Source organism: Rutidosis leptorrhynchoides, chromosome 5 (genome assembly GCF_046630445.1).
Source record: "Rutidosis leptorrhynchoides isolate AG116_Rl617_1_P2 chromosome 5, CSIRO_AGI_Rlap_v1, whole genome shotgun sequence".
Classification (NCBI taxonomy): domain Eukaryota; kingdom Viridiplantae; phylum Streptophyta; class Magnoliopsida; order Asterales; family Asteraceae; genus Rutidosis; species Rutidosis leptorrhynchoides.
In genome coordinates, this window is record NC_092337.1 from 414,945,314 (window position 1) to 415,089,492 (window position 144,179).

The 144,179-nt window shown below is 34.0% G+C and overlaps 6 protein-coding genes and 1 pseudogene across 10 annotated transcripts; 3 read left to right on the top strand and 4 right to left on the bottom strand.

The window, feature by feature from the left end:
- Positions 1-3,225: 3,225 nt before the first annotated feature.
- LOC139846909 (phytosulfokine receptor 1-like) lies at positions 3,226-5,537 on the top strand. The gene is made up of 2 exons (XM_071836484.1): positions 3,226-4,066; positions 4,211-5,537. The coding sequence occupies exons 1-2, from the start codon at positions 3,226-3,228 to the stop codon at positions 5,284-5,286; spliced, it is 1,917 nt and encodes a 638-aa protein (XP_071692585.1). The 3' UTR covers positions 5,287-5,537.
- On the bottom strand, positions 5,442-8,951 carry LOC139846910 (aldo-keto reductase family 4 member C10-like). The gene is made up of 3 exons (XM_071836485.1): positions 8,181-8,951; positions 6,038-6,286; positions 5,442-5,941 (listed from the first exon to the last, which is right to left on the bottom strand). The coding sequence occupies exons 1-3, from the start codon at positions 8,748-8,750 to the stop codon at positions 5,687-5,689; spliced, it is 1,074 nt and encodes a 357-aa protein (XP_071692586.1). The 5' UTR covers positions 8,751-8,951; the 3' UTR covers positions 5,442-5,686.
- Positions 8,952-10,665: 1,714 nt separating this feature from the next.
- On the bottom strand, positions 10,666-14,967 carry LOC139847247 (uncharacterized protein At2g02148-like). 5 transcript variants are annotated; one of them, XM_071836904.1, is made up of 10 exons: positions 14,902-14,967; positions 14,120-14,668; positions 13,846-13,969; positions 13,401-13,742; positions 13,162-13,324; positions 12,954-13,077; positions 12,534-12,599; positions 12,174-12,425; positions 11,872-12,008; positions 10,666-11,146 (listed from the first exon to the last, which is right to left on the bottom strand). In XM_071836904.1, the coding sequence occupies exons 2-9, from the start codon at positions 14,300-14,302 to the stop codon at positions 11,907-11,909; spliced, it is 1,356 nt and encodes a 451-aa protein (XP_071693005.1). In that variant the 5' UTR covers positions 14,303-14,668; positions 14,902-14,967; the 3' UTR covers positions 10,666-11,146; positions 11,872-11,906. The 5 variants fall into 5 exon arrangements, with proteins under 5 accessions (XP_071693005.1, XP_071693008.1, XP_071693007.1 ...); XM_071836907.1 differs by lacking the exon at positions 14,902-14,967 and having other exon boundaries at positions 12,174-12,407; positions 14,120-14,818; XM_071836906.1 differs by lacking the exon at positions 14,902-14,967 and having other exon boundaries at positions 12,174-12,410; positions 14,120-14,818.
- A 684-nt stretch (positions 14,968-15,651) lies between these two features.
- Positions 15,652-86,223, bottom strand: LOC139849956 (uncharacterized; annotated as a pseudogene).
- Positions 86,224-88,492: 2,269 nt separating this feature from the next.
- LOC139848214 (protein SLOW GREEN 1, chloroplastic-like) lies at positions 88,493-89,725 on the top strand. The gene has a single exon (XM_071837944.1). The coding sequence runs from the start codon at positions 88,557-88,559 to the stop codon at positions 89,580-89,582; it is 1,026 nt and encodes a 341-aa protein (XP_071694045.1). The 5' UTR covers positions 88,493-88,556; the 3' UTR covers positions 89,583-89,725.
- Positions 89,726-97,813: 8,088 nt separating this feature from the next.
- On the top strand, positions 97,814-102,029 carry LOC139849957 (uncharacterized). Its single transcript, XM_071839564.1, has 7 exons — positions 97,814-97,976; positions 99,286-99,495; positions 99,585-100,154; positions 100,239-100,488; positions 100,648-100,785; positions 100,894-101,148; positions 101,222-102,029. The coding sequence occupies exons 1-7, from the start codon at positions 97,814-97,816 to the stop codon at positions 102,027-102,029; spliced, it is 2,394 nt and encodes a 797-aa protein (XP_071695665.1).
- A 2,431-nt stretch (positions 102,030-104,460) lies between these two features.
- On the bottom strand, positions 104,461-105,501 carry LOC139849958 (uncharacterized). The gene has a single exon (XM_071839565.1). The coding sequence runs from the start codon at positions 105,499-105,501 to the stop codon at positions 104,461-104,463; it is 1,041 nt and encodes a 346-aa protein (XP_071695666.1).
- Between the last annotated feature and the right edge of the window lie 38,678 nt (positions 105,502-144,179).

The window sequence follows — 144,179 nt, forward strand, 5'->3', positions numbered from 1 at the left end:
CTCGAAATAAGATTGTTATAGTTATAGAAATTGAATCAAAGTTTGAATATGAGTATTACCTTGTATTAGAAAGATATATTACTGTAAATAAGAAAGATTTCTTGAAGTTGGATGATCACTTTACAAGATTGGAAGTAAGCTAGCAAACTTGGAAGTATTCTTGATTTTATGAAACTAGAACTTATAGAATTTATGAAGAACACTTAGAACTTGAAGATAGAACTTGAGAGAGATCACTTAGATGAATAAAATTGAAGAATGAAAGTGTTTGTAGGTGTTTTTGGTCGTTGGTATATGGATTAGATATAAAGGATGTGTAATTTTGTTTTCATGTAAATAAGTCATGAATGATTACTCATATTTTTGTAATTTTATGAGATATTTCATGCTAGTTGCCAAATGATGGTTCCCACATGTTTTAGGTGACTCACATGGGCTGCTAAGAGCTGATCATTGAAGTGTATATACTAATAGTACATACATCTAAAATTTGTGTATTGTACGAGTACGAATACGGGTGCATACGAGTAGAATTGTTGATGAAACTGAACGAGGATGTAATTGTAAGCATTTTTGTTAAGTAGAAGTATTTTGATAAGTGTCTTGAAGTCTTTCAAAAGTGTATGAATACATATTAAAACACTACATGTATATACATTTTAACTGAGTCGTTAAGTCATCGTTAGTTGTTACATGTAAATGTTGATTTGAAACCTTTAAGTTAACGATCTTGTTAAATGTTGTTAACCCAATGTTTATTATATCTAATGAGATGTTAAATTATTATATTATCATGATATTATGATATAATAATATATCTTAATATGATATATATACATTTAAATGTCGTTACAACGATAATCGTTACATATATGTCTCGTTTCGAAATCCTTAAGTTAGTAGTCTTGTTTTTACATATGTAGTTCATTGTTAATATACATAATGACATGTTTACTTATCATTTATCATGATTAAACATAGTGTAAAAATATCTTAATATGATTCATATGTAATTAGTAAGACGTTGTTATAACGATAATCGTTTTATATATCGTTTCGAGTTTCTTAATTCAATAAACACAATTTTATGTATATAACTCATTGTTAAAATACCTAATGAGATACTTACTTATCATAATATCATGTTAACTATATATATAATCATATATATGTCATCATATAGTTTTTACAAGTTTTAACGTTCGTGAATCACCGATCAACTTGGGTGGTCAATTGTCTATATGAAACCTATTTTAATTAATCAAGTCTTAACAAGTTTGATTAATTAACATGTTGGAAACACTTAATTATGTAAATATCAATTTCATTTAATATATATAAACATGGAAAAGTTCGGGTCACTACAAGAAGAAATTTATATGCTTCAACCAGAAGGTTTTGAACTACAAGGAAAAAAGAACTTGGTTTGCAGGTTAAAGAAATCTCTGTATGGTCTCAAACAGGCGCCGAGATGTTGGTACAAGAGATTTGATTCTTTCATAATGAGCCTTGAATATAACAGACTTTATGCAGACCCTTGTGCATATTTCAAGAGGTTTGGGGACAATGATTTTGTCATTTTGCTGTTATATGTAGACGACATGTTGGTTGCAGGCCCTAACAAAGATCGTATTAATAAGCTGAAGGCTCAATTGGCTAGGGAGTTTGAAATGAAAGACTTGGGTGCCGTAAACAAGATTCTAGGGATGCAAATTCACCGAGACAGAGATAATAGGAAGATTTGGCTTTCTCAAAAGAATTATTTGAAGAAAGTCTTGCAGCGTTTCAATATGCAAGATAGTAAGCCAATCTCAACCCCACTTCCTACTAATCTCAAGTTATCCTCCGTTATGTGTCCTAGCAGTGAATACGAGAGGAAGGAGATGTCTCGCGTACCGTATGCATCAGCAGTGGGAAGTTTAATGTTCGCAATGATATGTACAAGACCATACATTGCACATGCAGTGGGAGTAGTTAGTCGGTACATGGCGAATCCTGGTAAAGAGCATTGGAATGCGGTAAAGAGGATCCTTAAATACATCAAGGGAACCTTAGATGTTGCATTATGTTATGGGGAACCGAAATTTATAGTCAAAGGGTATGTTGATTCAGATTATGCAGGTGATATCGATAAAAGTAAATCTACCACTGTATATGTTTTCACACTTTGTGGTGGAATAGTAAGCTGGGTTTCAAAACTGCAGTCAGTTGTGGCGACTTCAACAACAGAGGCAGAATATGTAGCAGCTACTCAAGCTACTAAAGAGGCAGTATGGTTGAAGATGTTGTTGGAGGAACTCGGACACAAACAAAAGAATATCACTCTATTTTGTGACAACCAGAGTGCCTTGCATCTTGCAAGGAATCCAGCATTTCATTCAAAGACAAAGCATATACGAGTTCAGTATCACTTCGTTCGCGAGAAAGTGGAAGAAGGAACCGTGGATATGCAGAAAATTCATACTGACGGCAATGTGGCTGATTTTCTAACAAAGTCAATCAACCGTGACAAGTTTATTTGGTGCCGTTCCTCATGCGGCCTAGCAGAGACGTAAGCAACATCATTGGCAAGGAAGGATTATCGTGTGAAGATTTATTGTGTTTCAATCAAATCTTCAAGTGGGAGATTGTTAAAATATTAAGATGGTTGGTGGAAGTTGAATGGAATTGGTCAACTAGCACATGTTTTTGATGCTTAACTATTAGGATGGATGCTTCAATGTTGTGTGCTACATCTTTACACATTTACCTACCACAATATTTACTAGTATAAATACCATCATAAGCAAGCTCATTCATCATCCCAAAAACACATTCTCCATTGTATATTAAAAGAGTTAAATAGAGAGTTAGTGAGTATTAATCTCCTAATTACAAGAGATATAAAGATTGGTGCTTATCCTTGTAATTAGAGAGAAGTGTAATTCCTATTATTCTTATTAGTGAAACGTTTCTTTCCTTGCCCGTGGTTTTTACCCTATTGGGGTTTTCCACGTTAAATCTCGGTGTCTCTTTATTGTCGCTATTTCAATTATTACTAGCGGTTTGTTATAATTCGGTGTCGCTTTTCTCAACATATATATATATATATGATACAGTACAACTTTAAAACTCATATCAACAACTCTCAATTTCTAAATTGGGTTTTAAACTTCACACCTTTTATACCTATTATTAAACCTTTTATTACTGATGTATTTCAATAGATATATAATATATACTGAGATGGTTGCTTTATTAAAAATATGGGTGCTTGTGAGTATTCTTCTATTATCTTTACACAGTCAGATTCTTGTAATTTCACAAAATGTCACATGCAATTCCAATGATCTAAAAGGATTAAAAGGTTTCATGGATAAATTGCAGTCACCAATTGGTGGGTGGTGGCCCACAAATTCATCATCTTTTAATTGCTGCAATTGGGTAGGAATTACTTGTGATTCATCTTCTGGTAGGATTGTTAGCTTAAAACTCCCAAATCAAAGATTAACAGGTCATTTTGCTGATTTAATATCCAGTTTAGTTCAGCTTAAAACTCTTAATCTTTCACACAATTTCTTGAAAGGCCCTATTCCAACATCCTTTTTTCATCTTGCCAATTTGGAAATAGTTGATTTAAGTGGTAATGAATTTGATGACGTCCTACCGGTTACCATAAATCTGCCTGCGCTTCAAGTATTAGACCTCTCTGATAATAACTTAAGGGGTCCACTCCCGGTTGATTTATGCACGAAAACAAACAGATTACGCGTAGTCAGTTTCGCTGTGAATTACTTCACTGGAATCATACCTGTTAATTTTGGAAACTGCAGCTTTCTTGAACGTCTGTCGTCAGCCGGAAATTATCACTCGGGTGTGATTCCGGACTTTTTGCTCAGGTTACCTCGATTGCGGGAACTGGAACTACAAGACAATGAGTTCACCGCCATAACCGGAATCAGTGATTTCTTCAGTCAACTAGTCCACTTGGATCTATCAATCAACTTGATCTCAGGAGATATACCTGATTTCTTCAATAACTTCCCAAATTTAACTTATTTCTTGGCTCATTCAAATAATCTGTCAGGTGGGTTACCTCCGTCTTTGTCGAATTCACAAAGCATACATTCTCTTAATCTGAGAAACAACTCTTTGGACGGTTCAATCAATTAAAATTGTTCGATGATGCGTAATCTTATGTGTCTTCATCTAAGCAGTAATAAATTTTCAGGTACGATACCTGCTAATCTTGCATCTTGTAACAAGTTAAAAGCGTTGAATCTTGCAAAAAATAATCTCAACGGACAAGTCCCAGAAAGTTTCAAGAATCTCGAGTCACTTTCTTACCTTTTGCTTTCCAATTGCGGTGTTACTAACCTCTCAGCAGCTCTTACGATCCTGCAACACTGCCGCAATCTAACTATTCTTGTTCTTAGCAGGAACTTCTACAATGAACAGTTGCCATCTAATGTTCATCTACAGTTCAAATCGCTGAAAGCTTTAATGATTGCCAATTGCAGCCTCACGGGCAGCATTCCATTATGGATAAGCGGTTCGACTCAGTTGCAGTTATTGGAGTTATCTGACAACCGATTGACAGGATCAATTCCAACTTATATGGAGGATTTTAAGTCTCTTTTTTACTTGGATTTATCAAACAATTCATTGTCAGGAAAGATACCGAAGAATCTGACACAGTTGCGAAGCCTAATTTGGAGAAATGTCTCGATGGAAGAACCATCCCCAGATTTCCCGTTTTTCAAGCATATAAACACGCGCACCTTGCAGTACAACCAGATCATAAAGTTTCCACCTAAACTGGACCTCAGTAGTAACCTCCTCACAGGCCCAATCTGGCCCGAATTTGGAAACTTGATGAAACTACACGTATTGAATCTACAACACAATAACTTATCAGGTACGATTCCGAGTTCTTTATCAGGCTTGATAAGCATAGAGACGTTGGACTTTTCGTATAACCGCTTAACAGGGACAATTCCTCCATCATTGGCAAAACTAAGTTTTTTGTCCACGTTTAGTGTCGCGCACAATAATCTAACAGGTATTATTCCTTCTGGAGGACAATTTTCGACGTTTCTCAACACTAGCTTTGAGGGGAACCCCGGTTTATGTGGTAACTTATTCTTGAGCTGTCAGAACAGTCGAGACTTGTTGCGGCCTCACGCACATGAGGAAGACGAATACACGATCCTTCATATACTTGTAATCACTGGTTTTGGAACTGGTTTCCTTGGTACAGTCATCTCATTGCTTGTTGTTCCAAGATTTATGAAGTCACATATATAAGATATACACTGTTAGCATAGATAAATACATATCTACTGATCACTGCAGTTATTGTGTTTAGCAACATTCACATGTGTCAAGAGTTTGTGCATATGTTACATATATATAGCAGTTTGTAATAAGTTAGAAGTCCTTTTTCTGCATAGAAGTCCTTACACTTTTTATTATGTATGTTGTGGAATATGTATTAAAAATAAAGATAAACAAAAAATATGTATCCCGTTGCTTTAACAGATTTGTACGGATATAAAACACCCCGTTAAGATCGTTCAAGTACTTTTTATACATAAACAAAATTCTGGAGACAAAAGAATACACAAATTCAGATATTGCATAAAAGTTGAGAAAAAACTGCAATGTAATTAACACCGTGTTTGTAGTGAATCAAACCTACATATTTTTACTCAGCATCGTCCTCCATTTCATGAACGGCTTGAAGTGGGCCACTTGCGAGAACAGACCCTTCATTCTCAATAACACCATCTAAAGGACCATTTCCAAATAAACATATTTGTGGCTCTAACTGATTTAACCGCTTGTATTCATTATCTGATAAACTCCAGCTGAATATATCAATGTTCTGCGTTATCCTCTCAGGATTCACACTACATGGCAGCACACTCGTCCCTCGTTGTAAACCCCACCTCAAAATAACCTAAAACACACCATTTCAGTTCAGACACTTATATCAGTTTACAAACTTCTGCATTCAAACTTCAGTAACAACTTGGTACAAGTAATGAAAATGTACCTGTTCAGGAGTCTTTTTATGTCTGTCTGCGATATCTGCAACTACAGACAACTTTAGCATAGGTGCATGTACTGATCTTGACCTTTTAAAAGACATATGAGGAGTTCCGAGTTCAGGGTCACTTGATCCATTTTCGGGTGTAGGATTGCAAGTTGGTACTCCTAAGGGTGTGTGAGCAGATACATGGATGGATTTCGATTGACAAAACTTCACAAGCTCGTCTTGCCTCCAAAAAGGATGCAACTCCACCTACATAATCTCACATTCGGTTACTTCATGTTACAACAATTTTATGACAAGGTGTACTTGATATACCTAATGGATCTAGGTATGTATACATACACACAAAAAATCGAAGCATATTAAGGTGTTGTTTGTTTTTTAAGATGTTTTTGTCTAAAGATCTGAGGATCATGTCTGCAGAGAAGATGTGGCCTAATGGTTTGTATGTTGAATAGTGAAAACTGTTTGTTTTTATGTCTACAAAATAACTTAGTCATGTCTGCATCACTAAGAAGCATATTTCTGAGTCCGAGAGTTTGCCGACAGAATACGGCATTATTTTATCTTATATTTTTAGAGAAACAGATAGTCTCAAGCAGTGGCGGATCTTGGACAAGTTTTATAGGGGGGCCAAAAATATTCAAAACGTAAAAATTAGTCTCACAAAAATTGTTCGATAAATGTCAAGGATTTTATGCTTAAAAAACTGTAGCCATTAAACATAATATTAGTACATATATTTTTAACATTAGTCTCATTATTAAATCGTTTAATAACTTTTCTAACAAAATAATAGGTTAAAAATTATTTTGTCAAAAATTGTTTGTAATGTTGAATTGTTATCCTTTATTACTGTATATGCTATATTCACATTCACATTCACATTTCAGACTAGAATGGATATCAAATATCAATAGTTTAAATTTATAGGGTTAAAAGTGTATTTCTTCAAAAAGTTAAGGAGGTTATGTTAAAAGAAACAAGAAGTACATCTGCTATTTTATCTTCTGCAATTCACCCTTCACCCAAACTCCATTAAAATAAAACTGAGAGCTTCATTTTTTCCCTCGAGAACATATGAAAAATTGACACTACTTGTTCAAAATCTTGGAAGGGCCAAGGCCCCTACATACCCACCCAAAGATCCGCCCCTGGTCTCAAGACTGAAAAATGAACACCACCTTAGGCGGAAATAACCTAGTATAATAAAAGTTGAAGCATGTCATTAATGTTATCGTTGTAGATTCGAAATTCTCTTTTAAGTGTGATACATTTTAAGTGTGATACAAGCCTATCCCACACTAGGCATGCATCAACCTTACAAGAGGAAGTGTAGAACTCACTCTCAAAAGCTAACTTGAAGGAGGAGGGAACAACCACCCTTATAAGGCACCAACTAGTTTGTTCTCTAGTCAATGTGGGATTATATCAAAGTGCTTCTCGTGTTTCTTATTTGACATAATGCAATCTTTACAAGAAATTTTTTAATACTTGTCAAATATCTAAGTTGTCGTTCAAGACCCAAATCATTACACGCGAACAATCAACTTATCACGATAAGCGGAAAATAGTTAATGTTAAGTAGAAATCGTCACAAAACCAATCTTCATTGGACTTACCAAAAGAAAATGAGTCACATTTTCATGACGAAAAGGAATTACAGTTTACATTTGCAATAATATCGTCATCGTATTTTGCCTATTTTCCAACACATTTCGTGTTAGTTTGAAGTAAAGAAGGTGAGCTATTTACTAAAGGGTCAAAAATTGGACACTAATTTTGGTATCAATGAAATACTCTATCACTAGAATAACAGTTACATGTATACTGAATCAAACATATTAGAATGAAACTCAATATACTTAATCATGATTACTTTTTTATTAACAAGTATTTGTTTTTAGTTTGCATCATCCATTTCTTGTTAACCTGCAAGAAACAGACTGAATCTCTTATTTATAAACACTTTAGATTGTTTCAAAATTTTAAATGGCCTATTTAGTATGTACACTTAATTAAGTAGATAAACTCATATACAGATTTATGAAATGTCCTAATTTAATTATGGTCAAAAAAGAATATGTAATGGTCAAACATGATATATGTAACGTAGCAAACAAGAAATTAACAAAGTTCAAACCTGATTAACAGCGGGTACAATTTTAGCAAATTTAAGCAACTCATTGATCTGTTGCACATCAAAATTACTCAATCCAATCGCACGAACAAGCCCTAATTCAACCAAATGTTCCATCGATTTCCACGTTGTTTTCAACTTACTCCAAAACTGTCTATATTCACTACCCGAATTCGCAGGTGGATCAGTTGCATCACCAAACGCTGAACTCTCAGGCCAATGCATTAAATAAAGATCCAAATATGAAACCCCGAGGTTCTTCAACGAAACCCTAACTGAATTCTCAATCTTGTTAATTGAATTCATTGTACAGTAAAGCTTCGATGTTAGAAATATGTCTTCTCGTTTTAATGAACCGCCGTTGAATACTTGTGATAATGCTTCACCAACTTCAGCTTCGTTTCCGTACAGATGTGCGCAATCTATTTGACGGTATCCGACTGATATTGCGGTTTTAACGGCGTCAACGCAAAATCCGCCGCCGCTTTGCCATGTTCCGAGCCCGATGGCCGGAATGTTGGCGCCGGTGTTTAACGAGAAGTAAGTTCCCGCTGCCACGTGTTTCCCTTTCATGAATAAGAAGTGAAGTGATTTGAGTTGATGAAATAAGAGATGTGTAGAGAAGGTGTTTGATGAAATGCTTAGCTGAAAGATGGAATATTTTTGGTAATGTTGGATTGGGATCTTATGTATAAAGAAACTGAAATATAACTGGAGAAAATGAAATTTAGGATGGTACCAAAAACAAGAATAAACAAAGTGTTTGAATGGTCAACTAAATGCACCTACAGGCTACAAATGGTGATGTACTTTTATCTAACTTATTGTATGTATTATCGTTGTATAAACTTGCAGGCTACAAAACTTAGGTGTTGTTTGTTTTCATGTGTGCAGACTTTATTATGTCTCATGTCTGCGCGCTGCAGACGTTTTTACTGCAGACAGTTTGTTTTTCTGAAGACATAAGATAAAATAATGTCTTATTATGTCTGCAGCCTCGCAGACTTAGAAATGTGCTTCTAAGTGCTGCAGACAGAATTAAGTTATGTTGCAGACATAAAAACAAACAGTCTTCATTATTCAGCATACAGACCTTCAGATCACATCTTCTTAACAGACATGGTCCGCAGATCTTCAGACAAAAACATCTTAAAAAACAAACAGCACTTTACTTACATATGTACTTAGCTTGTGATGTTAATAGATATTTTGTGATCTTGGGCTATTGTGTTTTGTTAGGTTAGTTTGTGTTTTGTAATTTTCGACATAATTGCACTCGTCTTAAGTTAGCGTTTAGTTAGGTTCGCGTAGTTTGGTTTACTTTTGTCGAGCCTTTTCGTCGTGGTTTGTTTCTTTGTCCTATATCGATTTAGGATTCTTTCATCTTTTGATGAAGTTTCCTTTTATTTTAATAGTTTTCGTTTTTTAGCCAAAAAAAAAAAAAAAAAAAAAAAAAAAAAATATTAGATAATAAGATTTTTAAGACCACTAATATCCCTCCGTTATCACACTTCCTCTGAAAATATCAATATTAGCAACCATGTCCTCACGAGTTCTCATAACTTCGCTGTGGCTTTCACTTGCAGAACGAGCAGAAAGAAACTGAGAACGAATGTTTTCATTCCATGCAAATGTTGGTTTATACATTTCTCAGTAATACTTGTATTCTAATTCAATAAACGATGGGTCCAAGTTATTTTTAAGAATGGTGTTATGATATCAACGTTTAGTTTTAATTAGTTCCGTGAGAAGTGTTGATATTACAGTCAGTTGTAAAATTAAATTGCATGTTAGTATCGCACTGTTGTTATCGATGTCATCTTATCGGCTTATGTTTATATAAAAAGTATGTTTAGCATAATGTATGCAGAGTAATATAATACTCCGTATTATCCACAAAGTGACAAAGCTGAAAAATTAAACCGTTTGTGGCCATGCAAGTTCATTAGCGATAATCCGGGATACCCGCAAAGCGAGTTGTCACTTTGAGATTAGTCGGCTCGCAACGCGAGCCGTATACTCATGTTTACCAAAAATATATACTATATTATGTAATTATGTACATAAATATAAATCTGACTTCCCATTTTATTATATTAGCATAACGAAGTGGAATATATGGGTCAACAAATATGGGCGACGAAATTGCAAGAAAACGTCGTGATGCAAAACAAAAGAGTTGGTTTGATTAATACTAATATTAATCTCCCTCATGAGAATGCAAGGACAAAATTTGACGTGTACAGCAACTCTTTTGATGGGCAACACTATGTAATCCAAACTTTTTGCAATTAAAAAAGACTAAAGATTATTCCTTTGGATTATTATTGTTAGTTAAAAATTCAGAATAATTAGAGCTTATATTTTGGATAAGGTAATTGAATTTTCATTACTTGGTTTTTGGATTATCTTTTAGCTTAATGATATCACAAACATCATGTGTCATTCAGACGGCACAAACAAGCCCGCTGATGAAACTTGAGTGATTTTTTCCTTTGGGCGAAAAAAATGAACATTCCAATTGTATAAATTTTAAACTTATAAATATTCAACTAACAACTCAAATGTTTGAAGGGTCACAGCCCCTTTGGTTTACACATTTTCACAGATTACAGCAAATGCTTAAGCCACCATACCTTGGGAGAGATATAGTAACACATAAAATGACAAAATAAAAAACTGGAGTGCAGATCAGTTGAGAGTTTTTACTACATATTCCCTGCGCTGCATAACACACAAGAATGATTAAAAAAAATAAATTAATAGCGCCAAGCAAAGAATATGAAAGCAATCGTATGGACATAGATGTCAACTGAAAAATAATGCTACTAACAGATATGACTTCTTATGCCTTTTTTGCGCCGGTGGTCTCTCATTTATACATCATTTTGCATGCCGCGTCCTTGTCTTTGTTTTCTGGCTCTGGTAATCCCTTGATTTTACAAATGTTGCCTTGGTGGTCCCTCCATCTATACATCATTTCGCATGCCATGTCCCTGTCTTTCATAACCGGGTTAAAGCTACTAATAGGTCATATACTTTCAGTTTTGTTCCAATGGATGGGCTATACACCCCAAAAATACAATTGTAGGCTATGAACATATATAAAGTTTTAACCTAATAAATAAGGTATTTATTAAAAGAAAAAATTACGCGCTTGGTCCCTAACGTTTGTCCCATAGTTCACATTTACCACATGTTTTTTCCGACTCGGTTGGTCAATCAAGTATCATAAATTACGCGGTTGGTCTCTCACCGTAACAGCCCGTTAGGAAAATCCCGTCAAGTGTTAAAGGACATTTTAACGTCCGTTAGCCTTAGGACAGCACACGCAAAAAACGAGCAAACTACATGGACTGTTTGCATAACTTTTTCAGTTCAAAAAATGACACATAGTTAGTTTTACCGGTTTAGCAGGTCGTCACATTTTGTTTATATTAACACACATTCTTAAAGTTTGTGACGTACAATGGTATCTTTTGGGGTATATAGCCTACATTGAAACAAAATTGAAAGTATACGACCTATTGGTAGCTTTAACCCTTCATAACCTATGGAATCACCAAGACAACTTTTGTAAAATCAAGGGATCACCGAAGCTAAAAAACAAAAACATGGACGCGGCAAGCGAAATGTTGTATAAATGAGAGACCACCGGCCCAAAAAATCTATTTATAGAAATGTAGTCACGTACCAAATACTGAAGAGGCAAACGAGAAAAGAAAACCATCAGGTACCCAGCCTTTTTACACCACATTCGGAGCAGAACTTGGAAGTCTCGCGCAAAAACGGGGCGCCACATTCATCACAGAACTTCGCAGGGCTCGTTGGCTGTTACACAATCAATTAAAGAGCTACAATGAGTGAATGATATTTATATTATTGGTAGAGTAAAAATGTTAATGTTTTAGAATTAGAACTTGATATTCGATTTACATGTATATTCAAAAGCATATATCAAAACCTATCATAGCATTGAATAAAGTCAAACATCACCAGTACATGCAATCGTCCTCCAAGGTGACTGAGTGGCTGTAAACACACCATCTGTGGAGACAATGTAGACGCACCATGTGTATGCCCAATTTCAGGAACGTGTGACGAAGAGCCACATTGATTGTGTTGAGAATATTGAACGTGTTGACCATGACTTATTGATTGGTGGTTCTGGTTCACAATATGAAATTGACCATGGTGCGCAAGACTTTGCATGTGCTGTTTTGATGGGGTCTGCTGCAGAGTTTGTGGCTAATTAATATTTTACACTAAAAGTTAAGAATCTGTATCATTTGTTGGTCAAAACTCGTCAAGATTTGTAAGTACAAACTGATATATGATCTAAGAAAAGGGTCTTACTTCACTAATAGATCGATAGCCTTGAGTGGCAGACATTGGAGAAGAATTTTCAGCATCGGGATAAGTCTAAACAACATATGCCGAGAAGATAATAAGCATTAACTTCAATTACTAGTATAGAAAAAATGCATGTTTTCAAATCAGTATGTGTTATGAATGGGTAGATTAAGATTGTGTTTTATCTCTAGCGGGTCAAATGAAATATAGCTTAAAAACGGGTCAAATCGGTTGAATGTGTCCCAAAGTGTATATTTAAAGCATTATATCTCCTGGATCATTACTGTACCGAAGTAAAACAAAAAATGTATTCATATATCACACTGTTTTGGGTCAACCCAAACCATACAAAAATGACCCATCAACTGACCCCATCAACTGACCCATCCATTTTCCCACCTCTATAATCAGCATTTAACTTACACTAAAACCAGGAACACTTGAAACAGAGTTAGATCCAGAACGCCTATACTTGTGCCTTGGAGCATAAAACTTGTAGTCACGAGGGGAGACAGCTACCTCACTTCGACCGGTCAACCGCTTAAACCTATTTCAAAGCATAATTAACATAATCATCATTCATCAACCACTAATCACAATTAACATAATGAATAAACTTGTTCAAACTTACCACTCTGCATTATCTATATGTGAAATGTCTGGCTTTTCGATAATATTCAAACCATTGACTACAACAAAACGAACGCGCTTCTCCTCTTGTATCACTAGTTCAGGAAATCTCGACCTTGTCTCCAAAGACGTTGCTAATTCTCGTCTTCTAAATGTGTAAGTTCCTGCTCGCCATATATATTTCTTCCATCAAATATTTGCAATTTACCGAAAACCAAATTCCAAAGACGAAATGAATACCTTTTCTAGGAAATTTGCTTGCAAGCTTCCTATACAAACCACCAGCAGCTTCAAGCGCCACTCCAATCGTCTTCTCACGCAAACCATCCAACGATGAAAATCTCATGTTTACTTCATTAACCAACGTTTCATACATATTTGCAACGTACATTAACGGCAGTACAAAACGTGAATCACCTTCATAATGAAGATCTGTAGGCTTTCTTTTACTCAGTTTTTCATCCAACGAATGAGAGATAGAATCGGCTTCCGAATTGGTTACTTCAACTACATGTGAACTAATGAAAGTATCCACAATGAAATCCAAAAATCTCGCTCTTGCTGTTTCTATTGGTGTAACATCTATAGAATAATGCAGTCAAATTATCACTATAAGGCACTCTTAAATAAAGTTATTTAATCAAGATTCTAAAAACCATACTGGTTATAAACTTTTTATTTATACCGTTCACTGATAACATATTATATACATCCCTTGAAGACTCGCTAGTATCAAGGCTCGAATGACCTCCTTCCACTCGTACATTATGAAGAGATAAAGAATCTTGGTAGCTTTCATGCATGCACTCCTGCAATATAAATATAAACAAAACAATTATTTATTTTCAACACCTCAAAATGATGCTTCGAAGTTTTAAATATCAAAACTAGTACTACATTACATGCATTAACAACATCATTATCAAAAAGCCAATAGAATAAGACTATTTGAAACTCACAACAGCACCGGAGTTATCTTCATTGTCTAAGCTTTCATCTGTAACAGCATCATGATCAACCAACGGTTCAATAATCTCACCCGCATGCCCATCCACAGTATTAAGATCATGTAAAGAAGTCTCATCAATATACGAATCAGCAGATCTCAAACTATACTGTTGAACCGGTACTCGAGTTCCCATCTATCAATATTCATACACAATTTCACTACCAAAAACCCTAAAAATCAAAATCCCTCAAAATATATTACACATATCCACCTTCAATTTTACATCAGTTGACCTAAAACCATACTTCACAATCAAAACCCTAATTTCATCAATCAGGAACCCTAGACTCGCAAAAATAAATTAAAGACGTATAAACGTCATCCAAATCTAATCCGTCTTCAAATTGGCATCAACCGACCTCAAATTGTACTGTAAAATCGAAAATTAGGAATCAACAACCTTGAACTCGCATAATTAAACACATATTAGTATTATCTAATACTTTTCCGTCTTCAATTTGCTTCAGCTGATCAGAAATTTTACTGGAGAATCCAAACCCTAATTTCACCGAAAATCAAAAATATTAATTCAACCATGTGAATTATACAAAAGTCTGAAGAAAATTAAAATGGATTAGTAAAGTTATAAGCTTTCGATATAATTAAGGGGAAATAGGAAAGTTATGGACAGTTGAATTTAAAAGAGATTTGTGTTTGTATTAACGGCTATATATACGTATCGAAATTGAAACTGAAAATGAAATTCAGATTCAGAAAGAGCAAATTCCAAACCTGATTTGGGGATATTCCGAGCCTGTGACTGATGTCCGTACCGATTCCCAAACCAGTAACTTAGGGGGGTTTTGTAGCCTGTAGTGCTAGTTACTAGTATTAGATTTTACATATTTACCCATGTGATTTTTTTATTTAATTTTTTTTTTTTATAAAATAACAATTACAGTACTATAAAACAAAATAAAAAACCATTTTAAGTACATATATAAGTACAATATATGTGAGAGCTGGAATGGAAAGATGGGCAGTCACATCAAAGATGAGTTGTTTAGTCCAAACCTGACGTGCTGTGAAAGATGAAGTAGCATTGTTTTTGATTTTGGTGTTTTGATGTTTTAGTTGTTTTTTGGTGTTGTATTCTTGGTTGTTTTTGAGTTGGTGTATGCACCGCTCTTTGTATGGTTAATGGTTTTAATAAAATATTTTCTTTCATTGCCAAAAAAAAATAATACTAATAACTAATAAGTACAATGTACAATCGGAATCGAAATTAATTTATCAATGTAAACAAGTACGTAGTGTTTCAGGTTGATTCAAACTACAAGCAACTTTTGAAAATTAGAATCAAATCAATATTACCGATTCATATTCATAGTAGTAATTATAACAAGATATATAGGTTATCGTAGGTGGAAAAGTCAACCTGTAACATGATGAGCCCATGAAATTCATGGTTTTCAAAGTTTTGGTTGTAACGGGCAGCCCAACGATGCTAAATAGGTTTATAGTAAAGTCAAGGCCGTCCTTTCAACTTTGGGCCGTCTCTTCAATTTTGTCGCCCTGTTCAATAAATAAAAGTATGTCTTTTATACACGAAAGTTTTTCATATATAAAAAGGTTTTTCAGTCATTAGCTATATTAAGTATTTTATTTATAAATTTTCAAATCACTAATAAATAAACGGACTTAGATATGTAATGTTGGACTATATTTTTTGAGCTCTTTTGAATGTTGGCCCATGTGCGGTTGTACACCTTGCACATACCAATATTCGGCCCTCAGTAAAGTGTTACAGTCAAAAGGGACAACGCATCCTGAACCTAGTGACCAAATTCCATATATGAGCGTCCATTCTTAAATTACCCATCTCAACTCGGAGAGCAATTCAATACACTTTGTCCATTTGCATATTCCACTTAAAGTTAGAAAGGTAAATTTGGCAACAAATAGGTGACCTAAACATATAAGATGTTGCACTGTCTCATAAAACTAAGTATATAGTGTCAGTGCAGCAGTATACTTGGCGCATGTGTACTGAACAGAAAATATAAAAAAGTATACCTTAGTTGAGGGCCAGAAAAGGATTGATCTGAATTTACATGACTCGTATCTGCTAAAACTAGTAAGTTTGACTTACTACCATAGTCGAAGTCAATAGCAGGTCTCCGATAAGCCCATGGCCCACACATGATTTTGAATCCAAATATCACATTACCCATGTGAATCAAGTTGTAGACAATAAGAAATTTCCAAACTTTTTCTATCACGGTGATCATCCTACTCTAAAACATGTCTCATAAGTGCCTTCCAACCATCTTGTTTTCAGTGGCGGAACTTGAACTCAATGACAGACGGGGCGGATGCAAAAATTTAATAAATTTTTCATTTTCGGCGGGTAAACACTAATAAAACCTTATTTTTTAATAATTTTTTTTTTTAGTGTAAACTTTTTTTATCCGTTAAATCCAGGTGGAGCGAATATCCCCTTTGGGTTACTCTAAGCTCCGCCCATGCTTGTTTCATAATTCTTCGACTTCACTTGAAATGTCCCGTTCATATTGATTATAAACGTTCCATATTAATTGATTTCGTTGCGAGGTTTTGACCTCTATATGAGACGTTTTTCAAAGACTGCATTCATTTTTAAAACAACCATAACCTTTATTTTATCAATAAAGGTTTTAAAAATATTACGTAGATTATCAAATAATGATAATCTAAAATATACTGTTTACACACGACCATTACATAATGGTTTACAATAGAAATATATTACATCGACATATGTTTCTTGAATGCAGTTTTTACACAATATCATACAAACATGGACTCCAAATTTTGTCCTTATTATAGTATGCAACAGCGGAAGCTGTAACGACCCTGGTTTTTCCTACGTTATTTATTAATAATTATTATTATTAATACGCTTGATTAAACGAATGTATGTTATTACATTTACATGTTGCTTTAATTGCCCGTACTTGAACTTTAAATGCCCGAAACGTCTTTGTGACACCCGGAACTTGCACGAATAATATTTTAAGATATTATTTACATTCATGATTAATTTTATTAATCATTTTAATTAACTAAGGCCTTTAGTTAGTTACTTGGGCTTAAGATGGACTTTTATTGGATTACTTGCTAACTACTTGCAACTTGGGCCTTTTAAGAGTTAATGGACTAGTGTAAGCCCACCCTACTTATATTTTGGATTAATTAGCCCAACTCTTGCAAGTGTAAGTATCATTTAGGACATGGAACTAGTTAGTTGCTTAGAAATGGAATCTAGTTGCCATAATCCCCATGTAACCCCACTCTTTAACCAACTTTTAAACTCTTTACATGCTAGTGACCATCAAATACTTCCATCCCCTCCCCATATGCAGCTGGCCGAAAATTTGAGGCCTTTAGAGAGGTCTTTTGCTTTCATTTTTTTCATTACACTCATCCTTGTTTCATTCTCTCAAAACACACACAATTTCCTCTCAAGTTTCTCTCCTTTTTCTCTCTAATTTGTAAGCAACTTGAAGAGTTTTTCTCTCTTTTTTTCTCTTGCAAACCGTGGCCATGAGACCCATAATCATCATCAATCTTGGTTGTTATTACTTGTTCTTGTTAAAGATTATTTACTTGTCTTGATTACTTGTTATTATTACTTAATTACATGTCTTTCTTTACTAAGTTACAAGAACAAACTTTTTAGTTTGATTCTCCATTTATATCTTGTATTTTACAAGAACATCAAGAACATAAGCTATCTAGTTATGTTCTACATATTTTGTTTCAAAAGATTAAAGTTCATAGTTGTATAAACTCATTACTTGTAGTTCTTGAAGTAACTTTAAAGTTACTTCACTTAAAGATCAACTTGGGTTGAATCTTTAAAAGTATGAACAACTATGAACCACTTTCTTATTTAGTTAGTTTTCTACTTTATTTTGTTTCAAAAGATTTAAAGTTTATAATCTTTATAATTGTTACTTGTGTTCTTGTTTGTTGTATGTTACTAGAATACCACCTTCATGGTTGGTTTAGGCTTATCTTTCATTTTCTTTATTTCTTATTGTTAAGTTGCTTACTAAACATTTGAACAAGGACATGAAACCAACAAGAGCTTACACTTTGGTGCAAGTATCATGGATCCAACACTTGGTTGTGATCTTTCTTAGTGTTCATGAACTTGTTCATAAACTTACATGTAATCTTGGTTCATCAAACACTTACAACACTTGCACTTGAGTTATGATGGACAAACCTTGGTCAAAATGATGTTAACACATCAACGAGTTGTACACTTGAAGCTATACGCATCAAGGATGAGAACCGTGATGAACATCAAGCACCGAGACAACCGGAACTCTCCAAAACCCACTGCATTCTGTCCAAAAGTTTCTGACCTACTGCTTCTGGAACAGACCAGCAGACCTGGGCTGTTCTAACCTTGATTTTTAGATAGAACTTTTCGAGTAGATAACTTTTCATATAGGACTCGTCTTAATCCGAGTTACGGTTTAGGATTTATGGCCCTCCGATCGTTACCATGTCCTTTAACGTTGTGCAGAAATTTCTGACCTACTCGCACTTAGACCGTCGCCACGGTCAAACCAAGACGAGTTTGCTTCTGTAAATTTTACCACACTTAAGGGACTCATAGACGGAGCCATGACCACTGGTCTCACCTTAATTCAGTAAGGGTAGAGGCCGTGGTGACTGACCGAAGTCAGCCTTTGTTTTAAACGACTTTCATAAACGAGTCTTACTTGTTACCTTTTGTTTAATGATGATTGATGATGACCCTTATGACCTTAATTACGTACTTGTAAACCTTTTGAGACGACTTATTGACTTAGTGCTATTTGACTTAGGTTGAGGACGTTTGGACCGTTACTTGCACACCACTTTCCGACTACTACCTTACCATTACTACTAATCATTGTGAGTTATAGCATTCCCTTTTTACTTTAACTTATTTTGGGAACTGAGAATACATGCGGATTTTATGTTTTACATACTAGGCACGAGTACTTAAACTTTATATATGTGTGGGTTATATAACGGCAGAAACATTCCCTTTAGCTCGGTAACGTTTAATCATTGGTTTTTGAACCGTGAACGCGAATCTTAGATATGGATCCATAGGGTTTGACATCCCCACTCGGGCTAGTAGCGCTAGCATTTAACGAGTGTTTAATACTTCGAGGTTATACGCACTTTCCAAGTGCACTTTAAGGGGGTACATTAAACGTTAAGTTAGTTACCGGGTGCCCACGGTTAAGCATATACTTTTACATACTTTTGAAACGCTCGTTGTAGCACTGAAATCTTGTGGCCTACTTACGTTACTGTTATACTTAAACTATAGCTCACCAACCTTTGTGTTGACCTTTTTAAGCATGTATTTTCTCAGGTGTTTGAAGTCGCTTCCGCTATCTTACTAGTCGTGCTGTAGAACCCGCTGCCTAGAGTTGTAACGCATGACTACTTATGTTGCATTCAAACTTTTTACTTATGAACTTATGTTATGTAACGACCATTATGGTCACGTACACTTATTTAATGCTTCTACTTAGTGAAGCATACTTTGATCTGTAAAACAATTGACGTATGTTATGACGTCACTTTTAATAATGAATGCAAACTCTGTTTTGAAAACGCATATAGTACTTAACCTTGTAATGATCCTGTTGTTGATGGTCCGTACATGATGATTTAGTACGGGGCGTCACATTTGGTATCAGAGCATTGGTTGTAGGGAATTAGGATGCATTAGTGAGTCTAAGACCGACCCGAGTAGGATTCACTAATAGGGCTAATCTACAACTTGTTAGTTTACTTGTTTCCGCTGAACTTACTGCATGCTGCTGCTTACTGTTACTGCTATATGCCGTATGCTACTACGTGATTTCACTACTGCATGCTATTACTTGCCTTCGATTGCATGCTAGTTTCATACGATTACTGATATTGCCATGCTACTTATTGTTATACATGATATAAATTGTTGGCCTATTATTTGCTTGCTTTATGACATACTGACATGGAAAATTTATTTTTCCTTGTTCAGATGTCGGACGTTCCACCTACTGACATCCCGAGCGGCTCAGGCCCCGTTGTTCCTCCCACTGCTGCACCTGTTGCTGCTGCTGCTGCTGCTGACATTCCGGCCCCGACACCCACTGGCGACCCCGGCGCCTCTAGTTCTGGAGCTAGCTCTAGTGTGCCTATCCCGGCGTCTTCTTCCAGACCCCTGAGGCAACTGGCTCGCATTGGTGGCATAGATATCCCCGCGGAGTTTGGGGAGGGTCCTTTCCGTAACCACTGGCGCACACCTTGCCGACGCACTGCCGACGGCTGCTTAGCCGTGATTACGCCAGGCCGACACCGACAGATGTTGGCCGCTTTCGGATATGTTGAGCCACCCGCGCCACCACCACATGATTCAGACGACGGTTCTTCCACCGATGCTTCTTCAGACGACACCTCATCTGACGACTCCAGTGATGAGGAGGATCCCGCTGACCGACCGATTCAGGCACCTTCTACCCCGCCGAAGAAGCGGTATCGCTTCGCTGGCATAATTCCTGGCCGTACTGTCACTGACGCTTATGGTCGGCGTCGTAGGATCACTGCACGTAAACGGCTGGTGCCGTACCCCGCCGATCCACTGATATTACCGTCTCCACCCAGAGCCGGACCATCCACTTCGGCACCACCGGCTCCACCTGCACCGCCAGCACCACCTGCCCCATCACCTTCCTCTAATGAGGAAATGAGGCGGGAGATTGAGATTCTCCAGACTCGAGTTACTGAGCTCGAGGAGCAGTTGGCTCATGTTTTGGACATCTTGTACCCACCGTCGCCGTAGGACTTAGTACTAGATTCTGTATTGTAATTTCTTTTGTAATTTCATATTTCACTTATGTAATGTACGAACTTATTGTAATGTATGAACCTATTATCATTAATGAATGGAATTTGTGTTGCTTACTTTTTGCGCAAGTGTTCTATTTACGTTATCATCTCATGGTTTTGTGATACTTATATCTGCTTGCGTTATTTAATCAACATGTGTTGTGCTGTTTTCATGTTGGTTGTTATATAATGTACTATTATTATTTGCATAATGGATTTTGACTTGAGTCAAAATGTTTGTATAGAACATCATGGCCAATGGGAGATCTATCCCTACCGCGGCACAAATTGAGGAAATGATTAACGAGCGAGTCGCTGCTGCACTAGCTGAAAGACAACCCCAAGTTCCACCACCACCGCCTATCAATCCACCTGTCGTTCGAGATGGGTGTACTTACAAGGAATTCCAAAACTGCAAGCCACACTACTTCAGTGGCACTGAGGGACCCGTCGGTCTCTCCAGATGGTTCGAAAAGTTGGAATCGGTATTCAGGGTTAGCAATTGTTCTGAGGCTAACAAAACGAAATTTGCATCTTGCACACTTTCTGATGGCGCGCTCACATGGTGGAATACCATGGCCCAAGCGAAAGGAATTGATGAGGCGTATGCTACGCCTTGGGAAGAATTTAAATGTGCTATGATCGAGGAATACTGTCCGAGAACCGAGATTCAAAAGATGGAAATCGAATTTATGCAATTAAAAACCGTAGGGAACGACCTTAACAGCTACAACCGTAGGTTTTTGGAATTGGCTCTTATGTGTCCAACCATGGTCACCCCCGAATTTAAGCGTTTGGAGAAATACTTCTCGGGACTTCCTAAGTCCATCAAGGGTAATGTTACCTCATCCAAGCCACCAAGTGTTCCCGAAGCAATGCGCATGGCGCATACTCTCTTGAATCAAATCATCCTTGACGAGCCGGAGAAGGCTAAGTTTGAAACTGTTAGCGGTGAAAAGAGGAAATGGGACAACAACCACAACAACAACAGGGGTAGGAACTATGACCAAAACCCGGCAAAGCGACATGAAGGGTTTAGGCAAAACAACAACATGCACAACAACAACACCAACCCCAACAACAACAACCGCACCAATCCGAACTACAAAGGAACCTTACCACAATGCAATAGGTGCTACAAGCACCACACTGGGTATTGCAATGTTGTCTGTGAGAAGTGCCAACGATCTGGACATGTTGGCAAGGATTGCAAGGTTACCACTTTGAATGTGAAGCCAAACCACAACAACAATGGGCCTAAGAAGTGTTATGAATGTGGAAAGACGGGCCATTTCAGAAACGAGTGTCCTAACAAGCGTAAGGATGGCGGACCACCACGTGCTAGAGCCTTCAACGTTAATGCAAGGGACGCTCGCGACAACCCCGACTTGGTGACAGGTATATTCAAGATCAACAATCTTTTAGCTTCTGTCCTATTTGATACTGGTGCCGATAGAAGCTATGTGTGTAGACATTTTTGTGATAAGTTAGATTGGTCGTTAGTTCCTTTGAAGGAAAGTATGCTTGTCGAGGTCGCCAATGGAAAACTTGAAAAGGTCGACCATATTAGTCGTGGAGCTATTATCAACATAGCTGGTGCAGATTTCGAAATTGATTTGATACCTATCAAACTGGGAAGCTTTGACGTGATCGTTGGTATGGATTGGTTGAGCAAGATAAAGGCCGATATTATCTGTGGAGATAAAGCACTTCGCATACCACAAGGAGATGGCGAACCACTGGTTATCTATGGAGAGAGATGTACCTCGAAGTTGAACCTCATTAGTTGCGTGAAAGCGCAAAAGATTATGAAGAAGGGACGCTTTGCTGTCCTAGCACATGTGAAAGCGGTAGAAACTGAGATGAAGAACGTGAATGACGTTCGAATTGTGAACGAATTTTCTGATGTCTTCCCAGAGGAATTGCCTGGATTACCGCCGCAGAGAGCAGTAGAGTTTCAGATTGACTTAGTGCCAGGAGCTGCACCTGTAGCTCGCGCACCTTATAGACTCGCACCTTCCGAGATGCAAGAATTACAGAGTCAACTACAAGAGCTATTAGATCGAGGGTTTATCCAACCAAGCTTCTCGCCTTGGGGCGCACCTGTGTTGTTTGTAAAGAAGAAGGATGGATCCTTCCGTATGTGTATCGACTACCGTGAACTCAACAAATTGACTATCAAGAATCGATATCCTCTTCCACGAATTGATGATCTTTTTGATCAACTACAAGGATCGAGCGTTTATTCAAAGATCGATTTGCGATCCGGATATCACCAGCTGAGGGTGAAGGAAAGTGACGTGATGAAAACTGCATTCAGGACCCGTTATGGTCATTATGAGTTCCTCGTGATGCCATTCGGTTTGACAAATGCACCTGCCGTGTTCATGGATCTCATGAATCGTGTCTGCAAGCCTTACTTGGATAAGTTTGTTATCGTCTTCATAGATGATATCCTCATCTACTCTAAGAGCGAAGAAGAACATGAGCAACACCTTCGGCTAGTGCTTGAACTCTTAAGACAAGAGCAACTTTACGCCAAATTCTCCAAGTGCGAATTTTGGTTGAAGGAAGTACAGTTTTTGGGTCATGTTGTGAGCGACCAGGGTATCAAAGTTGATCCCGCCAAGATTGAAGCCATCAGCAAGTGGGAGACCCCCACTACTCCAACGCATATTCGCCAATTTCTAGGTCTCGCCGATTATTATCGAAGGTTTATCGAAGGATTTTCTCTGATTGCGCGTCCTTTGACCGCACTGACTCACAAGGGCAAGAAGTTCATTTGGGAACCCACACACGAATCAGCATTCCAAACTTTGAAGAAGAAGTTAACCTCCGCACCTATCCTATCACTTCCTGAAGGCAGTGACGACTTTGTTGTTTATTGCGATGCATCGAAGAGTGGTTTTGGTTGTGTATTGATGCAACGATCAAAGGTTATTGCCTATGCCTCCCGCCAATTGAAGATTCACGAGCGGAACTACACTACACATGATCTTGAACTTGGAGCCGTTGTCTTTGCACTCAAATTGTGGAGACATTATTTGTATGGAACTAAGAGCACTATCTTCACCGATCACAAGAGTCTCCAGCACATCTTCGATCAGAAGCAATTGAATATGAGACAGCGTCGATGGATCGAGACGCTCAACGACTACGATTGTGAACTCCGTTATCACCCTGGCAAGGCCAATGTTGTAGCTGACGCTTTAAGCCGAAAGGAGAGGACGGCACCTCTCCGTGTTAGGGCTCTGAACATCACCATCCATTCGAACCTCAACAACCAGATCAGAGTAGCCCAAGTTGAGGCTCTCAAGGAGGAGAACATATCTCACGAGCATTTGAACATACTTGTCTCTCGATTCGAGGTTAGAGAGTCTGGACTCCGATGTTATGCCGGAAGAATTTGGGTACCTTACTATGGAGATCTACGAAGCCTGATACTTGATGAAGCACACAAATCAAGATATTCGATTCACCCCGGTGCAGGTAAGATGTACCACGACCTTAAAGAACAGTATTGGTGGCCGAATCTTAAGAAGGACGTTGCGACTTATGTTGGTAAGTGTTTGACTTGCTCGAAGGTTAAAGCAGAACATCAGAGACCTTCTGGGTTACTTCAACAGCCGGAAATCCCACAATGGAAATGGGAAAGGATCACAATGGATTTCATTACTAAGCTGCCGAAGACGGTGGGCGGATGCGATACTATTTGGGTTATTGTTGACCGCCTCACCAAATCTGCACACTTCCTAGCGATGAAGGAAACTGATACAATGGAAAGACTTGCTCAGCTGTACATCAAAGAGGTTGTATCTCGTCATGGTGTACCTTTATCAATCATCTCCGATCGCGATCCCCGTTTTGCTTCCAGATTTTGGCGTTCTTTGCAAGAAGCCATGGGAACTCGTCTTGACATGAGTACTGCTTATCATCCTCAGACTGACGGACAAAGTGAACGAACGATTCAGACCTTGGAGGACATGCTGCGTGCATGTGTCATTGATTTTGGAAAGGCCTGGGAAAGGCATTTGCCACTCGCCGAATTCTCGTACAATAACAGTTATCACTCAAGCATTAATGCTGCACCTTTTGAAGCATTGTATGGTCGTAAGTGCCGATCTCCTATTTGTTGGGCCGAAGTAGGCGAAAAGCAAATCACCGGACCCGAGGTAGTTCACGAAACCACGGAGAAGATCGCTCAGATCCAAGCTAGACTTAAGACTGCCCGTGATCGCCAAAAGAGCTATGCCGATCTTAAACGGAAAGACTTTGAATTTAATGTTGGTGATCGTGTAATGTTGAAGGTTGCACCTTGGAAAGGTGTGATCCGTTTTGGAAAACGTGGAAAGTTGAACCCACGATACATTGGTCCTTTCGAGATCTTGGAACGTGTTGGACCAGTTGCATACCGTTTGGATCTACCAGCACAATTGAGCTCAGTTCATCCTACCTTCCATGTGTCAAACTTGAAGAAGTGTCTTGCTGCACCCGAACTCATCATACCATTGGAAGAACTTACTATCGATGACAAACTCCACTTTGTGGAGGAACCTGTTGAGATTATGGATCGTGAGATCAAAACTTTGAAACGCAACAAGATTCCGATCGTTCGAGTACGATGGAATGCCAAACGAGGACCTGAGTTTACTTGGGAGCGAGAGGATCAAATGATGCGAAAGTATCGTCACCTTTTCCCGACTCCTCCATCTACTTCAGCTTAAATTTCGGGACGAAATTTTCTTTAACAGGTGGGTAATGTAACGACCCTGGTTTTTCCTACGTTATTTATTAATAATTATTATTATTAATACGCTTGATTAAACGAATGTATGTTATTACATTTACATGTTGCTTTAATTGCCCGTACTTGAACTTTAAATGCCCGAAACGTCTTTGTGACACCCGGAACTTGCACGAATAATATTTTAAGATATTATTTACATTCATGATTAATTTTATTAATCATTTTAATTAACTAAGGCCTTTAGTTAGTTACTTGGGCTTAAGATGGACTTTTATTGGATTACTTGCTAACTACTTGCAACTTGGGCCTTTTAAGAGTTAATGGACTAGTGTAAGCCCACCCTACTTATATTTTGGATTAATTAGCCCAACTCTTGCAAGTGTAAGTATCATTTAGGACATGGAACTAGTTAGTTGCTTAGAAATGGAATCTAGTTGCCATAATCCCCATGTAACCCCACTCTTTAACCAACTTTTAAACTCTTTACATGCTAGTGACCATCAAATACTTCCATCCCCTCCCCATATGCAGCTGGCCGAAAATTTGAGGCCTTTAGAGAGGTCTTTTGCTTTCATTTTTTTCATTACACTCATCCTTGTTTCATTCTCTCAAAACACACACAATTTCCTCTCAAGTTTCTCTCCTTTTTCTCTCTAATTTGTAAGCAACTTGAAGAGTTTTTCTCTCTTTTTTTCTCTTGCAAACCGTGGCCATGAGACCCATAATCATCATCAATCTTGGTTGTTATTACTTGTTCTTGTTAAAGATTATTTACTTGTCTTGATTACTTGTTATTATTACTTAATTACATGTCTTTCTTTACTAAGTTACAAGAACAAACTTTTTAGTTTGATTCTCCATTTATATCTTGTATTTTACAAGAACATCAAGAACATAAGCTATCTAGTTATGTTCTACATATTTTGTTTCAAAAGATTAAAGTTCATAGTTGTATAAACTCATTACTTGTAGTTCTTGAAGTAACTTTAAAGTTACTTCACTTAAAGATCAACTTGGGTTGAATCTTTAAAAGTATGAACAACTATGAACCACTTTCTTATTTAGTTAGTTTTCTACTTTATTTTGTTTCAAAAGATTTAAAGTTTATAATCTTTATAATTGTTACTTGTGTTCTTGTTTGTTGTATGTTACTAGAATACCACCTTCATGGTTGGTTTAGGCTTATCTTTCATTTTCTTTATTTCTTATTGTTAAGTTGCTTACTAAACATTTGAACAAGGACATGAAACCAACAAGAGCTTACACTTTGGTGCAAGTATCATGGATCCAACACTTGGTTGTGATCTTTCTTAGTGTTCATGAACTTGTTCATAAACTTACATGTAATCTTGGTTCATCAAACACTTACAACACTTGCACTTGAGTTATGATGGACAAACCTTGGTCAAAATGATGTTAACACATCAACGAGTTGTACACTTGAAGCTATACGCATCAAGGATGAGAACCGTGATGAACATCAAGCACCGAGACAACCGGAACTCTCCAAAACCCACTGCATTCTGTCTAAAAGTTTCTGACCTACTGCTTCTGGAACAGACCAGCAGACCTGGGCTGTTCTAACCTTGATTTTTAGATAGAACTTTTCGAGTAGATAACTTTTCATATAGGACTCGTCTTAATCCGAGTTACGGTTTAGGATTTATGGCCCTCCGATCGTTACCATGTCCTTTAACGTTGTGCAGAAATTTCTGACCTACTCGCACTTAGACCGTCGCCACGGTCAAACCAAGACGAGTTTGCTTCTGTAAATTTTACCACACTTAAGGGACTCATAGACAGAGCCATGACCACTGGTCTCACCTTAATTCAGTAAGGGTAGAGGCCGTGGTGACTGACCGAAGTCAGCCTTTGTTTTAAACGACTTTCATAAACGAGTCTTACTTGTTACCTTTTGTTTAATGATGATTGATGATGACCCTTATGACCTTAATTACGTACTTGTAAACCTTTTGAGACGACTTATTGACTTAGTGCTATTTGACTTAGGTTGAGGACGTTTGGACCGTTACTTGCACACCACTTTCCGACTACTACCTTACCATTACTACTAATCATTGTGAGTTATAGCATTCCCTTTTTACTTTAACTTATTTTGGGAACTGAGAATACATGCGGATTTTATGTTTTAAATACTAGGCACGAGTACTTAAACTTTATATATGTGTGGGTTATATAACGGCAGAAACATTCCCTTTAGCTCGGTAACGTTTAATCATTGGTTTTTGAACCGTGAACGCGAATCTTAGATATGGATCCATAGGGTTTGACATCCCCACTCGGGCTAGTAGCGCTAGCATTTAACGAGTGTTTAATACTTCGAGGTTATACGCACTTGCCAAGTGCACTTTAAGGGGGTACATTAAACGTTAAGTTAGTTACCGGGTGCCCACGGTTAAGCATATACTTTTACATACTTTTGAAACGCTCGTTGTAGCACTGAAATCTTGTGGCCTACTTACGTTACTGTTATACTTAAACTATAGCTCACCAACCTTTGTGTTGACCTTTTTAAGCATGTATTTTCTCAGGTGTTTGAAGTCGCTTCCGCTATCTTACTAGTCGTGCTGTAGAACCCGCTGCCTAGAGTTGTAACGCATGACTACTTATGTTGCATTCAAACTTTTTACTTATGAACTTATGTTATGTAACGACCATTATGGTCACGTACACTTATTTAATGCTTCTACTTAGTGAAGCATACTTTGATCTGTAAAACAATTGACGTATGTTATGACGTCACTTTTAATAATGAATGCAAACTCTGTTTTGAAAACGCATATAGTACTTAACCTTGTAATGATCCTGTTGTTGATGGTCCGTACATGATGATTTAGTACGGGGCGTCACAGAAGCTCTTAGTATTCACCTGAGAATAAACATGCTTTAAACGTCAACAAAAATGTTGGTGAGTTATAGGTTTAGCCTATATATATCAAATCGTAACAATAGACCACAAGATTTCATATTTCAATACACATCCCATACATAGAGATAAAAATCATTCATATGGTGAACACCTGGTAACCGACATTAACAAGATGCATATATAAGAATATCCCCATCATTCCGGGACACCCTTCGGATATGATATAAATTTCGAAGTACTAAAGCATCTGGTACTTTGGATGGGGTTTGTTAGTCCCAATAGATGTATCTTTAGGATTCGCGTCAATTAGGGTGTCTGTTCCCTAATTCTTAGATTACCAGACTTAATAAAAAGGGGCATATTCGATTTCGATAATTCAACCATAGAATGTAGTTTCACGTACTTGTGTCTATTTTATAAATCATTTATAAAACCTGCATGTATTCTCATCCCAAAAATATTAGATTTTAAAAGTGGGACTATAACTCACTTTCACAGATATTTCCTTCCTCGGAAATAAGACTTGGCCACGGATCGATTCACGAACCTATACAAATATGTACATATATATCAAAGTATGATCAAAATATAATTACAACCATTTTTATTTTGTTTTAAAGATTTGAGTGTATTAAGTCAGCTGTCCTCGTTAGTAACCTACAACTAGTTGTCCACAGTTAGATGTACAGAAATAAATCGATATATATTATCTTGAATCAATCCACGACCCAGTGTATACACGTCTCAGGCTAAATCAAAACTCAAAGTATATATATTTTTGGAATCAACCTCAACCCTGTATAGCTAACTCCAACATTACTGCATATAGAGTGTCTATGGTTGTTCCAAATCATATATATACATGGGTCGATATGATATGTCAAAACATTTGCATACGTGTCTATGGTATCTCAAGATTACATAATATATTAGAATACATATATAATACAATATAATTTAGCTAGGATATGATTTGTATAGATTTGTTAATCATTTCCCGTAGCTAAAAAGATCAAAAATATCCAATCTTGTTTTACCCATAACTTCTTCATTTTAAATCCGTTTTGAGTGAATCAAATTGTTATGGTTTCATATTGAACTCTAATTTAAGAATCCAAACAGGAAAAGTATAGGTTTAGAGTAGAAAATTTAAGTTACATGTCAATTACTAAAGAGGTAGTCATTTTCGTCGAAAGAACGACATCTTGATGACCATTTTGAAAAACATACTTTCACTTTGAGTTTAACCAAGATTTTTGAATATAGTTTCATGTTCATATGAAAAATCATTTTCCCAGAAGAACAACTTTTAAATCAAAGTTTATCATAGTTTTTAATTATCCAAACCAAAACAGCCCCCGGTTTCACTACGACGGCGTATATCCGATTTTATGGTGTTCATCGTGTTTCCAGGTTTTAAATTATTAAGTTAGAAAATCATATAGATATAGAACATGTGTTTAGTTGATTTTAAAATTCAAGTTAGAAGGATTATGTGACGATCGCTCCAAATCCATATGGACGAACACGTCATTCATCGATTTCATTGCAAGATATTTGACCTCTATATGATACGTTTTGTAAACATTGCATTCTTTTGAAAAGGCACACCATAAATGAATATTTAAATCAAAGGTTTTCTACATCTGATGATTTCTACATATAGACAATCACCGTAAATAATAGCTTGTATAACATATAAGCAATCAGCGGAAGACTTCTAGGGAACCTGAGAATAAACATGCTAACAAGTGTCAACACAAATGTGACGACCCGGAAATTTCTGACCAAATTTAAACTTTAATCTTTATATTATTCCGACACGATAATCAAAGTTTGTTAAGTTAAATCTCAAGAATTTCAAACTGTGTTCATACATTCATTATAACCTCGACCAAATTCCGACGATTCACGAACTGTTATATATAAATAGATATGTATATGTATATATATATATATATTATAACTTGAGAATATTAATAAAGTATTAAACGTATACTACTTTACACGAACGTATTTGTTTCAATATGATTTTCGACGAAATAAAAAAAATATATTAAATGATTGAATTATCAGAAATATTGAATTATGATTACAAGTCTCTGTTGAGAGGTCCACTATGATTTGAGAAAATCTATTCCTCTTAACGATATTCAGAATAATTTTTAAAGCTATTTATAAATAAAAATAAAAAGTGTCATTTACGAAAGTTAGACAAAAGTTAGTGGAGAATTGGTTTCCATAATATTCTATTAATCTATTTTTAAACGTACAAAGACGTTTTCAGTTTAAAAAGAACTTTATTATTAAAACGTATATAACTTTTATAAATATCTAGAATCACTTTTGACAACTCATTACTTAACCAGTATAATAAATATAACGATATTTATATTTTATTTCATTAAATATATATAACGATTTAAATTAATATTATGTATATTTATACGCGTATTATACATACATAGTTTTTATACTTTTACTATACTTTAACTTTACCTTTACTTTACTTTTACTTTACTTTAACTTTAATAATTCACTTTAATAATTCATACTTTAATAATTCACTTTAATAATTCATACTTTAATAATTCACTTTAATAATTCATACTTTAATAATTCACTTTAATAATTCATACTTTAATAATTCACTTTAATAATTCATACTTTAATAATTCACTTTAATAATTCAAAAATCTATTATAAATAGAATTCAATAGGTTTCATTATTTCATAGAAACTTGAAAATATATTTCTCTAAACTTTCTCAATCGATTTATATATATATATATATATATATATATATATATATATATATATATATATTTGCTCTGTATTATTTTAAGATATTATTAGTATACATAAAATATTACGACGGAGTGCTGTCCGAGTGATTTCAAAATAGTTTTTTTTAAATGATTCGAAGCTAAGGAAATTATGGGTTATAGCTATGGAGGTGATGGGTATGGTTCATGGGTATGCTCGTGAGGTCAATCTAGTGTTTATCATCTCCGTTGCGTCTACGTACTTTCCTGCAATATTGAATCTCAATATTGATACGTTCGTGAATTCGAGGCTAACCTTGCACTTGTTAAATGACGTTATATGCATTTTTACTACGAAATACAGTATTGTGAGTTTCATTTGCTCCCTTTTATATATATTTTTGGGACTTAGAATACATGCGCTGTTTTTATAAATGTTTTACGAAATAGGCACAAGTACTAAAACTAATTCTACGTGGGTTTAAACCAGAAATATACTCTTAGCTTGGTAACATTAAACTACTTGTCTATGTACGGTAGGCGCGAATCCTAAAGATAGATCTATTGGGCCTGACAAACCCCATCCTGACTATGGGATGCTTTACTACTTCGAGGTTATTTTAAACACACCTGATCTGGTGTACTTCAGAGGGTAAAACATGAACGTTAAGGCTTGTTACCGGGTGCCTACAACTTATAGAATACTTTTATACACTTGCGAGTGTACATATATTTATAAACGGAAATCTTGTGGTCTATTAATATATTGAAATGATTGTTATGATAAACCTATGAACTCACCAACCTTTTGGTTGACACTTTAAAGCATGTTTATTCTCAGGTATTAAAGAAATCTTCCGCTGTGCATTAGCTCATTTTAAGGATATTACTTGGAGTCATTCATGGCATATTTTGAAAGACGTTGCATTCGAGTCATTGAGTTCATCAAGATTATTATTATGTCAATTATAGTTGGATGTATTATGAAATGGTGTGCATGTCATCAACTTTCATTGTAAAGAAAGTTTGTATTTTAAAAACGAATGCAATGTTTGTAAAATGTATCATATAGAGGTCAAATTCCTCGCGATGTAATCAACTATTGTGAATCGTTTATAATGTATATGAACGGGTCCTTTCGGTTGGTATCAGAGCGGTGGTCTTAGCGAACCAGGTCTGCATTAGTGTGTCTAACTGATAGTCGTTAGGATGCATTAGTGAGTCTGGACTTCGACCGTGTCTGCATGTCAAAAGTTTTGCTCATCATTTTTGTCAGAAATTACCTGCTTATCATTCTTAGTCTAGACACATCTTATTGCATTGATTGCATGAATAGTGTATAGACAAAATTCATATCTTAGCGTATCTGCTAATTCATATCTTAGCGTATCTGTTACTGTACACTTTGCCTGACATATTCCGTAAATTCCTCCGTAATCTACGAAACCTTTTGCTCTATATAATTAGAATACCACCCGATAGCCAGAAAATCATTTCATATCGAAAAATTCGTTATTCAATCGTACGAAATGGAATCCCACTCAAGTTCCGAAAGCAGTGTGACCGGAATGGATCAACCAATTAGTCATCATCTATTCTGGATGAATTGGGGATAGGTTCGTAGCCTCCTTAATCATTGGAGATAAGAAGAAGGTGATCCCTTCCATCCACCACATTGCCCTCTTGGCGAAGAACCTGAAGCACTTACCGACGAACCTATCCGAAACACCATTTTCTCTCTTATTTCTAGAGTATCTCGTCACGATTACATACTACACCAAATTCTAGATTTTATTTATCCGCTCGTCCGAACCAACAATCACCTCGGTGTAATAGAAGAAGTCAACGAGCTTCGTGCTCGGGTAGTGGCTTTGGAGAATATGGTGCAAAGGTTACAAACACCAGCAGCAGCACCAGCAGCATAAACAGTACCACCATCAGCAACACCAACAGTACCATCACCACCACCAACAACAACATCCACATCCCACACCACAACATCACAATCTGTATCTCAAACATCAACGTCATACGCCCTGTAAATATCCAGAAATATCAACAACAACAAACGATGAAGTATTAATTCATAAACTTCATTGAAGAGATATCTCTGCGGCAGTTATGTAATCTCCAAAATCTTAGAGATTATTTAATTCTGACCGTAAATCGGATGAGTGAACGGAGATGGTAGAGTAGAAACTTTGATCAAAAATGGTGTACGATTTACATGCTAGAATTGTTTTACCAACAGCATCAACAGGACCGTAGCATCATCAACACAGTCAGTGCTGTCAGTATCGTCAGAATCAACAGCACCTGTAACATCACAAACTCTGTCAGTTCAAGAATCATTGTGGACATCATTACGAATCAATAACAAATATATTGTATCAACGAGTTATGAAGTATTAACTCATTTCCAATCGAAAGATTTATATGTATATTTTATATGTATAAATTTTTAAACCATAATAAATCTTCCCGTACTAAGCTATTATGTGTGAATCTTAACTACTCAGTTAATTCATATTACAAATATGCAATGATGTACGTCCTTCGTCTGCAACTTAACCATCGTTAATTACAATCTCTATCTCAATTCAATAAAAATCCAATTCATAATAAATCAAGTGTATTATTCGAATATATGTTTGATTTTACACTTTCATCATCGATGTACTCGAAACTTTTCAAATAACATCATTCGTACCTTGCGAAGTTCACAAGAATTTCACGAAAACCAACAAATAACAAAGTAATGATTCATAATTTCAATATTATTGAAGAAATACTTATGCAATTTATAAAGTTTTAGGGATTACTCAATTCTAGTTCCAACCATAAAACAAATGAGTTTAATTTAATATTAACTCATTAAATCTATATTACATCTAAAGAAAATATACACATATATTTTCATAAAGACTGTAATAAACTTCTTTTGTACAAAATATTAATTGTGAAATTTTTTTTAACGGGTAGGTAATACCCGAGAGATATATAAATTCACAATTAATATATTACATTTTTCGTAACTGATTCAGCAATCATCAACTATACTCCCTACTTTCACAACAATATCCATTCTTTCATATAAAATAAAACAATCATACTCATTCAAATTCAATTACATATTCTGATTTTGAAATCGCATAATTCAATTCGAAATATAACCAGTATCATCACTCTTAGATTCTTATATCTTTCAAAGCTATACTTTGACTTCAAAACTGTGTTAGAACATCATATGTATTAACGATTACAATATGTGCTCAAACCCTTCGAAATTCCTGAAGACACTTCAACTAAGGAACAATCGAGATGATGATCCAACCACATGTTACCCACAGTTATACACCTGAAAAACTCTCAAACCCCAAGTCATAGTTCGACACGTATCCGTGTTAGACCCTTTGGCATTTACTAGCTAAAATAACTTTTCAATTCCGTTTCAAATTAGACAGTTTTGTCACAGCTCCAGCAAGTCAACTTCGACTTCTCAATCAAAACAGTCTTATTATAACCTCGATAGATACGTTGCCCTTTCACCAACGTTACCGGGGAATCGTTTATATTCACCACATTAGCAATAAACTTACCAACAACTTCACTGATCTTTGACTTTCCAAAAAAAAAATCATTATAATTATCGAAACCCTATCATATACTCATTTGTAACTTATAACAAGAATTGTCATACCAATTATTGAGAATCAGCAATCAGTATTTTGAAACCTCGCAGCATGTCTACATCAACAATTACATATACACACAACGTCTACCTCCAAGACTTACATTCTTTGAATGAGAAATTTCTGAAAAACACCCTAAACTGCGAACCAGTTCTCGAAATTTTGAAAAATGCTGATGAAGCAGCAAAAACTGTAAACGACCTTAACAGTAAAAAGTTGGATGATAAAGGATAGTATATTGACAAAGCTCAGTAAAAGAGAAGCTTTGGAACTGGAAAACGGATTGAGCAAAGTATGAAGAAGGCTGTGGACAAATCACAAAGGCTGAACCTGCCTTCAAAGAATCCAAATGATTCAGTACTTGCTGAAGTCATTAACGAATACCTTGCTCCTGACTCTAAACCCCTTTGGACAATATCCTTCATCATCCTCTGATATTAGACATTCTAAGATATCATCGTATCTTTCATTATAAATATCATCCATACTTCTGAAGATATTTTTATAATTATTCTTATCTGAAATCATTTACCTCTTCACGCTATCTGTATTATATCATAAAAGAAACTATTTTAGTGTCTAAATTCTGAAACATTCGAGTTTAAAATAGGAATATTCTTGAAGAAATGTTGGGAGCTGAAGCATGAGTTAGTATAATATAATGACACTTGATCAACGTGATTATATTACAGTAAATTATGCTGAGTTTCTAAATGGAACATGATGATTCACAGATCATAACGTCATCATGTGCTATGTTACACGACTCTTGTATTCTCTTTGATCTTTAAATATCAAGAAAATATTTCTCGATGATTCGGCTTTTTCTGAGGTATTATGGTAATTTGACAAGTCAAGATCGTGCCATTACAATTTCCTTCCTAGAACATTAACAATGTTCATTTCGAAATTTATATCTGCGAATTCTGGACCATTACAAGCGGTGCTTAATCGCAAGAAGAAGAAACGAAAGGACAAAGCTCCGAACTAGAAATTGGAGTAAAAATCATAGCAAATAGAAGAGAGCATTAACTGTGGATGACAATGATTATAGAAGAAGCAAGGACTTTGAAATATAAGGGATGATATAAAACCCAACAACAACCCAGAAATCACAAACTGTATATATCAATGCATATAGCAATATAAAGACACGGGAGAACTAAAAATACTATAAAACCAAGAGTATAGTAGAAGTAAATAGATTCTTCTAGAGGCAGATGAAAAAGAAGAGCGACAGATATGAAAGTGAGGAGTATATCAAGAATCAGCACTGGATGAAGCATATTGACAAATACTTTAAAATATGAGTTGAGAAGGTGTGAGTTATAAGAAAACAAATGAGGTGGATTTATAGTGAAATATCCGACAGAGAAATCAAAATGGATTATCGCATTAATTCGAAGAGGATCATAATTTCCTTAATCGCCGAATAATCAAATCCAATATAGATTACAAAGATTTTCTTTTCGGAGATCAATCGTGATGACGTCAAAAGATACGACGAATCACTATTATCTTATTTCATTCATTTACGATAACTTCACTCACACGCTTCGAGTAATCGAATTATTTTATCCATTCTTCTTGAACATGATAAAACTCTATAATCGTTATAATAACATTCTCATTGTTAGTCATGACGACCTCTATCAAATTTCGGGGACGAAATTTCTTTAACGGGTAGGTACTGTGACGACCCGGAAATTTCCGACCAAATTTAAACTTTAATCTTTATATTATTCTGACACGATAAGCAAAGTTTGTTAAGTTAAATCTCAAGAATTTAAAACTGTGTTCATACATTCATTATAACCTCGACCAAATTCCGACGATTCACGAACCGTTATATATAAATAGATATGTATATGTATATATATATATATATATATATATTATAACTTGAGAATATTAATAAAGTATTAAACGTATAATACTTTACACGAACGTATTTGTTTCAATATGATTTTCGACGAAATAAAAAAATATATTAAATGATTGAATTATCAGAAACATTGAATTATGATTACAAGTCTCTGTTGAGAGGTCCACTATGATTTGAGAAAATCTATTCCTCTTAACGATATTCAGAATAATTTGTAAAGCTATTTATAAATAAAAACAAAAAGTGTCATTTACGAAAGTTAGACAAAAGTTAGTGGAGAATTGGTTTCCATAATATTCTATTAATCTATTTTCAAACGTACAAAGACGTTTTCAGTTAAAAAAAAACTTTATTATTAAAACGTATATAACTTTTATAAATATCTAGAATCACTTTTGATAACTCATTACTTAACCAGTATAATAAATATAACGATATTTATATTTTATTTCATTAAATATATATAACGATTTAAATTAATATTATGTATATTTATACGCGTATTATACATACATAGTTTTTATACTTTTACTATACTTTAACTTTACCTTTACTTTACTTTTACTTTACTTTGACTTTAATAATTCACTTTAATAATTCATACTTTAATAATTCACTTTAATAATTCATACTTTAATAATTCACTTTAATAATTCATACTTTAATAATTCACTTTAATAATTCATACTTTAATAATTCACTTTAATAATTCATACTTTAATAATTCACTTTAATAATTCATACTTTAATAATTCACTTTAATAATTCAAAAATCTATTATAAATAGAATTCAATAGGTTTTATTATTTTATAGAAACTTGAAAATATATTTCTCTAAACTCTCTCAATAGATTATATATATATATATATATATATATATATATATATATATATATATATATATATATATATATATATATATATATATATATATATATATATTTGCTCTGTATTATTTCAAGATATTATTAGTATACATAAAATATTACGACAGAGTGCTGTCCGAGTGATTTCAAAATAGTTTTTTTAAATGATTCGAAGCTAAGGAAATTATGGGTTATAGCTATGGAGGTGATGGGTATGGTTCATGGGTATGCTCGTGAGGTCAATCTAGTGTTTATCATCTCCGTTGCGTCTACGTACTTTCCTGCAATATTGAATCTCAATATTGATACGTTCGTGAATCCGAGGCCAACCTTGCACTTGTTAAATGACGTTATATGCATTTTTACTATGAAATGCAGTATTGTGAGTTTCATTTGCTCCCTTTTATATATATTTTTGGGACTTAGAATACATGCGCAATTTTTATAAATGTTTTACGAAATAGGCACAAGTACTAAAACTAATTCTACGTGGGTTTAAACCAGAAATATACCCTTAGCTTGGTAACATTAAACTACTTGTCTATGTACGGTAGGCGCGAATCCTAAAGATAGATCTATTGGGCCTGACAAACCCCATCCTGACTATGGGATGCTTTACTACTTCGAGGTTATTTTAAACACACCTGATCTGGTGTACTTCAGAGGGTAAAACATGAACGTTAAGGCTTGTTACCGGGTGCCTACTTATAGAATACTTTTATACACTTGCGAGTGTACCTATATTTATAAACGGAAATCTTGTGGTCTATTAATATATTGAAATGATTGTTATGATAAACCTATGAACTCACCAACCTTTTGGTTGACACTTTAAAGCATGTTTATTCTCAGGTATTAAAGAAATCTTCCGCTGTGCATTAGCTCATTTTAAGGATATTACTTGGAGTCATTCATGGCATATTTTGAAAGACGTTGCATTCGAGTCATTGAGTTCATCAAGATTATTATTATGTCAATTATAGTTGGATGTATTATGAAATGGTGTGCATGCCGTCAACTTTCGTTGTAAAGAAAGTTTGTCTTTTAAAAACGAATGCAATGTTTGTAAAATGTATCATATAGAGGTCAAATACCTCGCGATGTAATCAACTATTGTGAATCGTTTATAATGTATATGAACGGGTCCTTTCAGTTGGTATCAGAGCGGTGGTCTTAGCGAACCAGGTCTGCATTAGTGTGTCTAACTGATAGTCGTTAGGATGCATTAGTGAGTCTGGACTTCGACCGTGTCTGCATGTCAAAAGTTTTGCTCATCATTTTTATCGGAAATTACCTGCTTATCATTCTTAGTCTAGACACATCTTATTGCATTGATTGCATGAATAGTGTATAGACAAAATTCATATCTTAGCGTATCTGCTAATTCATATCTTAGCGTATCTGTTACTGTACACTTTGCCTGACATATTCCGTAAATTCCTCCGTAATCTACGAAACCTTTTGCTCTATATAATTAGAATACCACCCGATAGCCGGAAAATCATTTCATATCGAAAAATTCTTTATTCAATTGTACGAAATGGAATCCCACTCAAGTTCCGAAAGTAGTGTGACCGGAATGGATCAACCAATTAGTCATCATCTATTCTGGATGAATTGGGGATAGGTTCGTAGCCTCCTTAATCATTGGAGACAAGAAGAAGGTGATCCCTTCCATCCACCACATTGCCCTCTTGGCGAAGAACCTGAAGCACTTACCGACGAACCTATCCGAAACACCATTTTCTCTCTTATTTCTAGAGTATCTCGTCACGATTACATACTACACCAAATTCTAGATTTTATTTATCCGCTCGTCCGAACCAACAATCACCCCGGTGTAATAGAAGAAGTCAACGAGCTTCGCGCTCGGGTAGTGGCTTTGGAGAATATGGTGCAAAGGTTACAAACACCAGCAGCAGCACCAGCAGCATAAACAGTACCACCATCAGTAACACCAACAGTACCATCACCACCACCAACAACAACATCCACATCCCACACCACAACATCACAATATGTATCTCAAACATCAACGTCATACGCCCTGTAAATATCCAGAAATATCGACAACAACAAACGATGAAGTATTAATTCATAAACTTCATTGAAGAGATATCTCGGCGGCAGTTATGTAATCTCCAAAATCTTAGAGATTATTTAATTCTGACCGTAAATCGGATGAGTGAACGGAGATGGTAGAGTAGAAACTTTGATCAAAAATGGTGTACGATTTACATGCTAGAATTGTTTTACCAACAGCATCAATAGGACCGTAGCATCATCAACACAGTCAGTGCCGTCAGTATCGTCAGAATCAACAGCACCTGTAACATCACAAACTCTGTCAGTTCAAGAATTATTGTGGACATCATTACGAATCAACAACAAATATATTGTATCAACGAGTTATGAAGTATTAACTCATTTCCAATCAAAAGAGTTATATGTATATTTTATATGTATAAATTTTTAAACCATAATAAATCTTCCCGTACTAAGCTATTATGTGTGAATCTTAACTACTCAGTTAATTCATATTACAAATATGCAATGATGTACGTCCTTCGTCCGCAACTTAACCATCGTTAATTACAATCTCTGTCTCACTTCAATAAAAATCCAATTCATAATAAATCAAGTGTATTATTCGAATATATGTTTGATTTTACACTTTTATCATCGATGTACTCGAAACTTTTCAAATAACATCATTCGTACCTTGCGAAGTTCACAACAATTTCACGAAAACCAACAAATAACAAAGTAATGATTCATAATTTCAATATTATTGAAGAAATACTTATGCAATTTATAAAGTTTTAGGGATTACTCAATTCTAGTTCCAACCATAAAACAAATGAGTTTAATTTAATATTAACTCATTAAATCTATATTACATCTAAAGAAAATATACACATATATTTTCATAAAGACTGTAATAAACTTTTTTTGTACAAAATATTAATTGTGAAATTTTTTTTAACGGGTAGGTAATACCGGAGAGATATATAAATTCACAATTAATATATTACATTTTTCGTAACTGATTCAGCAATCATCAACTATACTCCCTACTTTCACAACAATATCCATTCTTTCATATAAATTAAAACAATCATACTCATTCAAATTCAATTACATATTCTGATTTTGAAATCGCATAATTCAATTCGAAATATAACCAGTATCATCACTCTTAGATTCTTATATCTTTCAAAGCTATACTTTGACTTCAAAACTGTGTTAGAACATCATATGTATTAACGATTACAATATGTGCTCAAACCCTTCGAAATTCCTGAAGACACTTCAACTAAGGAACAATCGAGATGATGATCCAACCACATGTTACCCACAGTTATACACCTGAAAAACTCTCAAAACCCAAGTCATAGTTCGACACGTATCCGTGTTAGACCCTTTGGCATTTAGTAGCTAAAATAACTTTTCAATTCCGTTTCAAATTAGACAGTTTTGTCACAGCTCCAGCAAGTCAACTTCGACTTCTCAATCAAAACAGTCTTATTATAACCTCGATAGATACGTTGCCCTTTCGCCAACGTTACCGGGGAATCGTTTATATTCACCACATTAGCAATAAACTTACCAACAACTTCACTGATCTTTGACTTTCCAAAAAAAAAATCATTATAATTATCGAAACCCTATCATATACTCATTCGTAACTTATAACAAGAATTGTCATACCAATTATTGAGAATCAGCAATCAGTATTTTGAAACCTCGCAGCATGTCTACATCAACAATTACATATACACACAACATCTACCTCCAAGACTTACATTCTTTGAATGAGAAATTTCTGAAAAACACCCTAAACTGCGAACCAGTTCTCGAAATTTTGAAAAATGCTGATGAAGCAGCAAAAACTGTAAACAACCTTAACAGTAAAAAGTTGGATGATAAAGGATAGTATATTGGCAAAGCTCAGTAAAAGAGAAGCTTTGGAACTGGAAAACGGATTGAGCAAAGTATGAAGAAGGCTGTGGATAAATCACAAAGGCTGAACCTGCCTTCAAAGAATCCAAATGATTCAGTACTTGCTGAAGTCATTAACGAATACCTTGCTCCTGACTCTAAACCCCTTTGGACAATATCCTTCATCATCCTCTGATATTAGACATTCTAAGATATCATCGTATCTTTCATTATAAATATCATCCATACTTTTGAAGATATTTTTATAATTATTCTTATCTGAAATCATTTACCTCTTCGCGCTATCTGTATTATATCATAAAAGAAACTATTTTAGTTTCTAAATTCTGAAATATTCGAGTTTAAAATAGGAATATTCTTGAAGAAGTGTTGGGAGCTGAAGCATGAGTTAGTATAATATAATGACACTTGATCAACGTGATTATATTATAGTAATTCATGCTGAGTTTCTAAATGGAACATGATGATTCACAGATCATAACGTCATCATGTGCTATGTTACACGACTCTTGTATTCTCTTTGATCTCTAAATATCAAGAAAATATTTCTTGATGATTCGGCTTTTTCTGAGGTATTCTGGTAATTTGACAAGTCAAGATCGTGCCATTACAATTTCCTTCCTAGAACATTAACAATGTTCATTTCGAAATTTATATCTGCGAATTCTGGACCATTACAAGCGGTGCTTAATCGCAAGAAGAAGAAACGAAAGGACAAAGCTCCGAACTAGAAATTGGAGTATAAATCATAGCAAATAGAAGAGAGCATTAACTGTGGATGACAATGATTATAGAAGAAGCGAGGACTTTGAAATATAAGGGAAGATATAAAACCCAACAACAACCCAGAAATCACAAACTGTATATATCAATGCATATAGCAATATAAAGACACGGGAGAACTAAAAACACTATAAAACCAAGAGTATAGTAGAAGTAAATAGATTCTTCTAGAGGCAGATGAAAAAGAAGAGCGACAGATATGAAAGTGAGGAGTATATCAAGAATCAGCACTGGATGAAGCATATTGACAAATACTTTAAAATATGAGTTGAGAAGGTGTGACAAATACTTTAAAATATGAGTAGAGAAGGTGTGAGTTATAAGAAAACAAATGAGGTGGATTTATAGTGAAATATCCGACAGAGAAATCAAAATGGATTATCGCATTAATTCGAAGAGGATCATAATTTCCTTAATCGCCGAATAATCAAATCCAATATTGATTACAAAGATTTTCTTTTCGGAGATCAATCGTGATGACGTCAAAAGATACGACGAATCACTATTATCTTATTTCATTCATTTACGATAACTTCACTCACACGCTTCGAGTAATCGAATTATTTTATCCATTCTTCTTGAACATGATAAAACTCTATAATCGTTATAATAACATTCTCATTGTTAGTCATGACGACCTCTATCAAATTTCGGGGACGAAATTTCTTTAACGGGTAGGTACTGTGACGACCCGGATATTTCCGACCAAATTTAAACTTTAATCTTTATATTATTCCGACACGATAAGCAAAGTTTGTTAAGTTAAATCTCAAGAATTTAAAACTGTGTTCATACATTCATTATAACCTCGACCAAATTCCGACGATTCACGAACCGTTATATATAAATAGATATGTATATGTATATATATATATATATATATTATAACTTGAGAATATTAATAAAGTATTAAACGAATAATACTTTACACGAACGTATTTGTTTCAATATGATTTTCGACGAAATAAAAAAAATATATTAAATGATTGAATTATCAGAAACATTAAATTATGATTACAAGTCTCTGTTGAGAGGTCCACTATGATTTGAGAAAATCTATTCTTCTTAACGATATTCAGAATAATTTGTAAAGCTATTTATAAATAAAAACAAAAAGTGTCATTTATGAAAGTTAGATAAAAGTTAGTGGAGAATTGGTTTCCATAATATTCTATTAATCTATTTTCAAACGTAAAAAGACGTTTTCAGTTTAAAAAAAACTTTATTATTAAAACGTATATAACTTTTATAAATATCTAGAATCACTTTTGACAACTCATTACTTAACCAGTATAATAAATATAACGATATTTATATTTTATTTCATTAAATATATATAACGATTTAAATTAATATTATGTATATTTATACGCGTATTATACATACATAGTTTTTATACTTTTACTATACTTTAACTTTACCTTTACTTTACTTTTACTTTACTTTAACTTTAATAATTCACTTTAATAATTCATACTTTAATAATTCATACTTTAATAATTCACTTTAATAATTCATACTTTAATAATTCACTTTAATAATTTATACTTTAATAATTCACTTTAATAATTCAAAAATCTATTATAAATAGAATTCAATAGGTTTCATTATTTCATAGAAACTTGAAAATATATTTCTCTAAACTCTCTCAATCGATTTATATATATATGTATATATATATATATATATATATATATATTTGCTCTGTATTATTTCAAGATATTATTAGTATACATAAAATATTACGACGGAGTGCTGTCCGAGTGATTTCAAAATAGTTTTTTTTAAATGATTCGAAGCTAAGGAAATTATGGGTTATAGCTATGGAGGTGATGGGTATGGTTTATGGGTATGCTCGTGAGGTCAATCTAGTGTTTATCATCTCCGTTGCGTCTACGTACTTTCCTGCAATATTGAATCTCAATATTGATACGTTCGTGAATCCGAGGCCAACCTTGCACTTATTAAATGACGTTATATGCATTTTTACTATGAAATGCAGTATTGAGTTTCATTTGCTCCCTTTTATATATATTTTTGGGACTTAGAATACATGCGCTGTTTTTATAAATGTTTTACGAAATAGGCACAAGTACTAAAACTAATTCTACGTGGGTTTAAACCAGAAATATACCCTTACCTTGGTAACATTAAACTACTTGTCTATGTACGGTAGGCGCGAATCCTAAAGATAGATCTATTGGGCCTGACAAACCCCATCCTAACTATGGGATGCTTTAGTACTTCGAGGTTATTTTAAACACACCTGATCTGGTGTACTTCAGAGGGTAAAACATGAATGTTAAGACTTGTTACCGAGTGCCTACAACTTATAGAATACTTTTATACACTTACGAGTGTACATATATTTATAAACGGAAATCTTGTGGTCTATTAATATATTGAAATGATTGTTATGATAAACCTATGAACTCACCAACCTTTTGGTTGACACTTTAAAGCATGTTTATTCTCAGGTATTAAAGAAATCTTCCGCTGTGCATTAGCTCATTTTAAGGATATTACTTGGAGTCATTCATGGCATATTTTGAAAGACGTTGCATTCGAGTCATTGAGTTCATCAAGATTATTATTATGTCAATTATAGTTGGATGTATTATGAAATGGTGTGCATGCCGTCAACTTTCGTTGTAAAGAAAGTTTGTCTTTTAAAAACGAATGCAATGTTTGTAAAATGTATCATATAGAGGTCAAATACCTCGCGATGTAATCAACTATTGTGAATCGTTTATAATGTATATGAACGGGTCCTTTCAACAAAGGTTGGTGAGTTCATAGTTTTAATGTTTTGCATAATCTGTACATAAAGGTGGATCACAAGATTTCAGTTGTTTCATCCAGAAATGTTTATCAAAGTATTCTACAAGATTGAGCACCCTGGTAGCTAAACTTTAACGTTATAATAAGTACCCCTGTTTTAACATACATGCAACCAACATGTACAATACACGCAAACCAACGTGTACTAAACTCAAATAGCATACGTCTGTTTTATAGTTCAGGCTAGGGTTTCTATACCTGGAACAGACGGGGATGTCAAGCCCTATGGATCCATATATAACTACTCGCGCCCACCTGTTCTTATAACCGGCAGTTACTAGTTACCAAAGCTAAGGGATTTTTGGTTCAAACTCGGTGTAGAATTTAGTATGTACTTGTATCCATTGCGTTTAAAATAAAGTGCATGTATTCTCAGCCCAAAAATATAGATTGCAAAAGCAATTAAAAAGGGAGCATATGAAACTCACCTTATCATCATATAAAGTCGTTCACCAAAATGTGACCGAAACTCGGATTACCAAATAACCGTAGATCTCAACCTAGAGAACATATGTTGGTCAATAAATGTCTATCATGCTAGGTCAGGTCATAGTGTATCACAATCCTAATGCTCGAGATTGACATACAAAAGTTATCCAAAATTATTTCAAAAAGTCAATTATGACCATAGTTTAACAAAATGAGACGTGCCTTATATAAGGATTCATTTATTCGGTTGGTAATATTCAAAAATTCAATTTATCAATCTTACAGACAAGTTGTTTAAATATTAATTGCATATTCAAAAGCAATTCCAATTAACGTTAATTATAATTCAGTTGATCATATCTTTTTCCGTTCATCGAAACTATTCGATATCTAAATGAAAAGTTATTGATTTTTCGCCAGCTTTTCAAAAACATGTATATCATATACCTTTTACCAGTAATATATGTATTTAATTCGTGATTTATTATAAACTGTTTAACGACAAAATTTAGTATACAAGCATGTATAAATATATATACTCTAGCACTAGACATGTATACACTATTAATTTATAAAAGATAAAATATAAATGCTTACGTATCAATATTGTGATTCAATATTTCAGAAAAGTACGTAGACGTAACGGAGATGATAAACACTAGGTTAAATATACCCCCGAACATTACCCATAACCTCCTTGGCAATAACCCATAATTTCCTTAGTTCTATCCCGCTCGAAAAACCATTTTGAAAGTGATACGCTCAAGACCTCGTCGTAGTATTTTATGTATAATATTAATACTACTAATAATAATAAGATTAATAATAATATTAATCTTAATAATAATAATTATAATAATAATAATAATAATAATAATAATAATAATAATAATAATAATATAAATATAAATATAATAAATAATACGGAGGAATGATTTTAAAAGAAACTGGAAACCAGCTCGAGCTTTTATAGGATTCTGGCCTGCTACAGTACCCCATGCGATCGCATGACTTTTCAGTGTTTGCCATACGATCGCATGGCCGCCTTATCCGTTTTTGTTTGCTAGTTCGTCGACATCAAATAGTGTTTACTGTAGCAAATAGTATTTTATTGTAGTAAATAGTGTTTTACTATAGCAAATAGTGTTTTACTGTAGCAAAGTCATTTTTACTCTAGCAAATAGTGTTTTACTGTAGGAAAGTCGTTTTTACTTGTATATATATATATATATACATACGTATAATTGTTCATAAATCGTCGAGAGTAGTCAAAGGTAATTGTATATATGAAACAGTTCTAAAATTTTGAGACTCAATCTAACAGACTTTGTTTAACGTGTCAAAATAAAAAAATCGTATAGAGAATTGGTTTAAATAAGTCGAAATTTTTCGAGTCATTACAGTACCTACCCGTTAAATAAATTTCGTCCAGAAATTTGAGTGAGGTCGTCATGGCTAACAATAAAAATGTTTTCATGACGTACATGAGTTGATAAATAGAGTTTTATTACCGTTGAATAATATGGATAAAACAATCTAATTACTCGAAGCGTATGAGAGAAGTTATCGTAATAGAGTGAAATGGAGACTAGAGATTCGTCTTATCTCTTGACGTAGTAACGATTGATTTTCGGAATTTAAGGAATAGAAAATCTTCATAATTTAAATAAGATTTGATTCTTCGGAATTTAAGGAAATTAGGATTTCCTTGATTAAATGCATAATCTGCTGATAATGCTAAAAACGAACATATATTTCATAGCATTATTCCTCAAGAAAGACAAGCTTTTAGTTGCAATTGTTCTATTTACAAGTGATATTCGTTTAAATAATAAAAGGTGAAGACAAAAGACAGATTCGACAAATTGAAGACGCAAACGACCAAAAAGCTCAAAAGTACAAAATACAATCAAAGAGGTTCCAATTATTGATAAGAAACGTCTCGAAATTACAAGAGTACAAGATTCAAAACGCAAAGTACAAGATATAAAATAGTACGCAAGGACGTTCGAAAATCCGGAACCGGGACATGAGTCAACTCTCAACGCTCGACGCAACGGACTAAAAATTACAAGTCAACTATGCACATGAATATAATATAATATATAAATAATTCTTAAAAATTATATATATATTATATTAATATTTAAAATCGTCGGCAAGAAAGAAGCCAAAGCTGGTGAGCTGGAATTTCAAACTCCGCAACTCGAGGAGTTTGAAGGCAAAAAATGCCGCGAGTCGCGGAGCTTCCCTGGACTCAAATCCCTATGAAAGCAAACGAATTCTGATCATTTTTATCATCCATTAATCTATCTCTCTCTCAATATATACGTAATATAAATATTTATATTTATATTTTAATTTTAATTTTAAATCCTAATAATAAGGGTATGTTAGCGAATGTTGTAAGGGTATAAGTCGAAATTCTGTCCGTGTAATGCTACGCTATTTTTAATCATTGTAAGTTATGTTTATATTATTTTCATTAATGTCTCGTAGCTAAGTTATTATTATGCTTATTTAATACCGAAGTAATCATGATGTTGGGCTAATTACTAAAATTGGGTAATTGGGCTTTGTACCATAATTGGGGTTTGGATAAAAGAACGGCACTTGTGGAAATTAGACTATGGGCTATTAATGGGTTTTATATTAACTAAACAATACCTTGTTAATTTAATATACAAAATTATAATTCGACGTATTTATATATAACCACATACGCTTGACTGGGTACGGTGGGCGGAATATCTATAAATACCAATAATTATTCATTTTACCGGACACGGAACTGGATTAATAGTTAATAGACTTGTTGAAACAGGGGTGAATTACATTTAAGGGTAATTGGTGTAATTGTTAACAAAGTAGTAAAACCTTGGTTTACACGCAGTCGATAACCTGGTGTATTCATTAAACAAAGTATTAAAACCTTGTTACAATTTGAATCCCCAATTAGTTGGAATATTTGACTTCGGGAATAAGAATAATTTGACGAAGGCTTTCGCTCTTTATATTTATGACTGATGGACTATTATGGACAAATTCGTATGGACATATTAAATAATCCAGGACAAAGAACAATTAACCCATGGGCATAAAACTAAAATCAACACGTCAAACATCATGATTACGGAAGTTTAAATAAGCATAATTCTTTTATTTCATATTTAATTTCCTTTATTTTATATTTAATTGCACTTCTAATTATCGCACTTTTATTGTTATTGTATTTAATTGCACTTTTAATTATCGTACTTTTTAATTATCGCAAGTTTATTTTATCGCACTTTTATTTATCGCAATTTCATTATCGTTATTTACTTTACGCTTTAAATTAAGTCTTTTATTTATTTAACATTTTACATTTTGTTTTAACTACGACTAAAGTTTTAAAATCGACAAACCGGTCACTAAACGGTAAAAACCCCCTTTAAAATAATAATATTACTTATATATATTCGTATTTTTATAAATTAAACTAATATAGCGTTAAGCTTTGATTAAAAGATTTTCCCTGTGGAACGAACCGGACTTACTAAAAACTACCCTACCTTACGATTAGGTACACTGCCTATAAGTGTTGTAGCAAGGTTTAAGTATATCCATTCAATAAATAAATAAATATCTTGTGTAAAATTGTATCGTATTTAATAGTATTTCCTAGTAAAATTTAAGCTATTTTATATACAACTCGCATAACTATCAAGTATTTTTGGCGCCGCTGCCGGGGAGAATTTAATTTCTTGCTTAAACACCGGAAGCGCAACGCTATAAAAAAAAGATTTTTATTTTTAGTGTACTTTTATAAAAAAATACGCTTTTGTAAAAATACGTTTTAAATATTCAAAAATAAAAAAAATAAAAAAATAAAAATATAATAATATTTTTAAGAGTTTGTTAAATATTTAAGTTTTATAAAGTTTCTTTATTTTTATTTTATAAAAATATAAGTTTTATTTAAATATTTTGTTTAAAACATAAAATTAAAAAAGAAAATCGAAAAAAAATAATATATATATATATAAATCTATTTTTAAGATTTTTATAAAATTATAAAGTATTTCTATTTTTATAAGTTTTTATTTAGTTTTTATAAATATTTTATTTAATTATTAAAACAGAAAATATAAAAAAAAATAATAAAACAAAATATAAACCTGTCAAACGAAAGCTCATGATATGAAATTTGATACCCCGCGACTCGCGGAGTTTTTAGCCAGGTGGAACCGCGACTCGCGGAGCTACCCTGACATGAACAGGAAGCCCTAATCTCGCATTTAATACGGTGTAATTATTATTATTATTTTTTTATAACCCTAATTAGGTTGTTGTATTAATTTAATTAGTAATTAGTAATTAGTTTTTATTATTATTTTGTTTAATTAGTTTAATTAAATTATAAAATTAATAGTTTTATAAATTAAATAATATAAAAATAATATTTTTATAAAAATTGTACTTTTTACAACTTTTAGTATATTTTTATATTTTGTCCCTTTTTAATTGTTTTATTGTAATATTTGTGTTTTTCGTTCATATTTAGTTTTAAACATAGTTTTTGCCATAGTTATTTTTACTGCTAGATTTTTAGGCTTTGCCGTAAAATTCCTTAAAGTGCTTTTTCTTTAGACTAAGATTTAGGTGCTTTAGAATTTTGCGACGCCTTTTTAAGTTTTAGTACCTTTTTAAGATATTGCCATTTGGGATATAGTTTTACTTGTAAGCTTTAATATTTTTAGACGCAACTTTTAGTTTTAAATTTTTAGTTCCTTTTTAAGTTTAGACGCGCTATTTTCTTATTTCTCGACGCCTTTTACCTATGTATCAATTATCACTCCAATTAGTAATCTCAATTTGCGATTATAATTTTAAGTTAGTGATAGTAATAAGGTTGGGTTAGTCGAGTGTTTTAAAGTTTTATAGTCATTTTCTTTTTCTTTCTTATTTTTCGACGCCTTTTATTTTTCAATTCTTTTCTTTTTCGACCTTTTTTGACGCGCTCTTTTTCTTTCTTATTTCTCGCTATTCTAGTTTTTAGGACATAGATTTTTATTCTACTTCTTATCTAAATTTCTTAAAATTACGAAAATTTATTTTAAGTGGTTAAATTGATAGACATCAAAATTTTCTGGTTCGTAGTAATAGTTGGATTTGTACGTGGACCGGGTTATTGGAGCCAAACAGTCCTCAATTATATTGAGACCAAACGAATCCTGCCCCTCTGCTGCATCTTTTGGCTATTTGAAATGTGGGCAAAATCAGAAAAGTCTATTAATTGGATAACTTATATAATTTTTCTTTCTTTAAAAAAAAAAACTAATAGGATATTCAGTGAATGCACCGAGCAAGACGTTCACCACCTTTTGTACGTTCACCACCTGTAACTAGATCAAGACATCTAGCTAATATTGTCGCCGTTGATAATCCATTTTTTGAACCCGACCTCACAATTGAGAATCCAGAGAATATTCAGGGACAATTCATAGATCCTGAACCATTAAATTTTCCTCCGGAACCACCAATCATTCAAACAGATATTGTTGAGGAACGAACCATTAAATCAGAATCCTATAGTGATTCCGATTCAACAAATTCAATTATGGAGAATCTAGAACCTTTAAGTATGGAAGACCGAATGAGAGCTAAACGTAATGGCCAAGGTCACGCAATTACTCATCCAGACATTAATGCGCCAGATTATGAAATCAAAGAACAAATTCTACACATGGTGACTAATCAATGCCAATTTAGTGGTGCGCCAAAGGAAGATCCAAATGAACATCTACGTACCTTTAATAGGATATGCACTCTATTTAAAATAAGAGAAGTTGAGGATGAACAGATATATCTCATGTTATTTCCCTGGACTTTAAAGGGAGAAGCCAAATATTGGTTGGAATCGCTACCTGAAGGGGCGATTGATACATGGGACGTTTTAGTTGAAAAATTTCTTAAACAATTCTTTCCGGCATCTAAAGCCGTAAGACTTCAAGGAGAAATTGTTACGTTCACACAGAAACTAAACGAAACTCTATATGAGGCGTGGACAAGATTTGGAAAGTTATTAAGAGGATGTCCGCAACATGGTTTAGACACCTGTCAAATAGTACAAATATTCTACCAAGGATGCGACATCACTACAAGAAAAGACATCGATATAGCAGCTGGTGGTTCCATTATGAAGAAAATAGAAACTGATGCTTATAAAATTATTGATAACACTGCTTCCCACTCACATGAGTGGCACCAAGAAAAAGATATCGTTAGATCATCTAAAGCAGCTAGAGCCGATTCTAGCCATGACTTAGATTCCATTTCCGCAAAGATAGATGCTGTGGAGAGACGAATGGAAAAGATGACTAAAGATATTCACTCAATACGAATTAATTGTGAGCAGTGTGGAGGACCACATTTGACAAAAGATTGTCTCAGTATTGAACTAACAATGGAACAAAGAGAGAATGTTTCATATCTAAACCAAAGGCTTGGAAATAATTATCAGAATAATTATCAACCGCCAAGACCGATTTACAATCAAAACCAGAATTATAACCGAAATATTCCATACAACAACCAACATGGTCCTAGCAATCAACAAGTATCCAACAATACTTACAACCAACAAAGACCTAATTTTCAAAACAAACCACCACAAACCGATGATAAAAAGCCAAATTTAGAAGATATGATGACGAAGCTAGTTGAAACTCAAATGCAGTTTTTCACATCTCAGAAACAAACTAATGAACAAAATGCTCAAGCATTTAGAAATCAACAAGCTTCTATTCAAAACTTGGAACAAGAAGTAAGTAACCTAGCAAGGTTAATAGGTGAAAGAAAACCTGGAAGTTTACCTAGTGATACAAATGCTAACCCCCGGAATGAAATAGCTAAAGCTATTATCACAAGAAGTGGTACAACACTTAAACCACCTGAAATACCTGTAACTTCTGATGAAGCTATTCCTACTCCACAAGAACCACAACCTGATCAAGATAAGGAAAAAGAACCGGTAGTTGAAAAGGTTAATGAAGATAACATAGTTAAGGCTAAACCTTATGTTAAACCATACCAACCACCACTTCCTTACCCGAGTAAAATAAAGAAAGAGAAACTTGAAGCCGAGCAATCCAAATTCTTGGATATGTTTAAACAAATAAATGTCAATCTTCCTTTCATTGATGTGATTTCAGGAATGCCTAGATATGCTAAATTCTTGAAAGATCTAATCACAAATAGAAAGAAAATGAAATAACTCTCGGCCGTTACTATGAATGCTAATTGTTCAGCAGTGCTGTTGAATAAGATACCAGAAAAATTATCTGATCCAGGAAGTTTCACAATTCCATGTTTTCTGGGTAGTCTTAGTTCAATAGAAGCATTGGCAGACTTAGGTGCTAGTATAAATTTAATGCCGTTTTCACTATACACTAAACTAGACCTTGGAGAATTGAAACCAACAAGAATAAGCATACAACTAGCCGATAGATCAATAAAATATCCTAGAGGGATAATGGAGAATATGCTAGTTAAAGTTGGTACTTTAGTATTTCCAGTAGATTTTGTTGTTCTGGACATGGAAAAAGATTCTCAAGTTCCTCTCATATTAGGAAGACCATTCTTAAACACGGCTAAAGCAATGATAGACGTGTTCGGTAAGAAACTGACCCTAAGTATAGAGGACGAGAGTGTTACCTTTTCAGTTGATAGAGCAATGCAACAACCGCAATCTGCAGATGATACATGTTATTATATTCAAACTATAGATTCACATGCAGAATTGTTAGAAGAATTTCCAGAATTACAAGGAACAGGAGAATGTTCTTTAGGAGAAGGTAATGAACCAATTGATGAAGCTGAAATGTTAGCTACACTTATAGCTAATGGATATGAACCAATAACAGAAGAAATTCAAATGCTAAAAGAAGAAGACAGATATCGATATAAATCATCGATAGAAGAACCACCGACATTAGAATTAAAGCCACTTCCAAACCATTTGGAATACGCTTATTTGCATGGTGAATCTGAATTACCTGTAATAATATCGTCTTCTCTTACTGAAAATGAGAAATCACAACTCATTTCTGTGTTGAAAGCTCATAAACCAGCCATTGCATGGAAGATTCATGATATTAAAGGAATAAGTCCTTCGTATTGCACACATAAAATCCTTATAGAAGAAGGTCATAAAACGTATGTGCAACGCCAACGAAGACTAAATCCTAATATGCAAGATGTAGTTAAGAAAGAGATTATTAAACTGCTAGATGCAGGTTTAATTTATCCAATCTCTGATAGTCCATGGGTAAGCCCAGTTCAATGCGTGCCTAAGAAGGGTGGCATGACTGTCATTACAAATGAAAAAAATGAGCTTATTCCTACAAGGACTGTAATAGGATGGCGTGTATGTATTGATTATAGAAAATTAAATGACGCCACCAGAAAAGATCACTTTCCCTTACCTTTTATTGATCAAATGTTGGAAAGATTAGCCGGAAATAGTTACTATTGCTTTCTTGATGGATTTTCTGGATATTTTCAAATTCCAATAGCACCCGAAGACCAAGAGAAAACCACATTCACGTGCCCTTATGGTACTTTTGCTTACAAACGCATGCCATTTGGACTTTGCAACGCCCCTGCAACCTTTCAAAGGTGTATGATGGCGATTTTTCACGACATGATAGAAGAATGCATGGAAGTTTTCATGGATGACTTTTCAGTCTTCGGTGATACATTTGAATCATGTCTAGTTAATCTGGAACGAATGCTTATTAGATGCGAACAATCAAATCTAGTACTTAATTGGGAGAAATGCCATTTCATGGTTAAAGAAGGCATCGTTCTTGGACATAAAATTTCAAAAGAAGGAATTGAAGTGGATAGAGCTAAAGTAGATGTAATTGCTAAACTTCCACATCCCACCAATGTTAGAGGAGTTAGGAGTTTTCTAGGGCATGCCGGTTTTTACCGACGTTTCATAAAAGATTTTTCTAAAATTGCCACTCCTATGAATAAACTCCTAGAAAAAGATGCTCCATTCATCTTTTCAGATGAATGTATCAAATCTTTTAATATTCTTAAAGAGAAACTCACTAATGCGCCGATCATGATAACACCAAATTGGAATCTACCGTTTGAACTAATGTGCGATGCAAGTGATTTTGCAATGGGAGCCGTTTTAGGACAAAGGATTGAAAAACGATTGCAACCTATATATTATGCTAGTAAGACATTACAAGGAGCACAAACAAATTATACAACTACTGAAAAAGAACTCCTTGATATTGTCTTTGCTTTTGACAAATTTCGTTCATATCTCGTTCTAGCAAAAACGGTGGTCTATACCGACCATTCTGCTCTTAGATACCTATTTTTGAAACAAGATGCCAAACCAAGATTAATACGTTGGATCTTACTCTTACAAGAATTCGATATTGAAATCCGAGATAAAAGAGGAGCAGAAAATCTCGCCGCTGATCATCTTTCTCTTCTTGAAAATCCCGAATTAGAAGTTCTAAATGAATCGGCCATACAAGACAACTTTCCTGATGAATATCTATTGAAGATAGATTATAATAAAATTCCATGGTTTGCAGACTATGCAAACTATTTAGTATGTGGATTCCTTGAAAAAGGATTATCGTACCAAAAACGAAAGAAATTCTTCAGTGATATAAAACACTATTTCTGGGAAGATCCACATCTATTTAAAAGTTGTTCAGATGGAATAATACGCCGATGTGTATTCGGAGATGAAGCTAGTAAAATTTTAAACCATTGTCACACAGGACCAACAGGAGGGCATTATGGGCCTCAACTAACAGCAAGAAAAGTTTATGATGCTGGATTCTATTGGCCTACAATTTACAAAGACGCACACCTTCTTTGCAAATCCTGTGATGCTTGTCAAAGGGCCGGAAAAATAAGTCAACGTGATGAAATGCCACAAAATGTCATTCAAGTATGTGAAGTATTTGACATTTGGTGTATTGACTTTATGGGTCCATTTCCAAAATCTCATAATAATCTCTATATTCTCGTAGCCATTGATTATGTATCTAAATGGGCGGAAGCACAATCTCTCCCAACTAACGATGCACGAGTTGTAGTCAACTTTTTAAAACGTCTTTTTGCAAGGTTTGGAACACCGAAAGCTTTAATAAGTGATCGGGGTACTCATTTCTGTAATAATCAACTTTAGAAAGTTCTCAAAAGATATGGAGTAACTCATAAAATCTCCACCGCATATCATCCACAAACAAGTGGACAAGTTGAAAATACCAACCGAGCTTTAAAACGTATTCTAGAGAAAACCGTAGGATCAAATCCGAAGGAATGGTCCATAAAATTGGAGGATGCACTCTGGGCTTTTAGAACAGCCTACAAAATTCCAATTGGAACCACACCTTTTAGACTTGTCTACGGAAAAGCATGTCATCTTCCAGTAGAAATTGAACACAAAGCATTTTGGACTTTGAAAACATGTAATCTTGATTTACATGAAGCTGGACGTCTACGATTAAGTCAACTACACGAATTAGAAGAATTTAGACATGAAGCATACGAAAATTCGTTAATCTATAAAGAAAGAACGAAGAAATGGCATGATAAAAGAATCAGAAGTTCAAAAGAATTTAAAGAAGGAGACAGAGTTCTTCTTTTCAATTCACGATTCAAGCTATTTCCTGGAAAATTGAAATCAAGATGGTCTGGACCATTCATAGTCAAAAGAGTTTTCCCATACGGAACAGTAGAATTAATAAATTCAAATGGAATTAAATTTAAAGTTAATGGTCACAGAGTTAAACATTACATAGATAGTCCAATGGAAATCGACAACGAAGTTAATCACAATTTCGATACCACAGCTAACTAAGTGTGGGGAGAATCAAGTCTTTAAAGGATAATATGTATTTCTGTTAGAGTTAGATTTTCTGTTTTCGTGTAGTTCTCGAAAATGGAACCCGAATGGTCTTTCCCTAGCAGACCCTAAAGAACTAGTCTTCTCCCCCCATTCTGAATTTTTATTTTTTTTTAGGTTTTTACGAAATGAAGACTTCCTGTGAACTAAACCATGGTCTAATGCTACACGCTTTGATCACTAAACGTAATAATGACACACTTCCGAGTGAAATAGTATCAGTAATCAGAGAAAGATTGGATGGAGTAAGAAAAGAATCCAGATGCGAAGATAATAAGTTACAATTTGGTAAAGGAAAATCAAAATTCGTAGCGAAAAGAAGAGCACGACACCTTGAAAGATGTCACAAATGCGGAAAATGGTCACATGGAGGTAAATGTTCAAATAATCAAACCTATTCAAATACCGAATTTGTTACTTTATGCAGAGACGGACCGTTCATATGTTTAGAAGAAAAAACACTGAATGCTCGAGGTTACGCCTATGTAGCTATGGAAAACCAATTAAACCGACTATCTTATGGATGGGATAGATCATATAACTAAGAATACTATCTCACAGGTAAGTCTGTACAGTTTTTATTTTTTTATTTTTATTTTTAACCTTTTGATAATAAACGCTAATTTGTTCGCTATAAAGTATTAAATTGGTATTGAATAAAATTAGGTTTGGCGACCGAAATTATTGATATCATTCAAAAATTTATTACATCACTGCAAAATTTAACGTTTATTCTTAAGGTATAAATATCTTTAATCAATCAACCCAAAATATTTCAAAAATTTGTCATGAGTTAAATTAGGTCATGGAACCGAAATTACTTTACCGAAAAGAGGGGCGCATATTTTTGATAATATTTGATTGATTAAAGTGGGATAAAAGACCAAAAAGATTTTTAATTTTATTTTTACCATGTTTTTAAAATTAATATATAAATCTTAAATTAATATTGTGAACTCTGTAAAATCAATATATTTAAGTTTGTCAATATTTGAAAAATTAATATTTTTAATATAAGTTTGTATGTATAAAAACAAAAATATAATATAAGTTTGGTGTGAATTTTTAATATTATGCATTTTTAATTAAGTTTGGTGTAAATTTTTAATTTTATGCATTTTTAAATTTAAGTTGTGTGAATTTAAAAACAAAAATTTACTTTATGTCGCTAAGTTAAAAATATGATTTTTAAAATTCGTCATAAGTTGAAGACTAGGTCTTTGAACCGAAATTGCTTTACCCGAGGGAGGGACGAGAACTTTTATTATCATTAATTTTAAACTTATTGAATTAAAGTATGCCAAAAACATTAAAAAAAAAAAACCCAAAAATCTAAGCTTTTAAAACAATCGCTTAAAAAAGACAAATTTTAAAATTTTGTCGAGGGACGGACTAGGACATCGATCCGAAATGACCTCGTCCTAAAACAAAGGAAAACAAAATTTTAAATTTATTTTATATTTGTTTTATAAGTTAAGGATTGTTAAAAAAAAAAAAAGGAAACCGCGAATCCCGGAGTTTGTAAGGTCCAAATACCGCGACTCGCGGAGGACTGAAATTACAGAAAAAAATAAAACGAGCTGAACTGATCAGTCCCCATCCCCACACCACAAAAACTGCGAAAAACACCCGAAAATACACACACAAACACTCCGAAATTCACAATTTTTCACCGTTTTTCATCACATTTTTAACTAAAATCATGTTAAGAAGGATGCTATCAAGGAATTACTCAAGAAAAACGGTAAATTTCTACACCTAAACACCATTTAATCCGAAAATTAGTGTTCTTGAGCAATTTTATACCCAATTCAATTTTGATGCTTTTTAATGTAATTATGCTTAAATTGTTTATGTATTATGCTTGTATAACCTAGATTGATGCTATTTAACATGATTAGAAGCCTTAAACTTCAAATTTTGAGAAATCTAGGTTTGTGTTCTTGAGCAATTTGGGGCTTTTTGATATAAACAGGTTATGGCCGATTTTTGTCATGAATTATTGCTAAATTAAGTAGTGTAACATGTTTAGGTAGTTAAATGATCCAAACTTTGAGCCTAAACATGATTTTGAGAATTAAACTGGACTTTTTCAAGTCTAAAATTCATGAACTTGATTTTTAAGAGATAATGCCATTTGAAACTTGTTTAATTGCTAGTAATGATTATTTTGACATGTTATTTGAGTTGAATGCTTATGAACTTGGCGAACATTTTCGTATATGCTTATTTGAAAAAGTGTAGATTTGATAAAAATATGAAAATGAGCATAAGTTTGATATAAATTGGACATGTCATTGTAATTATTTTGATTGATGATTTTGCTGACACTAATGCATATTTGGATGCACAAAAATTGTGTTTGATGTGTTTTGCAGACTGAAAGGGGTGAATTTTCATCCCAAGCTCGCAATGCTCCTCCTGAGAATGCGGAACAATAGGATGTTGATAGCTATTATAAACAAGATATACCTCATCCAGTCATGACATTTTCAGATATGCACTTGGAAGATTTGCACCCGAACTTGAGATTTGATAGACGTTGGATAGATTATCCAAAATACTAAAGGGGTTTGCATACTCTTCATTCTAAAGCTGTTGAAGTACCTAGGGTAATAGAATGGGCACCATTAGAAGCTGTAGAATTAGCCGGGCCAATTAGGGAATTACTTACACAGAGGTATGGTAATTCTACTTTTAACGATTGGGTACGTTTATTCAACATGCGTAGACCTGTATATAAAGTATGGTGTGAAGAATTGTTGTGTAGTATAGAAATAAATGATCGGGTAGCTAGTTTAACCGATCGATCTTTTATTAGATTTTTGTTAGGAGGTTCGATGAGCCACATGTCTTTACTAGACATGGCTCAGGCCTTACGTATATATACGCCTGAGGAGCTAGCATCTGCCGATTGTAGAGGGTTGATACTAAATGGTAGAAAGATAGACGAAAATTTTGATATGCATGGTGTATGGAGTTAAATGACTAGCCATCACCGATTCAAAGGGGGAAATTACTCTTATTTGGATATAGATAGAGCTGAATTAAGAGTAATTCATAGGTTTTTAGCTAATTCGATTACACAAAGAGGTAAGAATAAGGAAAAGGTAAATGAACAGGATTTGTTTTACCATATGTGTATTCGAGACCCACAAAGCGCTGTAAGTATACCGTATTGTGTGGGTTATTATTTATCAGCTATGGTTAGGGGGATGAGACCGCATAGCATAATAGGAGGTGGTATATTTATTACTTTGATTGCTGAATATCTCGGTGTAGATATAAGTCGGGGGGGATTATTAGTCGAAGAACCAGAACCCTGCGATACAATAGGTTTAAATGTATACCATGGTGCGAAGGTTTTGAAGAGGCGAAATAACGCCGCAGTACAATACCATGGTAGACATCCACAGGTTGAGAGAAACCAACAGCCAGGTAATGTGGGAGGAGGAAATGAAATGACAGAAATGCAAAGGTTTATAGCTTCACAAGAGTATGAAAATGCTAGACATCGAGCATTTGAAGATTGGCAAGTTCATCAAAACCAAATCATAGCTTATTGCCAACAAATAGGTAGAAACTATATTCCTACTCCATCGCCCGTATTTCCTCCCTGGTCTATAGAGATCCAACCACCGTATCCTACGTATAACCCAGCCGAAGCATTTTATAACACATATGATTATGCATGGAACCCCTACTGGTATCAGTATCATCCCTAGTCTACTTATTTTTATTTATTTTATAATTTGTAATGTTGATACATTTAATACTTATGTTGGAATTGTATTAGTTTTTATAATTTACAAATTTTTATTTTTAGATTTTAATAATGTTTGAATGTGGGGTAATATACTAAACTTCAAAAATATGTATATATGTTTGCAGTTTATCTTATGTACACAACATGATAAAACAACGCATTTTCAAAGACTGGCATTAAGTTCAGCAAAAGCAACTAATTTTGACGACAAGATGCAAAATAAATGTGATATAACAACAAGACGGAATGAACAAATAATATGCACCATTTATCATTCAGCAAACAAACGCCAATATGTTTGGAAACTTTGGTAAAATTTAATCATTTTCACACAAATCACCCTCAATAATTTAAATTGTTACTGATTTCTTACAAATGAGGGCATTGCAAGATCTTAAGTGTGGGAAGGGGTTAAATTCTTTCGGATTTTAAAATTTTTACTTTATACACTTGGTTACCATTAGAAATACTAGTAAAGTAGTAGTTTTATTAGAATCTAGTGCTCTCTGATAATAAAGAACAGCCCTAGTCTTATATACTGACTACCCAATTCTAGTAAAAATTTTCAAAATTTTCAACTAAATGAACTCAAAATCATGTTTATACATATTTATGAACGATAAAACTAGGTGTTAACACCGAAATTATTGTTACCTCGGAAAGGACATAAATTGAGAAACAAACCAAAATGTTAAAATTCATTTAAAATGGAATAGAGGACAATAAAAAGGAAAATAAAAGTCAAGTGTGGGAAAATTTACCAAGATATTTTAAACATATGTCACATATTTCTGTAACAAATAACTGAAAATACTTTTGCTTTGGACTAAACTAAACTATTTTACCCGGTGAAAGAAAAGAAGAAATGGATCTACACGATGAATCAATTCCATCATTAAAAGGAAGTAAAGTCTTCCGAAAAAGAAACGCGCTTCTTGATTTAGGTCAGGAAGTTGTCGTCCAGACCAGCTGTAGGTTGACGAAAAATCTAGAAAAGTCATCACTAAAATCAGCAGGAAATCCACGGACCTCAGCATAAAAACAGGGTAGCCAATTGGTCAGATTTATCCTAACCATGAGAAGGATTTATCTCGTAAAATGGGGGGACACCGTGCAAATTAGCTGGATAAGACTAATGAATCAGATCCCCAGAAAGGATAATCTCCTTAAAGATTAAAAATCAGCTTTTAAGACTGATATTACTCAATCCTAGAGATTGACCTTAAAGATTGAGAATTACAAACTCATGGAATTCAATGATATCTAAACTCGAGCTTGAACGAGAAAATATTTTGATCAAAATTACAAACCGATTTGTTTTCCGAAAACCCATTTTCAATGCGTTCATTACCATTGAACGTAAAATCCTAGGAATTCACCTGGAATTCATTAGGTCACCTAAACCAAATCGGGTGTCAACCGTAAGAACGGTGATTGCATAGCATGGTCGAAGACAGGACCTTGTGCCAGACCGAAAAATCATAAGGGTGAGCTTTACTATTGCTCCTACCAAGGATAGTAATTGCGTCCGACATGTTATAGACCATAATTAAAAGCATGTCAGGGGACATTGCCTTAACAGTTGCTTGTTCAATGCTTTCCTTTACAACCGGACGGTAGTTTACCGAAAGGTAATATACGGAGCAAGTATACTGGACGTGTTGCTTTTCTAATACAAGGTTAGCAAGTGGGTGACACAAAACCGCAAGTTTTGAGCTAAAATTTTCAAATCTGAAACCCACCAAACCCACAAAAAGAATTTGCAAACACCGGTGAAGGGTTATTCCGGAAAACTTATCTAGGGTAAAAGCTAGATTAAAATTTTCAAAAGATCAAATGTTTTCATAAAGATCCAATTTCCTTAATGGATCTAAATTTTATAGTCATGTGGGACTGTAAACCATATCGTTACTACCATTGTTTATACCGCCGTATAGAAATCACTGATGTACAAAGTGTGAAGAATAAAGAAGTGATTCTAGTATATCAAGACTATATTACTTGAGGACAAGCAACGCTCAAGTGTGGGAATATTTGATAATGCTAAAAATGAACATATATTTCATAGCATTATTCCTCAAGAAAGACAAGCTTTTAGTTGCAATTGTTCTATTTACAAGTGATATTCGTTTAAATAATAAAAGGTGAAGACAAAAGACAGATTTGACGAATTGAAGACGCAAACGACCAAAAAGCTCAAAAGTACAAAATACAATCAAAGAGGTTCCAATTATTGATAAGAAACGTCTCGAAATTACAAGAGTACAAGATTCAAAACGCAAAGTACAAGATATAAAATAGTACGCAAGGACGTTCGAAAATCCGGAACCGGGACATGAGTCAACTCTCAACGCTCGACGCAACGGACTAAAAATTACAAGTCAACTATGCACATGAATATAATATAATATATAAATAATTCTTAAAAATTATATATATATTATATTAATATTTAAAATCGTCGGCAAGAAAGAAGCCAAAGCTGGTGAGCTGGAATTTCAAACTCCGCGACTCGCGGAGTTTGAAGGCAAAAAATGCCGCGAGTCGCGGAGCTTCCCTGGACTCAAATCCCTATAAAAGCAAATGAATTCTGATCATTTTTATCATCCATTAATCTATCTCTCTCTCAATATATACGTAATATAAATATTTATATTTATATTTAATTTTAATTTTAATTTTAAATCCTAATAATAAGGGTATGTTAGCGAATATTGTAAGGGTATAAGTCGAAATTCTGTCCGTGTAACGCTACGCTATTTTTAATCATTGTAAGTTATGTTTATATTATTTTCATTAATGTCTCGTAGCTAAGTTATTATTATGCTTATTTAATACCGAAGTAATCATGATGTTGGGCTAATTACTAAAATTGGGTAATTGGGCTTTGTACCATAATTGGGGTTTGGATAAAAGAACGACACTTGTGAAAATTAGACTATGGGCTATTAATGGGTTTTATATTAACTAAACAATACCTTGTTAATTTAATATACAAACTTATAATTCGATGTATTTATATATAACCACATACGCTTGACTGGGTACGGTGGGCGGGATATCTATAAATACCAATAATTATTCATTTTACCAGACACGGAACTGGATTAATAGTTAATAGACTTGTTGAAACAGGGGTGAATTACATTCAAGGGTAATTGGTGTAATTGTTAACAAAGTAGTAAAACCTTGGTTTACACGCAGTCGATAACCTGGTGTATTCATTAAACAAAGTATTAAAACCTTGTTACAATTTGAATCCCCAATTAGTTGGAATATTTGACTTCGGGAATAAGAATAATTTGACGAAGGCTTTCGCTCTTTATATTTATGACTGATGGACTATTATGGACAAATCCGTATGGACATATTAAATAATCCAGGACAAAGAACAATTAACCCATGGGCATAAAACTAAAATCAACACGTCAAACATTATGATTACGGAAGTTTAAATAAACATAATTCTTTTATTTCATATTTAATTTCCTTTATTTTATATTTAATTGCACTTCTAATTATCGCACTTTTATTGTTATTGTATTTAATTGCACTTTTAATTATCGTACTTTTTAATTATCGCAAGTTTATTTTATCGCACTTTTATTTATCGCAATTTCATTATCGTTATTTACTTTACGCTTTAAATTAAGTCTTTTATTTATTTAATATTTTACATTTTGTTTTAACTGCGACTAAAGTTTTAAAATCGACAAACCGGTTATTAAACGGTAAAAACTCCCCTTTAAAATAATAATATTACTTATATATATATATTCGTATTTTTATAAATTAAACTAATATAGCGTTAAGCTTTGATTAAAAGATTTTCCCTGTGGAACGAACCGGACTTACTAAAAACTACACTACTGTACGATTAGGTACACTGCCTATAAGTGTTGTAGCAAGGTTTAAGTATATCCATTCAATAAATAAATAAATATCTTGTGTAAAATTGTATCGTATTTAATAGTATTTCCTAGTAAAATTTAAGCTATTTTATATACACCTCGCATAACTATCATCTGCCTCGATTGTTATGTCTGATATTTCACTATAAATTGACCTCTTCCGTTTCATTTATTTTCACTACTCCTATAATCTTCTTCCTTATTTCATATTTCCAAAAGATTGTGAAAATGCTTCATCCAGTTCTGATTATTGATATATTCCTAACTTTCATATCTGTCATTCTTCTTTTTCATCTACCACCTGAGGAAGTTATTTTCTTCTATCACTACCTTGGGGTTATAGTGTTTTTCATTCTCCCGTGTCTTTATATTGCTATACGCATTGATATACACGGTTTGTAAATTTTGGGTTTGTTATCGGGCTTATATTCTCCTTTATATTTCAGAGCTCCATGTTTTCAATTTCTCTTCCCGACTTTAAGTCAAGCAAATAATGGTCCAGAATTCGTAGGTATGGATTTTGAAATGAACATGGTTAATGTTCTAAGAAAAGAATTGTAATGACACGATCTTGATTTGTCAAATTACCAGAATATCCGGAAAAGACCGAATCATCAAGAAATATATTTTTTTGATATATTTAGAGATTATATAGAATGAAAGAGTTATGTAACATGGTTCATGATGAGGGTGAGATCTGTGAACCTTTATCACGTTCCATTAGAAACTCAGCATGACTTACTGTAATATAATCACGTTGATCAAGTGTCATTATATTATACTAGTTCATGCTTCAGTTCCCAACACTACTTCAAAACATTCATATTTTAAACTTGAAGGTTTCAGAATTTAGAAACTAAAATAGTTTCTTTTATGATGTAATATAGATAGCGCGAAGAGATGAATGATTTCAGATAAGAATGGTTATGAAGATATCTCCAGAAATATCGAGGATATTTATAATGAAAGATAAGATGATATCTTAGAATTTCTAATATCAGAGGATGATGCGAAAATATGTCTGTGAAGGTTTAGAATAAGAAGTAAGGTTCTTACTAATGGTTTCAGCAGACACTGAATCATTTGGATTCTTTGAAGGTAGATTTCGTCCTTGTGATTTGTCCACAGCCTCCTTCATAGTCTGCTCAATCCGTTTTCCAGTTCCAAACCTTCTCTTTTTCTCAGCTTTACCACCATACTATTCTTTATCATCAAACTTTTGATTGTTAAGGTCGTTTACAGTTTTTCTGCTTCATCAGCATTGTTACAATTTCAAAGAACTAGTTCATAGTTTGGGATGTTTTTCAGAAACTTCACATTCGAAGTAAGTAAGTCTAGGAGATAGACATTATATGTATATATATATATAACTGTTGGCGTAGAATTATTGCGAGATTCAAAATACTGAATGCTAATTCCCGGTAGTTGGTATGGCAATTATTGACAGAAGATGTAGACGAGTACATGATAGGGTTCTAATGAGTATAATGATTTTTCGGAAAGTCAAAGATCAGTGAAGTTGTTGGTAAGTTTATTTGTGGTGAAACATAAACGGTTCCCCTGTAATGATGGCGAAAGGGGCAACGTATATATCAAGGTTATAATAAGGCCGTTTCGACTGAAGAATCGAAATTGACTTGCTGGGGCTGTGACAAAGCTGACTACTTTGTAAAGGGATTGCAAAGTTATTTTAGCTAATAAATGCCAAAGGGTCTAACACGGATACGTGTTAAACTATGACTTTGGTTTCAAGAGTTTTTCAGGTACATAACTGTGGGTAACATGTGGTTGGATCATCATCTCGATGATTCATTATTTGAAGTGTCTTCAGGAATTTCGAAGGGTTTGAACACAGATTATAATTGTTAATATACATATAATGTTCTAGCACAGTTTTGAAGTCAAAGTATAGCTTTGAAAGATGTAGAGATCTAAGAATGATGTCACCCGTTAAATCTTGACTTGGATTATGATCCGTCAATATCAGAATATGTAATTGAATTTGTATGGAAACGATTGTATATCGCTGTGAGCATAGTTAATGATTTTTTTTGAATCAAAGTTGAAGAATGTACAATATAACATATTAATTGTGAACTTATATATTTCCCGGGAATTACCTACCCGTTAAAGATTTCACAAGTAATATTTTGTACAAAAGAATTTTCATTAGTCTTTATGAAAATATATGTATGTATATTTCTTCAGATGTAATACGGATTTAATGAGTTAATATCATATTAAGCTCATTTGATTTTCGGCTTGACTTAGAAATGATTAATCACTAAAACATTAAAGATTACATAATCTTTGCGGAGTTTTTCACTAATGAAATCAACACTTCATTATTTATTCTTATTGATATTCCTCGGTGAAGGATGTTGGTGCTCGTGGAATTTTTGTGAACCTTTCAAGGCACAGATGATGTTTTCTGGAAAGTTTCGAGTATATCGAAATTGAAAATGTAAAATCAATTATGTAATTGATTAATACACTTGGTTTATTATGAAATGGAATTCATTGGGTTGAAACAGAGATTGTAGTTAACAATGGTTAAGTTGTTAAGGAAGGATGTACATCATTGCATATTAGTAATATGAACTAACCGAGTAGTACCTACCAGTTAAGATTCATATGTAATAGCATAGTACGAAAAGATTTATTTTAATTTCAAAATTCATATATATTAAATATACATAAAATTTCTTCGGGGAAATGAGTTAATACTTCATCGGTTATTGTTGCTGGTATTTCTTGGTAACTACGGTGCGTATGACGTTGATGCTCATGGAACAGATTTTGAAGTTGAGGTTTGCAATGCGGATGTTGTTGGTGGTGGTAATGGTACTGTTGGTGTTGTTGTCGGTGGTACTGTTGATGTCGGTAATGCTGCTGGTGCTTGTAACCTTTGCACCATATTCTCCAAAGCCATTACCCGAGCGCGAAGCTCGTTCACTTCTTCTATTACACCGGGATGATTGGCAGTTCGGACGAGCGGATGAATAAGATCCAGAATTTGAGAGAGTATATGATCATGACGAGGTATTATGGAGATGAGAGAGAAAATGGTACTACGAACAGGTTCGCCGGTAAGTGCCTCAGGTTCTACGCCAAGAGGGCAATGTGGTGGATGAAAGAGATCGCCTTCTTCTTGTCTCCAATAATTAAGTAGGCTACGAACCCATCCCCAATTCATCCAGAATAGATGATGGCTAATTGGTTGATCCATTCCGATTACACTGTCTTCGGAATTCAGGTGAATATCCATATCGGAATAGCTGTCAGAGTTTAAGGAATTTGAACTAGATACGGGATCCAACTTGTATAATTAGGGAGATGATTTTTGATATGAATTAGATTATAGAATTTAGTTTGGTATTCTTCAATACATAATTTACATATGTATATATAATACCAAATTCCATAAATCACGGAGAAATTTTCGGAAGATGTCAGAAAAAGTTTACAGTAACAGATACGCTAGGATATGAATTTTGTCTATACACTATTCATGCAATCAATGCAGTAAAACGTGTCTAGACTAGGAATGATAAGCAGGTAATTTCAGACAAGAAATGATAAGCAAAACTTTTGACATGCAGACACGGTCGAAGTCTAGACTTATTAATGCATCCTAACAACTATCAGTTAGACACACTCATGCAAGACCTGGTTCGCTAGGACCAATGCTCTGATACCAACTGTGACGATCGCTCCAAATCCATATGAATGAACACGTCATTCATCGATTTCATTGCGAGGTATTTGACCTCTATATGATACGTTTTGTAAACATTGCATTCTTTTGAAAAGGCACACCATAAATGAATATTTAAATCAAAGGTTTTTGACATCTGATGATTTCTACATATAGACAATCACCGTAAATAATAGTTTACAATAGTACTTCCGTTGACAATGCAGTCAAAATAAGATACATGGTGATGATTTGGTGAATGCAACGTTTCCTTAAAAAAATATGCCATGTAAGACTCCATGCACATAGCTTGTATAACATATAAGCAATCAGCGGAAGACTTCTAGGAAACCTGAGAATAAACATGCTAACAAGTGTCAACACAAAGGTTGGTGAGTTCATAGTTTTAATGTTTTGCATAATCTGTACATAAAGGTGGATCACAAGATTTCAGTTGTTTCATCCAGAAACGTTTATCAAAATATTCTACAAGATTGAGCACCCTGGTAGCTAAACTTTAACGTTATAATAAGTACCCCTGTTTTAACATACATGCAACCAACATGTACAATACACGCAAACCAACGTGTACTAAACTCAAATAGTATACGTCTGTTTTATAGTTCAGGCTATGGTTTCTATACCTGGAACAGACGGGGATGTCAAGCCCTATGGATCCATATATAACTACTCGTGCCCACCAGTTCTTATAACCGGCAGTTACTAGTTACCAAAGCTAAGGGATTTTCGGTTCAAACTCGGTGTAGAATTTAGTATGTACTTGTATCCATTGCGTTTAAAATAAAGTGCATGTATTCTCAGCCCAAAAATATAGATTGCAAAAGCAATTAAAAAGGGAGCATATGAAACTCACCTTATCAGCATATAAAGTCGTTCACCAAAATGTGACCGAAACTCGGATTACCAAATAACCGTAGATCTCAACCTAGAGAACATATGTTGGTCAATAAATGTCTATCATGCTAGGTCAGGTCATAGTTTATCACAATCCTAATGCTCGAGATTGACATACAAAAGTTATCCAAAATTGTTTCAAAAAGTCAATTTTGACCATAGTTTAACAAAACGAGACGTGCCTTATATAAGGATTCATTTACTCGGTTGGTAATATTCAAAAATCCAATTTATCAATATTACAGACAAGTTGTTTAAATATTAATTGCATATTCAAAAGCAATTCCAATTAACGTTAATTATAATTCAGTTGATCATATCTTTTAATCCGTTCATCAAAGCTATTCGATATCTAAATGAAAAGTTATTGATTTTTCGCCAGCTTTTCAAAAACATGTATATCATATACCTTTTACCAGTAATATATGTATTTAATTCATGATCTATTATAAACTGTTTAACGACGAAATTTAGTATACAAGCATGTATAAATATATATACTTGAGCACTAGACATGTATACACTATTAATTTATAAAAGATAAAATATAAATGCTTACGTATCAATATTGTGATTCAATATTTCAGAAAAGTACGTAGACGTAACGGAGATGATAAACACTAGGTTAAATATACCCCCGAACATTACCCATAACCTCCTTGGCAATAACCCATAATTTCCTTAGTTCTATCCCGCTCGAAAAACCATTTTGAAAGTGATACGCTCAAGACCTCGTCGTAGTATTTTATGTATAATATTAATACTACTAATAATAATAAGATTAATAATAATATTAATCTTAATAATAATAATAATAACAATAATAATAATAATAATAATAATAATAATAATAATAATAATAATAATAATAATAATAATAATAATATAATAAATAATACGGAGGAATGATTTTAAAAGAAACTGGAAACCAGCTCGAGCTTTTATAGGATTCTGGCCTGCTACAGTACCCCATGCGATCGCATGAGTTTTCAGTGTTTTTGCCATGCGATCGCATGGCCGCCTTATCCATTTTTGTTTGCTAGTTCGTCGACATCAAATAGTGCTACTGTAGCAAATAGTGTTTTACTGTAGCAAATAGTGTTTTACTGTAGCAAATAGTGTTTTTCACTGTAGCACTGTATCAAAGTACGGTTTCACTGTAGCAAATAGTGTTTTACTGTAGCAAATAGTATTTTACTGTAGCAAAGTCATTTTTACTGTAGCAATAGTGTTTTACTGTAGGAAAGTCGTTTTTACTTGTACATATATATATATATATATATATATATATATATATATATATATATATATATATATATATATATATATATATATATATACATACATACATATAATTGTTCATGAATCGTCGAGAGTAGTCAAAGGTAATTGTATATATGAAACAGTTCTAAAATTTTGAGACTCAATCTAACAGACTTTGTTTAACGTGTCAAAATAAAAAAATCGTATAGAGAATTGGTTTAAATAAGTCGAAATTTTTCGGGTCATCACAAATTAACTTTTGTTTGCGAACAAGTTTAGAATTAACTAAACTATGTTCTAGTGATTACAAGTTTAAACCTTCGAATAAGATAGCTTTATATGTATGAATCGAATGATGTTATGAACATCATTACTACCTCAAGTTTTCTGGATAAAACTACTGGAAATGAGAAAAATGGATCTAGCTTCAAAGGATCCTTGGATGGCTTGAAAGTTCTTGAAGCAGAATCATGACACGAAAACAGTTCAAGTAAGATTTTCACTCGAAATAAGATTGTTATAGTTGTAGAAATTGAATCAAAGTTTGAATATGAATATCACCTTGAATTAGAAAGATAACCTATTATAAATAACAAAGGTTCCTTGATCTTAGATGATTACTTGGAATGGATTATAAATCTTGGAAGTAGACTTGCAAACTTGGAAGTATTCTTGATTTTTATGAAACTATACTTATGGAATTTATGAAAAACACTTAGAACTTGAAGATGGAACTTGAGAGAGATCAATTAGATGAAGAAAATTGAAGAATGAAAGTTTTTGTAGGTGTTTTTGGTCGTTGGTATATGGATTAGATATAAAGGATATGTAATTTTGTTTTCATGTAAATAAGTCATGAATGATTACTAATATTTTTGTAATTTTATGAGATATTTCATGCTAGTTGCCAAATGATGGTTCCCACATGTGTTAGGTGACTCACATGAGCTGCTAAGAGCTGATCATTGGAGTGTATATACCAATAGTACATACATCTAAAAGCTGTGTATTGTACGAGTACGAATACGGGTGCATACGAGTAGAATTGTTGATGAAACTGAACGAGGATGTAATTGTAAGCATTTTTGTTAAGTAGAAGTACTTTGATATGTGTCTTGAAGTCTTTCAAAAGTGTAAGAATACATATCAAAACACAACATGTATATACATTCTAATGGTGTCGTTAAGTCTTCGTTAGTCGTTACATGTAAGTGTTGTTTTGAAACCTTTAAGTTAACAATCTCAATTAATGTTGTTAACCCAATGTTTATTATATCAAATGAGATGTTAAATTATTATATTATCATGATATTATGTGTAGTGACCCGAACTTTTCCATGTTTATATATATTAATTGAGATTGATATTTACATGATTAAATGTTTCCAACATGTTAAGCAATCAAACTTGTTAAGACTTGATTAATTGAAATAGGTTTCATATAGACAATTGACCACCCAAGTTGACCGGTGATTCACGAACGTTAAAACTTGTAAAAAAACTATATGATGACATATATATGGTTATATATATAGTTAACATGATATTATGATAAATAAACATATCATTAATTATATTAACAATGAACTACATATGTAAAAACAAGACTACTAACTTAATGATTTTGAAACGAGACATATATGTAACGTTTATCGTTGTAACGACATTTAATGTATATATATCATATTAGGAGATATTCGTACATCATAATATCATGATAATATAATAATTTAAAATCTCTTTTGATATTATAAACATTGGGTTAACAACATCTAACAAGATCGTTAACCTAAAGGTTTCAAAACAACACTTACATGTAACGACTAACGATGACTTAACGACTCAGTTAAAATGTATATATATGTAGTGTTTTAATATGTATTTATACACTTTTGAAAGACTTCAATACACTTATCAAAATACTTCTACTTAACAAAAATGCTTACAATTACATCCTCGTTCAGTTTCATCAACAATTCTACTCGTATGCACCCGTATTCGTACTTGTACAATACACAGCTTTTAGATGTATGTACTATTGGTATATACACTCCAATGATCAGCTCTTAGCAGCCCATGTGAGTCACCTAACACATGTGGGAACCATCATTTGGCAACTAGCATGAAATATCTCATAAAATTACAAAAATATGAGTAATCATTCATGACTTATTTACATGAAAACAAAATTACATATCCTTTATATCTAATCCATACACCAACGACCAAAAACACCTACAAACACTTTCATTCTTCAATTTTCTTCATCTAATTGATCCCTCTCAAGTTCTATCTTCAAGTTCTAAGTGTTCTTCATAAATTCCAAAAGTTCTAGTTTCATAAAATCAAGAATACTTTCAAGTTTGCTAGCTCACTTCCAATCTTGTAAGGTGATCATCCAACCTCAAGAAATCTTTGTTTCTTACAGTAGGTTATCATTCTAATACAAGGTAATAATCATATTCAAACTTTGGTTCAATTTCTATAACTATAACAATCTTATTTCAAGTGATGATCTTACTTGAACTTGTTTTCGTGTCATGATTCTGCTTCAAGAACTTCGAGCCATCCAAGGATCCATTGAAGCTAGATCCATTTTTCTCTTTTCCAGTAGGTTTATCCAAGGAAATTAAGGTAGTAATGATGTTCATAACATCATTCGATTCATACATATAAAGCTATCTTATTCGAAGGTTTAAACTTGTAATCACTAGAACATAGTTTAGTTAATTCTAAACTTGTTCGCAAACAAAAGTTAATCCTTCTAACTTGACTTTTAAAATCAACTAAACACATGTTCTATATCTATATGATATGCTAACTTAATGATTTAAAACCTGGAAACACGAAAAACACCGTAAAACCGGATTTACGCCGTCGTAGTAACACCACGGGCTGTTTTGGGTTAGTTAATTAAAAACTATGATAAACTTTGATTTAAAAGTTGTTATTCTGAGAAAATGATTTTTATTATGAACATGAAACTATATCCAAAAATTATGGTTAAACTCAAAGTGGAAGTATGTTTTCTAAAATGGTCATCTAGACGTCGTTCTTTCGACTGAAATGACTACCTTTACAAAAACGACTTGTAACTTATTTTTCCGACTATAAACCTATACTTTTTCTGTTTAGATTCATAAAATAGAGTTCAATATGAAACCATAGCAATTTGATTCACTCAAAACGGATTTAAAATGAAGAAGTTATGGGTAAAACAAGATTGGATAATTTTTCTCATTTTAGCTACGTGAAAATTGGTAACAAATCTATTCCAACCATAACTTAATCAACTTGTATTGTATATTATGTAATCTTGAGATACCATAGACACGTATACAATGTTTCGACCTATCATGTCGACACATCTATATATATTTCGGAACAACCATAGACACTCTATATGTGAATGTTGGAGTTAGCTATACAGGGTTGAGGTTGATTCCAAAATATATATAGTTTGAGTTGTGATCAATACTGAGATACGTATACACTGGGTCGTGGATTGATTCAAGATAATATTTATCGATTTATTTCTGTACATCTAACTGTGGACAACTAGTTGTAGGTTACTAACGAGGACAGCTGACTTAATAAACTTAAAACATCAAAATATATTAAAAGTGTTGTAAATATATTTTGAACATACTTTGATATATATGTATATATTGTTATAGGTTCATGAATCAACCAGTGGCCAAGTCTTACTTCCCGACGAAGTAAAAATCTGTGAAGTGAGTTATAGTCCCACTTTTAAAATCTAATATTTTTGGGATGAGAATACATGCAGGTTTTATAAATGATTTACAAAATAGACACAAGTACGTGAAACTACATTCTATGGTTGAATTATCGAAATCGAATATGCCCCTTTTTATTAAGTCTGGTAATCTAAGAATTAGGGAACAGACACCCTAATTGACGCGAATCCTAAAGATAGATCTATTGGGCCTAACAAACCCCATCCAAAGTACCGGATGCTTTAGTACTTCGAAATTTATATCATATCCGAAGGGTGTCCCGGAATGATGGGGATATTCTTATATATGCATCTTGTTATTGTCGGTTACCAGGTGTTCACCATATGAATGATTTTTATCTCTATGTATGGGATGTGTATTGAAATATGAAATCTTGTGGTCTATTGTTACGATTTGATATATATAGGTTAAACCTATAACTCACCAACATTTTTGTTGACGTTTAAAGCATGTTTATTCTCAGGTGAATATTAAGAGCTTCCGCTGTTGCATACTAAAATAAGGACAAGATTTGGAGTCCATGTTTGTATGATATTGTGTAAAAACTGCATTCAAGAAACTGATTTCGATGTAACATATTTGTATTGTAAACCATTATGTAATGGTCGTGTGTAAACAGGATATTTTAGATTATCATTATTTGATAATCTACGTAAAGCTTTTTAAACCTTTATTTATGAAATAAAGGTTATGGTTTGTTTTAAAAAGGAATGCAGTCTTTGAAAAACGTCTCATATAGAGGTCAAAACCTCGCAACGAAATCAATTAATATGGAACGTTTTTAATCAATAAGAACGGGACATTTCAGTTGGTATCCGAGCGTTGGTCTTAGAGAACCAGAAAATTTGCATTAGTGTGTCTTATCGAGTTTTTTAGGATGCATTAGTGAGTCAGGACTTCGACCGTGTTTTCTTTAAAAATGATTGCTTAACATTTTTGTTGGAAACTATATATTTTTAACATATGAATATTATGTGATATATTAATCTCTTAACGTGTTTGATATTATGTGATAGATGTCTACCTCAAGAACAAGTCCCATTGACTCACCTAATAATAATGAAGAGTCAAATGTAAATTGGAATGATTCGTGGACTGATTCACAAGTTCCCGAAGAGGAACCGGAAGAAGAGTCGGAACCGGAAGAAGAATCGGAACCGGAAGAAGAATCGGAACCGGATGAAGAAATAGAACCGGTGGGGGAAATAATAAAACGGTTAAGTAAAAGAAAATCCTCAACCAACCGACCAAGGTTAATTATGGTCAATGGTGTTTCCGCCAAGGAAGCAAAATATTGGGAGGATTACAAATTCTCCGATGAATCGGATTCCGACGAGAATTCCGATGATGTTATAGAAATTACCCCAACTGAATTTAAAAAGGCAAAAGAAAATAATAAGGGAAAGGGCATAAAAATAGAGAAATCTAATTCCAACCCCGATGAACTTTATAGGTATCGTCAACGCCCGAAGTCCTTAAGTTGTAACAATGACCCGGGAACCTCTAAACCACCAGGTTTTTCTAAACCAATGTGGACAACGACGGCTCGTATTAGGGGAACATCATATATCCCTAGAAACTTGGCAAAACGAACCAAAACCGAAGAAGAAGAAACGAGCGAGTCGGAATAAGATAGTTGTATTCGTGTGGTGTAATATATGTAATATAGTGTTCGTATGCTTTATGATATATGTAAAAATTGCTTGTATTAATAAGTATTTTTTTTATGAATCTAACTCTTGTCTATTTTACAGTTTAAAAACACAAAATGGATAGACAACCCAATATTTTAAGAGACCTACCCGGAGACATGATTGATGAAATCTTGTCTAGAGTCGGCCAGAATTCCTCGGCACAACTATTTAAGGCGAGATCAGTTTGTAAGACATTCGAAGAACGTTCCAAGAATGTCTTGGTTTATAAGAGACTTTCGTTTGAAAGATGGGGGATATCACATTGGGAAACCCATAAGTTACGATGTGTTTACTTTGACGCATATATTGCGGGGAACCCAAATGCTATTTTACGCAACGGGTTAAGAAATTATTTTGACTCAATATATCCGAATATTGGACTTCGTGATTTAGAAAAAGCGGCTAACATGCAACATAAAGAAGCATGTTATGCTTACGGATTAGTAATGTTCGCTTCTCACCAAAGTGAGAACAAGAACATCGGGCTACAACTATTAAACAAAACGTTTCCACAAGTGACGGAGTCGGTAATTGGGGTAAGAAATGAGGTTTTTAGATTATTACGGGACTGTTGGACATTACGTAACCCTCGTCCCTTTGATGACGTTACAACACGCTGTATTATCAACGGCCATAACGGTTATGTTGCACAAGACCAAGGATGGGAAGTAGTCTTAGTAAAACCAGAATGCATGACTTGTTTCTGGACGTATGAATTACGTGTCTTTATTGCCTTTGCTGAACGACTTGTGTACTAGCTAGAATTGTCTTCACAACTATCTTGTATCAAAGTTATTGTGTGCTATATTTCATGCTTTATGTAAAATAAGCGGTATTGTAAGTTTGTAAAATATTGTATAAAAGTTTGAACGCGAAATATTATTATAATCAGTTTTTCATATAGAATTGTAGTAGTTGAATTGTATATTAGCTACTAAGTATGAACTTAACGGGTAGGTACTACCCGAATTTAAACTTATAAAACGCTAATATGAAGAAAAAGCTTTTATAAATGAGTTCATATTATGCTACGAAATACTATTAACTACTCTTAATATTCTGTATGATTAACTTGTTCCATTTAACTATTTTGAAGGAAATGGCACCGACTACTCGACACACCGTGAATATGAATGAAGAGGAATTCCGTACTTTTCTAGCTTCAAACATAGCCGCAGTACAGGCTGCGCTACATACCAATAATAACCTTGGATCTGGCAGTACAGGAAATCGTGTAGGATGCACCTACAAAGAATTCACTGCCTGCAAACCTTTGGAATTTGATGGAACCGAAGGACCGATCGGATTGAAACGGTGGACCGAGAAGGTTGAATCGGTGTTTGCCATAAGTAAGTGTACTGAAGAGGACAAAGTGAAGTACGCTACGCATACCTTCACAGGTTCTGCGTTAACATGGTGGAATACCTATCTAGAGCAAGTGGGACAAGACGATGCGTACGCACTACCGTGGTCAGCATTCAAGCACTTGATGAACGAGAAGTACCGTCCCAGAACCGAGGTCAATAAGCTCAAGACAGAACTTAGAGGGTTACGAACCCAAGGATTTGATATTACCACGTACGAAAGACGATTCACAGAATTGTGCCTATTGTGTCCGGGAGCATTCGAAGATGAGGAAGAGAAGATCGACGCGTTTGTGAAAGGATTACCGAAAAGAATCCAAGAAGATATAAGTTCACACGAGCCCGCCTCCATACAACAGGCATGTAGAATGGCTCACAAACTAGTGAACCAGATTGAAGAAAGAATTAAAGAACAGACTGCTGAAGAGGCCAATGTGAAGCAAGTCAAAAGAAAGTGGGAGGAAAACGGTGATAAGAATCACCAATACAACAACAACAGCAATTACAACAATAATCGCAACAATTATCCCAACAATCGCAACATCAATCGCAACTACAACAAACGGCCCAACAACAACAACAACAACAACAACAACAGCAACTACAACAATCATCCCAACAACAATAATAATCGCAACAACAACAACAATCAGAAGCAGCTATGCCAAAGGTGTGAAAAGAATCACTCGGGGTTCTGCACCAAATTTTGCAACAAGTGTAAAAGAAATGGTCATAGCGCGGCGAAGTGTGAGGTCTACGGACCAGGGGTTAATAGAACGAAAGGAACAAATGGTGTCGGAACGAGTAATGGCGGAGCAAGTAGTGTCGGAGCAAGTTATGCCAATGTAGTTTGTTATAAATGTGGAAAACCAGGCCACATTATTAGAAATTGCCCGAACCAGGAGAACACGAATGGACAAGGCCGTGGAAGAGTTTTCAATATTAATGCGGTAGAGGCACAGGAAGACCCGGAGCTTGTTACGGGTACGTTTCTTATTGACAATAAATCTGCTTACGTTTTATTTGATTCGGGTGCGGATAGAAGCTATATGAGTAGAGATTTTTGTGCTAAATTAAGTTGTCCATTGACGCCTTTGGATAGTAAATTTTTACTTGAATTAGCAAATTGTAAATTAATTTCAGCAGATAATATATGTCGGAATCGAGAAATTAAACTGGTTAGCGAAACATTTAAGATTGATTTGATACCAGTAGAGTTAGGGAGTTTTGATGTGATAATCGGTATGGACTGGTTGAAAGAAGTGAAAGCAGAGATTGTTTGTTACAAAAATGCAATTCGCATTATACGAGAAAAAGGAAAACCCTTAATGGTGTACGGAGAAAAGGGCAACACGAAGCTACATCTTATTAGTAATTTGAAGGCACAAAAACTAATAAGAAAAGGTTGCTATGCTGTTCTAGCACACGTCGAGAAAGTACAAACTGAAGAAAAGAGCATCAATGATGTTCCCATTGCAAAAGAATTTCCCGATGTATTTCCGAAAGAATTACCGGGATTACCCCCACATCGATCTGTTGAATTTCAAATAGATCTTGTACCAGGAGCTGCACCAATAGCTCGTGCTCCTTACAGACTCGCACCCAGCGAGATGAAAGAACTGCAAAGCCAATTACAAGAACTTTTAGAGCGTGGTTTCATTCGACCAAGCACATCACCGTGGGGAGCTCCTGTTTTGTTTGTCAAGAAGAAAGATGGTACATTCAGGTTGTGTATCGACTACCGAGAGTTGAACAAACTTACCATCAAGAACCGCTACCCACTACCGAGAATCGACGACTTATTTGATCAACTACAAGGCTCGTCTGTTTATTCAAAGATTGACTTACGTTCCGGGTATCATCAAATGCGGGTGAAAGAAGATGATATTCCAAAGACTGCTTTCAGAACACGTTACGGTCATTACGAGTTTATGGTCATGCCGTTTGGTTTAACTAATGCACCAGCTGTGTTCATGGACCTTATGAACCGAGTGTGTGGACCATACCTTGACAAGTTTGTCATTGTTTTCATTGATGACATAATTATTTACTCAAAGAATGACCAAGAACACGGTGAACATTTGAGAAAGGTGTTAGAAGTATTGAGGAAGGAAGAATTGTACGCTAAGTTTTCAAAGTGTGCATTTTGGTTGGAAGAAGTTCAATTCCTCGGTCACATAGTGAACAAAGAAGGTATTAAGGTGGATCCGGCAAAGATAGAAACTGTTGAAAAGTGGGAAACCCCGAAAACTCCGAAACACATACGCCAGTTTTTAGGACTAGCTGGTTACTACAGAAGGTTCATCCAAGACTTTTCCAGAATAGCAAAACCCTTGACTGCATTAACGCATAAAGGGAAGAAATTTGAATGGAATGATGAACAAGAGAAAGCGTTTCAGTTATTGAAGAAAAAGCTAACTACGGCACCTATATTGTCATTGCCTGAAGGGAATGATGATTTTGTGATTTATTGTGATGCATCAAAGCAAGGTCTCGGTTGTGTATTAATGCAACGAACGAAGGTGATTGCTTATGCGTCTAGACAATTGAAGATTCACGAACAAAATTATACGACGCATGATTTGGAATTAGGCGCGGTTGTTTTTGCATTAAAGACTTGGAGGCACTACTTATATGGGGTCAAAAGTATTATATATACCGACCACAAAAGTCTTCAACACATATTTAATCAGAAACAACTGAATATGAGGCAGCGTAGGTGGATTGAATTATTGAATGATTACGACTTTGAGATTCGTTACCACCCGGGGAAGGCAAATGTGGTAGCCGATGCCTTGAGCAGGAAGGACAGAGAACCCATTCGAGTAAAATCTATGAATATAATGATTCATAATAACATTACTACTCAAATAAAGGAGGCGCAACAAGGAGTTTTAAAAGAGGGAAATTTAAAGGATGAAATACCCAAAGGATCGGAGAAGCATCTTAATATTCGGGAAGACGGAACCCGGTATAGGGCTGAAAGGATTTGGGTACCAAAATTTGGAGATATGAGAGAAATGGTACTTAGAGAAGCTCATAAAACCAGATACTCAATACATCCTGGAACGGGGAAGATGTACAAGGATCTCAAGAAACATTTTTGGTGGCCGGGTATGAAAGCCGATGTTGCTAAATACGTAGGAGAATGTTTGACGTGTTCTAAGGTCAAAGCTGAGCATCAGAAACCATCAGGTCTACTTCAACAACCCGAAATCCCGGAATGGAAATGGGAAAACATTACCATGGATTTCATCACTAAATTGCCAAGGACTGCAAGTGGTTTTGATACTATTTGGGTAATAGTTGATCGTCTCACCAAATCAGCACACTTCCTACCAATAAGAGAAGATGACAAGATGGAGAAGTTAGCACGACTGTATTTGAAGGAAGTCGTCTCCAGACATGGAATACCAATCTCTATTATCTCTGATAGGGATGGCAGATTTATTTCAAGATTCTGGCAGACATTACAGCAAGCATTAGGAACTCGTCTAGACATGAGTACTGCCTATCATCCACAAACTGATGGGCAGAGCGAAAGGACGATACAAACGCTTGAAGACATGCTACGAGCATGTGTTATTGATTTCGGAAACAGTTGGGATCGACATCTACCGTTAGCAGAATTTTCCTACAACAACAGCTACCATTCAAGCATTGAGATGGCGCCGTTTGAAGCACTTTATGGTAGAAAGTGCAGGTCTCCGATTTGTTGGAGTGAAGTGGGGGATAGACAGATTACGGGTCCGGAGATTATACAAGAAACTACCGAGAAGATCATCCAAATTCAACAACGGTTGAAAACCGCCCAAAGTCGACAAAAGAGCTACGCTGACATTAAAAGAAAAGATATAGAATTTGAAATTGGAGAGATGGTCATGCTTAAAGTTGCACCTTGGAAAGGCGTTGTTCGATTTGGTAAACGAGGGAAATTAAATCCAAGGTATATTGGACCATTCAAGATTATTGATCGTGTCGGACCAGTAGCTTACCGACTAGAGTTACCTCAACAACTCGCGGCTGTACATAACACTTTCCACGTCTCGAATTTAAAGAAATGTTTTGCTAAAGAAGATCTCACTATTCCGTTAGATGAAATCCAAATCAACGAAAAACTTCAATTCATCGAAGAACCCGTCGAAATAATGGATCGTGAGGTTAAAAGACTTAAGCAAAACAAGATACCAATTGTTAAGGTTCGATGGAATGCTCGTAGAGGACCCGAGTTCACCTGGGAGCATGAAGATCAGATGAAGAAGAAATACCCACATCTATTTCCAGAAGATTCGTCAACACCTTCAACAGCTTAAAATTTCGGGACGAAATTTATTTAACGGGTAGGTACTGTAGTGACCCGAACTTTTCCATGTTTATATATATTAATTGAGATTGATATTTACATGATTAAATGTTTCCAACATGTTAAGCAATCAAACTTGTTAAGACTTGATTAATTGAAATAGGTTTCATATAGACAATTGACCACCCAAGTTGACCGGTGATTCACGAACGTTAAAACTTGTAAAAAAACTATATGATGACATATATATGGTTATATATATAGTTAACATGATATTATGATAAATAAACATATCATTAATTATATTAACAATGAACTACATATGTAAAAACAAGACTACTAACTTAATGATTTTGAAACGAGACATATATGTAACGTTTATCGTTGTAACGACATTTAATGTATATATATCATATTAGGAGATATTCGTACATCATAATATCATGATAATATAATAATTTAAAATCTCTTTTGATATTATAAACATTGGGTTAACAACATCTAACAAGATCGTTAACCTAAAGGTTTCAAAACAACACTTACATGTAACGACTAACGATGACTTAACGACTCAGTTAAAATGTATATATATGTAGTGTTTTAATATGTATTTATACACTTTTGAAAGACTTCAATACACTTATCAAAATACTTCTACTTAACAAAAATGCTTACAATTACATCCTCGTTCAGTTTCATCAACAATTCTACTCGTATGCACCCGTATTCGTACTCGTACAATACACAGCTTTTAGATGTATGTACTATTGGTATATACACTCCAATGATCAGCTCTTAGCAGCCCATGTGAGTCACCTAACACATGTGGGAACCATCATTTGGCAACTAGCATGAAATATCTCATAAAATTACAAAAATATGAGTAATCATTCATGACTTATTTACATGAAAACAAAATTACATATCCTTTATATCTAATCCATACACCAACGACCAAAAACACCTACAAACACTTTCATTCTTCAATTTTCTTCATCTAATTGATCTCTCTCAAGTTCTATCTTCAAGTTCTAAGTGTTCTTCATAAATTCCAAAAGTTCTAGTTTCATAAAATCAAGAATACTTTCAAGTTTGCTAGCTCACTTCCAATCTTGTAAGGTGATCATCCAACCTCAAGAAATCTTTGTTTCTTACAGTAGGTTATCATTCTAATACAAGGTAATAATCATATTCAAACTTTGGTTCAATTTCTATAACTATAACAATCTTATTTCAAGTGATGATCTTACTTGAACTTGTTTTCGTGTCATGATTCTGCTTCAAGAACTTCGAGCCATCCAAGGATCCATTGAAGCTAGATCCATTTTTCTCTTTTCCAGTAGGTTTATCCAAGGAAATTAAGGTAGTAATGATGTTCATAACATCATTCGATTCATACATATAAAGCTATCTTATTCGAAGGTTTAAACTTGTAATCACTAGAACATAGTTTAGTTAATTCTAAACTTGTTCGCAAACAAAAGTTAATCCTTCTAACTTGACTTTTAAAATCAACTAAACACATGTTCTATATCTATATGATATGCTAACTTAATGATTTAAAACCTGGAAACACGAAAAACACCGTAAAACCGGATTTACGCCGTCGTAGTAACACCACGGGCTGTTTTGGGTTAGTTAATTAAAAACTATGATAAACTTTGATTTAAAAGTTGTTATTCTGAGAAAATGATTTTTATTATGAACATGAAACTATATCCAAAAATTATGGTTAAACTCAAAGTGGAAGTATGTTTTCTAAAATGGTCATCTAGACGTCGTTCTTTCGACTGAAATGACTACCTTTACAAAAACGACTTGTAACTTATTTTTCCGACTATAAACCTATACTTTTTCTGTTTAGATTCATAAAATAGAGTTCAATATGAAACCATAGCAATTTGATTCACTCAAAACGGATTTAAAATGAAGAAGTTATGGGTAAAACAAGATTGGATAATTTTTCTCATTTTAGCTACGTGAAAATTGGTAACAAATCTATTCCAACCATAACTTAATCAACTTGTATTGTATATTATGTAATCTTGAGATACCATAGACACGTATATAATGTTTCGACCTATCATGTCGACACATCTATATATATTTCGGAACAACCATAGACACTCTATATGTGAATGTTGGAGTTAGCTATACAGGGTTGAGGTTGATTCCAAAATATATATAGTTTGAGTTGTGATCAATACTGAGATACATATACACTGGGTCGTGGATTGATTCAAGATAATATTTATCGATTTATTTCTGTACATCTAACTGTGGACAACTAGTTGTAGGTTACTAACGAGGACAGCTGACTTAATAAACTTAAAACATCAAAATATATTAAAAGTGTTGTAAATATATTTTGAACATACTTTGATATATATGTATATATTGTTATAGGTTCATGAATCAACCAGTGGCCAAGTCTTACTTCCCGACGAAGTAAAAATCTGTGAAGTGAGTTATAGTCCCACTTTTAAAATCTAATATTTTTGGGATGAGAATACATGCAGGTTTTATAAATGATTTACAAAATAGACACAAGTACGTGAAACTACATTCTATGGTTGAATTATCGAAATCGAATATGCCCCTTTTTATTAAGTCTGGTAATCTAAGAATTAGGGAACAGACACCCTAATTGACGCGAATCCTAAAGATAGATCTATTGGGCCTAACAAACCCCATCCAAAGTACCGGATGCTTTAGTACTTCGAAATTTATATCATATCCGAAGGGTGTCCCGGAATGATGGGGATATTCTTATATATGCATCTTGTTATTGTCGGTTACCAGGTGTTCACCATATGAATGATTTTTATCTCTATGTATGGGATGTGTATTGAAATATGAAATCTTGTGGTCTATTGTTACGATTTGATATATATAGGTTAAACCTATAACTCACCAACATTTTTGTTGACGTTTAAAGCATGTTTATTCTCAGGTGAATATTAAGAGCTTCCGCTGTTGCATACTAAAATAAGGACAAGATTTGGAGTCCATGTTTGTATGATATTGTGTAAAAACTGCATTCAAGAAACTGATTTCGATGTAACATATTTGTATTGTAAACCATTATGTAATGGTCGTGTGTAAACAGGATATTTTAGATTATCATTATTTGATAATCTACGTAAAGCTTTTTAAACCTTTATTTATGAAATAAAGGTTATGGTTTGTTTTAAAAAGGAATGCAGTCTTTGAAAAACGTCTCATATAGAGGTCAAAACCTCGCAACGAAATCAATTAATATGGAACGTTTTTAATCAATAAGAACGGGACATTTCATTATGATGTATGAATATCTCTTAATATGATATATACATTAAAATATCGTTACAACGATAATCGTTACATATAAGTCTCGTTTCGTAATTCTTGAGTTAGTAGTCTTGTTTTTACATATGTAGTTCATTGTTAACACACTTAATGATATATTTAAATATCATTTTATCATGTTAAATATAGTGTATCAATATCTTAATATGATACATATATATTTGGTAGACGTTATCATAACGATAATCGTTATATATATCATTTCGAGTTTCTTAACTTAGTAATCTCATTTCTTATGTATATCATACATTGTTAATATACTTAGTGAGATACTTACTCATCATAATCTCATGTCAACCATATATATATGTCTATATATACCACAACATGTAGTTTTTACAATTTTGTAACGTTCGTGAATCGCCGGTCAACTTGGGTGATCAATTGTCTATATGAAACTTATTTCATTTAATCAAGTCTTAACAAGTTTGATTGCTTAACACGTTGGAAATATTTAGTCATGTAAATATCAATCTCAATTAATATATATAAACATGGAAAAGTTCGGGTCACTACATCACTTGTATCACCAATCTCGTAATACTTCTTCACAAGACACTCATAGATGGTATTATCTCGACAAATGCCATTCATAACCATTCGACCACATCTACAAAGCCCGCAAATTAAACAAGTATACGCATAAAGATCAAACTTTAACCACTTTCTAACAACCTATTCCGTAAATCAAGTGCGCTTTCAACATTCCCATTTTTTAAATTACCGTCAATCAAACACGTGTACATTGTTACATCCGGTATAAAACCTTTTCCCACCATTTCATCGAAAAATTTAACAGCTAACCCTAATCTATCATTTTTACAAAGCCCGTCAATCAACGCAGTATAAACAACGATATTTGGTTCCAATCCAACTTCAACCATCTTATAAAAATGGTTTAGACGTTAGTCAACGTATCCAAGCTTGCACAGGGCATCGATTAACACACTGTATGTCACAACCGATGACATCATGCTTAGGTCATTCATCTCCTGAAGCAAATTAAGAGCTTCGGTTTTTAATCCCGATTTTAAATACGCATCCATCATCGTTGTGTATATATACTATATAACAAAATTAGCATTCGTTCCATTTTTCTTCATTTCCTTAACCAAGAGCTTAGCATCTTCAAACTTTTTTTCATTACAAAGTTTCAAGATTAGATTACCATACAACAACAAATCAGGTTTAATATTTTTTATTTCCATTAACTCCCAAAAATCCGAAGCCTTGCATAAAATTTTTGACTTTATATACCTGCCCAAATCATTTCCTTAAAAAACTTTTTCGATAAATGCCCTTTACCCGTTTTAGTCAATCTACCCAAAAGCAAATTACAAGAACGGGCTTTCGGGAGCACCTTAAACACATTTGCTTCCTCGAATCTACCTAAATCTACTAACACGTTAAACAACATGTCGAACACACCCCACCCGTAACGACAAGTATTCCTAGTTGACCACATTAAGTCAAACACATCACAACCTGGCAAAAAGATTCTCGATTTAAGCAACCATCTTAAAACGCAATAAACATCACTATAGAACCTATGTAAAAATAAAATGTGAACAAGAATACAGTATGCCTCACTAGTGTGACTAAACTCGGGTCTAGTTTCAGCCCATTTGAATAGGGATTATCACCAAAAAGTCCATTTTTTTGACATTTCTTGCGTGAGAGCCCAAAAAAAAAAAAAATGCCAATTTGCCCTCGCAAGGAGCAAGGTGCCTTGCTCCCTTGCGCCTTGCGTCCTTGCGACCTTGGTTTCACATGGGAGCAAGGCACCTTGCTCCTTGCTCCCAGGTGGAAGCAAGGACGCAAGGTGCATCTTGCTCCCTTACTTCCACCTGGGAGCAAGGACGCAAGGTGCCTCTTGCTCCCTTGCTTCCACCTGGGAGCAAGGACGCAAGGTGCCTCTTGCTCCCAGGTGAAAGCAAAGGAGCAAAATGCACCTTGCGTCCTTGCTCCCAGGTGGAAGCAAGGGAGCAAGAGGCACCTTGCGTCCTTGCTCCCAGGTGAAAGCAAGGGAGCAAGATGCACCTTGCTCTCAGGTGGAAGCAAGGGAGCAAGAGGCACCTTGCTCCTTGCTCCTTGCTCCCAGGTGGAAGCAAGGTCGCAAGGACGCAAGGCGCAAGGGAGCAAGGCACCTTGCTCCTTGCGAGGGCAAATTGACAATTTTTTAATTTTTTGGGCTCTCACGCAAGAAAGGTCGAAAAATGGGCTTTTTGGTGATAATCCCCATTTGAATATCTTTCAAAGCTAAACTAGGCTCATTCTTTAATTCTAACAATACATTAGAGGCCCAAATTAGAACTTGCGGGCATAGTCCAACGGTTCTCCCCATGTACTTTATGTCATGGGATAGGGAGAGGTCATGAGTTCGATCCTTAGGGATGACATGATTTTCTTTAAACCAATTGAACACCAATAATGGTGGTATATATTGACCCTACAGGGAGGTTTTACCGGATTCATTCACGGACCTCTACCCGGAACCACTGCCCGAATGGATGTGTTCCCGGGTACCGTCGATCGGGTTCGGGTTTCCGCCCGAACGTGTGTGTTACGTGCAAATGATGAGGGTCGTTGAAATAAATGATCTACTGATGCCAAAAAATCGCTGTTAAAAAAAAAAAAAAAAAAATTAGAGGCCAATATTGGGGTAAAAACAGAATCGAATAATTTACTAATCCTAAAATCATTGTGTCAGTTTTTTGTGTCAAATATTAGGTAGGGTGGTGTAGTAAAATCTCATTAAAAATTCGGTGGAAAAAAATAAATTAATAATAACAAATATAAATTAATTAAATCTGGAAAATCACTGATTGGGTGGAAGTACAACTGACGATTTTTGTTTTTGCGTCACAAGTTCAACTGACGCCTATGATTGACGCCCCGTGAACTTCGTTACTTTTCGTCACTTGGTGTCTAACTCATCTAACGGAGTCATCTAACGCGTTGTTAGAATCGGTCTTAGAACCAAAGAAAACTCTAGTCAAAAGATAAAAAAAAAAAAAAACTAAACACATGTATACAAAATGCAGACGAAATGAAACGTGAACAAAAGAGACAAATATAACCAAACAAAATCAAGCTAACAACCTAAAGAACAAAGAGAACAAAACCGCTATCGATACTACGACACGAAAAAGCACCCAACGTGTCGATATCCCCAAACATATTCTGAATATCTCTATAGTGACACTAACTTGTAGTTTATTGACACAAGTATTAGAGGGTTGTCATCAGCTAATTATTGAGTTCGCATGTAACAACTCATCCCACATCAGATACAAAAAAGAAATTCGAGTCTTTTATAAACTTAAAGTTATGACTAATTAATATTTTCTATTATGATTTTTAGTTGAAACATAAAGATATTCGGTTAGTTTGCTGTTTTAGCTATGATGGGACTTAGAATTAACCTTCATTTGTTATAAACTTGATTAGTTTGGCAAGTTAAACGTCGTGTTTACCATTTGAAGTGAATGACATGCTTTCTAAAAGGTAATACGGAGTAATATTTTCACTTTACTATTTAACAAATTTACTGATTTACTGATATTATGCATTCTGAAATTTAAACAAGTCAAAACAGTCAGGCAGGCCTTTATATCTTCAATTCTTCACTCAACTACCCTTTCTTGTTTCTCGTTTCACACCCAAAACCCTATCAAAACACCAAAATTCTCACACCTGCAACAATGGAATCAGCTCTCTCAATCTCATCAACACCATCATTCCATCACCAAAAAACCCCATTTCTAAATTCACAATCTTTAAACCTAATCAATTCAATTCCATCTTACCCCTTTTCAAAACCCTACAATCAACCCACCATCAAAATCATCGCCGCAACTAAACCCCAAAACAACCCCATCACCCAAACCCTAAAACACACCGCCCGGACCATCATATTCGCCGCCACAGCCGCCGCCACAGCCGCCGCCGTCTTCTCGAAATTACAAAAGTACCCCGCTATAGCTGAACCCATTGCCCAAACAGAAACCCAAACCCTTGAAGAATCCCAATTACCAAACTTTTTGCCATCAGATTCCAAACCCATTACCCAAACAGACACCCATGAAGAACCCATATTGCCAAATTTCTTAGAATCCAATCCAGAAGCAATTACTGCTATGAAAACATTACTTGAACAGAAACTAGAAGCAGGTGAAGATGAAGAAAGTTTGAAACTTTTGAAAAAACTCACATCCGCTCAGCCCGAAAACGTTGAATTTAAATTCTTAATGGCAAGATTATTAAACGAAATGGGCGAAACCGAACAGGCTCGAGTAGCATTAGAAGAAATACTCGAAAAGAACCCGCTTTCATTCGAAGCATTATTTGAAAATGCATTGTTAATGGATAGTTGTGGTGAGGGTGAATTGGTAATTAAAAGATTAGAAAAGGCTTTAGACATTGCAGTGAATGAAAATAAGGAAAAAGAAGCAAGGGATATAAAATTGATAATTGCACAAGTTCAATTTTTACAAAAGAATGTTGATGAGGCTTTAAAGAGTTATGATGAGTTACTAAGTGAAGACCCGAATGATTTTCGACCGTACTTTTGTAAAGGAATGATTTTTAGCTTGACCGATAAGAACGATGAAGCGAAAGTTCAGTTTGAAAAGTATCGTCAGCTTTCGCCAAAGAAGTTTGATGTGGAAGGGTATATTAGATCACCATTGTCAAGAATGAAGCTTTTTGGGAGTGATGAACAAAATTAAGAGTTTGAAAGATAAAAGGCGGTATGTTTCTTGTTATGATTGAGCCTTTCTTAGATATAGAGATTCAGTGAATTTGTGCTGTTTAATGCTATGATTTACTGCAGAATAAACTTATATAAATGATTTTGGGGTAACTTAATGGTGCCCTCAGTAGTATTGCTTGTAGGAGCATAATCTTGAATTATCACTTTTTGGTTCATTTTGATTGTATCAAGAACTTGTTATGAATCTAATAATGTTTAAATTGTTATAGATCCAAGAAATGAATCTTTAGTTTTGGGTCACTTGTACTCTATTGATGTTATGCTATCCAAGCAACTTATGCGATTAGAGTTTTTAGAAGTGGTAAAATGGTTGGGTCGGGTATATTTGGTGAAGTTTTTTGTCCAATTATTTTGAACTTCTGTAAAATATATTGTGTTTTGTTTTAATGTAATGAGTCTATGGTTCTAAATGTGAGATTAATCTCCTTTTTAGAAGTTGGCCGATCAATCTTGTTAAAGTCGGTCAATGTTGATGAACGAAAGTCAACACTTGTTAACGGTTAAAAGCTGGATTTAATCAGATTATTGTAGTTAAAATCATATTCAGTCGGTCAAAATTGATCAACATTCAATTATTTCGGATTTGACCGATTAATCTCTATAAAGTCCCTGCCAGTTAAATCCCGATAGCGGGTTTACAACCTTGAATGGGACTAATTTATTAGCCTGAAAGTAAAAAAATACATGTATAAAAGTAATGGGTTAGTGATAGAAAGAAAGTTTTGAGGTGGTGCTGATGTGGCAAAATGTGGTTGTTTGACGGGTGTCCATTGGATAAGAGTACTCTTAGAAGATTGTACACAGCAGAACTTTTGCTTTGGCCGATCCGTTTGACCCATTTAACATAGAAAAATATAACTTTAAAGGACAGCGTTATCGAAATTGTTAAGGGGCAACTTTTATTAATAGCGTTAGTTATATTGTTTTGTTTTTTCATTTTATCTGTTCAGTTAGCAACAGTTTTTCCTTCTTCAGACTTTCCATTAACTTCCACTAACGAAAACCACAGAAAACCAATAGGCTCAATGGTGATGGCTCGTTTAGATATGAGGTTATGCTTTATGAGATGTTGATGTGCAAATTCAGTCTAAATGTTTGGAAGAAGGCTTTGTTCCAAGTGTGAAAGTATAGAATTACAGGTTAATTAAGAAGTTCTATTATGATTATGAAGTATACAGTTCAATAGATTTAAAGGTTACTAAAGAAGTATGCTGATTGTGGGTATGATTCATGGAGGAAAAGTTTATATATCAAATAGATACAGGATGATAGCATAGTAGCATACCTTAGCTTCTTGGGTCCAATATTTACTGTACTATCTCAGCTCATAGTAACAAACGAGGGGTGGTTGGGCGTCGCTGCGCAGCAGGGGTGTGGATTAAAAAAAAAAAAAAAAAAGGTATCGTATACAAACAAAAAAACATAACAAAAGTACGAAAATGCCGCTAATGAAAACATGTTGGTTGTCTAATCCGAACCACAAAACCACCTCCAAGCCTTCCACAATTAGCATATAGTATAGTACTGTATATTGTATAATTATGGAGTAGAAAGTAGAATATATGAATTAGTCATATTGCTGGTAGTTGCATACATGATACATATGAACATATCATTTTATGTGTAATTACATTACATTTTGTATCACACTGGGTTCATGATGATATGATATCATATATGATTAAAATAATGGTCTTTGATTGTCATTATGGTTTAAAAATATCAAAATTAAATCAAATACCCGTTACACCAAAACTCAATGGATAAGTGTGTGTTAACTTCATGAAGCCAAGACATCTATCTATCTATATTTCAAATAATTTTATGCCACTATAGAAAAAGAAGTTGGTAAATAATGTTTACTACATGAAGCCATCATTCTAATCGCATGGTCCAGAGTTGTTACATCAATAATCAAGTAATAGAGCTACTCATTCTCCATGGGGAAAAATCTATTTGAACTCGCCTAGCTAGCTCATTGTACATTATATTGCTCGACCGAATTTGTTCTATCAGATGAATCGATCAGTTCATTGTCACTTAGCATGCTTCTTTCTCCTAGTGCTGCTTATAATCTCAGGTTCGATCTCTCTCGATCACTGTATTCATCTTATTCAATCATTAAAGAAGTTGTCACGTTTCAAATGAACTTTCCTCTACTAATAAACATATATAATAATAATGTGTATTAGTATTAGTATTTATTTGTACTTAATTTAATATAACAGAAGAAATGAGTTCAAGCAATGGAGTGGTTACAAAATCACCATGCAAACATAGGAGTAGAACATACAAAGGTTTATGTTTGTACAAGAAAAACTGTGATATCATTTGCAAGGCTGAAGGTGCTCCAAGTGGTGGTCGTTGTCATATTTTAACCCTGCGTTGTTTTTGTAATTTTTGTGATCCAGACTAAATCTTCTTACTTTTATTCCCTTCACATATTATAACTAAAAACATCGTAATTTCCTTGTTATAAATGTTGTTGAATTATTGATTATGGATGATATCCTATGTATGAAGACAATAGCAAAGTGATGATACATTACATATATACATATACATTTCACAATGACAGTGGCCCATCTTAAGCTTGATCTCACTAATATCATCTAGAGCAGTCCTTTTATAGGCCCAATTCGAGAGCTCACTCGAAGCACAATATATAAAGTATGCCTTACCATCGGGTCGGGTTTAAGTCAGACCAAAATGGGTTCAAGTTCAAATGTGTCAGAGTGATGGGTCAAGCAAGTAAGGTCAATCGCAAGTCGGGTCAGGTTGGGTCAACTTTGGGTTGAGTTGTGACCTTTTTTCTTTCTTAAATTTTCGTTGATATTGAATAAGCGAAAAATGTCTTACAATAAGCAACATATGTCAACTCCTTCAACATTATATAAGAGAGTTTTCTAAACAGGGTCGGTCCCGAGAATTTAAGTATCTAGAACCATTTGAAGTAAAAGGTCATTAGACCTTACTGAACAATATAACTTATTTAAAAAATTTCGCACGAGATGCATGTTTAAGTTGTTTCAAAAAGAAAAAAAAAAAACATGTTATATAGTTTTTTTTTTTTCTCTGGGCCTAGTCAAATGCATAGGTATATATTTTTTTTTTTTACCTAGTTAACTACATTAGATGTTATAAATTTGGACCCTTAATAAAACTGAGCCCCGAGCCATCGATCACTTTGCTCTGACTTTGAGTCGGCCGTGTTTCTAGACATATATCATAGTATTCTTTTGTAATTGTATACGAATAGTGAATACGATAGTATGCACGTGCCAAGCACATAATAAGAGAGATTATGACCCTTTTGCATTGATGTAACAAACATAGGAATTGAAACCCTAAATGTAGAGTCTAATGTTGAACTAGTGGGCTAGAATATTCGTGGCCCTCTATACGCATAAATATTCTTTCACGGCCCTAAGGTTTAGCTATAAATAGTTAAACTCACCCTCATTCAAGACAAGATTCCAACAACAATTAAATACATTCTTTCAGTAAAATGCTCGGTCGTAAAAAATGCAGTAACTTAAGAATCAACTATATACCAGGCCACAACTCAACGCAAGTCGGGTCGGGTCTGAGTCAACTTTGGGTTGAGTAGATTAATTGAATTTGGGTTGTGAAGACTAGGGATGACAATGGATGTCCGATCCAATCCATTTAGATGGATATGGATGATCTAAACGGATGATAAATGGATATGGATATGGATGATGTGAAAAATTAATGGATCGGGTGTTGATGACAATTTATCATCCATGAATATATCCATTTACCACCCGAAATACATATATACATATGAATTTATACATATTTACTTAAATATATGCATGTATACTTATATATCCTTATATGTACACTATAAACTATTAAAATGTTAACGAAAATATAGATTGTGAAAATACAACTATATGAATACTAATAAATTCATATATCTTACATATATTACACATGTTTGTTATTAGAAAAACCTAACATCCAACGGATACCCGATAACTCGCTTAATCCAACGGTGTTAAAATTGCTAATCTAGCATAAAACATGTCTATGTTCTTGTGCTTATTGTGTTTTCGTGTATTGTAGATTTTATGTTGATATTGGCTTGCTTGGTGTTAAAGTGTTGTGCTGATAGTTCAAGGATGGTGCTGCTTATGTTGATAGTGCAAGGACTGATTATGTTCAAGTTTATTTTTAGAGGAAGACTTGGGCTCGGTTGCTGATTTCTGCTCCAGGCTATTTAAGTCTCTCATTAGGGTTGAGAGAAATTAATCTCACATATTTTTCATCTGCTCTTCTCTCAATCTAGGATTTACAGTTTATTTCATCTTCATCATTATTCTGTAATCATCATAGTTTGTGTATTTCTTGAACATTTGTTCATTGTTTAAGTGAGATTCTCTGAGAGAAATTCATTGTGCATAATATATTTGATGAGATTCATCTGTACGATTTGTGGTGAATACAGTTTGATTATTATTTGATCTGTATTTGTGTTGATTTACATGTTTTAACATGGTATCAGAGCTGTATGGCTTGATTCTTTGATTCTGGATCCTGATTATTCGATTGTTCGTCGAAGAATTTAGGGTTTCATCTTGTTAGGGTTTCGACTCTATTTTTTGGGGGTTTTTTCATCAATGGTCTTCTTGTTGGTGATTGGTTCGTTATCTGAAGGTTATTATCCTGATTCTTTGAATTAGGGTTTGTGTTGGTAATTCGATTTACATCTGGTGTTTTCTTATTTTCTGTTCTTCCGCTGCTATTTTTCTGTTCTGTATTTGTTATTAAGAAAGCACTGTAAGTCTTCTTTCATTCTTCTTCTCTAATCTGAGTCTACTCGTGGATTCCTGGTGAATAGTTATACTTGACCGGTCAACCTGATTGACTTGGAATCCTGTCCCTGGCTATTCAATTCCTGGTCTCCATAGCCATTGGAGTTGTCTATTGAAGATTATTCTTTATAGACCTTATAACTCTGTTCTTGTATTTTATATTTCTTGTTGGGTCTTGCACTAACAATTGCAGGTTGCTTGGTTTTATACTAATAGCTTGCTGGATTTTTTGTAAGTCTTTTCAACTCTGGCAGCCACTGGTGCTGTTTGTGGGATATCTTGTTATTTTTTGAATATTTGATCTCTGTGTTTATTTTGTTTATTTGCTGTTTGTGTTTCTTGTTTTCTGTGATCTTTATTTGTTCTTACTTCTTGTTTTATTGTTTGTTTTTCCATATATTCTGTTATCATGGGTGATGAAACTTCTACTGCACTCACTTTAATTAGTAAAATTGACTTTGGTGATCCTCTTTACTTACATGCTAGTTGAAATGACCCGTTCATATCGATTATAAACGATTCACAATAGTTGATTATATCGCAAGGTACTTGACCTCTATATGAAACATTTTACAAACATTGCATTCGTTTTTAAAAGGCAAACTTTCATTTCATCGAAAGTTGACAGGCATGCATACCATTTCATAATATATCTAAACTATAAATAACTTGATAATATTCTTGATGAACTCAATGACTCGAATGCAACGTCTTTTGAAATATGTCATGAATGACTCCAAATAATATCTCTAAGATGAGCAAATGCACAGCGGAAGATTTCTTTCATACCTGAGAATAAACATGCTTTCAAGTGTCAACCAAAAGGTTGGTGAGTTCATTAGTTTATCATAACAAATCATTTCCATTATTTTAATAGACCACAAGAATTTTATTTCCAGTTCTCATAAACATACGTCCCATGCATAGAGACAAAATTCATTCATATGGATTGAACACCTGGTAATCGACATTAACAAGATGCATATAAGAATATCCCCTATCATTCCGGGAAATCCTTCGGACATGATAAAAACAACATCGAAGTACTAAAGCATCCGGTACTTTGGATGGGGTTCGTTAGGCTCAATAGATCTATCTTTAGGATTTTCGTCAATTATTAGACTGGTTTACTAATTCTTAGGCTACCAAGCAAAAGGGGCATATTCGGCTTCGATCATTCAACCATATAATGTAGTTTCGATTACTTGTGTCTATTTCGTAAAACATTTATAAAAGCAGCGCATGTATTCTCAGTCCCAAAAATATATATTGCAAAAGCATTTAAAAAGGGAGTAATGAAACTCACTCTACAATATTTTGTAGTAAAAATATTCGTACAACGATACTGAATAATGCAGGGTTGGCCTCGGATTCACGAACATATATCATTTATATATTTATTAACACATATAATCGTAATAGAACAAATTGATATATTCTATCTTAATTTATATATTTTATATATTTAATTTGTGTATATATTTAAAATGATTAATATTTATATAGTTATATTAATATCTATATATGATTAATATTATATCAAAATACCTAATTTGTTATATATGAATATTTATATATATATAAAAAATGTTAACATGATTAATACATACTTATATGTAATATTACTAAAAGTATATTCTTATATACAAAATATTTATTTGGTAACATAATATCAATAATAGTAATAAAAGTTGTATTTGCTTATAATGATAATATTATTAACAATAATGGTTTTAATCCTAATGAGACTAATAATAACTTAAATGATAATGCTAATAATAATACTTATAGTAATAATATTAATAATAATTATAATAATAATAATAATAATAATGAGTAATAAGTAAACTACCTCAAAGAAGTAGCCCCTTAATAAAAATGCCCAAGTCCGGGTTTGAACCCGCGACGTCCCGCTAACCCGATAACATCCATATTCCTTACTCCGTATCAGTTTTTCTATTATTATTATTAAGATTTTAATATCTTTTAACTTAGTTTTTCTGTTTTGAATCATCATCATACCCAATATCATCATCATCATATCCATTATCATCATCATCATCATCATTCTTTCATAATCATGATCATAATTATGATCATCATAATCTTATCATAACATAATCATAATCATATCATATTCATTATCATCTATCGTCAACATCATCATTAATATCAAAATCAAGGAATACATTCATCTAACCATCATCATCTATTCACGTATTCCTCTTCATCATTATTTCATCTCTTCGTCATTAATTGATTACTATCATCACCTCATAATCATAACAACATTATGTTATCATCATCATAATTCTTAAACATCATCTAATTATTATCATAGCCCAATACCTTAAATTAATTGGGCTTCACCTTCATATCTTACATTATTGAAGCCCACCAGAATAGTTTAGCCCAAACATTTTACTGAAGCCCAATTATCGATTTAATAACCATTAACTGTTTTGCGAATTAATAAGAAACAAAAGGTGGGACCTTTGTTTTGAATTCAACCGATCGGTAGTAGGAGTGTAACAAAAAAAAAAAATATTACGCAGTCATCATATATAATTCGTCATCTCCACCATTCATAATCTTAATCGTCACATTCAAAAAACTTCTTGAATCATCATTATCATTACTATTACATCATCAACGTAACTGGATCTTGTTTCAATGACAGCAAGAAAATACACGGCCCAACAATGAAATAAGTCTCAGCCCAACATTGAAATAAGTCTCGGCCCAACATAATAAGGGTTCCAGCCCACATATTACGGCCCAATACCTAACCTAAAGGTTCACGACTTTAATATCTTGCTTATTTCGATCAATTACTAGAAATAACCAAACAAAGAAAAGAAGTGGAGGCCTACATGCTTCCCACTTAATGTTCAAAATTAATTGTGGCCATTGGAATGTCACTCGACAAAAAAAATATACAATAGCAATTGAATATCAACGTTAATGCTTTAATTCATCGTCATCCTCCATTATTTCTCATCATTCGATATTGTTTTAAAATAGAAGAAAATAGCAAAAAGTCCGATAATGATGGGTTTTGTTTGCGTCTTTCAACAGAAATCGTAAAAAGATAGTTGCACAGAAATTTTGTAGCAGTAAGGAATGGTGATGGTTTTCGTGGAGATTAAATGGTGGGGGTATAATGGCTAACAACATCAAGGACAAAATGAAATAGGAGATAACACGAGTAGTTATTCATGATTTCATGTGGTGTTTGTGATGGCTCACGGCTGAGCAGAAAATAGAAACAGTGGCTAATAGCAGCGATATTTAATAGGGATTGAAGTGGGTTTGAGGTGTTCCCGGATAGAAGAAAAATAGAACGATGGTGGTAGTTTTAATGAGTTGTGTTGGCGATGAAGAAGGTGATAGAAGTGGCGATATAAGGGTTATCATGCTCTATGGTGGCGGGTGTTCATGCTCTATGGTGGCGGTTGTTGTATGGTGGTGGATTTCGAATAAGAAGAATCAGCTCAATTTAAATGATGGTTTGTAAGGTGGTTGTTTTGAGTGGTCTCATTGAATTCCAACAACATCTAATCACAACACAAAACGAAAAGAAATACATACCAAGTTGATGGTGGTGGCTCGTGAGGTGGCTATGGGGTGGTTGTAGTGATCAAGGTGAAGTGGCCGATTTAGGGTGGCCTAAAATGGTTGATCAAGAAAGGGTGTAGGTAGTGAAGAGGTGATGGCGTTCTCGGTGTTATGAGAAAGAAGAAGTAATTGTGTGACTATGTATATTTGCATAACATATTCATATATGTATATAATGATTAATAACTTAATAATATAACAATAATAATTGAGAAAGTTAAGATTCATGTGAAACGTAAAGTAATTCTCAAAATATCAATCAGTAATAGGTTAGCACTAGTATCCACAATTATAATATATTTAACACTTTATGAATGAATCCAACATAAAACAGTGGTGCTACAGTGAAGCCATCGGCTTCTTGTCATGATCTATAATATTTCAATTTAGGGACTGTTATATCGTGGGTCATTACTAATCAGTGGCAGATAAAAGTCTTCAGAAAAATCTCAAATTTTTAAATTAAGTTTCTTCAATTATTTTGGTCTTTATGGTATAAAATTCGATCATTAATTTATTAAATAAAAATTACATCAACTGTCTCCCTCAATTATGAGTAAAATATAAAAAGTGTTAAAATTAAATAACTAGATCCTAAATACATTTTTAGTAAGCCAAAAAATTATAGATCTCATTTTCGGATCACTGTTTATTTTAAAATCATATAAGTTCGAATTAAAGTTTTCTAAATAATAATCGAAATGTCCAACGACTATTACAATCATTTAATATTTATTTTTAATATATTTTATTTATATATAGAGATATATTTTAAATAATAATTATTATAATATCCTATTTTTTATTTTATTAATTTTTAATAACAACAACATATAATACTTTAAATTATATTTCAAATTATTATTTATATATACATACACACATAGCTATTTACAATTAATTGTTCATGAATCATCGAGAGCAGTCGAAGGTTAATTGAATATATGAACATCGTTTCCAAAATTTTCTAGACTCAACATTACAGACTTTGCTTATCGTGTCGAATTCATATAAAGATTAAGTTTAAATTTGGTCGGAAATTCCCGGGTCGTCACACTAGTGATACAACTGGTACTCCTATTATTCCTATTAAACTAAAAGGTACTAAAAATTATGCTATATGGAGTAGGTCAATGAGATTAGCTTTGTCAACTAAAAACAAAGTAGGTTTTATTGATGCAACTTATATTAAAAATACAGAAGATGCTGTACTTGCTAGTCAATGGGATATGTGTAATTCTGTTGTGTTATCTTGGATTCTTGGTTCTATATCTGAGGATTTGTATTCTGGTCAAATTTATTCTATTGTTGCTTCTGTTGTTTGGAATGAACTTAAAGATACATATGATAAGGTTGATGGATCCAATATTTTCAATTTACATATGAAAATAAATTCTTTAAAACAAAATGGTGCTTCTGTTTCTGATTATTATCATAATTTGAATTCACTTTGGAAACAATTGATGAAATGGTTAAACTGTCAGCCTGTACTTGTGCAGCTGCGAATGTTGCACAAGAACAGACTAAAATTTTAAGACTAAATCAATTTCTCATGCGATTAGATGATGAGTTTATGCAGATTAGAAGCAACATTCTTCTTAGAGATCCAATTCCTGATGCTAAAACTGCATTTGCAGTTATATCTAGGGAAGAATCTCACAGAAGATTTGTTTCTAGTCATGTTTCAAGTAAAAGTCAAAACACTGTTTTTATGTCTCAATTTGGAAATACTGGATCAAATCAATCTTATAATAGTAGAAACAGGAACAATAGAGGACCTAATCCTAATTTGGAGTGTACTAAATGTAATAAGATAGGTCATACTATTGATAGATGTTTTGAAGTTGTTGGTTACCCACCTCACTATAAGAAACCATCTAATAATAATAAATCTTTTAGAAGCAATAATTCTGTTGTTACTAATTCTACTAATGAATCTTCTTCTAGTGATGGTTTATCTAGTGTTCCTTCTAGCTCTTTATCTCTTACCAATGATCAGATGACTAAGCTCTTGAGTTTATTGAATGATACACCTGCTCAATCTTCTAATGCTTGTAATAACATAGAAGGTAAAATATATAATATGAATACATTCTTTAATGAAAATTTTGAAATGTGCTTTAATTGTCATTCTCAAGTTAATAATAATTTAGGATGGATCATTGACTCTGGGGCTAATCAACATATGACTGTTTCTGAAAAGAATTTATTTAATGTTGTTGATATTTCTGATTTTAATCTAAAAGTGTCTCATCCAAATGGTACTGAGGCTAGGGTTAGGAAAATTGGTGATCTTAAACTTACTACTAAAATTTTTTTGCATGATGTTTTAGTTGTTCCTGGTTATTGTGTATCTCTTTTATCTGTTAGCAAAATGGCTGCTGATAATGATATGTATGTTAGGTTTGATAAACATAAATGTTATATTCAGGATTTGATATCAAGAAACACCCTGGGGACTGGTAGTATATAAAGAGGAATATATATATTTGATGATTGTCAAGGTGAACCTATGTGCTGTAATGTTGTTACTTATAAGTCTGCAATACTTTGGCATTGCAGACTTGGACATCCATCAAGTCCTGTTTTACATGTTTTAAAAGACAAATTGAATTTAAATTCAAAAGATTGTGATTTTCCATGTGAGACTTGTTTAAAGGCTAAACAAACCAGAGATGTTTTTCAAAATAGTGATCATAAGTCTAAAAATCTTGGAGATATAATGCATCTTGACTTGTGGGGTCCTTATTGAGTTACTAGCAGAGAAGGATATAGGTTTTTTATGACTATTGTTGATGACTTTACCAGGGTTGTATGGGTTTATATGTTAAAACACAAAAGTGATGTTTATGACACTGTATCAAATTTATTTAACTTGATTCAAACTCAATTTAACAAAAAGGTGAAAGTTATCAGAACTGATAATGGTTCTGAATTCTGTAATAATCAAATGGATCCTTTGATTTTATCTTTAGGGATTATTCATCAGACCACTATTCCTTATACACCCCAACAAAATGGGGTGGTTGAAAGGAAACACATACACCTTTTGAATGTTGCTAGGTCTCTTATGTTTCAAGGAGGGATTCCTCTTAATATGTGGCCTGAGTGTGTTCTAACTGCAACTTATCAACAGGACTCCTTCCAAGATTCTAGCAGGCAAATCTCCTTTTGAAATGGTTCATGGTTTTGAACCAAACCTCTCTCATTTAAAAAGCTTTGGTTGTCTTGTCTTTTCAAAGGTTTTAAATGAAAGTGACAAATTTTCTTCTAAGTCTGAAAAGGCTGTTTTTATAGGTTATTCAAGTTCAAAAAAAGGTTACAATTTGTGGAGTTTAGAAAGAAAAATCATTTTTTATTCTAGAGATGTTAAATTTTTTGAAAATGTTTTTCCTTTTAAACTGATTTCTTCAAAGGATGTTGATTTTAATGATGATTCTTTAAATACTCAAAACTTTTTTGATTTATATTTTTTTGAAAAAGATGCCAAGGTTAATAAAAATCCTAATGATGAAGGGAGAGGTGTGTCAAATGAAGTTATCCAGGTGGCAGAGGCTACTGGCAGTACCTCTTCAGTAGGTGGAGGTAGCCTTGATAACTTAAATGATGACAATAACATCCCTGAGGGTAATTCTCATGATCAAACTGATATTTCTGAAAATATTGTGCCTGCTAGTATCAGGAGGTCTGATAGAGTATCTGTTCTTTCTAGGAAATTTGATGATTTTATTATAGAAGGGAAGGTCAAATATGGGTTAGAAAAGGTTATTAATTATGCAAATATAAGCCATGAAAATTTTTGTTTTACCACTAGTCTAAATAAGTCTATTGAACCAAAACATTATCATCAGGGTGCAAGTGATCCAAATTGGATTGCAGCCATGAATGATGAAATGCAGGCTCTTTTTAGGAACAACACTTGGATTCTTACTGATTTACTTTAAAATAGAAAGCCTATAGGTTGTAAATGGATTTATAAGATAAAATATAGATCAAATGGTGAAATTGAAAGGTATAAAGCTAGGCTTGTTGCAACAGGTTTTAGTCAAAGAGAATGTGTTGACTATGATGAAACCTTTTCTCATGTTGTCAAAATGGTTACTGTTAGGTGTTTATTGACCATTGCTGTTCAAAATAATTGGAAACTTTTCCAATTAGATATTAATAATGCCTTTTTGTATGGTGACTTAACTGAGGATGTGTATATGGAATTACCTGAAGGGTATTACTCTCCTAATGAAACTAGAGTTTGTAAACTTATAAAGTCTTTATATGGTCTAAAACAAGCTCCTAGGAAATGGAATGAAAAGTTAACTTTGTCCTTAAGAGAAAATGGTTTTGAGCAAAGTGCTAATGACTATTCTTTATTTGTTAAGTCTTAAGGTTCTTTGTTTCTTGCATTGCTTGTTTATGTGGATGATATTGTTATAACAGGTAATAATGAATCTGAGATTGAAAAATTCAAACACTTTCTAAAAACTAAGTTTTTAATTAAAGATTTGGGATAATTAAAATATTTTCTTGGGATAGAAGTTTTAAAAGATAAAAATGGTTTATGTTTGAGTCAAAGAAAGTATTGTCTTGAGTTATTAGATGAGTTTGGATTAATTGGAAGTAAACCTGTAGGGGCACCTTTAGAAACAAATGTTTATGTTTCTTCTGTTCCCACTCAAGATGATTCTTTTTTGGTTGATATAACAAAATATCAACAATTGATAGGAAAATTAATATATCTTACTATGACTAGACCAGATATTTCTTTCTCTGTTCAATGCTTAAGTCAATTTATGCATTCTCCTCTTCAATCACATTTAAAAATTGCTTTAAGATTGCTTAGGTATTTGAAAGCATCTCCAGGTAAAGGTGTCTATATTCAAAAGTCAGATTCTGTTACTTTATCTGCTTATGTAGATGCTGATTGGGGTAAGTGTCTGGACTCTAGAAAATCTGTTACAGGTTTTGCTGTTTTCTTTTGTGATTCTCTTATTTCATGGAAAAGCAAGAAGCAGGCAACTGTATTCAGATCTTCAACAGAATTTGAATTCAGATCTTTAGCATCTGTTACATGTGAAATTTTTTGGATTCTTAAGGTTTTAAATGATTTAAACTATAAAAATTTACTTCCTGTAAAAATTTATTGTGATAATAGATCTGCAATTCTTCTTGCAGCCAACCCTGTTTTTCATGAGAGGTTTAAACATTTTGAAGTTGACTTGCATGTTGTTAGGCAAAAATGTACTTCTGGTGTTATTAAAATTGAACAAATAGATTCTTGTAATCAAACTGTTGATATTTTTACAAAAGGGTTGGGAATTAATCAACATAATTTGCTTTGTGATAAACTCAAACTTATTGACATGTTTCATGCCTAGATTATGGGGGGGATGTTAAAATTGCTAATCTAGCATAAAACATGTCTATGTTCTTGTGCTTATTGTGTTTTCGTGTATTGTAGATTTTATGTTGATATTGGCTTGCTTGGTGTTAAAGTGATGTGCTGATAGTTCAAGGATGGTGCTGCTTATGTTGATAGTGCAAGGACTGATTATGTTCAAGTTTATTTTAAGAGGAAGACTTGGGCTAATTGCTTATGAGCTTAGCCTGTTTATTATTTGGCCCAAAAGGCCCAAGTGTGATGTCGGTTGCTGATTTCTGCTCCAGGCTATTTAAGTCTCTCATTAGGGTTGAGAGAAATTAATCTCACATATTTTTCATCTACTCTTCTCTCAATCTAGGGTTTACAGTTTATTTCATCTTCATTATTATTCTGTAATCTTCATAGTTTGTGTATTTCTTGAACATTTGTTCATTGTTTGAGTGAGATTCTCTGAGAGAAATTCATTGTGCTAAATATATTTGGTGAGATTCATCTGTACGATTTGTAGTGAATACAGTTTGATTATTATTTGATCTGTATTTGTGTTGATTTACATGTTTTAACAAACGGATATGAATATCAATAGATGAATTATATTTAAATGGATATGGATTTTTAAAATTAAATTGATATGAATTTTAAAAATTAAATAAATATGGATACAGGCGCATCCGATCCATATCCGATCCATTGACATCTCCAGTGAAGATGCTTGATTCATAAATTTAATTGATTGACCCGTTTAGATTGATACTTGTTAGTTACGGAGTAGTTAGTTAACCAAGGTGATGCATGTATTCCTTATTTTTTAACTTCCAAAATTCCCATTACTTATTTATTTTTATTTTTTTGAAAGGCAACTTTTATATTAATCAAACAAGAGTACAAATGCAGGACCTCATTTATGGTCCAAGTACACACAGACATTCAAACCAAATACAGTGAATTACATGAAACATTATGGATGTTGAGGAAACATCCACTCGCGAGAACTAAAACTATGCAACACACGAAATTGGGTTTGATAACCACATCAACCAATCGATCGATCTTCCTTTGATTCTTCTCGAGATCCACTCGAACGATTTTACTTGAACCTCGTTTAGGGCCATCGGACTATTCCATGTTTTGTTGTTGAAAATCTTTTGGTTTCGGTTTTTCCAAATAAGATACCCACTTACACATTCTACCGCTTGCCATGCTTTTTCTTGAAGTGGCGATAACCTATGAGATGATCTTCCAAGAAAGGCTTCACTAATGCTTAGATTAGACACATTAGTGAATCCCCACCAATTATAGACTTTCTTCCACACTTCCATTGCATTTTGGCACAAGATCAACGAATGTTCCACCGACTCGATATCGTTGTTACATAAAGGGCAAAGTATCGAATCGAGGTCCATAACACGAACAGCTAATCTTCTTAATCTCGCTCTCCAAGTGAAGACCTCTATCTTTTTTGGAATCAAGTTGTTACATTGTGTCTCGATATGTAAAGTGTTACCCGCAAATATCTTCTCCTCGATCAGGTCAGTTAAAGCTTTGGTTGTAAATCTTCCACTCGACGTCATGTTCCAACTCCACGAGTCACCATCTATGTTTCTAAAAACAAAAGAATTAATCATGTTAGATAGGTTTTCGAGCTCTCCCAATGCTCGACCCAAAGGGCTTCTGGTCCAGCACCAAGATCCCGAGCAGATGTCCCCAATCTTTACAATTCTATCTTGCACTGTCGCATCATTTTTCTCTTCTAACTGATACATCCATTTGAACTTGTTTCTGAGACATTCGTCACCGATCCAAACCTCGTTCCAAAAGGATGTCGTTGCTCCGTTTCCTGCTGTTTTGACAAAAGAAGTGTTGAAAGGAAGACCAATGGAGTCTAGCCGTTTACCTGCATCAATAACAAACTTCCAAGTGCCTCGGTTAGAAGAAAGGCGATGGGGGGAATCAGTTTCAAACCCTCCATTTGGGCCGTATAAGCTTTTGATAATTTTAGCCCAAATTGAGTTTGATTCGTTGTGAACCGCCACCTCCATTTCCCTAGTAAGGCCTGTTAGTGCATATTTTGTAATCCCTAGTTCCATGAACTTTAATGTTTTATTTAAATCATGTTGTAACCTGTAATTTTGTTAAACGTTGATTGTCGATTTGTTTTTAAATGTAATATGTAATGTTACTCGACAGTCGGCCGACTGACATAGTCAGTCGACCGACTGTCATCCACAGTCGACCGACATAGGAACTGAGGTATATTTAAGCCAAGTTAATCTCCACTAATTTGGTTAATCACTCTGCATATTTTCATACACACAAACAGTTCCATGTCGGGTCTCTCTCAATCTTCATGTCCAAATACCACAGAATGTCAGTCTAGGCTTTCGTGTTTATCAAGATCTAATCTTGGTTTGACTTGTACGAACCCGAAAACCCATAGATATTCGTTTAAGCTCGTTCTAGTGTTATTCCGCCTCTAGATCGTGTTAGGTTGATTCTAAGATCCTCTCCCAGCGTCTACAAAGTGGTATCTGAAATGTCCCGTTCTTATTGATTAAAAACGTTCCATATTAATTGATTTCGTTGCGAGGTTTTGACCTCTATATGAGACGTTTTTCAAAGACTGCATTCATTTTTAAAACAAACCATAACCTTTATTTCATAAATAAAGGTTTAAAAGCTTTACGTAGATTATCAAATAATGATAATCTAAAATATCCTGTTTACACACGACCATTACATAATGGTTTACAATACAAATATGTTACATCGAAATCAGTTTCTTGAATGCAGTTTTTACACAATATCATACAAACATGGACTCCAAATCTTGTCTTTATTTTAGTATGCAACAGCGGAAGCTCTTAGTATTCACCTGAGAATAAACATGCTTTAAACGTCAACAAAAATGTTGGTGAGTTATAGGTTTAACCTATATGTATCAAATCGTAACAATAGACCACAAGATTTCATATTTCAATACACATCCCATACATAGAGATAAAAATCATTCATATGGTGAACACCTGGTAACCGACATTAACAAGATGCATATATATAAGAATATCCCCATCATTCCGGGACACCCTTCGGATATGATATAAATTTCGAAGTACTAAAGCATCCGGTACTTTGGATGGGGCTTGTTGGGCCCGATAGATCTATCTTTAGGATTCGCGTCAATTAGGGTGTCTGTTCCCTAATTCTTAGATTACCAGACTTAATAAAAAGGGGCATATTCGATTTCGATAATTCAACCATAGAATGTAGTTTCACGTACTTGTGTCTATTTTGTAAATCATTTATAAAACCTGCATGTATTCTCATCCCAAAAATATTAGATTTTAAAAGTGGGACTATAACTCACTTTCACAGATTTTTACTTCGTCGGGAAGTAAGACTTGGCCACTGGTTGATTCACGAACCTATAACAATATATACATATATATCAAAGTATGTTTAAAATATATTTACAACACTTTTAATATATTTTGATGTTTTAAGTTTATTAAGTCAGCTGTCCTCGTTAGTAACCTACAACTAGTTGTCCACAGCTAGATGTACAGAAATAAATCGATAAATATTATCTTGAATCAATCCACGAACCAGTGTATACGTATCTCAGTATTGATCACAACTCAAACTATATATATTTTGGAATCAACCTCAACCCTGTATAGCTAACTCCAACATTCACATATAGAGTGTCTATGGTTGTTCCGAAATATATATAGATGTGTCGACATGATAGGTCGAAACATTGTATACGTGTCTATGGTATCTCAAGATTACATAATATACAATACAAGTTGATTAAGTTATGGTTGGAATAGATTTGTTACCAATTTTCACGTAGCTAAAATGAGAAAAATTATCCAATCTTGTTTTACCCATAACTTCTTCATTTTAAATCCGTTTTGAGTGAATCAAATTGCTATGGTTTCATATTGAACTCTATTTTATGAATCTAAACAGAAAAGTATAGGTTTATAGTCGGAAAAATAAGTTACAAGTCGTTTTTGTAAAGATAGTCATTTCAGTCGAAAGAACGACGTCTAGATGACCATTTTAGAAAACATACTTCCACTTTGAGTTTAACCATAATTTTTGGATATAGTTTCATGTTCATAATAAAAATCATTTTCTAAGAATAACAACTTTTAAATCAAAGTTTATCATAGTTTTTAATTAACTAACCCAAAACAGCCCGCGGTGTTACTACGACGGCGTAAATCCGGTTTTACGGTGTTTTTCGTGTTTCCAGGTTTTAAATCATTAAGTTAGCATATCATATAGATATAGAATATGTGTGTAGTTAATTTTAAAAGTCAAGTTAGAAGGATTAACTTTTGTTTGCGAACAAGTTTAGAATTAACTAAACTATGTTCTAGTGATTACGAGTTTAAACCTTCGAATAAGATAGTTTTATATATATGAATCAAATGATGTTATGAACATAATTACTACCTCAAGTTTAGTAGGTAAACCTACTGGAAGTGACAAGAAATGATCTAGCTTCAAAGGATCTTGGATGGCTTGAAAGTTCTTGAAGTAGGATCATGACACAAAAACAAGTTCAAGTAAGATTTTTACTCGAATTAAGATAGTTTATAGTTATAGAAATTGAATCAAAGTTTGAATATGAATATTACCTTGAATAAGAAAGATAACCTACTGTATATAACAAAGGTTTCTTGATCTTAGATGATTACTTGGAATGGATTAGAAAGCTTGGAAGTAAATTAGTAAACTTGAAGGGATTTTTGAAGTGTTCTTGAAGTGTTCTTCCTATGATGATTATAGCTTGATTCTTGAAGTGATTTTTGATGAAGATGATGATTAACTACTGGAAAAATACGTTCATAATAGTGTGTGTGTGTGTTGAGAGAGAATTAGAAAGAGAATTGGAAGTGAAATAGAGTGAATGATGAGTGGTAATTGGTGAGTGGGGTTAAAAGGAGTTCTAGTTAGTTGACTAGCTCATGGTAGAAGTTAAAATTGATTAGTCATACATGACATAATCAAGAGTGGAATCCCATGCTAGTTCCTATTGGTATATACTCATAGTAAGTACGTTTTGAAGCTGTGTATAATACGGGTAAGAATACGACTAGAATTCTTGATGAAAGAAAAGAATGGAAAAGTAACTGTAACCATTTTTGTTAAGTATGAGTGTTTTGATATATGTCTTGAAGTCTTCCAAAAGTATTTTAATACATCTAAATACACTACATGTATATACATTTTAACTGAGTCGTTAAGTCATCGTTAGTCGTTACATGTAAGTGTTGTTTTGAAACCTTTAAGTTAACGATCTCAATTAATGTTGTTAACCCATTGTTTATTATATCTAATGAGATGTTAAATTATTATATTATCATGATATTATGATATATTAATATATCTTAATATGATATATATACATTTAAATGTCGTTACAACGATAATCGTTACATATATGTCTCGTTTCGAAATCCTTAAGTTAGTAGTCTTGTTTATATGTATATAACTCATTGTTAATATACTTATGGAGATACTTACTTATCATAATCTCATGTTAACCATATGTATATCCATATATATATATCGTCATGTCATTTTTACAAGTTTTAACGTTCGTGAATCGCCGGTCAACTTGGGTGGTCAATTGTCTATATGAAACATATTTCAATTAATCAAGTCTTAACAAGTTTGATTGCTTAACATGTTGGAAACATTTAATCATGTAAATATCAATCTCAATTAATATATATAAACATGGAAAAGTTCGGGTCACTACAGTACCTACCCGTTAAATAAATTTCGTCCCGAAATTTTAAGCTGTTGAAGGTGTTGACGAATCTTCTGAAAATAGATGCGGGTATTTCTTCTTCATCTGATCTTCATGCTCCCAGGTGAACTCGGGTCCTCTACGAGAATTCCATCAAACCTTAACAATTGGTATCTTGTTTTGCTTAAGTCTTTTAACCTCACGATCCATTATTTCGACGGGTTCTTCGATGAATTGGAGTTTTTCGTTGATTTGGATTTCATCTAACGGAATAGTGAAATCTTCTTTAGCAAAACATTTCTTCAAATTTGAGACGTGGAAAGCGTTATGTACAGCCGCGAGTTGTTGAGGTAACTCAAGTCGGTAAGCTACTGGTCCGACACGATCAATAATCTTGAATGGTCCAATATACCTTGGATTTAATTTCCCTCGTTTACCAAATCGAACAACGCCTTTCCAAGGTGTAACTTTAAGCATGACCATCTCTTCAATTTCAAATTCTATATCTTTTCTTTTAATGTCAGCGTAGCTCTTTTGTCGACTTTGGGCGGTTTTCAACCGTTGTTGAATTTGGATGATCTTCTCGGTAGTTTCTTGTATAATCTCCGGACCCGTAATCTGTCTATCCCCCACTTCACTCCAACAAATCGGAGACCTGCACTTTCTACCATAAAGTGCTTCAAACGGCGCCATCTCAATGCTTGAATGGTAGCTGTTGTTGTAGGAAAATTCTGCTAACGGTAGATGTCGATCCCAACTGTTTCCGAAATCAATAACACATGCTCGTAGCATGTCTTCAAGCGTTTGTATTGTCCTTTCGCTCTGACCATCAGTTTGTGGATGATAGGCAGTACTCATGTCTAGACGAGTTCCTAATGCTTGCTGTAATGTCTGCCAGAATCTTGAAATAAATCTGCCATCCCTATCAGAGATAATAGAGATTGGTATTCCATGTCTGGAGACGACTTCCTTCAAATACAGTCGTGCTAACTTCTCCATCTTGTCATCTTCTCTTATTGGCAGGAAATGTGCTGATTTGGTGAGACGATCAACTATTACCCAAATAGTATCAAAACCACTTGCAGTCCTTGGCAATTTAGTGATGAATTCCATGGTAATGTTTTCCCATTTCCATTCCGGGATTTCGGGTTGTTGGTAGACCTGATGGTTTCTGATGCTCAGTTTTGACCTTAGAACGCGTCAAACATTCTCCTACGTATTTAGCAACATCGGCTTTCATACCCGGCCACCAAAAATGTTTCTTGAGATCCTTGTACATCTTCCCCGTTCCAGGATGTATTGAGTATCTGGTTTTATGAGCTTCTCTAAGTACCATTTCTCTCATATCTCCAAATTTTGGTACCCAAATCCTTTCAGCCCTATACCGGGTTCCGTCTTCCCGAGTATTAAGATGCTTCTCCGATCCTTTGGGTATTTCATCCTTTAAATTTCCCTCTTTTAAAACTCCTTGTTGCGCCTCCTTTATTTGAGTAGTAAGGTTATTATGAATCATTATATTCATAGATTTTACTCGAATGGGTTCTCTGTCCTTCCTGCTCAAGGCATCGGCTACCACATTTGCCTTCCCCGGGTGGTAACGAATCTCAAAGTCGTAATCATTCAATAATTCAATCCACCTACGCTGCCTCATATTCAGTTGTTTCTGATTAAATATGTGTTGAAGACTTTTGTGGTCGGTATATATAATACTTTTGACCCCATATAAGTAGTGCCTCCAAGTCTTTAATGCAAAAATAACCGCGCCTAATTCCAAATCATGCGTCGTATAATTTTGTTCGTGAATCTTCAATTGTCTAGACGCATAAGCAATCACCTTCGTTCATTGCATTAATACACAACCGAGACCTTGCTTTGATGCGTCACAATAAATCACAAAATCATCATTCCCTTCAGGTAATGACAATATAGGTGCCATAGTTAGCTTTTTCTTCAATAACTGAAACGCTTTCTCTTGTTCATCATTCCATTCAAATTTCTTCCCTTTATGCGTTAATGCAGTCAAGGGTTTTGCTATTCTGGAAAAGTCTTGGATGAACCTTCTGTAGTAACCAGCTAGTCCTAAAAACTGGCGTATGTGTTTCGGAGTTTTCGGGGTTTCCCACTTTTCAACAGTTTCTATCTTTGCCGGATCCACCTTAATACCTTCTTTGTTCATTATGTGACCGAGGAATTGAACTTCTTCCAACCAAAATGCACACTTTGAAAACTTAGCGTACAATTCTTCCTTCCTCAATACTTCTAACACCTTTCTCAAATGTTCACCGTGTTCTTGGTCATTCTTTGAGTAAATAAGTATGTCATCAATGAAAACAATGACAAACTTGTCAAGGTATAGTCCACACACTCGGTTCATAAGGTCCATGAACACAGCTAGTGCATTAGTTAAACCAAACGGCATGACCATAAACTTGTAATGACCGTAACGTGTTCTGAAAGCAGTCTTTGGAATATCATCTTCTTTCACCCGCATTTGATGATACCCGGAACGTAAGTCAATCTTTGAATAAACAGACGAGCCTTGTAGTTGATCAAATAAGTCGTCGATTCTCGGTAGTGGGTAGCGGTTCTTGATGGTAAGTTTGTTCAACTCTCGGTAGTCGATACACAACCTGAATGTACCATCTTTCTTCTTGACAAACAAAACAGGAGCTCCCCACGGTGATGTGCTTGGTCCAATGAAACCACGCTCTAAAAGTTCTTGTAATTGGCTTTGCAGTTCTTTCATCTCGCTGGGTGCGAGTCTGTAAGGAGCATGAGCTATTGGTGCAGCTCCTGGTACAAGATCTATTTGAAATTCAACAGATCGTTGTGGGGGTAATCCCGGTAATTCTTTCAGAAATACATCGGGAAATTCTTTTGCAATGGGAACATCATTGATGCTCTTTTCTTCAGTTTGTACTTTCTCGACGTGTGCTAGAACAGCATAGCAACCTTTTCTTATTAGTTTTTGTGCCTTCCAATTACTAATAATATGTAGCTTCGTGTTGCCCTTTTCTCCGTACACCATTAAGGGTTTTCCTTTTTCTAATATAATGCGAATTGCATTTTTGTAACAAATGATCTATGCTTTCACTTCTTTCAACCAGTCCATACCGATTATCACATCAAAACTCCCTAACTCTACTGGTATCAAATCAATCTTAAATGTTTCGCTAACCAGTTTAATTTCTCGATTCCGACATATATTATCTGCTGAAATTAATTTACCATTTGCTAATTCGAGTAAAAATTTACTATCCAAAGGCGTCAATGGACAACTTAATTTAGCACAAAAATCTCTACTCATATAGCTTCTATCCGCACCCGAATCAAATAAAACGTAAGCAGATTTATTGTCAATAAGAAACGTACCCGTAACATGTAGTGACCCGAACTTTTCCATGTTTATATATATTAATTGAGATTGATATTTACCTGATTAAATATTTCCAACATGTTAAGCAATCAAACTTGTTAAGACTTGATTAATTGAAATATGTTTCATATAGACAATTGACCACCCAAGTTGACCGGCGATTCACGAACGTTAAAACTTGTAAAAATGACATGACGATATATATATGGATATACATATGGTTAACATGAGATTATGATAAGTAAGTATCTCCATAAGTATATTAACAATGAGTTATATACATATAAACAAGACTACTAACTTAAGGATTTCGAAACGAGACATATATGTAACGATTATCGTTGTAACGACATTTAAATGTATATATATCATATTAAGATATATTAATATATCATAATATCATGATAATATAATAATTTAACATCTCATTAGATATAATAAACAATGGGTTAACAACATTAATTGAGATCGTTAACTTAAAGGTTTCAAAACAACACTTACATGTAACGACTAACGATGACTTAACGAATCAGTTAAAATGTATATACATGTAGTGTTTTAATATGTATTTATAAACTTTTGAAAGACTTAAATAGACTTATCAAAATACTTCTACTTAATAAAAATGCTTACAATTACATCCTCGTTCAGTTTCATCAACAATTCTACTCGTATGCACCCGTATTCGTACTCGTACAATACACAGCTTTTAGATGTATGTACTATTGGTATATACACTCCAATGATCAGCTCTTAGCAGCCCATGTGAGTCACCTAACACATGTGGGAACCATCATTTGGCAACTAGCATGAAATATCTCATAAAATTACAAAAATATGAGTAATCATTCATGACTTATTTACATGAAAACAAAATTACATATCCTTTATATCTAATCCATACACCAACGACCAAAAACACCTACAAACACTTTCATTCTTTAATTTTCTTCATCTAATTGATCTCTCTCAAATTCTATCTTCAAGTTCTAAGTGTTCTTCATAAATTCTACAAGTTCTAGTTACATAAAATCAAGAATACTTTCAAGTTTGCTAGCTCACTTCCAATCTCGTAAGGTGATCATCCAACCTCAAGAAATCTTTGTTTCTTATAGTAGGTTATCATTCTAATACAAGGTAATAATCATATTCAAACTTTGGTTCAATTTCTATAACTATAACAATCTTATTTCAAGTGATGATCTTACTTGAACTTGTTTTCGTGTCATGATTCTGCTTCAAGAACTTCGAGCCATCCAAGGATCCGTTGAAGCTAGATCCATTTTTCTCTTTTCAGGTAGATTTATCCAAGGAACTTAAGGTAGTAATGATGTTCATAACATCATTCGATTCATACATATAAAGCTATCTTATTCGAAGGTTTAAACTTGTAATCACTAGAACATAGTTTAGTTAATTCTAAACTTGTTCGCAAACAAAAGTTAATCCTTCTAACTTGACTTTTAAAATCAACTAAACACATGTTATATATCTATATTATATGCTAACTTAATGATTTAAAACCTGGAAACACGAAAAAGACCGTAAAACCGGATTTAAGCCGTCGTAGTAACACCGCGGGCTGTTTTGGGTTAGTTAATTAAAAACTATGATAAACTTTGATTTAAAAGTTGTTATTCTGAGAAAATGATTTTTATTATGAACATGAAACTATATCCAAAAATTATGGTTAAACTCAAAGTGGAAGTATGTTTTCTAAAATGGTCATCTAGACGTCGTTCTTTCGACTGAAATGACTACCTTTACAAAAATGACTTGTAACTTATTTTTCCGACTATAAACCTATACTTTTTCTGTTTAGATTCATAAAATAGATTTCAATATGAAATCATAGCAATTTGATTCACTCAAAATGGATTTAAAATGAAGAAGTTATGGGCAAAACAAGATTGGATAATTTTTCTCATTTTAGCTACGTGAAAATTGGTAACAAATCTATTCCAACCATAACTTAATCAACTTGTATTGTATATTATGTAATCTTGAGATACCATAGACACGTATATAATGTTTTGACCTATCATGTCGACACATCTATATATATTTCGGAACAACCATAGACACTCTATATGTGAATGTTGGAGTTAGCTATACAGGGTTGAGGTTGATTCCAAAATATGTATAGTTTGAGTTGTGATCTATACTGAGATACGTATACACTGGGTCGTGGATTGATTCAAGATAATATTTATCGATTTATTTCTGTATATCTAACTGTGGACAACTAGTTGTAGGTTACTAACGAGGACAGCTGACTTAATAAACTTAAAACATCAAAATATATTAAAAGTGTTGTAAATATATTTTGAACATACTTTGATATATATGTATATATTGTTATAGGTTCGTGAATCAACCAGTGGCCAAGTCTTACTTCCCGACGAAGTAAAAATCTGTGAAAGTGAGTTATAGTCCCACTTTTAAAATCTACTATTTTTGGGATGAGAATACATGCAGGTTTTATAAATGATTTACAAAATAGACACAAGTACGTGAAACTACATTCTATGGTTGAATTATCGAAATCGAATATGCCCCTTTTTATTAAGTCTGGTAATCTAAGAATTAGGGAACAGACACCCTAATTGACGCGAATCCTAAAGATAGATCTATTGGGCCTAACAAACCCCATCCAAAGTACCGGATGCTTTAGTACTTCGAAATTTATATCATATCCGAAGGGTGTCCCGGAATGATGGGGATATTCTTATATATGCATCTTGTTAATGTCGGTTACCAGGTGTTCACCATATGAATGATTTTTATCTCTATGTATGGGATGTGTATTGAAATATGAAATCTTGTGGTCTATTATTATGATTTGATATATATAGGTTAAACCTATAACTCACCAACATTTTTGTTGACGTTTTAAGCATGTTTATTCTCACGTGATTATTAAGAGCTTCCGCTGTCGCATACTTAAATAAGGACGAGATTTGGAGTCCATGCTTGTATGATATTGTGTAAAAACTGCATTCAAGAAACTTATTTTGTTGTAACATATTTGTATTGTAAACCATTATGTAATGGTCGTGTGTAAACAGGATATTTTAGATTATCATTATTTGATAATCTACGTAAAGCTTTTAAACCTTTATTGATGAAATAAAGGTTATGGTTTATTTTAAAATGAATGCAGTCTTTGAAAAACGTCTCATATAGAGGTCAAAAACTCGCAACGAAATCAATTAATATGGAACGTTTTTAATCAATAAGAACGGGACATTTCAGTTGGTATCAGAGCGTTGGTCTTAGAGAACCAGAATTTTGCATTAGTGTGTCTTATCGAGTTTGTTAGGATGCATTAGTGAGTCTGGACTTCGACCATGTTTACTTGAAAAATGATTGCTTAACAAATTTTGTTGGAAACTATATATTTTTAACATGTGAATATTATGTGATATATTAATCTCTTAACGCGTTTGATATTATGTGATAGATGTCTACCTCTAGAACAAGTCCCATTGACTCACCTAATAATAATGAAGAGTCAAATGTAAATTGGAATGATTCGTGGACTGATTCACAAGTTCCCGAAGAGGAACAGGAAGAAGAGTCGGAACCAGAAGAAGAATCGGAACCGGAAGAAGAATCGGAACCGGATGAAGAAATAGAACCGGTGGGGGAAATAATAAAACGGTTAAGTAAAAGAAAATCCTCAACCAACCGACCAAGGTTAATTATGGTCAATGGTGTTTCCGCTAAGGAAGCAAAATATTGGGAGGATTACCAATTCTCCGATGAATCGGATTCTGACGAGAATTCCGATGATGTTATAGAAATTACCCCAACTGAATTTAAAAAGGCAAAAGAAAATAATAAGGGAAAGGGCATAAAAATAGAGAAATCTAATTCCAACCCCGATGAACTTTATATGTATCGTCAACCCCCGAAGTCCTTAAGTTGTAACAATGACCCGGGAACCTCTAAACCACCAGGTTTTTCTAAACCAATGTGGAAAACGACAGCTCGTATTAGGGGAACATCATATATCCCTAGAAACCTGGCAAAACGAACCAAAACCGAAGAAGAAGAAACAAGCGAGTCGGAATAAGATAGTTGTATTCGTGTGGTGTAATATATGTAATATAGTGTGCTTATGCTTTATGATATATGTAAAAATTGCTTGTATTAATAAGTATTTTTTTTTAGAATCTAACTCTTGTCTATTTTACAGTATAAAAACACAAAATGGATAGACAACCCAATATTTTAAGAGACCTACCCGGAGACATGATTGATGAAATCTTGTCTAGAGTCGGTCAGAATTCTTCGGCACAACTATTTAAGGCGAGATCAGTTTGTAAGACATTCGAAGAACGTTCCAAGAATGCCTTGGTTTATAAAAGGCTTTAGTTCGAAAGATGGGAGATATCACATTGGGAAATCCATAAGTTACGATGTGTTTACTTTGACGCATATATTGCGGGGAACCCAAATGCTATTTTACGCAATGGGTTAAGAAATTATTTTGACTCAATATATCCGAATATTGGACTTCGTGATTTAGAAAAAGCGGCTAACATGCAACATAAAGAAGCATGTTATGCTTACGGATTAGTAATGTTCGCTTCTCACCAAAGTGAGAACAAGAACATCGGCCTACAACTATTAAACAAAACATTCTCACAAGTGACGGAGTCAGTAATTGGGGTAAGAAATGAGGTTTTTAGATTGTTACTGGACTGTTGGACATTACGTAACCCTCGTCCCTTTGACGACGTTACAACACGCTGTCTTATCAACGGCCATAACGGTTATGTTCCACAAGACCAAGGATGGGAAGTAATCCTAGTAAAACCAGAATGCATGACTTGTTTCTGGACGTATGAATTACGTGTCTTTATTGCCTTTGCTGAACGACTTGTGTACTAGCTAGAATTATCTTCACAACCATCTTGTATCAAATTTATTGTGTGCTATATTTCATGCTATATGTAAAATAAGCGGTATTGTAAGTTTGTAAAATATTGTGTAAAAGTTTGAACGCGAAATATAATTATAATCAGTTTTTCATATAGAATTGCAGTAGTTGAATTGTATATTAGCTACTAAGTATGAACTTAACGGGTAGGTACTACCCGAATTTAAACTTATAAAAAGCTAATATGAAGAAAAAGCTTTTATAAATGAGTTCATATTATGCTACGAAATACTATTAACTACTCTTAATATTCTGTATGATTAACTTGTTCCATTTGACTATTTTGAAGGAAATGGCACCGACTACTCTACACACCGTGAATATGAATGAAGAGGAATTCCGTACTTTTCTAGCTTTAAACATAGCCGCAGTACAGGCTGCGCTACATACCAACAATAACCTTAGATCTAGCAGTACAGGAAATCGTGTAGGATGCACCTACAAAGAATTCACTGCCTGCAAACCTTTGGAATTTGATGGAACCGAAGGACCGATCGGATTGAAACGGTGGACCGAGAAGGTCGAATCGGTGTTTGCCATAAGTAAGTGTACTGAAGAGGACAAAGTGAAGTACACTACGCATACCTTCACAGGTTCTGCGTTAACATGGTGGAATACCTATCTAGAGCAAGTGGGACAAGACGATGCGTACACACTACCGTGGTCAGCATTCAAGCACTTGATGAACGAGAAGTACCGTCCCAGAACCAAGGTCAATAAGCTCAAGACAGAACTTAGAGGGTTACGAACCCAAGGATTTGATATTACCACATACGAAAGACGATTCACAGAATTGTGCCTATTGTGTCCGGGAGCATTCGAAGATGAGGAAGAGAAGATCGACGCGTTTGTGAAAGGATTATCGGAAAGAATCCAAGAAGATATAAGTTCACACGAGCCCGCCTCCATACAACAGGCATGTAGAATGGCTCACAAACTAGTGAACCAGATTGAAGAAAGAATTAAAGAACAGACTGCTGAAGAGGCCAATGTGAAACAAGTCAAAAGAAAGTGGGAGGAAAACGGTAATAAGAATCACCAATACAACAACAACAGCAATTACAACAATAATCGCAACAATTATCCCAACAATCGCAACATCAATCGCAACTACAACAAACCGCCCAACAACAACAACAACAACAACAACAACAGCAACTACAACAATCATCCCAACAACAATAATAACCGCAACAACAACAACAATCAGAAGCAGCTATGCCAAAGGTGTGAAAAGTATCACTCGGGGTTCTGCACCAAATTTTGCAACAAGTGTAAAAGAAATGGTCATAGCGCGGCGAAGTGTGAGGTCTACGGACCAGGGGTTAATAGAACGAAAGGAACAAATGGTGTCGGAACGAGTAATGGCGGAGCAAGTAGTGTCGGAGCAAGTTATGTCAATGTAGTTTGTTATAAATGTGGAAAATCGGGCCACATTATTAGAAATTGCCCGAACCAGGAGAACACGAATGGACAAGGCCGCGGAAGAGTTTTCAATATTAATGCGGCAGAGGCACAGGAAGACCCGGAGCTTGTTACGGGTACGTTTCTTATTGACAATAAATCTGCTTACGTTTTATTTGATTCGGGTGCGGATAGAAGCTATATGAGTAGAGATTTTTGTGCTAAATTAAGTTGTCCATTGACGCCTTTGGATAGTAAATTTTTACTCGAATTAGCAAATGGTAAATTAATTTCAGCAGATAATATATGTCGGAATCGAGAAATTAAACTGGTTAGCGAAACATTTAAGATTGATTTAATACCAGTAGAGTTAGGGAGTTTTGATGTGATAATCGGTATGGACTGGTTGAAAGAAGTGAAAGCAGAGATCGTTTGTTACAAAAATGCAATTAACATTATACGAGAAAAAGGAAAACCCTTAATGGTGTACGGAGAAAAGGGCAACACGAAGCTACATCTTATTAGTAATTTGAAGGCACAAAAACTAATAAGAAAAGGTTACTATGCTGTTCTAGCACACGTCGAGAAAGTACAAACTGAAGAAAAGAGCATCAATGATGTTCCCGTCGCAAAAGAATTTCCCGATGTATTTCCGAAAGAATTACCGGGATTACCCCCACATCGATCCGTTGAATTTCAAATAGATCTTGTACCAGGAGCTGCACCAATAGCTCGTGCTCCTTACAGACTAGCACCCAGCGAGATGAAAGAACTGCAAAGCCAATTACAAGAACTTTTAGAGCGTGGTTTCATTCGACCAAGCACATCACCGTGGGGAGCTCCTGTTTTGTTTGTCAAGAAGAAAGATGGTACATTCAGGTTGTGTATCGACTACCGAGAGTTGAACAAACTTACCATCAAGAACCGCTACCCACTACCGAGAATCGACGACTTATTTGATCAACTACAAGGCTCGTCTGTTTATTCAAAGATTGACTTACGTTTCGGGTATCATCAAATGCGGGTGAAAGAAGATGATATTCCAAAGACTGCTTTCAGAACAAGTTACGGTCATTACGAGTTTATGGTCATGCTGTTTGGTTTAACTAATGCACCAGCTGTGTTCATGGACCTTATGAACCGAATGTGTGGACCATACCTTGACAAGTTTGTCATTGTTTTCATTGATGACATACTTATTTACTCAAAGAATGACCAAGAACACGGTGAACATTTGAGAAAGGTGTTAGAAGTATTGAGGAAGGAAGAATTGTACGCTAAGTTTTCAAAGTGTGCATTTTGGTTGGAAGAAGTTCAATTCCTCGGTCACATAGTGAACAAAGAAGGTATTAAGGTGGATCCGGCAAAGATAGAAACTGTTGAAAAGTGGGAAACCCCAAAAACTCCGAAACACATACGCCAGTTTTTAGGACTAGCTGGTTACTACAGAAGGTTCATCCAAGACTTTTCCAGAATAGCAAAACCCTTGACTGCATTAACGCATAAAGGGAAGAAATTTGAATGGAATGATGAACAAGAGAAAGCGTTTCAGTTATTGAAGAAAAAGCTAACTACGGCACCTATATTGTCATTGCCTGAAGGGAATGATGATTTTGTGATTTATTGTGACGCATCAAAGCAAGGTCTCGGTTGTGTATTAATGCAACGAACGAAGGTGATTGCTTATGCGTCTAGACAATTGAAGATTCACGAACAAAATTATACGACGCATGATTTGGAATTAGGAGCGGTTGTTTTTGCATTAAAGACTTGGAGGCACTACTTATATGGGGTCAAAAGTATTATATATACCGACCACAAAAGTCTTCAACACATATTTAATCAGAAACAACTGAATATGAGGCAGCGTAGGTGGATTGAATTATTGAATGATTACGACTTTGAGATTCGTTACCACCCGGGGAAGGCAAATGTGGTAGCCGATGCCTTGAGCAGGAAGGATAGAGAACCCATTCGAGTAAAATCTATGAATATAATGATTCATAATAACCTTACTACTCAAATAAAGGAGGCGCAACAAGAAGTTTTAAAAGAGGGAAATTTAAAGGATGAAATACACAAAGGATCGGAGAAGCATCTTAATATTCGGGAAGACGGAACCCGGTATAGGGCTGAAAGGATTTGGGTACCAAAATTTGGAGATATGAGAGAAATGGTACTTAGAGAAGCTCATAAAACCAGATACTCAATACATCCTGGAACGGGGAAGATGTACAAGGATCTCAAGAAACATTTTTGGTGGCCGGGTATGAAAGCCGATGTTGCTAAATACGTAGGAGAATGTTTGACGCGTTCTAAGGTCAAAACTGAGCATCAGAAACCATCAGGTCTACTTCAACAACCCGAAATCCCGGAATGGAAATGGGAAAACATTAACATGGATTTCATCACTAAATTGCCAAGGACTGCAAGTGGTTTTGATACTATTTGGGTAATAGTTGATCGTCTCACCAAATCAGCACACTTCCTGCCAATAAGAGAAGATGACAAGATGGAGAAGTTAGAACGACTGTATTTGAAGGAAGTCGTCTCCAGACATGGAATACCAATCTCTATTATCTCTGATAGGGATGGCAGATTTATTTCAAGATTCTGGCAGACATTACAGCAAGCATTAGGAACTCATCTAGACATGAGTACTGCCTATCATCCACAAACTGATGGGCAGAGCGAAAGGACGATACAAACTCTTGAAGACATGCTACGAGCATGTGTTATTGATTTCGGAAACAGTTGGGATCGACATCTACCGTTAGCAGAATTTTCCTACAACAACAGCTACCATTCAAGCATTGAGATGGCGCCGTTTGAAGCACTTTATGGTAGAAAGTGCAGGTCTCCGATTTGTTGGAGTGAAGTGGGGGATAGACAGATTACGGGTCCGGAGATTATACAAGAAACTACCGAGAAGATCATCCAAATTCAACAACGGTTGAAAACCGCCCAAAGTCGACAAAAGAGCTACGCTGACATTAAAAGAAAAGATATAGAATTTGAAATTGGAGAGATGGTCATGCTTAAAGTTGCACCTTGGAAAGGCGTTGTTCGATTTGGTAAACGAGGGAAATTAAATCCAAGGTATATTGGACCATTCAAGATTATTGATCGTGTCGGACCAGTAGCTTACCGACTTGAGTTACCTCAACAACTCGCGGCTGTACATAACGCTTTCCACGTCTCAAATTTGAAGAAATGTTTTGCTAAAGAAGATTTCACTATTCCGTTAGATGAAATCCAAATCAACGAAAAACTCCAATTCATCGAAGAACCCGTCGAAATAATGGATCGTGAGGTTAAAAGACTTAAGCAAAACAAGATACCAATTGTTAAGGTTTGATGGAATTCTCGTAGAGGACCCGAGTTCACCTGGGAGCATGAAGATCAGATGAAGAAGAAATACCCGCATCTATTTTCAGAAGATTCGTCAACACCTTCAACAGCTTAAAATTTCGGGACGAAATTTATTTAACGGGTAGGTACTGTAGTGACCCGAACTTTTCCATGTTTATATATATTAATTGAGATTGATATTTACATGATTAAATGTTTCCAACATGTTAAGCAATCAAACTTGTTAAGACTTGATTAATTGAAATATGTTTCATATAGACAATTGACCACCCAAGTTGACCGGCGATTCACGAACGTTAAAACTTGTAAAAATGACATGACGATATATATATATGGATATACATATGGTTAACATGAGATTATGATAAGTAAGTATCTCCATAAGTATATTAACAATGAGTTATATACATATAAACAAGACTACTAACTTAAGGATTTCGAAACGAGACATATATGTAACGATTATCGTTGTAACGACATTTAAATGTATATATATATCATATTAAGATATATTAATATATCATAATATCATGATAATATAATAATTTAACATCTCATTAGATATAATAAACAATGGGTTAACAACATTAATTGAGATCGTTAACTTAAAGGTTTCAAAACAACACTTACATGTAACGACTAACGATGACTTAACGACTCAGTTAAAATGTATATACATGTAGTGTATTTAGATGTATTAAAATACTTTTGGAAGACTTCAAGACATATATCAAAACACTCATACTTAACGAAAATGGTTACAGTTACTTTTCCATTCTTTTCTGGTGGCGTCATTTAATTTTCTATAATCAATACATACACGCCATCCTGTTACAGTCCTAGTAGGAATAAGCTCATTTTTCTCATTTATAATGACAGTCATACCACCCTTCTTAGGTACGCATTGAACTGGGCTTACCCATGGACTATCAGAAATTGGATATATCAAACCTGCATCTAGCAGTTTAATAATCTCTTTTTTAACTACATCTTGCATATTAGGATTTAGTCTTCGTTGGCGTTGCACATACGTTTTATGACCTTCTTCCATAAGGATTTTATGTGTGCAATACGAAGGACTTATTCCTTTAATATCATGAATTTTCCATGCAATGGCTGGTTTATGAGCTTTCAACACAGAAATGAGTTGAGATTTTTCATTTTTAGTAAGAGAAGACGATATTATTACAGGTAATTCAGATTCACCATGTAAATAAGCATATTCCAAATGGTTTGGAAGTGGCTTTAACTCTAATTTCGGAGGTTCTTCTATCGATGATTTATATCGATATCTGTCTTCTTCTTTTAGCATTTGAATTTCTTCTGTTGTTGGTTCATATCCATTAGCTATAAGTGTAGCTAACATTTCAGCTTCATCAATTGGTTCATTACCTTCTCCTAAAGAACATTCTCCTGTTCCTTGTAATTCTGGAAATTCTTCTAATAATTCTGCATGTGCATCTATAGTTTGAATATAATAACATGTATCATCTGCAGATTGTGGTTGTTGCATTGCTCTATCAACTGAAAAGGTAACACTCTCATCCTCTATACTTAGGGTCAGTTTCTTACCGAACACGTCTATCATTGCTTTAGCCGTGTTTAAGAATGGTCTTCCTAATATGAGAGGAACTTGAGAATCTTCTTCCATGTCCAAAACAACAAAATCTACTGGAAATACTAAAGTACCAACTTTAACTAGCATGTTCTCCATTATCCCTCTAGGATATTTTATTGATCTATCGGCTAGTTGTATGCTTATTCTGGTTGGTTTCAATTCTCCAAGGTCTAGTTTAGCGTATAATGAATACGGCATTAGATTTATACTAGCACCTAAGTCCGCCAATGCTTCTATTGAACTAAGACTACCCAGAAAACATGGAATTGTGAAACTTCCTGGATCAGATAATTTTTCTGGTATCTTATTCAACAGCACTGCTGAACAATTAGCATTCATAGTAACAGCCGAGAGTTCTTCCATTTTCTTTCTATTCGTGATTAGATCTTTCAAGAATTTAGCATATCTTGGCATTCCTGAAATCACATCAATGAAAGGAAGATTTACATTTATCTGTTTAAACATATCCAAGAATTTGGATTGCTCGGCTTCAAGTTTTTCTTTCTTCATTTTACTCGGGTAAGGAAGTGGTGGTTGATATGGTTTAACATAAGGTTTATCCTTAACTGTGTTATCTTCATTAACTTTTTCAACTACCGGTTCTTTTTCCTTATCTTGATCAGGTTGTGGTTCTTGTGGAGTAGGAATAGTTTCATCAGAAGTTACAGGTATTTCAGGTGATTTAAGTGTTGTACCACTTCTTGTGGTAATAGCTTTAGCTGTTTCATTCCGGGGGTTAGCATTTGTATCACTAGGTAAACATCCCGGTTTTCTTTCACCTATTAACCTTGCTAGGTTACTTACTTCTTGTTCCAGATTTTGAATAGAAGCTTGTTGATTTCTAAATGCTTGAGCATTTTGTTCATTAGTTTGTTTTTGAGATGTGAAAAACTGCGTTTGAGTTTCAACTAGCTTCGTCATCATATCTTCTAAATTTGGTTTTTTATCATCGGTTTGTTGTGGTGGTTTGTTTTGAAAATTTGGTCTTTGCTGATTGTAAGTATTATTGGATACTTGTTGATTGCTAGGACCTTGTTGGTTATTGTATGGAATATTTCGGTTATAATTCTGGTTTTGATTGTAAATCGGTCTTGGCGGTTGATAATTATTCTGATAATTATTTCCAGGCCTTTGGTTTATGTATGAAATATTCTCTCTTTGTTCCATTGTTAATTCAATACTGAGACAATCTTTTGTCAAATGTGGTCCTCCACACTGCTCACAACTAATTCGTATTGAGTGAATATCTTTAGTCATCTTTTCCATTCGTCTCTCCACAGCATCTATCTTTGCGGAAATGGAATCTAAGTCATGGCTAGAATCGGCTCTAGCTGCTTTAGATGATCTAATGATATCTTTTTCTTGGTGCCACTCATGTGAGTGGGAAGCAGTATTATCAATAATTTTGTAAGCATCAGTTTCGGTTTTCTTCATAATAGAACCACCAGCTGCTATATCTATATCTTTCCTTGTAGTGATGTCGCATCCTCGGTAGAATATTTGTACTATTTGACAGGTGTCTAAACCATGTTGCGGACATCCTCTTAACAACTTTCCATATCTTGTCCACGCCTCATATAGAGTTTCATTTGGCTTCTGTGTGAACGTAACAATTTCTGCTTGAAGTCTTACGGCTTTAGATGCAGGAAAGAATTGTTTAAGAAATTTGTCAATTAAAACATCCCATGTATCGATCGCCCCTTCAGGTAACGATTCCAACCAATCTTTGGCTTCTCCCTTTAAAGTCCAGGGAAATAACATGAGATATATCTGTTCATCCTCCACTTCTCGTATTTTAAATAGTGTGCAGATCCTATTAAAGGTACGTAGATGTTCATTTGGATCTTCCTTCGGCGCACCACTAAATTGGCATTGATTAGTCACCATGTGTAGAATTTGTCCTTTAATTTCATAATCACGCGGGTGACCCGGGTTCGATCCCCGGCAGCGGCGCCAAAAATACTTGATGTGAAGCGAGGTGTATATAAAATAGTTATTATTTCCCTAGGAAAACACTATTAAATACGATACAATTTTACACAAGATATTTATTTATTTATAGAATGGATATACTTAAACCTTGCTACAACACTTATAGGCAGTGTACCTAATCGTACAGTAGTGTAGTTTTTAGTAAGTCCGGTTCGTTCCACAGGGAAATCTTTAAACAAAGCTCAACGCTATATTAGTTTACTTTTATAAAAATACAAATATATATATAAGTAATATTATTATTATAAAGGGGGGTTTTTACCGTTTAATGACCGGTTTGTCGATTTTAATACTTTAGTCGCAGTTAAAACCTAATGTAAAATATAAAATAAATACAAGACTTAAATTAAAGCGTAAAGTAAATAATGATAATGAAATTGCGAATAATAAAAGTGCGATAAAATAAACTTGCGATAATTAAAAAGTACGATAATTAAAAGTGCGATAAAATAAAATAAATAAAAGTGCGATAATTAGAAGTACAATTAAATATAAAATAAAGGAAATTAAATATGAAATAAAAGAATTATGCTTATTTAAACTTCCGTAATCATGATGTTTGACGTGTTGATTTTAGTTTTATGCCCATGGGTTAATTGTCCTTTGTCCTGGATTATTTAATATGTCCGTCTGGTTTTTGTCCATAACAGTCCATCAGTCATAAATATAAATTGCAAGTGTCCTTGTCAAATTATTATTATACCCGAAGATAAATATTCCAACTAATTGGGGATTCGAATTGTAACAAGGTTTTAATACTTTGTTTAATGAATACACCAGGTTATCGACTGCGTGTAAACCAAGGTTTTACTACTTTGTTAACAATTACACCAATTACCCTTGAATGTAATTTCACCCCTGTTTTAATTATTCTAGTGGCTATTAATCCATTCCCGTGTCCGGTTAAATGAACGATTATTCGTACATATAAATACCCCGCCCATCGTGTCCGATCGAGTGTATATGGTAATTTATAGGGACGCCCAATTGTAAATCTTTATATTAACATTAACAAACTTTCATTTAGTTAAACAAATATAAAGCCCATTAATAGCCCATAGTCTAATTTCCACAAGTGTCGTTCTTTTGTCCAAACCCCAATTATGGTACAAAGCCCAATTACCCAATTTTAGTAATTAGCCCAACATCATGATTACTTCGTTTTAAATAAGCATAATAATAACTTAGCTACGAGACATTAATGTAAAAAGGTTGAACATAACTTACAATGATTAAAAATAGCGTAGCGTTACACGGACAGAATTTCGACTTACACCCTTACAACATTCGCTAACATACCCTTATTATTAGAATTATAATTAAAATTAAAATATAAATTATAAATATAAATATAAATTTTACGTATGAAGAGGAAGAAAAAGATGATTAAAACTCGGCAGAAAACTGGCTTTATATAGGACCTGACCAGCAATTTCACTCCATGCGACTCGCATGGATTTGTGCCTCTGGCCATGCGAGTCGCATGGCCACCCTGGATCCAGCCAAATTGATTTGTTTTCTTCTTGCCGACGTAATATAATAATAATATATATAATATAATATATAATTATATATAATTATATATATATTATATTATATTCTTGTGCATAGTAGACTAGATATTTTTGGTCCGTTGCGTCGGGCGTTTCTTCTAGGCTCAGGTCCCGGTTCCGGATTTTTGGACGTCTTCGCGTATTATTTTATATCGTGTACTTTGCGTCTTGTAACTTGTACTCTTGTCATTTTGAGACGTTCCTCATCAATATTTTGAACCTTTTTAATTGTATCTTGTACTTTTTAGCTCTTTGGACCTTTTTGTCTTCAATTTGTCGAATTTGCCTTTTATCTTCTCTTTTTAATATTTAAACGAATATTGCTTGTAAATCGAACAATACCAACTAAAATCTTGTCTTTCTTGGGGAATAATGCTATAAAATATGTGTTCATTTTTGGCATTATCAATATTCCCACACTTAAGCGTTGCTTGTCCTCAAGCAATATAGTCTTGAAATACTAGAATCACTTCTTTATTCTTCACACTTTGTACATCAGTGATTTCTATACGGCGGTATGAACAATGGTAATAACGATGTGGTTTACAGTCCCACATGACTATAAAAATTTAGATCCATTAAGGAAATTGGATCTTTATGAAAACATTTGATCTTTTGAAAATTAAATCTAGTTTTTACCCTAGATAAGTTTTCCGGAATAACCCTTTACCGGTGTTTGCAAAATATTTGTGTGGGTTTGGTGGGTTTCAGATTTGAAAATTTTAGCTCAAAACTTGCGGTTTTGTGTCACCCACTTGCTAACCTTGTATTTGGAAAGCAACACGTCCAGTTTACTTGTCCCGTATATTACCTTTCGGTAAACTACCGTCCGGTTGTAAAGGAAAGCGTTGAACAAGCAACTGTTAAGGCAATGTCCCGTGACATGCTTTTGATTATGGTCTATAACGTGTCGGACGCAATTACTATCCTTGGTAGGAGCAATAGTAAAGCTCACCCTTATAATTTTTTCGGTCTGGCACAAGGTCCTGTCTTTGACCACTATGCAACCACCGTTCTTACGGTTGACACCCGATTTAGTTCAGGTGACCTAATGAATTCCAGGTGAATTCCTAGGATTTTACGTTCAATGGTAATGAACGTATTGAAAATGGGTTTTCAGAAAACAAATCGGTTTGTATTTTTTTTTCAAAATATTTTCTCGTTCAAGCTCGAGTTTAGATATCATTGAATTCCATGAGTTTGAATTCTCAATCTTTAAGGTCAATCTCAAAGATTGAGTAATATCAGGCTTAAAAGCTGATTTTTAATCTTTAAGGAGATTATCCTTTCTGGGGATCTGATTCATTAGTCTTATCCAGCTAATTTGCACGGTGCCTCCCCATTGTACGAGATAAATCCTTCTCATGGTTAGGATAAATCTGACCACTTGGCGACCCTGTTTAATGCTGAGGTCCGTGGATTTCCTGCTGATTTTAGTGATGACTTTTCTAGATTTTTCGTCAACCTACAGCTAGTCTGGACGACAACTTCATGACCTAAATCAAGAAGCGCGTGTCTTTTTCGGAAGACTTTACTTCCTTTTAATGATGGAATTGATTCATCGTGTAGATCCATCTCTTCTTTTCTTTCATTGGGTAAAACAGTTTAGTTTAGTCCAAAGCAAAAGTATTTTCAGTTATTTGTTACAGATATATGTGACATATGTTTAAAATAACTTGGTAAATTTTCCCACACTTGGCTTTTATTTTCCTTTTTATCGTCCTCTATTCCATTTTAAATGAATTTTAACATTTTAGTTTGTTTCTCAATTTATGTCCTTTCCGAGGTAACAATAATTTCGGTGTTAAAACCTAGTTTTATCGTTCATAAATATGTATAAACATGATTTTGAATTCATTTAATTGAAAAATTTTACTAATTTTACTAGAATTAGGTAGTTAGTATATAAGACTAGGGCTGTTCCTTGTTATCGGAGAGCACTAGATTCTAACACAACTACTGCGTTACTAGCATTTTTAATGGTAACCAAGTGTATAAAGTAAAAATTTTAAAATCCGAAAGAATTTAACCCCTTCCCACACTTAAGATCTTGCAATGCCCTCATTTGCAAGAAATCAGTAACAATTTAAATTATTGAGGGTGATTTGTGTGAAAATGATTAAATTTTACCAAAGTTTCAAACATATTGTCGTTTGATTGTTGAATGATAAATGGTGCACGTCATTTGTTCATTCCGTCTTGTTGTTATTTCACATATATTTTGCATCTTGTTGTCAAAATTACTTGCTTTTGCTGAACTTAATGCCAGTCTTTGAAAACGCGTTGTTTTATCCTGTTTTGTGCATAACATAAAATACATACAATACAAATATAATCATACATGTAATTTGAAATGGAACTTTGGCATCCCACTTTCAAATTATAAGAAAAATATTAGTACACAATAATAATAGAAATATCAAACATTACATAAATGTAATTAAAATGTTAAGTGTTTAAAATAATAAAAATATAAATTACCAACTTATCTCTACTGATCAGGAGGTGGGTTAGGAGGATAATTAGGATAAGGATCCCAATTCATGTTCGCGTCCGGGTTCCATGGCTGATTATAGGTGAACTGGTATGCTGCGTCATAATCATATGAATCATAGGGTGGTCTCATTTCTGGCTGATGTGCGGGATAGTATGCGGGTCGGGTCGGATAATACATCTCGCCAGGCTGCAACTGGCTTATAATTTGGCGCTGATGATAATCCCATCGACCATGCTCTCGTTGCCGGGAATGCTCGTAGTCATTCCGACGTTGCCATGCCTCGTACTGCATATGCCTATCATAGTTCGTCATGTATTCATCCTCCATACGAACGCCTAAATCAAGAGCAGTCTCCCGAACAACTCCTATAATGTTGTTCGCCTCCTTCATCTCGTCATCCGAACCTCTTTCTACCTGTCGCTGAGGTCCCTCGTATCTATATACCCGACCACGTCTCATCAATAATACCCTTGCACCGTGATAAAGGTTTGAACTTATAGTTTCACCTTCGTCCTCTATTTCGTTCATTGGACCCCCTTGGTACTTATCCACACCTAAATACTCTCCAATGAGAGTAATGAAAATACCACCACCTATAATACTCCCCGATTTCATCCCCGAAACTACATTAGCAAGATAATAACCAACACAATAGGGAATGTTAACGAAACTCCTCGGGTCTCTAATACACTTGAGGTAGAACAAATCGTTTACGGTCAATTTCTCCTTATTCTTACCCCTTTGTGTAATTGTGTTTGCTAAGAATCTATGAATCACCCGGAGTTCAGCTCTGTCTATATCTAAGTATGTATGATTTCCACTGGCGTGAAATTCATTAAAGTGGGACATACGCCTCCAGACGGCGTTAATATCAAATTCCCTATCTATCCTTTCTCCTTGGGCAATCAGGCTATTACAGTCGGGGCTCAAAAGTTCAGCAGGGGTGTAAATCTGTAAGGCCCTGGCTAAATCTATCATGGACATTCTGTACATGCGTCCACCTAACAGAAATCTAATAAAGCTTCTATCATCTATCCTCCTAACATCACTGTTTAACTTAATAGTACTAAGTAATTCTATACACCATTCCCTATATATGGTTCTACGAATGGAAAATAGGCGCATCCAATCGTTAAACTGAGAATTACCATACCTTTGCACCAATAATTCCCGAATCGGTTCGGCAAGGTCAACTGTTTCCAAAGGTACCCAGTCAATTGCCATTGGCATTTCAATAACCTTAAAGTAGAGAATGTGCATGTTCTTTTGATAATCTGGATACTCTATCCAACATCGATCAAATCTCAGATTTGGGTGTAACTGATCTTCATTAATGTCTAAACTCAGAATCATTTGATGTGGAGCGAATTGACGAAACTGATTCATGAATAATTGATCTTGATCGTGATATGGAATATGTTGCTCCTCATGTTCTTCTTCTTCTTGTTGCATATGTTGTTCTTGTTCATGAAACCTTTCCGGTTCGGGCTCTGGTTGTCTGGACGATGATGCACCGTCCGTATCTGTATTTCTCTGCAAAACACATTAAACACAAAATTTGTGCATCCAAATATGCATTAGTGTTAGCAAAATAATAACTTGAAACAATTATGATGACATGTTCAATTCATAACACATTTTATACACATTTTCTTAACAATAACAATTCTACACTTTTACATACGAAAATGTGTACAATGTTTTATCACATTTAAACTCTTAAACATGTCAACAATAATCATTATAGCATTTAAACACTTGTTACATGGCATTCAAATCAAACTAGTGCTCATTTTCATATTTTTGTCAAGTCTACACTTTGTCAAATAAGCATATACGAAAAATGTACATCAAGTTCATAAGCATTTATCTCAAATAACATGCCAAAATAATCACTACTAGTAATGAAACAAGTTTCAAATGGCCTTTATATCAAATTATCCAAGTTCATGAATTTTTAGACTTAAAAAGTCTACTTTAATTCTCAAAAACATGTTTAGGCTCAAAGTTTGGATCAATTAACTACCTAAACATGTTATACTACTTAATTTAGCAACAATTCATGACAAAAATCGGCCATAACCTGTTTATATCAAAAAGCCCCAAATTGCTCAAGAACACAAACCCTAGATTCTTAAAAATTTGAAGTTTTTAGCTTCAATTCATGTTAAATAGCTTCTATCTAGGATATACATGCATAATATAACAACAATTTAGCTCTAATTACACCTAAATTTAACAAAATCAAAATATAAAATTTCTAGCTCAAGAACACAAAAATTCGAATTTAAAGAGATTAGGGGTGAAATCTTTACCTTTCTCCTGAAGGGGTTGAGACTACTGAATCTAGGCATAATTGTTGTGAAGTTTTGCAAGAAATTTGGTGAAAAATGATGAATTTTTGAGAGGGTTTTGGAGTAAGTTCGTGTTTGTGTATGTGTGTTGTGAAAAAGAGCAGCTCGACTGAATAAATTGATCCTGACCAGATTTCTTTATCCATGCGAGTCGCATGGCTTCCTGCCCATCCCCATGCGACTCGCATGGGGGTATTTTCCAGGTATTTTTTTTTTTTTATTTTTTTATTTTTTTTTTTTTTATAAAAACCTTATACTTTTAAAACATAAAATTTAATAAAATTTTAAAAATTTTGTTTCTTTTTAAGACGAGGTCGTTTCGGGACGATGCCCTAGTCCGTCCTTCGACAAAATTTTAAAATTTTGTCATTTTCAAGCGATTGTTTTAAAAGCTTAGATTTTTGGATTTTTTTAATTTTTTTGGCATACTTTAAATCAAAAAGATTAAAAATAATGATAATAAAAGTTCTCGTCCCTCCCTCGGGTAAAGCAATTTCGGTTCAAAGACCTAGTCTTCAACTTACGACGAATTTTAAAAATCATATTCTTAACTTAATGAGATAAAGTAAATTTTTGTTTTTAAATTCACACATCTTAAATATAAAATTCAAAATTAATAAAAAAAAAATCACACCAAACTTAAAATTTGAAATGCATAAAATTAAAAATTAAAAAAAAAAAATTCACACCAAACTTAATTTAAAAATTTATAGATTCATATCAAACTTATATTAATTTTTCAAATATTTACAATTTTAAATATATTGTTTTTACAAAGTTTACAATATTAATTTAAGATTTAAATATTAATTTTAAAAACATGTTAAAAATAAAATTAAAAATCTTTTTGTCTTTTTATCCCACTTTAATCAATCAAATATTATCAAAAATATGCGCCCCTCTTTTCGGTAAAGTAATTTCGGTTCCAAGACCTAATTTAACTCATGACGAATTTTTGAAATATTTTGGGTTGATTGATTAAAGATATTTATACCTTAAGAATAAACGTTAAATTTCGCAGTGATGTAATAAATTTTTGAATGATATCAATAATTTCGGTCGCCAAACCTAATTTTATTCAATACCAATTTAATACTTTTTAGCGAACAAATTAGCGTTTATTATCAAAAGGTTAAAAATAAAAATAAAAATAAAAACTGTACAGACATACCTGTGAAATAGATTTCTTAGTTATATGATCTATTCCATTCATAAGATAGTCGGTTTAATTGGTTTTCCATGGCTCCAAAGGCGTAACCTCGAGCATTCAGTGTCTTTTCTTCTAAACATATGAACGGTCCGTCTCTGCATAAAGTAACAAATTCGGTATTTGAATAGGTTTGATTATTTGAACATTTACCTCCATGTGACCATTTTCCGCATTTGTGACATCGTTCTAGGTGTCGTGCTCTTCTTTTCGCTGCGGATTTTGATTTTCCTTTACCAAATTGTAACTTATTATCTTCGCATCTGGATCCTTTTCTAACTCCGTCCATTCTTTCTCTGATTACTGATACTAATTCACTCGGTAGTATGTCATTATTACGTTTAGTGATCAAAGCGTGTAGCATTAGACCATGGTTTAATTCACAGGCAGTCTTCATTTTGTAAAAACCTAAAAAAAATAAAAATTCAGAATGGGGGGAGAAGACTAGTTCTTTAGGGTCTGCTAGGGAAAGACCATACGTGTTCCATTTTCGAGAACTACACGAAAACAGACAATCTAACTCTAACAGAAATATATATTATCCTTTAAAGACTTGATTCTCCCCACACTTAGTTAGCTGTGGTGTCGAAATTGTGATTAACTTCGCTGTCGACTTCCATCGGACCATGTATGTAATGTTTAACTCTGTGACCATTAACTTTAAATTCAATCCCATTTGAATTTATTAATTCTATCGTTCCGTATGGGAAAACTCTTTTGACTATGAATGGTCCAGACCATCTTGATTTCAATTTTCCAGGAAATAACTTGAATCGTGAATTGAAAAGAAGAACTCTGTCTCCTTCTTTAAATTCTTTTGAACTTCTGATTCTTTTATCATGCCATTTCTTCGTTCTTTCTTTATAGATTAACGAATTTTCGTATGCTTCATGTCTTAATTCTTCTAATTCGTTTAGTTGACTTAATCGTAGATGTCCAGCTTCATGTAAATCAAGATTACATGTCTTCAAAGCCCAAAATGCTTTGTGTTCAATTTCTACTGGAAGATGACATGCTTTTCCATAAACAAGTCTAAAAGGTGTGGTTCCAATTGGAGTTTTGTAGGCTGTTCTAAAAGCCCAGAGTGCATCCTCCAATTTAATGGACCATTCCTTCGGATTTGATCCTACGGTTTTCTCTAGAATACGTTTTAAAGCTCGGTTGGTATTTTCAACTTGTCCACTTGTTTGTGGATGATATGCGGTGGAGATTTTATGAGTTACTCCATATCTTTTAAGAACTTTCTCAAGTTGATTATTACAGAAATGAGTACCCCGATCACTTATTAAAGCTTTCGGTGTTCCAAACCTTGCAAAAAGACGTTTTAAAAAGTTGACTACAACTCGTGCATCGTTAGTTGGGAGAGCTTGTGCTTCCGTCCATTTAGATACATAATCAATGGCTACGAGTATATATAGATTATTATGAGATTTTGGAAATGGACCCATAAAGTCAATACCCCAAATGTCAAATACTTCACATACTTGGATGACATTTTGTGGCATTTCATCACGTTGACTTATTTTTCCGGCCCTTTGACATGCATCACAGGATTTGCAAAGAAGGTGTGCGTCTTTGTAAATTGTAGGCCAATAGAATCCAGCTTCATAAACTTTTCTTGCTGTTAGTTGAGGCCCATAATGCCCTCCTGTTGGTCCTGTGTGACAATGGTTTAAAATTTTACTAGCTTCATCTCCAAATACACATCGGCGTATTATTCCATCGGGACAACTTTTAAACAAATGTGGATCTTCCCAGAAATAGTGTTTTATATCACTGAAGAATTTCTTTCGTCTTTGGTACGATAATCCTTTTTCAAGGAATCCACAAACTAAGTAGTTTGCATAGTCTGCAAACCATGGGATTTCTTTATAATCTATCTTCAATAGATATTCATCAGGAAAGTTGTCTTGTATGGCCGATTCATTCAGAACTTCTAATTCGGGATTTTCAAGACGAGAAAGATGATCAGCGGCGAGATTTTCTGCTCCTTTTTTATCTCGGATTTCAATATCAAACTCTTGTAAGAGTAAGATCCAACGGATTAATCTTGGTTTAGCATCTTGTTTTGAAAATAGGTATCTAAGAGCAGAATGGTCGGTATAGACCACCGTTTTTGCTAGAACGAGATATGATCGAAATTTGTCAAAAGCAAAGACAATAGCAAGGAGTTCTTTTTCAGTAGTTATATAGTTCGTTTGTGCTCCTTGTAATGTCTTACTAGCATAATATATAGGTTGAAATCGTTTTTCAATCCTTTGTCCTAAAACGGCTCCCATTGCAAAATCACTTGCATCGCACATTAGTTCAAATGGTAGATTCCAATTTGGTGTTATCATGATCGGTGCATTAGTGAGTTTTTCTTTAAGAATATTAAAAGATTTGATACACTCATCTGAAAAGATGAATGGCGCATCCTTTTCTAGGAGTTTATTCATAGGAGTGGCAATTTTAGAAAAATCTTTTATGAAACGTCGGTAAAAACCGGCATGCCCTAGAAAACTCCTAACTCCTCTAACATTTGTGGGATGTGGAAGTTTAGCAATTACATCTACTTTAGCTCTATCCACTTCAATTCCTTCTTTTGAAATTTTATGTCCAAGAACGATGCCTTCTTTAACCATGAAATGGCATTTCTCCCAATTAAGTACTAGATTTGATTTTTCGCATCTAATTAGCATTCGTTCCAGATTAACTAGACATGATTTAAATGTATCACCGAAGACTGAAAAGTCATCCATGAATACTTCCATGCATTCTTCTATCATGTCATGAAAAATCGCCATCATACACCTTTGAAAGGTTGCAGGGGCGTTACAAAGTCCAAATGGCATGCGTTTGTAAGCAAAAGTACCATAAGGGCACGTGAATGTGGTTTTCTCTTGATCTTCGGGTGCTATTGGAATTTGAAAATATCCGGAAAATCCATCTAGAAAACAATAGTAACTATTTCCGGCTAATCTTTCCAACATTTGATCTATGAAAGGTAAGGGAAAGTGATCTTTTCTGGTGGCGTCATTTAATTTTCTATAATCAATACATACACGCCATCCTGTTACAGTCCTAGTAGGAATAAGCTCATTTTTCTCATTTATAATGACAGTCATACCACCCTTCTTAGGTACGCATTGAACTGGGCTTACCCATGGACTATCAGAAATTGGATATATCAAACCTGCATCTAGCAGTTTAATAATCTCTTTTTTAACTACATCTTGCATATTAGGATTTAGTCTTCGTTGGCGTTGCACATACGTTTTATGACCTTCTTCCATAAGGATTTTATGTGTGCAATACGAAGGACTTATTCCTTTAATATCATGAATTTTCCATGCAATGGCTGGTTTATGAGCTTTCAACACAGAAATGAGTTGAGATTTTTCATTTTTAGTAAGAGAAGACGATATTATTACAGGTAATTCAGATTCACCATGTAAATAAGCATATTCCAAATGGTTTGGAAGTGGCTTTAACTCTAATTTCGGAGGTTCTTCTATCGATGATTTATATCGATATCTGTCTTCTTCTTTTAGCATTTGAATTTCTTCTGTTGTTGGTTCATATCCATTAGCTATAAGTGTAGCTAACATTTCAGCTTCATCAATTGGTTCATTACCTTCTCCTAAAGAACATTCTCCTGTTCCTTGTAATTCTGGAAATTCTTCTAATAATTCTGCATGTGCATCTATAGTTTGAATATAATAACATGTATCATCTGCAGATTGTGGTTGTTGCATTGCTCTATCAACTGAAAAGGTAACACTCTCATCCTCTATACTTAGGGTCAGTTTCTTACCGAACACGTCTATCATTGCTTTAGCCATGTTTAAGAATGGTCTTCCTAATATGAGAGGAACTTGAGAATCTTCTTCCATGTCCAAAACAACAAAATCTACTGGAAATACTAAAGTACCAACTTTAACTAGCATGTTCTCCATTATCCCTCTAGGATATTTTATTGATCTATCGGCTAGTTGTATGCTTATTCTGGTTGGTTTCAATTCTCCAAGGTCTAGTTTAGCGTATAATGAATACGGCATTAGATTTATACTAGCACCTAAGTCTGCCAATGCTTCTATTGAACTAAGACTACCCAGAAAACATGGAATTGTGAAACTTCCTGGATCAGATAATTTTTCTGGTATCTTATTCAACAGCACTGCTGAACAATTAGCATTCATAGTAACAGCCGAGAGTTCTTCCATTTTCTTTCTATTCGTGATTAGATCTTTCAAGAATTTAGCATATCTTGGCATTCCTGAAATCACATCAATGAAAGGAAGATTTACATTTATCTGTTTAAACATATCCAAGAATTTGGATTGCTCGGCTTCAAGTTTTTCTTTCTTCATTTTACTCGGGTAAGGAAGTGGTGGTTGATATGGTTTAACATAAGGTTTATCCTTAACTGTGTTATCTTCATTAACTTTTTCAACTACCGGTTCTTTTTCCTTATCTTGATCAGGTTGTGGTTCTTGTGGAGTAGGAATAGTTTCATCAGAAGTTACAGGTATTTCAGGTGATTTAAGTGTTGTACCACTTCTTGTGGTAATAGCTTTAGCTGTTTCATTCCGGGGGTTAGCATTTGTATCACTAGGTAAACTTCCCGATTTTCTTTCACCTATTAACCTTGCTAGGTTACTTACTTCTTGTTCCAGATTTTGAATAGAAGCTTGTTGATTTCTAAATGCTTGAGCATTTTGTTCATTAGTTTGTTTTTGAGATGTGAAAAACTGCGTTTGAGTTTCAACTAGCTTCGTCATCATATCTTCTAAATTTGGTTTTTTATCATCGGTTTGTTGTGGTGGTTTGTTTTGAAAATTTGGTCTTTGCTGATTGTAAGTATTATTGGATACTTGTTGATTGCTAGGACCTTGTTGGTTATTGTATGGAATATTTCGGTTATAATTCTGGTTTTGATTGTAAATCGGTCTTGGCGGTTGATAATTATTCTGATAATTATTTCCAGGCCTTTGGTTTATGTATGAAATATTCTCTCTTTGTTCCATTGTTAATTCAATACTGAGACAATCTTTTGTCAAATGTGGTCCTCCACACTGCTCACAACTAATTCGTATTGAGTGAATATCTTTAGTCATCTTTTCCATTCGTCTCTCCACAGCATCTATCTTTGCGGAAATGGAATCTAAGTCATGGCTAGAATCGGCTCTAGCTGCTTTAGATGATCTAATGATATCTTTTTCTTGGTGCCACTCATGTGAGTGGGAAGCAGTATTATCAATAATTTTGTAAGCATCAGTTTCGGTTTTCTTCATAATAGAACCACCAGCTGCTATATCTATATCTTTCCTTGTAGTGATGTCGCATCCTCGGTAGAATATTTGTACTATTTGACAGGTGTCTAAACCATGTTGCGGACATCCTCTTAACAACTTTCCATATCTTGTCCACGCCTCATATAGAGTTTCATTTGGCTTCTGTGTGAACGTAACAATTTCTGCTTGAAGTCTTACGGCTTTAGATGCAGGAAAGAATTGTTTAAGAAATTTGTCAATTAAAACATCCCATGTATCGATCGCCCCTTCAGGTAACGATTCCAACCAATCTTTGGCTTCTCCCTTTAAAGTCCAGGGAAATAACATGAGATATATCTGTTCATCCTCCACTTCTCGTATTTTAAATAGTGTGCAGATCCTATTAAAGGTACGTAGATGTTCATTTGGATCTTCCTTCGGCGCACCACTAAATTGGCATTGATTAGTCACCATGTGTAGAATTTGTCCTTTGATTTCATAATCACGCGGGTGACCCGGGTTCGATCCCCGGCAGCGGCGCCAAAAATACTTGATGTGAAGCGAGGTGTATATAAAATAGTTATTATTTCCCTAGGAAAACACTATTAAATACGATACAATTTTACACAAGATATTTATTTATTTATAGAATGGATATACTTAAACCTTGCTACAACACTTATAGGCAGTGTACCTAATCGTACAGTAGTGTAGTTTTTAGTAAGTCCGGTTCGTTCCACAGGGAAATCTTTAAACAAAGCTCAACGCTATATTAGTTTACTTTTATAAAAATACAAATATATATATAAGTAATATTATTATTATAAAGGGGGGTTTTTACCGTTTAATGACCGGTTTGTCGATTTTAAGACTTTAGTCGCAGTTAAAACCTAATGTAAAATATAAAATAAATACAAGACTTAAATTAAAGCGTAAAGTAAATAATGATAATGAAATTGCGAATAATAAAAGTGCGATAAAATAAACTTGCGATAATTAAAAAGTACGATAATTAAAAGTGCGATAAAATAAAATAAATAAAAGTGCGATAATTAGAAGTGCAATTAAATATAAAATAAAGGAAATTAAATATGAAATAAAAGAATTATGCTTATTTAAACTTCCGTAATCATGATGTTTGACGTGTTGATTTTAGTTTTATGCCCATGGGTTAATTGTCCTTTGTCCTGGATTATTTAATATGTCCGTCTGGTTTTTGTCCATAACAGTCCATCAGTCATAAATATAAATTGCAAGTGTCCTTGTCAAATTATTATTATACCCGAAGATAAATATTCCAACTAATTGGGGATTCGAATTGTAACAAGGTTTTAATACTTTGTTTAATGAATACACCAGGTTATCGACTGCGTGTAAACCAAGGTTTTACTACTTTGTTAACAATTACACCAATTACCCTTGAATGTAATTTCACCCCTGTTTTAATTATTCTAGTGGCTATTAATCCATTCCCGTGTCCGGTTAAATGAACGATTATTCGTACATATAAATACCCCGCCCATCGTGTCCGATCGAGTGTATATGGTAATTTATAGGGACGCCCAATTGTAAATCTTTATATTAACATTAACAAACTTTCATTTAGTTAAACAAATATAAAGCCCATTAATAGCCCATAGTCTAATTTCCACAAGTGTCGTTCTTTTGTCCAAACCCCAATTATGGTACAAAGCCCAATTACCCAATTTTAGTAATTAGCCCAACATCATGATTACTTCGTTTTAAATAAGCATAATAATAACTTAGCTACGAGACATTAATGTAAAAAGGTTGAACATAACTTACAATGATTAAAAATAGCGTAGCGTTACACGGACAGAATTTCGACTTACACCCTTACAACATTCGCTAACATACCCTTATTATTAGAATTATAATTAAAATTAAAATATAAATTATAAATATAAATATAAATTTTACGTATGAAGAGGAAGAAAAAGATGATTAAAACTCGGCAGAAAACTGGCTTTATATAGGACCTGACCAGCAATTTCACTCCATGCGACTCGCATGGATTTGTGCCTCTGGCCATGCGAGTCGCATGGCCACCCTGGATCCAGCCAAATTGATTTGTTTTCTTCTTGCCGACGTAATATAATAATAATATATATAATATAATATATAATTATATATAATTATATATATATTATATTATATTCTTGTGCATAGTAGACTAGATATTTTTGGTCCGTTGCGTCGGGCGTTTCTTCTAGGCTCAGGTCCCGGTTCCGAATTTTTGGACGTCTTCGCGTATTATTTTATATCGTGTACTTTGCGTCTTGTAACTTGTACTCTTGTCATTTTGAGACGTTCCTCATCAATATTTTGAACCTTTTTAATTGTATCTTGTACTTTTTAGCTCTTTGGACCTTTTTGTCTTCAATTTGTCGAATTTGCCTTTTATCTTCTCTTTTTAATATTTAAACGAATATTGCTTGTAAATCGAACAATACCAACTAAAATCTTGTCTTTCTTGGGGAATAATGCTATAAGATATGTGTTCATTTTTGGCATTATCAATATAATAAACAATGGGTTAACAACATTAATTGAGATCGTTAACTTAAAGGTTTCAAAACAACACTTACATGTAACGACTAACGATGACTTAACGACTCAGTTAAAATGTATATACATGTAGTGTTTTAATATGTATTTATACACTTTTTAAAGACTTCAATACACTTATCAAAATACTTCTACTTAACAAAAATGCTTACAATTACATCCTCGTTCAGTTTCATCAACAATTCTACTCGTATGCACCCGTATTCGTACTCATACAATACACAGCTTTTAGATGTATGTACTATTGGTATATACACTCCAATGATCAGCTCTTAGCAGCCCATGTGAGTCACCTAACACATGTGGGAACCATCATTTGGAAACTAGCATGAAATATCTCATAAAATTACAAAAATATGAGTAATCATTCATGACTTATTTACATGAAAACAAAATTACATATCCTTTATATCTAATCCATACACCAACGACCAAAAACACCTACAAACACTTTCATTCTTCAATTTTATTCATCTAATTGATCTCTCTCAAATTCTATCTTCAAGTTCTAAGTGTTCTTCATAAATTCTACAAGTTCTAGTTACATAAAATCAAGAATACTTTCAAGTTTGCTAGCTCACTTCCAATCTCGTAAGGTGATCATCCAACCTCAAGAAATCTTTGTTTCTTACAGTAGGTTATCATTCTAATACAAGGTAATAATCATATTCAAACTTTGGTTCAATTTCTATAACTATAACAATCTTATTTCAAGTGATGATCTTACTTGAACTTGTTTTCGTGTCATGATTCTGCTTCAAGAACTTCGAGCCATCAAAGGATCCGTTGAAGCTAGATCCATTTTTCTCTTTTCCAGTAGATTTATCCAAGGAACTTAAGGTAGTAATGATGTTCATAACATCATTTGATTCATACATATAAAGCTATCTTATTCGAAGGTTTAAACTTGTAATCACTAGAACATAGTTTAGTTAATTCTAAACTTGTTCGCAAACAAAAGTTAATCCTTCTAACTTGACTTTTAAAATCAACTAAACACATGTTCTATATCTATATTATATGCTAACTTAATGATTTAAAACCTGGAAATACAAAAAACACCGTAAAACCGGATTTACGCCGTCGTAGTAACACCGCGGGCTGTTTTGGGTTAGTTAATTAAAAACTATGATAAACTTTGATTTAAAAGTTGTTATTATGAGAAAATGATTTTTATTATGAACATGAAACTATATCCAAAAATTATGGTTAAACTCAAAGTGGAAGTATGTTTTCTAAAATGGTCATCTAGACGTCGTTCTTTCGACTGAAATGACTACCTTTACAAAAATGACTTGTAACTTATTTTTCCGACCATAAACCTATACTTTTTCTGTTTAGATTCATAAAATAGATTTCAATATGAAACCATAGCAATTTGATTCACTCAAAACGGATTTAAAATGAAGAAGTTATGGGCAAAACAAGATTGGATAATTTTTCTCATTTTAGCTACGTGAAAATTGGTAACAAATCTATTCCAACCATAACTTAATCAACTTGTATTGTATATTATGTAATCTTGAGATACCATAGACACGTATACAATGTTTCGACCTATCATGTCGACACATCTATATATATTTCGGAACAACCATAGACACTCTATATGTGAATGTTGGAGTTAGCTATACAGGGTTGAGGTTGATTCCAAAATATGTATAGTTTGAGTTGTGATCTATACTGAGATACGTATACACTGGGTCGTGGATTGATTCAAGATAATATTTATCGATTTATTTCTGTATATCTAACTGTGGACAACTAGTTGTAGGTTACTAACGAGGACAGCTGACTTAATAAACTTAAAACATCAAAATATATTAAAAGTGTTGTAAATATATTTTGAACATACTTTGATATATATGTATATATTGTTATAGGTTCGTGAATCAACCAGTGGCCAAGTCTTACTTCCCGACGAAGTAAAAATCTGTGAAAGTGAGTTATAGTCCCACTTTTAAAATCTAATATTTTTGGGATGAGAATACATGCAGGTTTTATAAATGATTTACAAAATAGACACAAGTACGTGAAACTACATTCTATGGTTGAATTATCGAAATCGAATATGCCCCTTTTTATTAAGTCTGGTAATCTAAGAATTAGGGAACAGACACCCTAATTGACGTGAATCCTAAAGATAGATCTATTGGGCCTAACAAACCCCATCCAAAGTACCGGATGCTTTAGTACTTCGAAATTTATATCATATCCGAAGGGTGTCCCGGAATGATGGGGATATTCTTATATATGCATCTTGTTAATGTCGGTTACCAGGTGTTCACCATATGAATGATTTTTATCTCTATGTATGGGATGTGTATTGAAATATGAAATCTTGTGGTCTATTATTATGATTTGATATATATAGGTTAAACCTATAACTCACCAACATTTTTGTTGACGTTTTAAGCATGTTTATTCTCACGTGATTATTAAGAGCTTCCGCTGTCGCATACTTAAATAAGGACGAGATTTGGAGTCCATGCTTGTATGATATTGTGTAAAAACTGCATTCAAGAAACTTATTTTGTTGTAACATATTTGTATTGTAAACCATTATGTAATGGTCGTGTGTAAACAGGATATTTTAGATTATCATTATTTGATAATCTGCGTAAAGCTTTTAAACCTTTATTGATGAAATAAAGGTTATGGTTTATTTTAAAATGAATGCAGTCTTTGAAAAACGTCTCATATAGAGGTCAAAACCTCGCAACGAAATCAATTAATATGGAACGTTTTTAATCAATAAGAACGGGACATTTCATAACAAGCTCCG

Coding starts and splice junctions, on each gene's coding strand:
- LOC139846909 (XM_071836484.1), top strand. CDS start 3,226: ATGGTTGCTTTATTAAAAATATGGGTGCTTGTGAGTATTCTTCTATTA. Junction 4,067..4,210: donor TCATTCAAATAATCTGTCAG/GTGGGTTACCTC, acceptor ATAAATTTTCAG/GTACGATACCTGCTAATCTT.
- LOC139846910 (XM_071836485.1), bottom strand. CDS start 8,750: ATGAAAGGGAAACACGTGGCAGCGGGAACTTACTTCTCGTTAAACACC. Junction 6,287..8,180: donor TTGTACCCGCTGTTAATCAG/GTTTGAACTTTG, acceptor GAGATTATGTAG/GTGGAGTTGCATCCTTTTTG. Junction 5,942..6,037: donor ATAAAAAGACTCCTGAACAG/GTACATTTTCAT, acceptor GGTGTGTTTTAG/GTTATTTTGAGGTGGGGTTT.
- LOC139847247 (XM_071836904.1), bottom strand. CDS start 14,302: ATGGGAACTCGAGTACCGGTTCAACAGTATAGTTTGAGATCTGCTGAT. Junction 12,426..12,533: donor GCTATCGATCTATTAGTGAA/GTAAGACCCTTT, acceptor AATATTAATTAG/CCACAAACTCTGCAGCAGAC. Junction 12,009..12,173: donor GAGGACGATTGCATGTACTG/GTGATGTTTGAC, acceptor ATTGTGTAACAG/CCAACGAGCCCTGCGAAGTT.
- LOC139848214 (XM_071837944.1), top strand. CDS start 88,557: ATGGAATCAGCTCTCTCAATCTCATCAACACCATCATTCCATCACCAA.
- LOC139849957 (XM_071839564.1), top strand. CDS start 97,814: ATGGTGGTAGTTTTAATGAGTTGTGTTGGCGATGAAGAAGGTGATAGA. Junction 97,977..99,285: donor TCAGCTCAATTTAAATGATG/GTTTGTAAGGTG, acceptor TTAAAAATACAG/AAGATGCTGTACTTGCTAGT. Junction 100,489..100,647: donor GATAATGATATGTATGTTAG/GTTTGATAAACA, acceptor TTGGCATTGCAG/ACTTGGACATCCATCAAGTC.
- LOC139849958 (XM_071839565.1), bottom strand. CDS start 105,501: ATGGAGGTGGCGGTTCACAACGAATCAAACTCAATTTGGGCTAAAATT.